We start from the raw sequence: 141,532 nt of genomic DNA, 5'->3' as shown, positions 1-141,532 counted from the left end.
TGATTTATCTTGGTGAATGTTCTATGTGAGTCTGAGAAGAGTTATTTGTTAGCTGTTCTTAGATGTATTTTGCTTAAATGTCGACTTGGCTAACTTGTGTCATTGATTGTGTGAATTAATTTTGTTCTAGTGGGCACGAAAATTACTGTCTGATCACTTTGGACTTATGTGGACTTGGTTTATGTTTTATTAAAATGAATTCATGGAAAGCCCACAACATTTCCCAAGACCCTCTAATTTGGCAATCACCAATCCACCGCTTCGTGGATTTTGTCAGGGTTTGGTTTTAGGCTTTACTAGGGTTGGTCTAGAACAGGCCTTACTGTAAAGTGTGACATTTATTCCTAAAGCACAGTCATTCTAGTGTCTCAGTTGGATACCCGGGTGCTAATGAGGTGTGCGCGAGTTCTTCCCACCCTGGATGGCAGAAACTCCATCATCCATTCCCCAACCCTCCTCCACCTCAAGTACCTCTGGTCCAAACTCAATTTGATAGCAGCCACCCCTCTGTTAAATCTGTTTGTCTTTTCCTTGTGCAGGTACAGTCCTGTCCTTGAAAAGTATGCACATGGAACCCCTCATGGACTTCGACACCTGCCCCTCTGAACAGCTGTCTCCTCATTGCTGCCCTGCCCCACAGACTGCAGTTGCTTCAGTGGACTTGAACTCTGATCTCTGCCTTCTCACCTCAGTGCGGCTGTCCTGCTCTGAGTGGACGCCAGCCCACGATGCAGCTGCTGAAAAATTCTCCCTAAAGAACTAGGAAATCATGGGGCTTCCCCCTTAAGTTTCCTATTGTACTGCCTGTTGTCCACTGTCTGAACACAATTTTATGGTTGTTTATGGAGGCAGGATTAGTCTGATATGATTTATTCTAACAGAAACAAGCAGAAATCTGTTATACTTTTTAATTATTTTGTCTTTATAATATTATGGTAGAATCCTAAGATGACCCCCAGTGATCTTTGTTCTCATATAATCACTTCTTCCTGAGTGTAGACAAAAGCCAGTGATGAGATATCACTCCTGTGATTGTGTTACAATTTATGGCAAAAACAAGTTAGCAGACTGTAATTGAGATCTCAGATCAGTCAAATTTAATATAGAGAGATGATCTTAAGAGATTGACCTAATGAAGGTGAGTTCCTTGTGGGGACTGAGGTCTTCCCGGAGAGATGTGAAGTGCAGGAGGGTTTCCATGCAGGGCGATTCTCCTCTTCTGGCTGGAGGAAGCATGTATTGGGAACATGGGAGGCCTCCAGGAGCAGTGAGAGGCCCCTGGCCGACAGTCAGCAAGAAAACAGAGATCTCAGTTCTACAGTCATAAGGAACTGAACAACTGACAATCTGAGGAAACTACAGAGCAAGTTCTTCTCCAGAAACTCCAGAAAGAAACTCAGCCTAATTTCAGCCTGTGAGGCCCTGAGAATAAGACCCAGCTAATCCAGGCCTCAACTTCTCATCTGTGGATACTGCAAGAAAATAAATCATTCTTATTTTAAGCCTCTAAAAGTTACCAGTAATTTAGCATGCAGCAATAGAAAATTAATACAAACAAAATGGAGAAGACGTTGGAGTGGAGACAAAAATGAAATGGTGGGAGAGGGATGCCTGTATGCTGATATGGTTGATGCCTATACGGTTGAATTGGGTCTACCATTCCTCATCTAATTAGCTTTGGTCTATTTTTTTTTTTTTTTTTTTTTTTTTTTTTTTTTGCTTTGGTCTATTAAGGTGCATAGCTACACACAAATATTGGTACTGGGTTGAATCCAGAGGAGTAAGATATTGCATTCTTCAGAGTAGACCAGAACACTCTGAATTTGGGGTCACTGGATCATAAGTCATATAGCAGGTCCCTCTGGGAAGGCCTAGAGGAAGATTTACAGGATACACTTGAAACAACATTGAAGGCTTCTTTGTTCCCCAGAGGGACCCGACCTCCTCTCAGTCAAGAAGATCCAAGTCTCTGAACTGGATGCCAACTTATAAATTCCCACTATACTGACTCCATCAAGCTTCTGTCCTCAGAACTAGAGTTTATCAATAAAAGATGGACTCATGGGAGTCTAGGCATTTATTCTATTTTATATAAATCAGTTAATGTGCATGAACAAAACAGACTTTGAAGAAAGAAAGTCACAGCTGCCACAGGAAAACAGCTTCAACATCCTCATCAGTCATCAGGGGTGTTCTGTTGGGAGGACTTGATATGAGGCTTTCCTCATCATGGGCTACTACAGACGCGGGGGAAATGTCACCAAGTCCTCAATTCGGAGTGCAGCAGCCGGGGCTGTTGATTCGTTAGGCCTCCTGCTGCTGGAGATGCAAGTAGTGCATTTTCATGGCCACCACAGGTGCCCTTAGGTCAGCATTCTTCAGAGCCAGAATCCAACAAGCCACTGAAGCTCTGAGTATTTCCCTTTCCTCAGTCACCCACATAAATGACTTCAGGTCCTTCAGGGGGAGGCTTGGAGGAAGATTGACAGCATACACTTGCAGCACCATTGAAGGCTTCACTCTTCCTCAAGGGATCCATCTCCCCTCAGTCAAGAAGCTCCAGGTATCTCAACTGGAGCTTCTCTACTTGTCACAAAATGAACACAATAGTCCACTATATAAAGTCCCAAACACATGAAAATGTAAATAGAATGAAGTCTGCTTTCCAAATATTCACTGTATTCAGACCAGTCATGGGGACCAGGGATTAGAAAATGACTACAAAGAGGTTCAAGGAAATTTGGGGAAGCGACAAAATGTGCTGAAGTAGAAACTCTGCTGATGGCTGCACAATTCCATAAATCAGCTGAAATCATTGAGTCGTATGTCGACAATGGGTGACTTTTTTAACAAGTAATTCTTTAAACGAACTTCTGGGTTTCTAGTCCAACATGGAAAGAGCTAGGCAGTCATCACTTGTCCTCACAGCTAGCAAAAGGCTGAAGGAACTGAAAGTCAACCCTTCTATGGTGGACCAGAGAATTGAAGTCACAGGGAAAACTGCCACCCTAAAAATGAGGAAGACAGGCGAACACACAAGGAGTCAGAGCTAACAGGAAGAGAAGCTACTGGGGACAGCAAGTGGGAGAAGAACTGAAATGGTATTGACAGATCACTAGAAGCTGAATGTGCCTGGTTAGTGCATTAAAAACTCCTTGAGAATCAGACTAAGGGGGAATCTCACATATTTCCAAGTTTTACTACAATGATCTCAACCAGGTTCTCAAGGTGAAGTTCTGAAAACCCCCCTGAGGTTTGGCACTACCAACTTCAGGACTTACATTAAGCTACAGTAACCCAAATAGTGTGAAGTTGGTGAAAAGAGAAAACACACACACAAACAGATCCATGGAAAAGAATACAGAGCCCAGAAACAGGCCTACCTACAGTCCATTGATCTTCCATGAAGGTTTAGAGACAACTTAAAGCAGGGAAGTTACCCTTTCCAACTAGTGGTGCTACAACAGCTGGATACCCACATGAAAAAATATATAAATAAATCTGGGTATGCATGTTATACCCTTTATAAAATAAATATTACATGTAAATGTAAGGTGCAAAACCATAAGAATCCTAGGAGATACTGCAAGTCAACCCTTCTAGGGTGGACCAGAGAATTGAGGTCACAGGGAAAACTGCCACCCTAAAAATGAGAATGACAGGTGAACACACAAGGAGTCAGAGCTCACAGGAAGAGAAGCTACTGGGGACAGCAAGTGGGAGAAGAACTTAAATGGTATTGACAGATCACTAGAAGCTGAGGGTGGCCTGGTTAGGGCATCAAAAACTCCTTGTGGCCGGGCGCGGTAGCTCACGCCTGTAATCACAGCACTTTGGGAGGCCGAGGTGGGCGGATCACGAGGTCAGGAGATCGAGACCATCCTGGCTAACACGGTGAAACCCCGTCTCTACTAAAAATACAAAAAAATTAGCCGGGTGCGGTGGCGAGCGCCTGTAGTCCCAGCTGCTCGGGAGGCTGAGGCAGGAGAAGTGGCGTGAGCCCGGGAGGCGGAGGTTGCAGTGAGCCGAGATTGCACCACCGCACTCAAGCCTGGGTGACAGAGCAAGACTCTGTCTCAAAAAAAACCTCCTTGAAAACCAGACTAATGGGGAATCTCACACATTTCCAAGTTTTACTACAATGATCTCAACCAGGTTCTCAAGATGAAGTTCCGAAAAACCCCCTGAGGTTTGGCACTACCAACTTCAGGATTTACATTAAGCTACAGTAACCCAAATAGTGTGAAGTTGGTGAAAAAAGAAAACACACACACAAATAGATCCATGGAAAAGAATACAGAACCCAGAAACAGGCCTACCTACAGTCTACTGATCTTCCATGAAGGTTTGGAGACAATTTAAAGCAGGGAAGGTACCCTTTCCAACTAGTGGTGCTACAACAGCTGGATAACCACAAACAAAAAGTATATAAATAAGTCCAGGTATGCATGTTATACACTTTATAAAACAAATCTTACATGTAAATGTAAGGTGCAAAACCATAAGAATCCTAGGAGATAACATTGGAGAAACTCTTGGGGATCTTGGGTTTGATGATGGCTTCTTAGATACAAAACCAAAAGCACAATCTACTAATGAAAAAAATTAAGTTGAGCATCGTTAAAATTAAAAACTTCTGCTCTGTGAAAGACACTGTTAAGAGAATGGAAAAAGCAAGATACAGACTGGCAGAAAATATTTACAAAATAATCTGATGGGAAAACTTCTCTCCAAAACATATGAAGAATTCTGAGAACTAAACAACACAAAGCCAAAAAAAAAAAAAAAAAAAAGGTGAAAGATCTGAACACCTCATTAATAAGATATACAGATGGCAAATAAGCATATGAAAAAGATGCTCAAAATCATTTGGCATTAGGGAATTGCACATTAAAACAACAATGAGATATCAGTGTAAACCTACTAGAATGGCTAAAATGCAAAAAGGTGAACACACCAATGCTGTCAAAGATGAGAAGCAACCAGAACTCGCCATAGGTAGTAGAAATCAAAAGGGTACAGTCACTCTGGAAAACTTAAGTTCACTCAAAATTCTGCACATAAGTAGTTAAAGCAATTTTATTCATAATTGCCAAAACTTGGAAGTACCCAAGATGTCTTTCACCAAGTGAAGGAATAAATAAACTGTGTTGTAGCCCCACAATGAAATCTGATTCAGTGATTTTAAAAAGCAAGCTATCAAGCCATGAAAAGACATGCAGGAACTTAAAAGTAGACAATACTAGAAAGAAGCCAGTCTGGAAACCTACATACTGTACGATTCCAACTCTAGGACATTCTTGGAAAGTCAAAAAGAGAGAAGTAGTAAAATGATGAGTGGTTGTCAGGAGTGGAGGAGAGGTGGACGCATGAAATGGTGAAGCACAGGGAATTTTCAGCAGTGAAATTATTTTGCATGATGCTGTATTGGGGATTTAGGACATTATGTAATTGCCAAAAAACTCAGATGAACTCTAATGTAAACCATGGACTTTAGTTGATGTATCATTATTTAATGATGTATCAATAATGGTTCATCAATTGTAACGAATGGACACACTAATACAACATACTAATAGGGGAAATTGTGTGCTGGAGGACAGGGGGGCCTAGGAGAACTCTCTGTACTATCCACTCAATTTTTCTGTAAACCTATAACTGTTCTTAAAAATAATGTCCATTGGCCGGGTGCGGTGGCTCAAGCCTGTAATCCCAGCACTTTGGGAGGCCGAGACGGGCGGACCACAAGGTCAGGAGATCGAGACCATCCTGGCTAATACGGTGAAACCCCGTCTCTACTAAAGAATACAAAAAAAAAAAACTAGCCGGGCGACGAGGCGGGCGCCTGTAGTCCCAGCTACTTGGGAGGCTGAGGCAGGAGAATGGTGTGAACCTGGGAGGCGGAGCTTGCAGTGAGCTGAGATCTGGCCACCGCACTCCAGCCTGGGTGACAGAGCCAGACTCCGTCTCACAAAAAAAAAAAAAAAAAAAAAAAAAAAATGTCCATTAATCTTTTTTTCTAAATAGGATGCAGCAGTCGCATATCAAGGTTTTGGTGGCATCCTGTTATTGTGTGGTTAGTACTTGGCACTGAAGTGCACCAACCTGGAGTCACAGCAGTTGGAGATTTCCAGGCCTGTGCCATTTACCTCGAATCCTGGGGTGCCCCGGAAAACAGCAGATCAGTTAGGGAGAAGCAGCCTCAGCAATCTAGATAGTACCGGTTTGCGGTAAGGACAGGTACAAACCATCTGGGTGGGCAGACCTTGCTGAAGACTAGAAACCACTGAGACTCAGCAGCTGCCCCAGTGGAACCCACAAATCAAAGGAGGGGCTGGGAGGAGCTAAGGGCTACTGGATGAGCTCCTCGCCTGCAAGACAGAAGCAGCTCCAGAGATTCTGGTAAATAATGCAGGTTTCGATACAGTGTGATCTACTCAAAAAAGCAGGGAGAACGAAAAGGAAAAAAAAAGAGCATGAGAGAGAAAGAAAAAGAAAAGAAAGGAAGAAAGGAAAGAAGGGAGGGAGGGAAGGAAGAAGGAAGGGACAGAGGGAGGGAGGGTGGGAGGGAAAGAATAAAGAGAGAGAAAGAGAGTTGGAGGGAAGCAGGGAAGGAAGGAAAGGAGGAAGGGAGAAAGGGAGGGAGGGAACAAATTTACATGAAGAAGAGAACATTGGGGAACTTACACCACCAATATTTTCCATTAACAGGAACATGCTAACTAGTAACTAGAGAAAGACACACTACTGTAAAACCATATACTGTCCATGGGGTACAACCCCTTCCTCCTCCTCTGAAACACATTCTCTCGCCCACTATTGCCAGAGGCACTGAGTCTTGTCTTTGGATAAGTTCTGCCAACAAGAATGAGAGGAGACAGTGGACCCCAGAACACCAGGCCACGACCTTCCCTGCTGCTCCTTGTCCACTCCAGAAGTTACGTGGCTGCAGTTGGGGGCCTCAGCCCCTGAGTCTGATGTCATCCAGACTCATCCTTCCTCACTGGACTTCTCTCCTTGCACTGGCTCCCACTCCCCCAGGACCTGGTGGGCGACCACGTGAGAAGGACACAAACAGGCCATGCCCCTTTCTTTCTCTCCCTCTCAATGCCTGCAGTGGTGGGTTCCATGGGGTAGTGACCAGAGATTTATTCATTATGGGGCCTCTAGCCCAGAGCAGGGCCTGGTACCTAATAGTCACCCCATGAAAGCTCAGGGAAAGAAGGCATCCACCACAAGGTCCTGGGGAGCCAAGAATTCCACTGTGGTCCATAAATTCTAAGTCCCACAGGATTCTGGAATGGGAGATGGGACAAGCCTTCAAAAGTGGCCACTCTTTTAACCCATTAGACTGTCAACTGAGCCATGTTTCCCCATCCTGGACACATCTAGAGGGCACTGCCTAAAACCAGACACATCTCCCCATCCAGGAGACAGTAGCGGCCTGAGCCTGGGGGATGCAGGGGGACAGACAGGGAGGGGATGAGCCACGAAAGCTGAAGAAGAGAAAGCAGGTGAAAGGGGACAAATGGTGGAAACAGACAGAAATGGGGGCAGAGAATGGGGGGTGAGAGGGGAAGAGTGAGGAAACGGATGCAGATCTCGCTACTCAGGAAAAGTCCTGGAGAGAACACTGTCCTCTCCTGAAGTAAAATCACTTCCACCTGACCACGGCACTGCAGGTCGTGGGCAGCACACGCTGTGAATATTTGTTCATTCATTTAACAAATACTTATCTCATATCTGTTTCATGCCAGGCAAGGCCCTGCGATGTTTAGGGACCTTGGCATCTTCCCTTCACATCTGAGTCATCATAGAAAGAGGACTCTCTGACCCCATCGAGCCGGCAATGCCTCGGGATTTTCACCTGTTGGATCTGGCAGCTCTTCATGTCGGCCCACACCCTGTGAGGCTGCTCTTGGTGCACCGAATGGGGAAGTTTCTGCATCACTGCCTCGGAGTCCACCGGAAGCGCTGGACAGTGGGAGTCGGTGGCACCTCAGCGTGGAGGCCAAGAGCACACAGCACTGAAGCTCCAGACACCGTCAGGAGGACAGGAAGGGACAATCGGCTGGTGGGAGCCTGGGTCACCAGGAACCTTCGCCTGGGTCTAAACAGGATTTGCCTTCAGATTGCCTGTGAGATAAAAGAGAGAAATCAAGGTTAACATTGAGATTTGGGGCTTCGGCGACTTGAAGGATGGAGCTGCCATTTACGGAGACTGGGAAGACCCAGGGAAGAGCAGCTTGAAAGGTGGTGGGGAACTAGAGTTGGCTGCGTTTCTGTCATATGTAATCAACAGTCCTGACCAGCCTGGGCAATATAGTAAGACCCCATCTCTGAAAAAAAAAAAACTGAAACGAGCATGGTGGTGCACACTTGTAGTCTCAGCTACTCGGGAGGCTGAGGCAGGAGGATTCCTTGAGCCTTCAGTTAGAGGTTAGTGAGCTATGACGGCACCACTGCACTCCAGCCTGGGGGGAAAAAAATAAAGAGTCCTGACTAAATACTTGAGTAGCCAGGGAAGTTTTCACAAAGTAAGTAATATTTGAGGCACATCTTAGTGAACGAGAATTCTATTATTTCTGTTGGGGAATTAAGAGAGTGTGGGTGTAGTTAGTTAATGCTTACTGAACTATCTTTGGAATCTCATCTACTGCTCTATCTGGTCTATCTGTACACATATATTCTATATGCTGTCTCGCTGAGCTTTCGTTAGGTTATGCTACAGTAACAAAAGCCCCAAAATCTTAGCAGCTACCCACACAAAGGTTTATTTTTTACTGACGTTTCCTTTTATGGCAGGTTGACTGTGACTCTGCTCTATACAAGCTATTTCATTTGTTAGATGGTGAAAACTGTGATACTTGGAGATTGCTGAATATGGTATTAGTATGTTCATTCATTCATTCATTTAACAAATATTGATTCAGTATCTCTTTCATGCCAGGCAAGGTCAAGTATTGAGAATACAGTGGTGAATAAAAGAGACAAAATCTCTAATTTCCAGGAGCTAATATTTAAAATAAGATTAAAGACAAAATAATCATAACAACAATGAATATTATATTCATAAATATAGCTGTAAGACTTTTTAGTAAATCTTTTAAATTAGAAAAATGTAAAAATCATTAAACTAAAATGGCCAGGTTTGATGGCTGATGCCTGTAATCCCAACACTTTGGGATGCCAAGGTGGGAGGATCATTTGAGCCCAGGAATCGGAAACCAGTCTGGGCGCTACAGGAAAACCATGTCTACAAAGAAGTAGAAAATTAGCCGGGCATAGTGGTGCATTCCTGTAGACCCAGCTACTAAGTAGGCTGAGGTAGGAGGACTGCTTGAGCCTGAGAGGTCAAGGCTGTAGACAGCCATAATCATACCACTGCACTCCAGCCCAGGTGACAGAGCGAGACACTGTTTCAAGAAAAAAAAAATTATTCGATGTAGTCCTCAAACCATTATGTAGAATACTATTGTTTACATCACATCACGTGAGTCCTTTCAATGGCTGAACACTTATTTCAGTGCGATCCAGAACGTTTTCCTGGGAACTAAGTACACCTAAGAACAATTCAGTATAAAAGAGTTACTGCCTTGACAAGAAGATTGTAAACATTTAAAAAGGCAAATAAATAAATAAAAGAGTGAAAACTGTAGCTCTGTGAGGCTCAAATAACATCTAATTCAAGTCACAATGAACATCTTGCAATCATTATGAACACCATATAATTCACTTAATACATTTTGCCTGAACGCCCAACACATCTGAATGACCGGCACCTGTATGTAGCCAAGAAATTGACAATCATTTATAAATTATCACTTATGACTCCCTCTGCTCTACGCACTTATTTTTTAAATTTTATTCATTTATTTATTATTTTTATTTTTTGTAGAGATGGGATCTCACTATGTTACCCTGGTTGGTCCAGAAACAGAAACAGACCCACACTGATTTCAGAAATCAGATGACCATACAGTCATTCAATTTATGAAAAAAAGTACCACACAGTGCAGAAGGAAAAGGATGGTCTTTTCAATAAATGGCGCTGGATCAAGCAGACACATCCACGTAGTAAATAGTGAATCATAGCCAAGTGGGGTGGCTCACACCTGTAATCCCAGCACTCTGGGAGGCTGAAGTGGGCAGATTACTTGAGCCCAAGAGTTCGAGACCAACCTGGGAAACATGTTGAATCCCCATCTCTACAAAAAATAGGAAAATTAGGCAGGCATGGTGGCGCACACCTACAGTCGCAGCTACTCAGGAGGCTGAGGTGGGAGGATCGCTTGAGCCAGGAGATGGAGGTTGCAGTGAGCTGAGATGCTGCCACCACACTCTAGCCTGAGCAATAGAGTGAGGCCCTGTCTGAAAAAAAAAATGCAAAAACTAAAATAAAATTGCTATAAGGTTAACACAGAAAAATGTGTTCATACTCTTAGGTTAGGCATTGATTTCTTAGACAGGACACTAAACCAGTAACCATAAAGGAAAAGACTGATAAAGTATAATTTCATTAAAATTAAGAATCTCAGGCCGGGTGCAGTGGCTCATGCCTATAATCCCAGCACTTTGGGAGGCTGAGGCAGGTGTATTATTTGAGCCTAGGAATTCCAGACCAGCCTATGCAACGTGGCAAAACCCCATCTCTACTAAAAACACAGAAAAGAGCTGAGTGTGGAGATGCTCCCCTGGAGGTCCCAGCTACTTGGGGGCTGAGGCAGGAGCATCACCTAAGCCTTAGGAGGTCAAGGTTGCAGTGAGCTGTGATTGTGCCACTGCACTCCAGCCTGGGCAACACAGTGAGAGCCTGTCTCAAAAACAAACAAAAAAAGAAATCTCCATTCATGAAAAAACACCACTAAAAGAGTAAAAAGGCAAGCTACAGATTGAAAAAAGGGAAACGCAATAAATACATATACATCCTAGAAAGGATGCATATCCAGAATAAAGTATTACAAATCAACAGAAAAACAAGCAAGTCAATGAAAACTGGATAAAAAGATTTAATAGGCACTTCACAAAAGAGGACATAAAAATGGCAATAAAAGATAATCTCAACGAAACCACACTGATACATTACTGCACCCCTCCTAGAATGGCAAAATAATTTTTAACTGACAGGCATCAGCAAGGACATGGGGTAACCAGAATATCTCTGCTAAATGGCACAACCACTTTGGGAAAATGTTCAACAATATGTAATACTGAAGTTTTATCATTCAAATACCTCTAAAACCAACAATGCCACTCCTACAAATATGCCCCAGTCGAGTACTGTTCTATTTCTTGAACTGTGGTGGTTCACTTGGTAAAAATTACTTTTTTTTTTTTTTTTTGAGACAGGATCTCTGCCATCCAGGTCGGAATGCAATGCCATGATCATGGCTCATTGCAATCTCAGCCTCCCGGGCTCTGGTGATCCTCCCACCTCAGCCTACCGGTAGCTGGGACTACAGGCACACACCACCACACACAGCTAACTTCTGTATTTTTAGTAGAGACAGGGTTTTGCCACATTGCCCAGGCTGGTCTGGAAATCCTGGGCTCAAGTGATCTACCCACCTTAGCGTCCCAAAGTGCTGGGATTACAGGTGTCTCTACTGCGCCCGGACCACCCGCACTTTTAAAATAGTCAACTTCTTCTATATACTTCAGGACCTTTTCAAAGACTTCTTTGACACAAAGTTCTCAGAAATCTTAAAGCTAGCATTTCACAATAGAAAAAAAATAGCTTCTGCTTCACTGGTGAATTTTTACTAATAAAATTTAAAAACAAAAAGAAAGCTACTAACGCACATCAGCTCCGAACAAAGATTAAACACTACCAGCAGATCTTTCTTTAACTTCGTGAAGCACTGGGATTCATTCTTTCGGCAAAGAAAGGATGAACACTGTAACCCAAAGAAAAGATACCACTTGAGAAAAGACTTCTTTTCGAAAGCAGCTCTAGCAGCAAAAGACAGGAGGAAAGCAAGGAAACCATGCCAAACGTCTGGGTTAACTCTTCAGTGAAAGGACGCCAAATGAGATGATCGAAGAAGCCAGAAAGACAGACAGACAGACAGACAGACACAGGGAAATCACAGCAACTCTTTGCAGTGCAAACACCAACCCCACAATCCATCCGACCGGAAATCCTGCGGTTAATTTGAGGCTTGCCCCGCTAGTCATGAGGTGATTCGGTGATGGCCACAAACGCTCCTCATGTGCATCCTGGACCTGGCACACCTGGCTTGCCCATCGCCAGCCTGGAGACACCGCCAGGAGCAGAATCCCCGAGGCCAATAAAGACTCCAACTTTGCAAGCAGAAGGAACTGATTTCTGGACTCGAAGGTGGGGTCCGCGGTCAGTGTCCTCTACGGGATACAGGAGGACGTGCCCCCGAAGCTGCTCCGTCCCTCCACCGCCTGCGATGCCACAGAACACCCGCCAGCGAGTTTCTTCCCCAGTGCGCACCAGAGGTGGGCTGCGGGCGGCAGCCGCAGGGGAAGAATGGAGCTCAGGGAACTCAGGCCCCGGCCGTGCACCCCCCACACCCACCACCCCTGGCCCAACAAAACTTGCGACAGCCGCGCCTCAACCCAGCTGTGCGCCCGCGGGTGGCGGATTCACGGCCCGCCAGCCAGGCGCGGCGCCCTCACCTCGGAAAGGCTGGGTGGACTTCGCCATAACTTCCCATCCAGAGGGCAGCGGGCAGCCGCGCCGCCGCGCCTCGGCTCAGCTCCTGGCACAGCAGGTCGCCCGTCCCGCGTTCAAAAAGCGCCATGCTCACTCAGAAGCTCAGGCAGCCTCGCGACCCTCACCTACCCCTCCCAGTACCGCCGCGGTCTCAACCGCCAGCCAGCCCCGCGCCCGCGCCGGCCCATGACTGGCTCCTCAGGATCAGGCTCGGCGGTGTCAGGAGAACCCAAGGCGCAGGCGCCGCGGGGTCTTAAAGGGACCGGGCCGCCTCTACTGAATAACGGTTCGAGCAGGTTAGGGGCCTCGCGGGCCGAGAAAAGGATTAACCAAGGGGATGGACCCAGTGCAGGGGGGATGGGGAAATCCCTCTCTCCCCTCCGCCTCTCTTTCAAAGCACCAGCCCTGGACTCTGCAAATCGCTGATTTTCCTGGCCACTTGAACCGCCCCTGCCAGGTTAAACAGACAGGAGACACACTTCCTCGGGCCCCAAGCAACCCCACGCTTAGGACTGCAGGCCTCGCGCTGCCGCACCGCCCCCGAGTCTGACTTCCAGGCCCGGGCAGACGCACAGGCTTCAGAAGGCAGCCCCCAGCTCCCCCGAGAGGTGGCCTTAGGTCACTCGCAAAAAAAAAAAAAAAATCCAATGTGTCAATGGCACTTGTTATTTTCTAATTTAAATTTATAACAGATTTTGCAGATGGGCTTCCACTGAAATAAACCTTTGAGAAAAAGAAAACCTTTTTTTTTTCAACAAGGTTAGGAAATACCAAGAAATAGGAAGTAAAGCCATGCCGTCCACCCAGCTAAAAACTTTGAAAACTTGATATTTTATCTAAGGAAAATATTTGCATAACTTTAGTTCATGCCATTATTTAAAATAAATTTCAATTAACAATTTCATTGCAACTGAATCTATCTTGTATAAGAAAACAAAGATACATCCCTGATAATCTACCTCTCCCCTCCTGTATATCATCCATCAGCAAATCCTACCGGTTTTTGCCTTCCAATTTTTCCTTGAATGTGTCCTCTTCTGTCTCTTCCACCAGCACCCTAGTCTAGGCTACCTTCACGTGGGGAGTGGGGGTGGAGGGACTACTGACCTAGTTTCTTGTGGTTTACACATATCCCCTTTATCGACTCTCTAATCTCAACACAACTGGCAGAGTGGCTTTTTCAGAATATAATGTGACCCTTCACTTCCCAGCCTAAACCACACCTTCCCATTCTCTTAGACGAAACCGCCTAACCAAGCCCTGAATGACCAGGAGCTTTGCCCACTTCTTCGTCTCTTCTTACTACTCAGACCAATTCCATTCTCCTCTCTCTGCTCCAGACAAACTGGCCTCTTTTATTCCCTGTTTACCAGCTTCCTGGCCTCCACAAAGCTTTTTCTCATGCTTTGCTCTGTGCCAGGAAGGTTCTTCTAACCCCTATCCTTCTGAGAACAGCTGTAGTCTCCACCTCTGAAAAGCACCTTCTGACCTCCCTATGGTGGTGCATTACTCCTCTCACATTGCATGAAACTGTAATCGGGTGGTTATTTTGGTGAATTTTTTACTATCAGCTACGTAAGTCCAGGGATTTGGTTTTGTTTGGCTCATGGGATTTGTATTTCCACATTTGTTAAATACATATTTGTTCATAAATGAGAATGATAGGCGCTAGAAGTTGAAGTAAATTTGGCATAAAGTCAGAGAAAGGTAAAATGTCACAGTCTGACATTTGGAGTCAGAATGTAGAAACTTCAGTTATATTAAAACTGATTTTATATCGTTTTAGGCTGAGTTGTCACAGGAAGCTTTGGGTAACCTTTAAAACTGAGTTCTCAAAGAGCCTTGTATAAACACCTGAATTAATAATGATAAGCCATGGGATGGCCCACATAAAACTAATAACATTGGTTGCTTCAAGAGAGGAAGACTGAGCCAGGCACAATGGCTCATGGCTGTAATCCAAGCGCTTTGGGAGGCCAAGGCCTGCAGATCATTTGAGCTCAGGAGTTTGAGACTAGCGTGGGCAGCTTGGTGAGACCCTGTCTCTACACAAGATACAAGCAAAATTAGCCGGGTATGGTGGCAGGCACCTGTAGTCCCAGCTATTTGGGAGGCTGAGGTGGGAGGATTGCTTGAGCCCAGAAGGGTGAGGCTGCAGTGAGCCATGATCAGGCCACTGCACTCCAGCCTGGACAACAGAGCAAGATCCTGTCTCAAAAAAAAACAAAACAAAACAAAAAAGAGAGAAATGAAGACTGGTGACTGGTGGCTACTGGTGGGAAGGAGATTCTTACTACATGCCCAAAAGGTTTAAAATTGTAACTTTTTTATTTTAAAGTCTGTGAAGATAAATGACAGAAAAGAGCACATACCTTCCCATTTATTTGAAATTCTAGAAAGGGGAAAATTAATCTGTGGTGAAAAAATTATAACAGTGGTTCCCTCTGGCAGGGGATTGACTGGGAAGGTACATGAGAGAAATTTCTGGGTGGTAAAAATGGTCTCTGTCTTGATAGGGATATGAATTATATAAGTGTATTCATTTGTCAAAAAACATACAGTTAACACTTCAATGAATGTAAATTTTTACCTTAAAAACTATAAGAATAAATACAAATTTAAAATCTACTGGCTAACCCCTAGTTGAGTACTCAATGTCTATGGGTATCGGCCAAGGCCATACATACTCGATTTTGTTTAGTCCTCACACCTTCCTCAAGGGGTAGGTATTATTACCATAATCCCCTTGCATATGAAGAAGCCAAAATGTAGTAAATACCACATAACTCGCCTCGATTTATACCCCTGGAAAATGGTGGAAGAGCTTTAAACACCATCAGTCAAATGCCAGAAGTTGTTAAACATTAGACCCTACAGCACTTCTCTGAAATTATAGTATTTTTGATATATATATACATATATACATGTGTATATATATATATATATATACACATCTCATCTACTAGATCAACAGCTTCACAATTATTGAAATAATAGTTTGTCTTTTTGTTTGTTTGATGTTTATGTTTTTATTTCATTACTTTAAAGACTGAGTCTCAGCCGGGCATGGTGGCTCACGCCTGTAATCCCAACACTTTGGGAGGCCAAGGTGGGTGTATCACTTGAGGTCAGGAGTTTGAGACCAGCCTGGCCAACACGGTGACACCCCATCTCTACTAAAAATACACAATTAGCCAGGTGTGGTGGCACGTGCCTGTAATCCCAGTTACTCGGGAGGCTAAGGCAGGAGAATCGCTCGAACCTGGGAGGTGGAGGTTGCAGGGAGCCAAAATTGTGCCATTGCACTCCAGCCTGGGCGACAGAGTGAGACTCCATCTCAGGAAAAAAAAAAAAAAAAAAAAAAAGACTGAGTCTCACTCTGTTGGCCAGACTGGACTTGGATTCCTTAATTCAAGCCATCCACCTGCCTAGGCTTCACCTGGGACTACAGGCTCAATATTTTTGTCTTAAGTTTCTAAGCAGTCCCAACACTTTGCACAGTAGCTGTTCAATGTATTTTGAGTAAATGATTAAAAACAAGCTTGATGTTGATTTTATTGGTACAATTTATATTTACATATGTAATATTTATATTATATGCTTTTATATATTTATATGTGTGTGTATGTGTATAATTGGTACTAACTTAGCACTGCTGTGCTTAACTGCCTGAGATGCATCTCAAATGAATAGGCCTGAGGAGAGAAGCTTGTGTTATTAGCTCTGACCCTGCAGCACTAATTCTGGTTTACCCCTTTCTTTCAGTCTTCCTGAGCACATCAATTTATTGGCTGAAAGAGCTTACACTTTAACATCTCACCGAAATAGCTCATTCTAACCAAAGAAAGAGCGAACTCTAACCTCTACCAAGTGCTTGATCATTTGCATAAGTGAAATTTCACTGTGTGAGTTTCACCCAACACCACCTCTGCTCCAGCTCCTGCTACTCTACTGCTCATACCCTGGAACTCCACACGTGGAGTAGAAGACGGAGGATGCAGGGTGCAGTGGGCAGCAGCATCCTCCTCAGAGGTTTTATTTGCAGTAAATTCAGTGTGCAGCAGGCAAAGCAATAAGGAGTCAAGGTGAGGCAGGAGAATAGCAGAGGGAACTGGGAATTGAATAAAGGTCAAAATGAGTAGGAGCAAAAGCAGGATAAAGAAGTGGGTGGGCGGACTGCTCCGGAGGTAGCGGCGGCGGTGAGGAGAGCCATGGCACAGGCAGCCAAGGTTTTGCAGCTCTTTAAAACACTGCACAGAACCAGACAACAAGTTTTTAAGAATGATGTCAGAGCATTAGAAGCAGCCAGAATAAAGATAAATGAAGAATTCAAAAATAATAAAAGTGAAACTTCTCCTAAGAAAATAGAAGAGCTAATGAAAATAGGTTCTGATGTTGAATTATTACTCAGAACATCTGTTATACAAGGTATTCACACAGACCACAATACACTGAAACTGGTCCCTAGGAAAGACCTTCTTGCAGAAAATGTGCCATACTGTGATGCACCAACTCAGAAGCAATGAGTTTTCTAGAATACAACAAGTCTTTGCACTTTTTCACTTTAAAATCTACAACTCTGGCAAAAGTCCTGGAAATGCAGACATTTTTCTCTGAACTGACATATTGAAAATGAATGAATTACAGAATAGCTTCATATTTAAATTTCATGTTAAAAGGTCATTACTGAGAACTAAAGAACATAATTAAGTATTTCTAAAGGAAATTAGATAAGAAAACATTTCATTCATTGAAAATCAAATTTCATAAAGGAAAATAAATGCTTAGGGACATATATTCACTCTTTGACCTTGATGAGTATTTGGTCTTACCATAGCTATTTGAGAATGTGGTGCTTTTACAAATTGGTGAGTTTTCCTGCCATGTGAAATGCAATTATTACATTTAAATTATTAGATTAAAATGATATTTAGTCCTAAAAAATATTAAATTAGTCAAAAAAAAAAAAAGAAGTGGGTGGGCATGAAGCAAAATAAGCAGAAGTTGAACAGCGAAAACAAAAGTGAGATAAGAGTAGTGACTAAAAAGCTTATGGCTGGCAAGATCCAGAGCAAACCAGTAAGAGGCAGCTCCTCAGAGATAGGCATGTGTATGAGAGAGAAAAATTAGCTTTAAAATGACCCCAGATGATAATCATCTCATTAATGCTAATGCATATACACTGCATATAATGGATGTACTTAAAACTATGGGATGGAGGTGATGTAGAAGCTCACAGGGGCCAAAGTAACTAAGCAACCCACCTATCAATCAGAGGGCACATGCTGGGTAGAGATTAGGTAGCCCCAGGAAAAGGAGAAAAAAAAAAGTGTAAAAAGACCCAAAGCCCAAAGTTCACCAAACTTACGCTGATCTCATTTTGCAGAGGTCAGCCCATCCTCCACTCTCTGAGAGTGTTACTGTGCTTAATGAGTTTTTTGCTGCTTTGCTGTGTGTGTCACGTCCAATTCTTTAAGATACCAAGAACCTGGGACTTCGCAACACCAGCCAGTAACAAAGGTATGTAAGCTTGGGAGGGAGGAAAGAAAGGGGAAGGGGGCTAGAGGAGATTCAGACATGAGATGCATTCACCCTGTAAGTTGAACCCTGGTCTCCAGCGTGGGTGTTGACAGTTCTAATACTGAACCATCAATGTTCCATGTGCTATAACCTCTCATGGGTATAAAAAAAAAAAAAAAAACAACTCTAGTGTGACGGGCAGGCATGAAGGGGCGGGGGGATGGAGGTGGGAATGTTCTATAATAGGCTTACACAGATGTCTTTGGAAAACAGAGCCAACAAAGCAACAGGCACTTAAAGCAAAGGCTTGTCCTAAACCTTCTGTTGTTTGCCAAGGGAAGAAATCTTGGCTTGGAGTGAAATTTTCACTTCCTCTCTTGTGTAGATCTCTGTAAGACCTAAAAGCTTGGAAGACAGTCATTTTGATCCCTGGACTTTCCTGGAGCCTCAAAAGATGCATCTGGCCATGACTCCTGGAGTGGCCAAAGAGAGTGTGGTTGTGGTTAAGAAGAGAAATATTGGAGTGAACTTTTCACTCACGCCCACTTTTGTAGGTTTCGTAAAAACATATGAGTTTAGAAGCAAGATACTTGGCTTTTTCACATGACTCAAAAGAGGTGTAAATGAAGAGAAGCTCGATCATCCCACAGATCTTCCAGAGTAACCTGGATGCGTCCCTAAATCTCCAGATCCTGGTCTTTGAAAGCCTGTTTAGGGAAAGAATTCATGATTGTCTCAAGGTTGAGAGGAAAGGGTTTGGGAGGCACCAAGGCATGGGTTGGCAAAAAGATTACATCATCATTGAGGAAATGAAATTGCCAGAGGTTTTTGCCGAATCTGGGACCACAGGCAAAGGCCTGGATGAATTTCCTGTGTATTTCTATAGAGGTCTGTTATCTAGTTGTATACAGCCTGTTTCACAATTAGGCTCTTTCAAATCTGGTATGTTTATTTAAATGCATTATAAATAACTTCATAATGTTGCCTGACACATGTCTCCTACGCAAGGCTTTGCTCTGGGTGTCCTGTTTGCTCGCTGTGTCTACTCAAGAGTCCTATACAAACCTATTTTAGAAACACCGCTTCAAAGTCCTTCCAGAGACTCTTCAAAATTAGATCTAGTGAACCCGCACCCTGTGGGGCATTGGTAGTTCAACCGTGGTGTTCTTGCCACCTACACGGGAGACCCGGGTTCGACTCCCAGCCAAAGCAGGCCTTCTTACCCTTCATGCTCCAACTTCATGCTCAAAGGGCTGTTACATTTCTATATTATACTACACAGGCTATACTGCATTTAGGGACCTTGGGTCATGGTGGCTGGAAGCTAACCCGAGTGGCGGGCCACCTCTGGAGTATTCTCTGTGCTGGATCTAATCTCAAACTTACAGTTCCTTTGCTCAAAGCCTGTCTTTGAAAGTGGGGGTGTTTCCGGTGGGTTGCTGCAGTCTGAAATACTGGCAACTAAATAAAGCCTTTGCTACTTTCATCTAGTCTCCGGGCAAACCCCTAAGGTAACCCAAAGGCCATCAGACGGATTCCCGTGATGGACTTTCCCCTCCATTAGGTGACATCTCACTATAGAGTGAGGATCAAGAAGTAAAGGTCCAAAGGAGAGAAGCTGCGGCCGGGGAGACCCTTTGTTGGTCAGAAAGGCATGGGCGGCCCAAGGAAAAGGGAGGATTGTGGGGAGGTATCTGCGTAGAGATGAGGGGAGCAGCAGAGACAGAGTCTCATGCAGAGATGTGCCCAGACACCCTGAACCAAGTTACTTAACCTCGTCAACCACCGTGGCATCCGTGGCGTCTGTGGGCCCGTCGGTCTTCCGGGAGGGATTCTGTGTCCCTGTTATTGTGTGTCAACAGGTGTTAGCCTGATATTTATATTTTTAAGGAGAGAAAACGAACTCCGGAATTTGGGAACTGTTTTTCTGGTTTTGCTTTATACCTCTTGGACACTCCTTCTGAAGGATTGGGTCTGAGGGCATTGAGGTGTGACTATGGTAGACAAGGGGTGATTAATTTTCATCCAAAAATCTTTGGTGGATTCCCCGCTCTCCAGCTCCCCAGTCTAGCAGTACTTTAAAACAGAACAGCAACATTTGGAGAGTTTTTTTCCTTTGCATTTTAATGATAAACTTGATTTATTCAATTCCAAAAGTTTTCTTATTCTGAGGTTGTCTTTCTATATTTTGAGTATAAAACGATGGCCATACTATGTTGGAACCACCAAGGTTCTTCTCTTCACTTGTTTATTCGTAATGTCTCTGTAATCTGAGAATTTCCTGAGTAAACCGGGTACTGTTACACAGAATTCCTTATTTTTGAACATTCGTTGTAAACAGGAATTAGGATTGGGGGTGGGGAGGGAGCAAGGAGTAGGAGTCCTGATTTGTGGAAGGGAAAATCATGGATTACTTATGTGATGGATCAAAGGGTTTAAAAACTCTCAGTGTCCCCAGATTTCCCCTGTTACCGTTTGCTGAAGAAAGTTCTGTCTTTGACTCCCTTCCTTACCCTCTCCTGGCCTGTGAGAAGCTTCCTCCCTATTCATTTTATTTCCTCCTCCCCTCCGCGCTCCCCCCCCCCCGCCCCCCCGCAGCCCCCTCCTCTTTTTCAGTGAAGCCTTTGGAGGAAAGTCCGGTTTGGGAGAAGACAACAGAGGAGAGCAGAGAATAATGTCTCTGCTTCAGCTATTCCAGGACGTTGTGCCAATTGTCCAGAGTCCTTGATCCCATGTAGTAAAGACTAGGGACATTTTCCCTGCAGGCTTTGATTGCTGGCAAAATCTCACTAAAGGTGTATACATTGATAGGTTGGCCACAGGATGGATAAAAGAAGAGCCCCTGGCCTACATCTGCCAAGATGTATGTGTAAGAATGCTCTCTGCAGCATTATTTTTTATTGTAAAATAGCAGAATGAATTTATTATTCAATAATTATAAAATGTTCAAATGTATGTGACTATATTCGGACAATGAAAAACGCAGCTGTAAAAGTAGACAACACTGATGATTCAGATGTTACTGATGAAAATAATCACAGATGACAATTATTGAGCATTTATGGCACTCTTACATGCATGACCTTATTTAAAGTTCAGAACAACCAAGGAAAAGAGTAACTTGTGGCGGGCGTGAGAGGTTCCGAGGCACAAAAGGAAAATAGGCATTCAAGGAACACCAGGATAGAAGACTCGCAGTAGAAGAGAGAGGAAGAGGAGTCCGCCAGGTGGGATGCTGGAAAGCGCGGGATAGCTCGGCGGAGAGAGGGCGCTCCTGCTCCGCAAGCCTCCCTGCGACCGCAGGCCTCCCGCTGCCGTCTTCCAGGAAGACGCGCCCTGCTTTCCTCTGGTCTCGGTTGAGACGCTGCAAAGCGCATCGTCCTCGAGCATTTCTCTTCTCCCCAAGACCCTCCGGAGGAAGGATGGGCAGACGGAAGCTTCACCCGTCAAACGCGCAGAGCTCTGCCTTCTTCAAGAGCATTTCCCAACTGTCTCTCACGGGTAAGAGGGGGCCCTGCAGGATGTTGCCTCCCGTTCCCTGAGGAGCAGTGCGGGAGATGCCCACGTGACCAGCTCCTGGGCCACGCGACCCACGCCCTCCAGGAGGAGCGAGGAGTCCTGGGCCCTGAGCCAGCCCCCTGGACCGGCTGTGCCAAGAGAAGCAGTAAGGGAAGCGGTCCCCTCCCGCCTCAGGGTCTCTGTCCTCCTGGAGTTAAGAGACGCGCATCCAACCCCCTCTGCAAGTGCTGGAGAGGAGGCTAGGTCTTTCCCACGGGCTGGGGGCCTTGCTGTCCCAAGGACCGCTGGGGAGGAAGAGGAGGCAGAGGCGGAAGAGGAAGCCAGCTGAGATGTGTGAAGCAGCTCTGGCTACAGCGGGTAGGGAGAGGGCCCGCGGGACCCAGGAGCCTCCGTGCGGAGCCAGGCCTCAGCAGCAGCCGCCTTGTTCCTGGAAGGGGTGCCTCCATCCATCTTGTCCTCAAAGACTGTAGGGAGACCTTCTTGCCCGTTGGGAAAGCGACGTCTCCCATGCTTTCCCACCACGCAGGCCTGGTGTCCTTTCTCCTGCTAGTGTCTGCCCGCCAGCCTGCGGGGGCTGCGGCGGCGGCTGTTCCACGCTCGCGGTGGACGCTGCCTGCCCGCCAGCCAAGAGCCGCGGTTGCCGGCGGGAGTTGGGGAGTCCCGAAGGAGACCCAAGGTCTTGGTCAGGGCTTTTTTGCTATAGGCAAATTCAGCGTGTCAGAGACAGAGAGCTCACATCTGTCAGACGTTCGTGAGCTTCGGTGAGAACACCAAGGAAGCACACTCAAGATGCCTAGGAGGGCGGGAAGAGTCTCTGGCGGAGATACCCACGTGAGCGGTGAGCCAAGGCAGGTCAGGAGAGTGCGCCAACCCAGCCGCCCCGTAGCGCGAAAGCCACCGCAGAGGAGGGCCCTGCCTGTGGGGAAACCGCAGGGGTCAGCGCAGCCGAAGTGCGGTGGACTAGCCTCGTCCAGGGAGAACCCCTTTCCTAACCACGGTCTGTACCCCGCCAGGTAAAGGGAAAGGAGGGACAGCACAGCCTCCTCTCCATTGGCCGGACGCTCAGGGTCACCACCTTCCCCTCTGCTCTCCCCTCGCCTTTCTTCCAAACCACTCTCCACCAAAGATTCCACCGACAGTCACCTTCCCAACAACCCAGGCCGCCTTTCAGCAGCGGCTCCCGCCCGGCAGCCACCGCGCCCTCTCATCCCCTCGGTTCTGCCTGCCGCCTCTGCCCAGTCTGTGCACTTCACCTCTCTGGCTCCCGCTCCCCTCTGAGCTTACAGTGAACGAGGGGCAGGACGGGGCGAAGGCCATTCGGCTGCCCCTCTAGCTTCGGAATCACCCAATGCACGGGTTTCAACCGTAGCCGGCAAGATGCGTCTCTCCTGTTTTCCGAGGCTTTGGAGCCTGCACAATTGTTGTACAAAAGGCGGTGGCCCTGCCTAGTGTTGGATGGGCGCTTGCTCTGCATGGTGATGTGGGAGCGAGGGTTGACTGTCCGTGTGTCTCAGTCGGGTGGTGTGCTTGCTTCCAAGTCTGGAGTTGGCTGGTTCGAGTCCGTTCTATGGTGTGTTTCTTGCGTTTTAAAAATTCTTAAACCGCTGGCAACTTTCTTCTATCCAGCACATGCTCTCATGGAAAGGAAGAGCGAGACCAACTTTACCCTCCTCTCCTCGGTGTCTCCCGTATCATATGAGGACATAAAATCAAGGTCCGCTAGGTTTCTGTTCTGGGATCTCTCCATCTCGCTCTCTCTGTGTCTCTCTTTCCTGATGGAGTCCCGCTCTGTCACCAGGCGGGAGTGCATTGGCACGATCTTGGCTCATTGCAACCTCCGACTCTCTGGTTCAAGCGATTCTCCTGCCTCAGCCTCCCGAGTAGCTGGGATTATAGGCACGCTCCACCACGCCCAGCTAATTTTTGTATTTTTAGTAGAGACAGGGTTTCACCATGTTGGCCAGGATGCGTCTTGATCTCCTGACCTCGTGATCCGCCCGCCTCGGCCTCCCAAAGTGCTAGGATTACAGGCGTGAGCCACTGCCCCTGGCCCTCTCTCTCTTTTTTTTTTTTTTGTTTTTTAACTGTCATTCATGTAGCCCTTTCCATACGCTTTTGAAGTTAAATTGGTTCTATGATATTACGATTACATATAATGCTCTAGTCATTCCTGTACGGGCATTTTCAGCCACTGTTGTAAGTATTTCTGTAGGATAGAGGTGAAATTACTATAGGAAGAGCAATTACTCTATCAGTGTTCACGTGGTTTTTATGTCATTTCATTCTTTCTCCTCTGTTGGCTTATTGGCTTTAACTCTTTCCTTTGTTATTTTAGTAATTGCCTTAGGGCTTATAACTACTTTTTTTTTTTTTTTTATTTGAGACGAAGTCTGGCTCTGTTGCCCAGGCCAGATCTCAGCTCACTGCAAGCTCCGCCTCCTGGGTTTACGCCATTCTCCTGCCTCAGCCTCCCGAGTAGCTGGGACTACAGGCGCCCGCCACCTCGCCTGGCTAGTTTTTTTGTATTTTTTAGTAGGGACGGGGTTTCACTGTGTTAGCCAGGATGGTCTCGATCTCCTGACCTCGTGATCCGCCCGTCTCGGCCTCCCAAAGTGCTGGGATTACAGGCTTGAGCCACGGCGCCCAGCCATAGCTACCTTTTTTTTTTTTTTTTTTTTGAGACAGAGTCTCCCTCTGTCACCAAGGCTGGAGAGCAGTGGCATGATCTTGGCTTACTACAAGCTCCACCTCCCGGGTTCATGCCATTCTCCTGCTTCAGCCTCCCGAGTAGCTGGGACTACAGGCCATAGCTACCTTTTTAACTGATCTCAGTCAACCTTTAAGTGATGTTAAACCTCGCCTTCTGGCCTTGATGCTATTGCTGACATGTACTTTGCTTTTACATAAACCCCACAACCCATTGTTAATTGCTTTTGTTTAAATGGTCAAATTTTTACAAAAGAAATTTACAAAATATGAAAATACCCATTTCTGGTGTTCTTCATTTCCTCGTGTAGATCTGGATTTTCATCTGGTATTGGATTCCTCCTGTTGTACACATTGATAGAACTGGGAAACAAATTGGAATATGATCTGTTACCGCTCCCATGGAAGATAAATTTGCAGAATGTACTCAAATTAGAAGCATTAAATAAATGCTGTAATTAAAAATGGTACAGGCCGGGCGCGGTGGCTCAAGCCTGTAATCCCAGCACTTTGGGAGGCCGAGACGGGCAGATCACGAGGTCAGGAGATCGAGTCCATCCTGGCTAACACGGTGAAACCCCGTCTCTACTGAAAAATACAAAAAAACTAGCCAGGCAAGGTGGCAGGCACCTGTAGTCCCAGCTACTCGGGAGGCTGAGGCAGGAGAATGGCGTAAACCCAGGAGGCGGAGCTTGCAGTGAGCTGAGATCGGGCCACTGCACTCCAGCCTGGGCAACAGAGCCAGACTCCGTCTCAAAAAAAAAAAAAATGGTACATCCTGTTCTCTACACTATAGAAATATCTGCAGGAGTGTCCAAAGATATGTGTACAAGTATGGTAGAGATTGCAGCATCATTTGTAATCCTAAAACCATGAAACCCACCTCATTTCAAAAACATCTTGGAAAGGGTTAAATAAACCATGCACAAACTGAGGAAGAAATGCTGATTTCACAAACAATGGCAAGGATCACCATGAGGCTGATTCTACTGTTCACATTTGATAGAGCAATCAGTTCTCCCCAGTTCAAGCGCTCCTCCTACCTCAGCCTTTCAAAGAGCTGGAACTACAGGCAAATGTCACCACGTTCGGATCACTTTTGCATTTTTCCGGTAGAGATGGGGTTTCACCATGTTGGCCAGGCTGGTCTTGAACCCCTGGGCTCAAGCAATCCACCCACCCCAGCCTCCCAAATGCTGGGATCACAGGTGTGAGCCACTATGCCCAGCAAGATTATATTTTTCTCTGAATAGATGGTACATTTACGTGGTTCAAAATTCAAATAGGGCCAGGCATGAGTCCTGGAGTTCGAGACCAGCCTGGGCAAAAAAGAGAGAGCCCCGTTTCTATTAAAAAAAAAAAAATTGAGGCCGGGCGCAGTGGCTCAAGCCTGTAATCCCAGCACTTTGGGAGGCCGAGACGGGCGGATCACGAGGTCAGGAGATCGAGACCATCCTGGCTAACACTGTGAAACCCCGTCTCTACTAAAAAAATACAAAAAACTAGCCGGGCGAGGTGGCGGGCGCCTGTAGTCCCAGCTACTCAGAGGCTGAGGCAGGAGAATGGTGGTAAACCCGGGAGGCGGAGCTTGCAGTGAGCTGAGATCCGGCCACTGCACTCCAGCCCGGGCGACAGAGCGAGACTCCGTCTCAAAAAAAAAAAAAAAAAAAAAAAAAAAAAAAAAAAAAAAAATTGAAATAGTACAGAAAGTTATAAAGTTAAAATAGGCATCTCTTCCATTCCTGTCTCCCAGTCTCACCCTCCAGGAAATCTGGGGGATGCTGTTGCCTCTGAATCCTTTCAGGGATATTTTAGAGTCTTGCTCTTGTCACCCAGGCTGGAGTGCAATGGCATGATCTTGGCTTACTGCAACCTCCACCTTCCAAGTTCAAGTGATTCTCCTGCCTCAGCCTCCCAAATAACTGGGATTACAGGTGCCTGCCATCATGCCTGGCTAATTTTTGTATTTTTAGTAGAGACAAGGTTTCACCATGTTGGCCAGGCTGGTCTAGAACTCCTGACCTCAGGTGATTGCCCGCCCAGCCTCCCAAAGTGCTGGGATTACAGGAATGACCTCCAATCCTGGCCTATTTATTTATTTATTTATTTATTTATTTATTTATTTATGAGATGGAATCTTGCTCTGTCATGATTGCGGGATCTGGCCAGCAGCCCACAATGCAATGGGGCTCTTTCCTTGTTCCCAGGTGGATGGGCAGGTCAAGAAATAATAGACATACACAAGATAGTGAAAGCTGGGAACAGGGAGGTTACCATCTTCTGGTCCCGTGATGCCGCCAATGTACTGGATATACCAGCATTTATTATTAAGTTTAGTGAGGGCAGGGGTAGGTTAGTGAGGGATTTAGGGTCATTTGATTATGAGGTGAGATGGTCACATGGGGATGAAGTAATTCTTTAACATAACATCTATATGCAGAAGTACAGTATACAGAGATAATAATTTACAGTATAGTGTGTGCATCAGTAATTCCTAAGAGAACCTTAAGACAGAAACAGTCTTTCCATAACCTATGATTAGCAAGATATCAATCAGCAATAACAGTTGCAGCAAAAGCTGGTTACAAACAATCCATAGAAACAGGACGTGAAGCTAGACAACCGGTTAGACCAGAAATTCTCAGAAGGGAGTATGCCTTAACCCTAAGAGGCCTAGAAGAAAAGTGGCAAGATGAGGGCATTTATAACCCTATCTTATCCATATGAACAGGTGCCCCTCATGCGTCCGTTTATAGGCTCTCCACAAGGATGGCATTCCATTCCCAGAGCTATTAACACCTGCTTTTCTGGGATAGGAATCTTGGTGATGTGAAACCTCCCTGACTACATCTCCATTCACAGGCTCTCTGCAGGGGGAAGCACATCATGTGCTGTTGTCTCATTCTGGCAGTCCAACCTGGCATTGTCTTTACACGAACTGCATGCAATGTTGTATTTACAATAATCAGAGCATTTCATCTTTTATTCCGTAGCAATTGTTTCAGGGGGTCTCACTACATGTCACCCTTGCCAGAGTGCAGTGGCACAATCTAAGCTCACTGCAACCTCCACCTCCCAGGTTCAAGCAATTCTCCTTCCTCAGCCTCCCTAGTAGCTAGGACTATAGGTGTGTGCCACCACACCTGGCCTCTCTTCCCTTTTTCTTAATGCAAAAGAGAACATATTATATACATACTTTGTTCTGCACCTTGCTACCTTTCCTTGAGTTTAGGGACCATCCCTTATTCCTTATCAATATATAAAGAGCTTCTTTTTATTGTTTCCCCCAGAGATCTAGTATTCCACCAGATGTGCCTAAATCTGTATAATCCATCCCTTACTGATGGGCCTTGTAGCAGGTAGACATAGTGGGTGAATTGTCTCCCAAAAAAGTATGTTCAAGTCTTAATCCCCAATACCTGTGAATGTGACCTTATTTGGAAATAGGACATTTGCAGAGAATATCGTCCTGGATTTAGGGTGGGGCCTAAATCCAATGATGGGCATCCTAATAAGGAAAGGAGAGGACACACATGGAAACATAGGGAGGAGGCAGAGATTGGAGTGACGCTGCCACACACCAAGTGCCGAGACCAGCTCGGTCAGGGAGACCCTAACCCAGCAGCGCTAGAGGAATTTAAAGACACACACACAGAAATATAGAGGTGTGAAGTGAGAAATCAGGGGTCTCAGCCTACAGAGCTGACAGCCCCAGAGATTTACCCACATATTTATTAACAGCAAGTCAGTCATTAGCATTGTTTCTACAGATATTAAATTAACTAAAAGTATCCCTTATGGAAAATGAAGGGATGGGCCGAATTAAAGGAATAGGTTGGGCTAGTTAACTGCAGCAGGAGCATGTCCTTAAGGCACAGATTGCTCATGCTATTGTTTGTGGCTTAAGAATGCCTTTGGCCGGGCGCGGTGGCTCAAGCCTGTAATCCCAGCACTTTGGGAGGCCGAGACGGGCGGATCACGAGGTCAGGAGATCGAGACCATCCTGGCTAATACGGTGAAACCCCGTCTCTACTAAAAAATACAAAAAAAAAAACTAGCCGGGCGACGAGGCGGGCGCCTGTAGTCCCAGCTACTCGGGAGGCTGAGACAGGAGAATGGCAGTGAACCGGGGAGGCGGAGCTTGCAGTGAGCTGAGATCCGGCCACTGCACTCCAGCCTGGGCGGCAGAGCAAGACTCCGTCTCAAAAAAAAAAAAAAAAAAAAAAAAAAAAAAGAATGCCTTTAAGCAGTTTTCTGCCCTAGGCAGGCCAGGTGTTCCTTGCCCTCATTCCTATAAACCTACAACCTTCCAGCGTGGGTGTTATGGCCATTATAAACATGTCACAGTGCTGCAGAGATTTTGTTTATGGCCAGTTTTGGGGCCAGTTTATGGCCAAATTTTGGGGGGCTTGTTCCCAACAACCAAGGAATGCTTGGGGCTACCAGAAGCTGAAAGTGGCAAGGATTCTGGCCTAGACCCTCTGGAAGGAGCAGCCCTACTGGCATCTTGATTTCAGACTTCCAGCCTCTAGAACTGGGAGAGAATACATTCAGGTGGTTTAAACCACCCATTGTGTGGTCACTTGTTACAGCAGCCCTAGCAAGCTAATACACAGGTAGACTTCTTTTGTTTTGAGATGGAGTCTTGCTTTGTTGCCAGGTTGGAGTGCAGTGGCATGATCTCGGCTCACTGCAACCTCTGCCTCCTGGGTTCAAGTGATTCTCCTGCTTCAGCCTCCCGAGTAGCTGGGACTACAGGCTGACGCCACCATGTCCCAGCTAATTTTCGTACTTTTAGTAGAGACGGGGTTTCACCCTGTTGGCCAAGCTGGTCTCCATCTGTTGACCCATGATCTGCCCACCTCAGCCTCCCAAAGTGCTGGAATTACAGGCATGAGCCACCGCACCCAGCCTTCTAAGATGGCCCTCAACGATCCTTGCCTCCTGCTATCCACACCCTCCACTTAGTGTGGACAGGACTTGTGACTTCTACTTAGAAGACCCAGCCAAGGGATGGGATCGTTTCTGGAATTAAAACTATGACTGTTGTCTTGCCGCAATCACGTTTGCTGGCTTCAAGGAAGCAACTGCAAAGATGTGAACTACGCAGAGGCCTATGTGGAAAGAAAATGAGAGTGACCTCTGTCCAACAGCCACGAGGAACAGAATCACACCTGCAACCACATGAGTGATCTTGGAAGCAAACCCTTTCCCTGCTGGGCCTTAAGATGACAGTGTGGCCTCGGCTGACACCTTGACTGCAGTCTGTGAGAGGGCTGTGACCCAGCTGAGCTGTACCAGATTCCTGACCACAGAAGCTGAGATGGCAAATGCATGTCATTTTGGTCGGGTGCGGTGGCTCATGCCTGTAATCCCAGCAATTTGGGAGGCTGAGGCAGGCGGATCACCTGAGGTCAGGTGTTTCAGACCAGCCTGGCCAACATGATGAAGCCCCATCTCTACTAAAATTAGCCAGGCATGGAGGCGGGAGCCTGTAATCCCAGCTACCTGGGAGGCTGAGGCAGGAGAATCGCTTGAACCTGGGAGGTGGAGGTTGCAGTGAGCTGAGACTGTGCCATTGCACTCTAGCCTGGGCAACAAGAGGGAAACTCTGTCTTAAAAAAAATAAATAGGCCGGGTGCGGTGGCTCACGCCTGTAATCCCAGCAATTTGGGAGGCCGAGGCAGGCAGATCACCTGAGGTCAGGAGTTCGAGACCTGCCATGGTCAACATGGTGAAACCCCATCTCTACTAAAAATACAAAAAATTAGCCAGACATGGTGGCAGGCAGCCTGTAATCCCAGCTACTCAGGAGGCTGAGGCAGGAGAATTGCTTGAGCTCAGGAAGCAGAGATTGCAGTGAGCCAAAATTGCACCATTGCACTCCAGCCTGGGCAACAAGAGCAAAGTTCTGTCTGTTAAAAAAATATATATATACAAATAAATAAATAAATAAAGTGTCTACCTACTTACAGGCTTTGTATGGTTGGCTAAAAAAAAAAAAAAAAAAAGTATCTGTCTACATTCAAGCTGCAGTGAGAAAAAAATTGGTCTTTTCCCTACTCCAGTCCACTCAGTCCAGAGCATGGTATCTTTCTCACTCCCAGCTCATAGAAATCAACAACTATTAAGCACCTACTGTGTGCCCATGATGCATTTCAGTAGCTTTCAATCACCAATGGAATAAAGCCCCACCCTTGGCCTGTCATTCCTACTTGCCACGGCTTTTGTAAGCCATGTGGAGGGAATGGGACTTTTCATATATTAAGTGGGTCTTATGTGCCAAGGCCTTGCAAGGAGTGCTGCTCCAAAGCAGCAGCCACCCTGACTAAAAGCATGGATGCTGGAGCCAGAATGCCTGGGTTCAAATCCCAGCTCTGCCACTTACCAACCATGTGACTTTGAACAAATTATATAATTTGTCTGCATTTCTCATTTTCAAAACAGGGATGAGTACTGCTATAAACATTTCTGTCAACCCCCCACCTCCAAATTCATATTGAAACCTAACCCCTAGTGTGATGGTATTTGGAGGTGAGGTCTTTGGAAGGTAATTATGTCATAAGCGTAGAGCCCTCACAAACAGTATTGCCCTTATAAGGAAGCCCCGGCTGGGCGTGGTGGCTCACGCCTGTAATCCCAGCACTTTGGGAGGCTGAGGCAGGCGGATCACGAGGTCAGGAGTTCGAGACCAGCCTGGCCAATACGGCGAAACACCATCTTCACTAAAAATACAAAAATTACCTGGGTGTGGTGGTATATGCCTATAGTCCCAGCTACTTAGGAAGCTAAGACAAAAGAAATGCTTGAACTCAACAGACACAGGTTGCAGTGAGCCAAGATCACGCCATTGCACTCCAGCCTGGGCAACAAGAGCAAAACTGTCTTAAAAAAAAGAGAAAAGGAAAAAAAAAGGCAGCACCATCCCCATGTGGTGGCTTATGCCTTTAATTCCAGCATTTGGGGCGGCCAAGGCAGGAGGATCCCTGGAGGCCAGGAGTTTGAGATCAGCCTGATCAATATAGCAAGACTCCATCTCTTAAAAAAAAAAAAAAAAAAAAAAGTCCCCAGAGTACTCTATTACCCCTTCTACCATATGAGGTTACAGCAAAAAGACAGCCTCACCAGATACCGAATCTGCTGGTGCCTCGGACTTCCCAGCCTCCAGAACTGTGAGCAAAAAATTTCTTCTGTGTATAAACTACCTAGGCTATGTTATTCTGTCACAGTCCCAAATAGACTAAAACAAGTACTTACTGGCCAGGTGTGGTGGCTCACACTTGTAATCCCAGTACTTCGGGAGGCCAAGGCAGGCAGATCACTTGAGGTCAGGAATTTGAGACCAGCCTGACCAACATGATGAAACTCCGTCTCTACTAAAAATCCAAAAAATTAGCTGGAAGTGCTGGCACACATCTGTAATCACAGCTATTCGGAGGCTGAGGCAGGAGAACTGCTTGAACGCACGAGGCAGAGGTTGCAGTGAGCCGAGATCATGCCACTGCACTCCAGCCTGGGCAACAGAGCAAGACTGTCTCAAAAAACAAAAAAACAAGTCCTTACCTTATAGGGTTGTTGAGATGATGCAATGAGTTTTATAAGTGCATAGAATAGTGCCTAGCAGAGTTAAGCGTCATTTTTAGCAATAAACAATAAGCATTACTTAAAGGCGACAGGAAGGCCCAAAGGAGCATCATAAGCGACCTCCCAAGGCCCTACAGCTATTAAGTCTATCCAGCTTTATTAAGTCTATGCAGCTCTATTGCTGCACAACCTTACCACAAACTTAGAGACTTAACACAATGCATTTACCATCTGTTCCTATGGGACGGGAGTCTGGGCACAGCTTAGCTGGTCCTCTGCAAGGCTGCAGTCAGTGTTGGTCAGGCCTGAGGTCTCATCTGAAGGCTTACCTGGGAGTGATCAGCCTCCAAGTTTGTGTGGTTGCTGGCAGCATTTGCTTTCTTGCAGACTGCTGGACTGAGCTTGTTTCTTGTTGGCTGTCAGCCAGAGGCTACCCTCAGTTCCTGGCCACCTAACCCTCTCCCAAGGGCAGCTCACACATGACAGCTTCCTTCTTCAAAGCCAGCAAGAGAATTTTTCAGTAAGGCACATGTTGCAGTCTCACATAAGGCAACCATGAAAATAACATCTTGTCACCTTTGTGGCACTCTACTGTGGTTAGCAGTCACAGGTCCAGGCCATCTCAAGGGGCAGGGAGTACACAAGGCTGTGAACAGCAGGTGGGGATCATGGTGACCACCTGAGAGTCTATCTGCCACACCTCCCAGTGCATCCAAATTCTCCCATTGTGCAGAGGGTAACTGAAGTCTAGCATACCCCACAAAAAAGCACCCATCTTCTACCATCCACCCACCAGTTTGTAAACTCCAGTCGGGGGTATAATTGAAGTGATGCCTGGTTTGGGATTGAGTTTTCCTGGAGGTTCTGGGTCCTGTAACGAGTTTTTTCCAGCTGGGATTCCAGTTGGTAGCTGTCCCTTGCTTCTGCCCCAGACCCCACAAGGTGCTTTTCAGGCTAGATTCCTGAGGGCTGTGTCATCAGCTGTGCCACTTCCTCCTCCTCCCTACCATGATGAACTGTTCTGGGTACTTACCTGACTCTAGAGAAAGGTAAGTAAGGTCAAACAATGCAATAAGCATCTGCTAGTGCCTCATCTGAATGATGCTCAGGTGAAGGAAGCCTGTGGTCGCACATCTAACCAGGGGATAGCCTAGATCCTGAGGCCAGGTCTGTCTCCACAATCTAAGTGCTGATCTTCAATGGTACATACTTTTTTTTTTTTTTTTTTTCGAGACAGTCTTGCTCTGTCGCCCAGGCTAGAGTGCAGTGGCACGATCTCAGCTCACTGCAACCGCTACTTCCTGGAGGCAATTCTCATGCCTCAGCTTCTCAAGTAACTAGGATTACAGGAATGCGCCACCACGCCTGGCTAATTTCTGTATTTTTAGTAGACGGGGTTTCACCATGTTCGCCAGGCTGGTCTTGAAATCCTGACCTCAAATGAGCCGCCCACTTCAGCCTCCCAAAGTGCTGGGATTGTGGGCAATCCCTGGGTACCATGCCCAGCCATGGTACATACTTCTAATGGAAGTTTCCTCTACATCTAAGCTTTGTGATTTCCACCCTCCAAGTACTTAAAAGTAACTCTAGATGGGAAGTAACAGTATGTGAAATCGACACAAAAAAGTTAACTACTCCTGCAGGGTATGGTGGCTCACGCCTGTAATCCCAGCACTTTGGGAGGCCAAGACGGGTGGATCACAAGGTGAGGAGATCGAGACCATCCTGGCTAACACGGTGAAACCCTGTCTCTACTAAAAATACAAAAAATTTATACCGGGCGTGGCAGCAGGTGCCTGTAATCCCAGCTACATGGCAGGCTGAGGAAGGAGAATGGCGTGAACCCGGGAGGCGGAGGTTGCAGTGAGCCGAGATGGCGCCACTGCACTCCAGCCTGGGGGACAGAGCAAGACTCCATCTCAAAAAAAAAAAGTTACTACTCCTGAGGTTCCTTTAATGCAATCTCCTTTACCCTTATTCAATGGGCAAGAGAATCTTCAATTTTCATTTTCTTTCTCCTCTCTACAGTTTCTTAATCAGAGTGGCTATTTCTGTAACAATAAAAACTGCTTCTTACAGAATCCTCAGGCAAAAGAAGTGTTGTGGCTTTTTTTCATTTGTAATTCTTTTAGAGAATTCTCTAGGGTCTCACTGTGCTGCCCAGACTAGAGTGCGACACCGTAATCATAGCTCACTGCAGCCTCAAACTCCTGGGCTCAAGCAATTCTCCCGCCTCAGCCTCCCAAGTAGTTAGGATTACAAGCATGCACAACCACCACATCCAGCTAATTTTTTTTTTTTTTTTTTTTTTAAGAAATGGGGTCTAACAGCTGGGTGCTATGGCTCACGCCTATAATCCCAGCACTTTGGGAGGCCAAGGTGGGCAGATAACTTGAGGTCATGAGTTTTTTTTTACCCTGGCCAGCATGGTAAAACCCCATCTCTACTGAAAAAATACAAAAATTAGCCAGGTATGGTAGCAGGTGCCTGTAATCCCAGATACTGGAAAGGCCAAGGCAGGAGAATCACTTGAACCTGAGAGGCAGTGGTTGCAGTGATCAAGATTGCTCCACTGCACTCCAGTCAGGGCAACAGAGTAAGACGGTGTCTCAAAAAAAAAAAGAAAGAAAAGAAAAGAAAGGAAAGAAATGGGTCTTACTATGTTGCCCAGGCTGGTCCCAAACTCCCAGCCTCAAATGATTCTCCCATCTTGGCCTCTCAAAGTGCTGGGATTACAGGCGTGAGCCAGTGCGCCCGGCCTCTTAATTTGACTTTTGACCTCTGGGTATCTGCACCCCCTTACTCCTTAGGGAGATGCTTTTGTGGGTAGGTTTGGTGGAAGACAGAAAGCAAGGAGCGAGGCTCTCTAGCACAGCCTGTATCATGAGACTGCACAGGAGAAATAAGCCCCACACAAAGTGATTCAAGCAAGTACTTTCACATCACCCAAAGGATGATGAAAAGACCGTACTATCCTAAAGAACACAGGAGAGAAGGTACCAATTGCCTTAGACAACAGGGTTGCATTTCCTCACTTGGGCCAGCCTCATACCCCAGCCCTGAACTTTCAATCTGGACACTTGGTCAGTGGTGAGAGAGTGGCCATGAGTCTAGCTGTGGCACCCTGAAGAGTATAGCAGCCACGCGTCCAGAAACACATTAATCTTTCACATACAATGACAGAAGTAAAAACATTTATTTTATCTTAAAAATCTGGTCCCGCAAAAAGGCCAACACTTTTTTCAGTTCATGGTCTTGACCCTTCAAAAAAGAAATCTTTCAACTGACAGGTGAGTTAATAAAAGGAATTTCAGAGGTGCTTTCAGATTTCTTATAAACCAGTAAACCAAGCAACCCTGGACTTCTAGTTTACTGAGCTCCTTCTGCTAGTCATTCACAGTTCCTGAAGGAGAAAAGAAATTGTTTGCAGATAAGGCACTTTATAAACCACCAAAGAGAAAACCCAAGTCTGCCAGGAGTGGCACTGTGAACCTGTGAGCCGAGAGCGCCACCAGCAGACAGAGTGCTGACTCCCACAGCTCCATGACAACAGCTTCCACCTTCCTGCCCCAATACTGTTCCGTCTGGCTTCCAGCACCCGCCCTGGCTCTGTGTTGCCTACCTGGCTGAGAATACATGGGAACCAGACAATTGGCCAGAGATGAACACTGCTACCTGAAGCTCAGGGCAGCTGCGCACAGTGAGGAATCCCTTCAGAGACCCCTGCTGCGGCACGCTGAAGGAGCAGTTCCTTTTGCAAAGATGAGTTAGTACAGATCAGCACATTAGCAAAGCAAAATATTTAAACATTTTCAAAAGCTGCTAATCCTTCCAGTTTCCCTTCTGATTGTGAGCTCAAGCTGCAGCCTCTAAACCTTTTGCTAAACATCAGGAAGAAACCCCTCCTCTGGAGGGCAGATGGACTGAAGTGGCTACAGCCAGTGTGGGTACAGAAAGCCCCCTGCTGAACAGTGATCACATGACACCTGTAGGCCCTGGGAAGGGCTGGTCTGAATCCAGGCAGCAAACTCAACCTATTCTTTTGTTTTGGGGGCTTGTGTTTAATAGGGGTCATTGCAATGGAAGAAGTCTCAGAGTCTCTCTCATGTCAAGAGGACAGATGGGGACAAGGATCCTGGAGCTTTTCTTCTCCTGTGTTCTGGTTGCATACTTGAATCCCAGGAAACAGTGTGACATGGTGCCAATTTACTGCCCAACATGCCCAGTTTGTCAACAGAGCCAGACAAGGAGAGGAGAGATTCATGCTCCAAACACAGGCCAGCTGAGGAGTGCTTCATCCTCCTTCCTTTGGCCCAGACGAGGGAGCTCCTTCCCAGAAGTCACATGAGGAAAAATTGTGCTCAGGTCAGAACTGGACCCAGCCCGTGCCGGGCTGGGTCTGGCTGGAAGTTGACCTGTAAAGAGAAGACAGGGAAGGGTGGGGGAGTTCAGATCTTTGAAAATCCAAAGCAGATAAAAGGTGGTTTCTCTCTGGACAGAAAAAGCTCTAAGAAGCCAGTTCCTAAATGTTCTAGAGCAGCAGTCAGCAAACTTCGGCACAGAGACCAAATCTGGCCCTCAATTTTTTTTTTAAATAGTTAATGTAACTGTATTTATCATTTTTGTGTGTGGTTTTGTTTTGGTTTGGTTTTTTTGAGACAGGGTCTCACTGTCACCCAGGCTGCAATGCAGTGGCACACTCAAGGCTAACTGCAGCCTCAACCTCTTGAGCTCAAGCGATCCTCCTACCTCAGCCTCCTTAGTAGCTGGAACTACATGACCGGTTAATTTTTGTATTTCTTTTAGTAGAGACAGGGTTTTGCCATGTTGCCCAGACTGGTCTCGAACTCCTGGCCTCAAGTGATCTGCCTACTTCAGCCTCCCAAAGTGCTGGGATTACAGGTGTGAGCCAACACGCCTGGCCGAAGAGGCTTAACCCCTTTCCCATCTAGAAAAAAAGAGCGCACCTCACTGCCAGCCCTCATTTAATTATACATAAACACGCTCTTTGAGGCTGAAGCAAATCTGACTGATTTTCAATGTGAAAATAAAATATAAAATACAAAAACTGTTCTTGGAGTTATTCCAGAATCATCTGAATCATCCCAGAACTGTCTATTGTGGGAAAAATCAGACTCCTCAAATGAATCTTAGGCTAAAAACTGTTTAAGAACGATGTTAACATTACGTGTAAGAATGCTGCGTTTTCTAGGATTTGACATTTTCAGCAATCAATAATTACTGTATTTTGGGCCGGGCATGGTAGTTCACGCCTGTAATCCCAGCACTCTGGGAGGCTGAAGTAGGCGGACTGCTTGAACCTGGGAGGCAGAGTTTGCAGTGAGTCAAGATCACGTCATTGCACTCCAGCCTGGGCAACAAGAGCGAAACTCCCTCCCCCGAAAAAAAAGGAAAAAAAAAAGAGAAGAAAACATCCAAATTAAAACTATTACTCCTAATCCTAACACCAGAAGGCAGGCATGTAGAACAATACAAGGTTTGTAGAGCAACAGCCCTGGCCCCAGTCCCCCACAGAACATGGCCCTCCTCACCCTGTAGATTTGGTAAAGTCTCCCCAGATGTCAGCGGTGGCAGGCTTGGGCTGTGGCCAGGGTACAGGAGCACCTCCTACTGATGTTCCCGAGTCCGACCCATAGGAAGAGAAGAGGGGACAGAGGAGTCAGAGACCTCTCCTTCTGGTTGTTTCCATGACCAAATCATAAGACTCAGTGAACAGTCTCATGACACCAGGTAGCTGGGAAAGCCACACCAAGACAAGTTTTTGGGCAACAAAACACCACTGGGTTGCCACACTTCCAGCATCTTCCCACCAGCCCTTGAGGGCTCTGGAGAAAAAGCAGAAAGTCACATACAAGGTGGAAGGAGGGGTGCCTGCGGAGTTGGGGTTAGTCTCACGTCATCTATTATGCATCCCTGAAGCCGACTTTGTTATCAACCGTTCATGTTGAAATCTATTTAAAATTTACTATAACCTATCTCAGCTTCTTCAACAGAGAATGTCCACCAAAACTGCAAGATCATCTTCATATCAAGCCTGCACTACCATGTCTGGATCAACTAGCTGAGAACACTATGTGCCAGCCACGTGCCAAGTCCCAGGCCCCAAACTGGTTAGGAGTCAGGAAGAGCGTTCCCAAGAGCTCACACAGAAGCTCATTCCTATCTCTCCACCAAGGTGGGTGACACCATGGGGCTACAATGCCTGCTTTTGTGCTTTTCTGGCACCTCCCCTAGTGCTGCCATCTGTCCCTTCTGAAGGGCCTGTGTTTGCCACACTCCGCCTTCACATTAATTTGCTATTTCTAATCTGCTCTGGGCCAGGAGAACAGATAAAACTAGGGCCCTCAATGGTTTAGAGTTTTACAGTTCACCAAGTGCTCAATGCACATTATCTTCTGTGAACCTCACCCCAGCCTCTAGGGAAAGAGATTGGGACGAGCCATGTGACTGTGCAGGTCATTTCAGCTTCCATTCTCCTACCTCTAAAATGGTGAAAATTACAGAACTACTCCATAGGACTGGTGTGAGGATTAAATACCCATGGAATGCTTAGAATAGGTCCAGCATAGTGGCAATAACGATATTAATAAAATGAGAGCTAACATTCAGTAAGCACTTAGAATGTTCCAAAAATTGTTCTGAGTGCTATACATAGATCAGTTTATTTGATCCTCACAAGAAACCTATATTTTAAGTATCATTACTCCCCCTATCCTACAGATGAGAAAAATGAGGCATGGAGAAGTGATTTTCTAAAGATCACAAAACTGGGCTGGGCACAGTGGCTCAGTCTGTAATCCCAGCATTTTGGGTGGCCAAAGCAGGTGGATCACCTGAGGTCAGGAGTTTGAGACCAGCCTGGCCAACATGGTGAAACCCCTGTCTCTACTAAAAATACAAAAATTAGCCAGGCATGGTGGTGCACAGCTGTAATGCCAGCTACTTGGGAGGCTGAGGCAGGAGAATTGCTTGAACCCAGGAGGCGGAGGTTGCCGTGAGCTGAGATCATGCCACTGCTCTCCAGACCGGGCAACAGAGTAAGACTCCATCTTAAAAATAAATAAGTAGGCCAGGCACGGTGGCTCATGCCTGTAATCGCAGCACTTTGGGAGGCCAAGGCGGGAGGATCACCTGAGGTCGGGAGTTCAAGACCAGCCTGACCAACATGGAGAAACCCTGTCTCTACTAAAAACACAAAATTAGCCAGCCGTGGTGGTACATGCCTGTAATCCCAGCTACTCAGGAGGCTGAAGCAGGAGAATCACTTGAACCTGGGAGGCAGAGGTTGCGGTGAGCTGAGATCATGCCGTCACACTCCAGCCTATGCAACAAGAGCAAAACTCCATCTCAAAAATAAAAAATAAAAATAAATTAATTAATAAAGATCACAAAGCTGGTAAGCTGAAATTTGAACCCAACCATATTGTTCATATAGTAAGTGCTTCATAAATGTTGCTATTTATGATTTATTATCTGACACCATTTTGTTTGTAGACATGCTAACTGCCTGTCTCAGACACCAGAACACAAGCCCTTGAGAACTAAAACTTGATGCTATGCCTGCCAGTGCCTAGAACTCTACCCAGCACACAGCAAGCACACCATATTAAAATTAAAATGCTGTTAAAAATGAATCAGCAAGGCCAGGTGTGGTGGCTCACGCCTGTAATCCCAGCACTTTGGGAGGCTGAGGCAGGCAGATCACGAGGTCAGGAGATCGAGACCATCCTGGCCAACATGGTGAAACCCTGCCTCTACTAAAAATACAAAACTTAGGTGGGCGTGGTGGTGCATGCCTGTAATCTCAGCTACTCGGGAGGCTGAAGCAGGAGAATCGCTTGACCCCAGGAGTCGGAGGTTGTGGTGAGCCGAGAATATGCCACTACTCTCCAGCCTGGGTGACAGAGCAAGACTCCATCTCAAATAAATAAATAAATAAATAAATAAATAAATAAATAAATAACCAGCAACCAAGGGAAGGCCTAAGGTAGTAGCTCTCAGACTTTAGTCAACACACAAACATGAATAGACATAAGGCCTAGACAAAGTGGCTCACGCCTGTAATCCTGGCACTTTGGGAGGCCAAGGCGGGCGGATCACCTGAGGTCGGCAGTTCAAGACCAGTCTGACCAACATGGAGAAACCCCGTCTCTACTAAAAATACAAAATTAGCTGGGTGTGGAGGGCACGCGCATGCCTGTAATCCCAACTACTCGAGAGGCTGAGGCAGGAGAATCACTTGAACCCAGGAGGCAGAGGTTGCGGTGAGCCGAGATCATGCCATTGCACTCCAGCCTAGGCAACAAGAGCAAAAAGACTCCGTCTCAAAAAAAAAAGAAAAAAGAAAAGAAAAATAGACATAAGAATGCAGATTCCTGCCTCTATCCCCCAGCGATGCCAAGGCAAGTGGTCCTATGACCCCACTCTGAGAAATAACGCTTAAAGAACAGTTCCCGGTACCAGGCAGGGGCTCTCTGACTGCCCCTTCTGCCACTCTCCAGGTTAGAGTATTCCCCACAGGGCTGAAGCCGGAAGCTTGACCTCCAGATAGGGCAGCTGATGTTGGGGACACTTAGGAAGGCTTCCTGCCTGCAAGCTGAGGAGAGCTGTGGGCAGAAGGCAGGCTGGTAACAATCGCCCAGGCCGGGGAAGGCCAGGAGCATCAAGCTGGGCTGGGCAGGGTGGGGAGGTAGAGGCAAAGGGCTGGCACCCCAGTGTGGTCAGAGGCTGACACTAGACACTCGCTTCCAGAATCCCAGCGTCTCCTAAGGGCTCCTCAGGACAAGCTGCTGGGGCAAATGCTCTCAGCTTCCCACCCCAAGGTGCTCACTCCAAACGAAATCTCATTTCCCACCACTCACCTTGGCACACCTTATGCTGTACCCATCTCCCTAAATACACCAGGTATCTAAAAGTCTGGGCCTCATTCATATTCTCTCTGCCTGGAATGCCAACCACTCCCACTCTAGACCTTCAAGGTCCAGATCAATGTCACCTCTTTCATGAAACCTCCCCAGATCACACCAGCTGATGGTGGGTCTAGGCCTACACATTTGGTCTCTGTGCTGTGACTCATCTCACACTACACATGAGCAGAGACGGTGTCTCCATTACCCACTCACTCAGTACCCACTGAGCACACACTGGGAACCAGGAACTGACATGTTGATGATTTCACAGTAACAAACAAATCCCAGTACCGGCCTCTCAGAAGGCAGACGCCCTAAAGGCCAACTAGAAGAAGCCCCTTACCCAGCGTGTGCAGAATCAGCTTTGGGTGCCCGCCTTTCTTCTTTGACACAGACAGGTACTACATTACCAATCCATGTGTGTGACGGGGGGAAAACCATGGGGCCCGGCTGCCAGTGAGAAGAGGAGCCCACAGGTACCGATCCAGCAGTTGCCCACTGAGCACTAACCTGAACTGGGAGCAACTGCTGGCTGGGCGAGGGATCCCCCCACAGCCAACTGCTCCCCAGGGGGAGGGATCAGGGTGGAGGTTTTGCCCCCTGGGGGAGGGGGAAGCAGGCTCAGCCCTCCTGTGCTGGCAGGCCGGGCTCGGGGATTCCCGGCTGCTCCTTCCTTCTTCTTCATGTTCTAAACAGGGAAGAGGAATGCAAATCAGCCAGTTCTGCTGGAGTCCCAGTGCTACCAGAAAACCCCACGAGGAGGGCCAAGGTGACCCCAGAGCCCTAACATCTGTGTAACCAAAAGATGGTCCTACCTAGCACCTCCATTGTTATGAGCTACACTTAGTGCATCATCATTCTGAATCTATCACAAATAAGGTCCATTTTAAAACCCAGCACCCCACTTCATTCATCAGGGAAATGCAGATCAAAGCTATAATGATAAACCATTACACACTCACCAGAATGGCTAAAATGTAAATTATCAAGTATTGACTATGACATGGAGTAACCATTCATGTGCTGCTGATCGAAGTATAAACTGGTAAAACTACTTTGAAAAATTACTTGAAAGGGTCTATAAAGCTCAACATAAGAACTTAAACTTAGGACTCCGCAATTCCACTCCTAGATATAAACCAACAGAAATCATACACATATGCACCGAAAGACATGAACTCAAACATCTACAGCAGCGCTATTTGTAATCGCCCCAAACTGGAAACTACCCAAATGTCCATCATCAGTAAAACATAAATAAATTGGGTGAATTCTCACAATGGTACATGCCACAACAGTGAGAATGAACAAACTACACACAACACCATGGATGACTCTCACAAAAACTACATTGAGTAAAAGAAATAAATCATCCTAAAACAGGATTAGGTGTATGATTCAACTTAGGAAAGTTAAGAACAAACAAAACCTACGGTATGTGAAGTCAGTAGAGGGTTACTCAGGGTAGTTACTGGGAGGGGCCAGGAGAGGTGTTTCCAGAGTGCTGACTATCTTTTGCATCTTGAGCGAGGTGCAAGTTTATAAATTGGGTTGTTTTGTTTTGTTTTTTTGATCCAGAGTTTTGCTTTTGTTGCCCAGGCTGGAGTACAATGGCTTGATCTCGGCTCACCACAACCTCCGCCTCCCGGGTTCAAGCAATTCTCCTGCCTCAGCCTCCCGAGTAGCTGGGGTTACAGGCATGCACCACCATGCCCGGCTAATTTTGTATTTTTAGTAGAGACGGGGTTTCTCCATGTTGGTAAGGGTTGTCTTGAACTCCCGACCTCAGGTGATCCGCATGCCTCGGCCTCCCAAAGTGCTGGGATTACAGGCAGGAGCCACCACTCCTGGCCTATAAATTAGGTTTTTAAACTTTCACTAAGTTCTGCACTTATGATTTGTACACTTTTTTACATGCATATTATACTTCAAGAAAATACTTTAAAAAAAAAAAAAAACAAAACTGAGCACCAAGCATGAGCCAGAAACCAGCACAAATCACACAGATGAAGATAATGTGTTCCCTACTTGTAAGGAAAGCAGCAGCTTAATAAAATAGTAAGTCCAGCCCTGAAGTCAAAAGACCTCAAAGACCTCAGTGTGAGTACAGCTATGCCAGTTATTTCTAGCTCTGTGACCCTGGGCAAGTCCCCAACCCTCCCTAAGCCTCCTCATCTCATGGAGGAAAGGGAGATGTTTAATTCACATGAGAAACGCCTAAAAAAAAAAAAAAAAAAAAAAAAAAAAAAAAAAACACTACCTGGCCCACAGCTGGTGCTCATTAAATGTTAGTTTCCTCCAAGCGAGAGAAAGAATCACATCCCAACCAGTCCACTGGATTGGACTTGCATTTCTCTCTTAAGGGCCAGCTAGCCAACTTCAAGGATCCCAAATAATCACCAGCACGAAGCAGAAAAGAGGAGAAAGAGACGGTAAGTAAAGAGGAAAAGCATTATTTTAGCGTTACAAAGCTTCTTCAAAAAACAAATCCATCTCAACACAGTACTCCTGGCAAAAACAAAAACCAATCCACTTGGTCCTTGGGTGCCCCTAATCATGAGTCTGACCTCATCTCCCCTCTCCACCCTTGCAGCCAGGTAAAGGTCAACTTTAGGCAACCCAACCCAGCCCAGCCCAGCCCAGCCCAGCCCAGCCCAACCTGTTCCTATGAACAGGAACTGACCAGGGGAAGCCAGAGGTAGAGCAGCTCAGAACAAAGACACAGGAGCCAGGACAACACCATCAGCAGAAACTGCCCAGGACTCCCAGTGTCCACCTCAACGCCTTCCTGCCAGAACTCTCCCAAATCTTCCTCATTCAAGACACAGCCTGGGATGAGCACATGGGTCCCTCCTGACGCACTCTAATAGCTAGGACAGAAACACCACTTCTGGCAGCAAATGACTGATGCTCCTTCTCAGCTCAGAGGCTTTGCACCTGCTGGTCCTCTTTGATCACTCTTCCCTTGCCTACAGGTCCCTTCTTCCAGTAAGCCTTACTTGGTTCCCAAAACTATGGGCTGCATAGTTTCCTCTAGGGGACCACGGCACCCAGGGCATCCCTTAGTTATGGAACCTTTGCTGCCATGTTGTAATTACATTTTTACCTGCCTGTCTCAGTTCAACTCTGAGTTCCACAAGAATAGAGGTCTCTCGTTCACCCCTGGTGCAGGACCTGGCGCAAGACAAATGCTCACTAAACATCTACTGAACTGAAGGAGCTGAACCGTAAGAAGAGCAATGGGCTCTGGGTGGCCACAAGTATCACATGACCATGGCCACCATAGTCAAGCAAGGGTGGAACTCACTGCGATGTTAAGCTTGATGGTCTGGCCCTCCTTGAAGCCCAGGTCCAATTTAGGGCCTTGGTCTGGGTTCTGGGCTTGTTTTGCAAATTCACACTGCTGTTTCACCCACCTGGGGAGAGAACATGACGAAAAAGGTGAGGAAGGAAGAGACCAGCTGCCCTGCCATCAGTCCAGGCTGAGCCTCGCAGTGAGACGGGGTGGTAGAAAGAGTACAGGCTTGGGAGTGAGGCCTGAATTCAAATCCTGCTCTGACACTTAAGTAGCTGCATGTACACTGGTTTCCTCGTCAGCAAAATATGCCCACAATTCTATAGGTCTTCAAGATGGCTACGACTTCAGTGAGATCACTTACGTAGAGGGTCCTAACACTGTCTCTAGGACACGTGTGAGAGCCTACCCTTCCCTCTACAGCATGTGGCACGAGAACTAAGATGCAGTCTCTACACACCCTCAAACACTCAGAAGGTAGACAGGGAGACAAGACAGATACCGAGAAGCAGAGGGCAACACAAAGCTCCCCCGCCCTCCATACCACACCACGCAGCAGCACCAGGTCAGGGAAGAGCCAGAGGCGCCCACATGAGTGGCCGGGCACAGCCCACTCACTGGCAGCCTGAGTTCAAGCCCTGCAGATGGTGGAGGAGGACTTCCTGCCCTGTCTCTTAGCTTCAGAAAAGGACATCAGAGCATCTGCTGGGTGCCCTGGGAATCCAAGCGCCACTGATGACATGGAGGAGCAGGCCCAGAAAGGCCACAGGAGGCTGATGAGGACTCTGACTGCTCAGGAGCCTGGTAAGGGAAGACAGGTGACAGGCCCAAAGACTGGGATGGTAGAGATGAGCCTCAGGTAAAGGGCAAGGCTTTACAGCAGAGATGAGCACTGGCAGACAGAGAGGTGGCTTGCCTGGGTTCTCCTGAGTCTCTGTTGCCAGACAAATCACACACAATCACTTGGGTATCCTAACCTGGGAGATCCTTCTGTCCAGGGAAAGAAGGGAGGGGCAAGAGCATGTGTCTCCCAGAACCACTCACTTGAAATGGTCCTGCAATGCAACATTGAAGTCAAAGGCATCACCTCGGTCCCCGAAGCCAATTCCAATAAACGCCCGTCGCCCTGGGGGACAACACGTGATCAGTCCCACCTTCCACAGGCTGAGGAAACCTTTCCCAAGACGAGGAAGCACCGGGACCCATGCCTACCATTTCCATCTTCGATGCGGATCACGAAGTACCTGCTGGAGTCCGTCACACTCTCCACAGCTGTGCCAGGAAACTGATCCACCGGGGCCTGAGCAAACAGCTCCCCTGAAAGCACAGGTTAGGTTGAGCACTGAGCCCTGAGCCCCCTTCCAGCCAGGTGTTTCTACCAGACTACCGGGCCTTTTTCCTGTAAGGTATCTCTAGCCAGCTGAGACACATCGGCAAATCTTACTCTGGAATTCAAATCCATTCTTGCTAAAGGGAAGACACAGAAAATATAACCAAGGAAAGGCTTAAGTCAGAGATAGCTTACAGGTCAAATCTAGCCAAGTTTAGTATTCTGCCTGGCCTCTCTTAAACTTAAGCTCTATTAATGCTGAGCCTCCAAGCCAACCTGAGCAGCTGGAGCTGCTAGCCCATCCATTCCATCTGCTTTACCCACTTATGTTACCTGAACACTGAGTGTCCTAGAACAGGTGAGCCCTGACCTAGGTAATCACACCTGCTGAAGAGGCCTAGTACCTGAGGCAGGACTGTAAGAGGGGCCAATGAGCCCCAAGGAAATAAGGGAGGAAGTTTTCACACCCATAGGGAATCTGAAGCAGGCTGATTTAATTCAATCTGAGACAGGACAAGCATGACTAGCTTTAAAAGGAGCCCCTGTGAAACACATCACCTTGTCAACTACAGCACTCGACAGGTGCAGCGCAACATAAAATTTCCACGAGCATTTATGACTGGCATCAGTTTTTCGTATGTGCTGATGTCTGTTGTTGCTTTTAGTATTTTTTGTTTTGTTTTTTAGAAACAGGGTCATGGACTGGGTGTGGTTCCAGCACTTTTTTTTTTTTTTTTTTTTTCAGGCGGAGTCTCGCTCTGTCGCCGGGACTGGAGTGCAGTGGCCAGATCTCAGCTCACTGCAAGCTCCGCCTCCCGGGTTTACGCCATTCTCCTGCCTCAGCCTCCTGAGTAGCTGGGACTACAGGCGCCCACCACCTCGCCCGGCTAGTTTTTGTATTTTTAGTAGAGACGGGGTTTCACCATGTTAGCCAGGATGGTCTCGATCTCCTGACCTCGTGATCCGCCCGTCTCGGCCTCCCAAAGTGCTGGGATTACAGGTTTGAGCCACCGCGCCCGGCCGGTTCCAGCACTTTGGGAGGCTGAGGTGGGGCGCATTACTTGAGCCCAGGAATTTGATTTATACCTTTTTTTTTTTTTTTTTTTTTTTTTGCCTGAGATGGAGTCTCCCTCTGTCTCCCAGGCTGGAGTGCAGTGGCGCGATCTCGGCTCACTGCAACCTCCACCTCCCTGGTTCAAGTGATTCTCCTGCCTCAGCCTCCCAAGCAGCTGGAATTACAGGCATGCACCTCCACACCCAGCTAATTTTTGTATTTTTAGTAGAGACAGTGTTTCATCATGTTGGCCAGGCTGGTCTTGAACTCCTGACCTCAGGTGATCCACCCACCTCGGCCTCCCAAAGTGCTGGGATTATAGGCGTGAGCCACTGTGCCCGGCCGAGTCCAGGAATTTGAGACTAGCATGAGCAAGATGGTGAAACCTGGTCTCTAGAAAAAATATAAAAATAAGCCAGGCATAATGGCACACACATTTAGTTCCAACTCCCTGGAAGGCTGAGGCAGGAGGATCCCTGACCCCAGGAGTTGGAGGCTGCAGTGAGCTGAGATTGTGCCACTGCACTCCAGCCAAGGTGACAAAAAAAAAAAAAGAAACAGGGTCTGGGCTCTGTTGCCCAGATTGAAGTGCAGTGTGCAGTGCATCATAGCTCACCGCAGCCTCAAACTCCTGGGCTCAAGTAATCTTCCTGCTTCAGCCTCTCACGTAGCTGGGAATAAAGGCACATGCCACCATGCCCACTCCATTTCTTTTGTTAGAGATAGGGTCTTCATATGTTGCCCAGGCTGGTCTCTAACTCCTGGTCTCAAGCCATCCTCCCACCTTGGCCTCCAAAAGCCATGGGATTAGAAGCATGAGTCACCACACCTGGCTGGTGCTTTAAGTATTTAATCAAATATCTTCTATTGAATCCCGTGGTTTAGAGATAACTTTGTTTTTTGGGTTGGTTGTTTTTTGTTTTTTTTTCCAAGGCGGAGTTTCACTCTTATTGCCCAGGATGGAGTGCAATGGCACAATCTCGCCTCACTGCAACCTCTGCCTCCCAGGTTCAAGCAATTCTCCTGCCTCAACCTCCCAAGTAGCTGTGTTTACAACCATGTGCCACCATGCCCGGCTAATTTTGTATTTTTAGTACAGACGAGGTTCCTCCGTGTTGGTCAGGCTGGTCTCGAACCCCCGACCTCAAGTGATCTGCCCGCATTGGCCTCCCAAAGTGCTGGGATTACAGGCGGATGAGTCACCGTGCCTGGCCTGTTTTATTTTCTTTCTGTTTTCTTCTTGAGACAGTCTTGCTCTGTCACCCATGCTAGAGTACAATGGTGCAATCTCAGCTCACTGCAACCTCTACCTCCTTGGTTCAAGTGATTCTTGTGCCTTAGCCTCCCAAGTAGTTGGGATTACAGGTGGACACTACCACACCTGGCTAATTTTTGCATTTTTATTAGAGACAGGGTTTTGTCATATTGCCCAGGCTGCTCTGGAATTCCTGGACTCAAGCGATCCACCTGTCTTGGCCTCCTAAAGTGATGGGATTACAGGCATGAGCTACCGCGCCGGGGCTAGAGGTAATTTTGTAATCAAGGCTGAACTGATTCAAAACCAACAGCCCTAGAGTCTGCAGCTTCTTGTCAATTTATCTGCCTTCTGTTCCAACCTCACCAAGATGCCTTCAGCCTACAGCAGTAATTCTCAATCAGTGTGATTTTGCTCCCCTGTCCCCAAGAGACATCTGGCAATGTCTAGAAATAATTTTGATCGTCACAACTTGGGGGGTGCTACTGACATCTGCTAGACAGAGGCCAAGAATGCTGTAAAATATCCTCATTGGGCTCCACAGCTCCCCAAAACAAAGACTCATCTGGCCCCAAGTGTCAACAGTGCTGAAGCTGAGAAAGCCTGGCCTAGAGTGATATGCTCACTACCTCATGGGAAAGTTAGAGACTAACATGACCCAGCCATGACTTTGAGCTAAGAACACCTTGGGGTGGGTCCCACAGGGGAGGCTCAGCCCTAGGCAGTGGCTGTTACATTAGGGAGTCATGTTAAAGTCACAGCTGGCCGGGGCACAGTGGCTCACACCTGTAATCCCAACACTTTGGGAGGCCAAGGCGGGCGCATCACGAGGTCAGGAGTTCAAGAACAGCCTGGCCAATATGGTGAAACTCCGTCTCTACTAAAAATACAAAAAAAAAATTAGCTGGGCGTGGTGGTGGGCGCCTGTAATCCCAGCTACTCGGGAGGCTGAGGCAGAGAATTGCTTGAACCCGTGAGGTGGAGGTTGCAGTGAGCCGAGATCGTGCCACTGCACTCCTGCCTGGGTTACCAAGCAAGACTCCATCTAAAAAAAAAATTTTTTTTTAAATAAATAGTCACAGTTACCAAATTCCCCAGAGAACAAGAGGTGGTACCATTCTCTTACGACACTACCTAGGGTGTCCCAGCAATTCTCCAGCTAAAATTCTCTGGTCTGGCCATGGCAGCTGCCTCTTCAAACTCCTCTGCCGCCAATACCCAAGTTCCCGAAGAACAAATCAACGCTATTGGTTGCCTCGCAGTCCATAAAGCAATTAGAGAAATATCCGCTCACTTCCTATTCTCCAACAGTCTTATGAAGGAGGAACTAATATCCCCATTTCAACACGGAGGAGGCCAAGGCTCCAGAGTTCATGTCGCTCACCCCACGTCCAGCAGCTCAGGCAGAACATAGTTCTGAGAAGAGGCAGCCAGTTCTGTCACTAAACTTTTGCACTTTCTTCTGCTCTACAAAGGAAAATCTCTACACATTACAAAAAATAAATGACCGAATGTTGTGGACCTGACTGAGCAGGCACTGTGTCCCACCCCACTCGGGGTCTCAGCGGGGGATTTCAGGCACACTGCCCTCCACAGCTCACCCAGATGCACTGGTGGCCCAGCACTTCTGAAGTTTCCCCCAAGACGATCTCTGCCACCTGACCCCAACACAACCCAGCTCGGCTTGTCCTCTCACTACAGAAAGAGCTGAGTAGGACAGTTTCCAGCTTCTTCAGTTAATGGGTGTGGTCAGCTGAGGGAGTTACCGCTGCGTTGATAAACAATTCCTCAGTAGGAAGCAGAGCCCAGCAGCAGAGGGCTGTGCATCCTCACCCGCCTGTCTTCAAGGCCACTTCCAGGGCTTCCTACTTCCTACCAGGACCAAGCTGTGGTCTCCTCTTCTTGGCCTCCACATTTTCCTGAGGACTCCTAAAAGGAACTGGTGTCTGACATGAAATACTTGTTTTTACACCTGGAGACAGTACTTTCTACAACTAAGGTGGGGGAAACGTACAGCTTAAAGGTACACACACGTCTCTGATTTTCAGGACAGGTTCCCATGATCCCTGAGCAGCCTGGCCAGACCAGGCCACCTCTGCCTTCATAAAGTGGGAGTGCAGCCCCTCAGTTAGGTGCGGCCTCCCTTGCGGTTACCTGAGGTCCTGTCCTCCAGCTTGATGTAGGCCATCTGCCCCTTTGCAGTGATCCTCAGCCGGCCACTCCATGATGGCTGGTCCAGCTGCCACTCCGCGGCCCTAAGGGGACAAACACCACTGAACCTCTGCCAGAAGCTCCTGCTGCATGACCCCAATGCTGGGGATGGAAAGGGCTGCTTATTCTAGCCCAAGAGTTGGCAAACATTTTCTGTGAAGAGTCAGACAGTAAATATCTTTGGCTTTGCAGGGTACACAGCCTGTCACAACAAGGCAGCTCTGCTGCTGTAGAGTAAAAGCAGTACAGAGGCCGGGCGCGGTGGCTCAAGCCTGTAACCCCAGCACTTTGGGAGGCCGAGACAGGCGGATCACGAGGTCAGGAGATCGAGACCATCCTGGCTAACACGGTGAAACCCCATCTCTACTAAAAATACAAAAAACTAGCCGGGCGAGGTGGCGGGCGCCTGTAGTCCCAGCTACTCGGGAGGCTGAGGCAGAGCTTGCAGCGAGCTGACATCCGGCCACTGCACTCCAGCCCGGGCGACAGAGCAAGACTCCGTCTCAAAAAAAAAAAAAAAAAAAAAAGCAGTACAGAACATGCATGTGGTGATGCTTTAGGTATCTTAACTATTTTCTACTGAGCACAGCTGTATTTCAATCAAAGTGTAGACACTGAAATCTGAAATTCATATAATGTTCCCAGTATGAAATACTCTCCTTTAAAAATTGTCCCAACTATTTAAAAAATGTAAAAAGCATTCTTAGGTGTGAACCATACAAAAATACAGTGGGTTGTCACTTGGTGACGCCCTCTCTAGACCACAGTGTCCTCCTCCGAGTAGGACTTCCTTCCAGTTTCCTTTCTATAGAAGCAGCAGCTGCAGGGGCCTGATTCTGTTTCTGACATTGCCTGACTGCAGTGATCAAAGTGACCATTTGAGAACAGTGAGACAATCTCGAAAGAAAAAGTCAGCATGGAGCAACCACCAGAAGAGAAAAGGAGAACAGAAAAGTGAATGGGAGCTTAGGAAGAAACCCAGGAAACCATGAACTTACAGCAATGCCTCTTTCGGCTCTGGTTTGTTTGAGATGGGGTCTCACTCTGTCACCCAGGCTGAAGTGCAGTGGTGCAACCACAGCTCACTGAGGCCTCAATCTCCCGAGCCCAAGAGATCCTTCCACCTCAGCCTCCTGAGGAGCTGGGACTACAGGTGTGTACCAACACACCAGGCTAATTAAAAAAAAAAAAAAAATTATAGAGATAGGCTCTCACTATGTTGCCCAGGCTGGTCCTGAGGTCTTAGGCTGAAGGGATCCTTCCACTTAGGCATCCCAAAGTGTTGGGATTACAGGCGTGAGCCACCACAGCCAGCTGTTTTGACTCTTTTAAAGCATTAACTTCACATTTTAGTTCTAAGAAAAGGTCAGTAAAATCCCCAAATACCAAGAACCGCAGGTGTTTCCAGGAGGCTTTTCTTGGAAGTCCCTGTGCCAGTTCTCAAGAACCCTGGACGCGGCTATCTTGAGGGCTGCACAAATGCAGATTCTCAATTCACAAATCAGCAGACTCAGTTCCAGTTCCTCTTACTAGGCCTGAGATTCAGGCTAAGGAGAGCTCCAAGACTTAATTGCAGGCACTGGTAGTTTCCTCTAAGCTAAACCAGCCAGCCCTGACAATTCGTAACCTCACTCTCTGGGGCACCAAGAGGAACCAAACCCATTCTACTAAAGACCCAATAGGGGGCCGGGCGTGGTGGCTCATGCCTGTAATCCTAGCACTTTGGGAGGCCCGAGGCGAGTGGATCAGGATCACCTGATGTTGGGAGTTCGAGACCAGCCTGACTAACATGGAGAAACCTCGTCTCTACTAAAAACACAAAATTAGTCGATTGTGGTGGTGTATGGCTGTAATCCCAGCTACTCTGGAGGCTGAGGCAGGAGAATCGCTTGAATTCGGGAGGCGGAGGTTGCAGTGAGCCGAGATCGCGCGCCATTGCACTCTTAGCCTGGACAAGAGGTAAACTCTGTCTCAAAAAAAAAAAAAAAAAAAAGAGACCCAACAGAGGATAGGGCTAGACGACCATCAATGGTCTGATGGTCCAACTACAGTTTGATGACAGAAAACAAATGTATTTTGGTTACTGTTGTTTTTAATACTATTTTAAAATATGTCATGAATGTAATGTTCACTAACACATCTTTCCACCATAAAATCAGCTATGAGCCCACGGTAACACAACTGGAAAGTAACAAGAGGATATGTGGACGCTCCATCATTCTTGGGGTGCAGGCCAATCCCCTATTTCCGAAAAACTTGGACAACCATCGCCTTCAATAGCCACCCGGGCCCCCGCAAATATAAACACTCCCCACCACCACTCAGTGGCACAAAATAGCCATAGGCCAGGGTGTCTGTATGAAGTGTATCGTTGCTTCGTTTAATATTTTTCGTCTTGTTTTGATAGATAACACATACAAAGGGTAGTAAAATGCAAACAGTACAAAAGGGAAAGGAAGTCTCCTTCCAAGGGCGGTTCCCCTCCCCTAGGGCAGTTTCCTGTGTTCCCTTGCAGAGATATTCTGTATGTTTACAAGCGTGCGTGCTTATTCGTCTCAGGTAGAGATCAGAGAAATGTAGATGGAGTCCTCCCACCTGCTCCAGGCTGTGATCAAGGGTGAAATTCGTGCGAAGGGATCTGGGTAGGAAGGGGTCCCTGGGCTTCCACCGTCAGCTTTAAGCTCCCCGGGACCGGTCCTTTCAGCCGGCTCTGGGCTCCCTCCCCTCCTCTCGGGGATTTCCGTCTGTGATAGGGTACCTCTCCGCTTAAGGCTTTTCGAGGATCCCTTCAAGGCCACCGGTTAGCCCTGAAAGAGAAGCGTCTGTGACATCACCACCCCCGACCAAGTTTAGGGTATCCGGCAGCCCACCGGGGTCCCTAAGCGCTAGATACGGCTTTAACGCCCTCCCTAGCGTTGATGCCGCCAGGAGTTCCGTGCATCGTACTGAGACGGGCGAAACTCTGGGTCCGCCTCCCTGCTCGGGCCTGGAACTGGAAGCAGCAGCAGCATTAGCTCCCCCTCGCCCCAAAACTGGCCAGGGCTGTCCTCGGTTCCCGCAGTGGGTGTGTCCGGGTGGCGGAAAAAGGGTTAAATCGGAGCTAGCCTGGTCTGGCGGCGGGGAATCACCTGTAGCCACGGTTGGTAGCCCGCGGAGGGATGCGGTAGACGTGGACGTCAGGCTTGACACAGAGCACCGACTCGTACACACTCTCCTCCATCGCGACGACTGGAGCCCACCGGACTTCCGGCTCCTTCCACCGTTCCTCTGTCCGACGGACGGAAGCGGTGCGACTCTGTGACCAGGTTTCAGCTAGAGCGGCAGCTCGCGGGCCTCAGCACGGCCTCGTTTGTGCGCCCTCTGCTGGAAACCCGCTCAAGACATGCGGCGCGCGACCTTCGGAGGCTTCTCTCTCCCTCCAGACGCTTCTCTCTCCCTCCAGACACCCTCGGACGCAGAGAAAGAGACCGGCGCCCGCCATAGACGGACACCTCCATAACCCATGGTCTGGGTGTGGATCATCCCCATCGCTTCAGTTCTTAGGCCTGGGGCCCAGTTGGCCGAGAGGCAAAGCCGTAGCCCACCCTGCAGCATCTCTGTCCTCCAGCCTCTGCTGCAGCGCCTCCTCTGCCTGAATATCCTTCCCTCTCCTGACTGTAAGGCTCAGCTGGCCACCCGACCCACCAGACTAAGTGGATGCCCTTACCCTACCACCCTCCATGCTTCCCCTATGGGAACCCACTTATGTGCTCAGGGCCCCCTGTGGCCAAACCTCAACAACGAGTTGTATTCAAAGAAGTAAAGTTTGGTAACACAAGTAATTTACGAAGAATTCCAGGCCGGGCGCAGTGGCTCACGCCTGTAATCCCAGCAGTTTGGGAGGCTGAGACGGGCGGATCACCTGAGGTCAGGAGTTCGAGACCAGCGTGGCCAACATGGTGAAACTCCGTATCTACTAAAAATACAAAAATTAGCCGGGCTTGGTGGCGTATGTCTGTAGTCCTAGCTACTTGGGAGGCTGAGGCACTAGAACAGCATGAACCGGGATGCGGAAGTTGTGGTGAGCTGAAACTGTGCCACTGCACCTCAGCCTGAGCGACAGAGCGGGACTCTGTCTCAAAAAAAAAAGAAGAAGAAGAAGGAGAAGGAGAAGGAGAAGGAGAAGGAGAAGGAGAAGGAGAAGGAGAAGGAGAAGGAGAAGGAGAAGGAGAAGGAGAAGGAGAAGGAGAAGGAGAAGGAGAAGGAGAAGGAGAAGGAGAAGGAGAAGGAGAAGGAAGAAGGAAGAAGGAAGAAGGAAGGAAGAAAGAAGGAAGAAGGAAGAAGGAAGGAAGAAGGAAGAAGGAAGAAGAATTCTAGTCTTAGATTTCTCCCAGAATATTCTAGGAGATACAATGTCTACCATAGCCAAATTCTCAAAATCCCTCCTTTCCCACTATTCTGTCATTCATTCCTCCAGTTGAGGGCCTACAATGTGCCAGCCCCTATGTAGGGTGCAGCTGATCCCAAATCTCTGACTCACTGAATACCCCAAACTTTCTCCACCCCTTCTTTCCTTTTCTCTCTCACTCTCTCTCCTTCTTTTTACTCTTTTTTTTTTTTTTTTTTCTCCAGACGAAGTCTCACTCTATCGCCCAGGCTGGAGTGTAGTGGTGGAATCTCGACTCACTGCAACATCCACCTCCCGGGTTCAAGCGATTCTCCTGCTTCAGTCTCCCGAGTAGCTGGGATTACAGGCGCCCGCCACCACGCCTGGCTAGTTTTTGTATTTTTTTGTTGTTGTTGTTAGAGATGGGGGTTTCACCAGGTTGGCCAGGCTGGTCTTGAACTCCTGACCTCAAGTGATCCGCCCAGTTTGGCCTCCCTAGTGCTGGGATTACAGGCGTGAGCCAGGGCACCTGGCCATTTCTACTCATTTTTTATAAGCTCTTTATTATAGGATTGATCTAATCACTTACATCTTTATTGTAAAATATGCATAACATAAAATTTACCATTTTAAGTGTGTAGCGCTGTGAAATTAAGTACATTCACAATAGTGTGCAACTATACCATGCTTTCCAGAACTTTTCGTCATCCCAAACAGAAACTCCATACCCATTAGCAATAACTTCCCATTTCCTCCTGCTCCATCCCTTAGTAACCTCTGTTCTACTTTCTGTCTCTATGAATTTGCCTTTTCTAGATACCTCTTATAAGTGGAATCATACAATATTGGACTTTCGTGTCTCGTTTCACTTAGCATCAAGTTTTCAAGGTTCATTCATGTAGCATGGATCAGAATTTCATTCCTTTTAATAATATTCCATTGCATGTATATGCCATATTTTGTTTATCCATTCATCTGTCAACAATTGGGATGTTATCACCTTTTGGCGTTGGGAATCAGGCTTCTATGCGCATTGGTGTTGGAACACTTGTTCAAGTCCTGTTTTCCATTTTCTTGAGTGTATACGTAGGAGTGAAACTGCTGAGTTATAGGATAATGCTATGTTTAGTGCTTTTGTTTTGTTTTGTTTGAAGCAGCATCTCACTCTGTTGCCCAGGCTGGAATGCATTGGCATGATCACAGCTCACTGCAGCCTCAACCTCCCAGGCTCAAGTGATCCTCCCAACTTAGCCTCCCAAGTAGCTGGAACTACAGGTGTGAACCACCATTTCTGGCCTTGTTCAGCTTTTTGAGGAGCCTCCAAACTGTCTTCCACAGCAGCAGCACCATTTACATTCACAAGGGTTTCAATTTCTTCATGTTTTTGCAAATATTGGTTATTTTCTTTTTTTTTTTCTTTTTTGAGACAGAGTCTCTCTCTCTCTCTCTCTCTCTCTCACCCCACACTGGAATGCAACAGTGCAATCATCGTTCATTGCAGCCTCAAACTCCCAGGCTCAAGGGATCCTCCTGCCTCAGCCTTTTGAGTAGCTGGGCCTACAGGCGCACACCACCCTACCCTGCTAATTTTCTTACTTTTTGTAGAGACAGGGGTCTTGCTATGTTGCCCAGGCTGGTCTTGAATTCCTGTCTTCAAGAGATCCTCGGGCCGGGCGCGGTGGCTCAAACCTGTAATCCCAGCACTTTGGGAGGCCGAGACGGGCGGATCACAAGGTCAGGAGATCGAGACCATCCTGGCTAACACGGTGAAACCCCGTCTCTACTAAAAATACAAAAAACTAGCCGGGCGAGGTGGCGGTCGCCTGTAGTCCCAGCTACTCGGTAGGCTGAGGCAGGAGAATGGCGGGAACCCGGGAGGCGGAGCTTGCAGTGAGCTGAGATCCGGCCACTGCACTCCAGCCCGGGTGACAGAGCGAGACTCCGTCTCAAAAAAAAAAAAAAAAAAGAGATCCTCCTGCCTCAGCCTTCCAAAGTGCTAGGATTACAGGCATGAGCCACCATACCTGGCCTTATTTTCCTTTTTTTTTTTTTGAGACTAAGTCTCATTCTATCACCCAGGCTGGAGTGCAATGGCACGATCTCAGCTCACTGCAACCTCTGCCTCCCACGTTCAAGCGATTCTCATGCCTCAGCCTCCCAAGTAGCTGAGACTACACGCATGCGCCACCATGCCTGGCTAATTTTTGTATTTTTAGTAGAGACGGGGTTTCACCATGTTAGCCAGGCTGGTCTAAAACTCCTGACCTCAAGTGATCCACCCACCTTGGCCTCCCAAAGTGCCGGGATTACAGGTATGAGCCACCGCACCCAGCCATTCAGAGCACTGTCAGTTCTGTTCAGTCTAACAAAAACAGGCATCAAGCCCATACTCTATGCCAGATGCTGAGTACTGGGGTCACTGAGATGCAGCCAATCCAGCTCCTACCACCCTGGAGCTCACAGACTGGAGGAGACAGAGAGAAAAGCAGTCTTTGGCAACGCAGAATGAAAGATACTATAATGAAGCAAATTCACAGGGGCTGTGGGAGCAAAGAGAAGAAACCCCACACAGTCTGGGGACAGTCAGGGAAGGCTTTCTGGGAGAGAGTACCCTGGCACAATAATCGCTGTGAGGTTGGCAAGGCAACGATTGTTATCCTCACTGTGTAATGGGGGCCACTGAACCAGTGACAAGCTGGGGGAAATGACACTGTCTAGTAGTTGGAGGTCAGCCAGCCCCTTGCGTTATTCTCAAACCCTAACCACATGGCTGGACATTCCTGACATGCATTCCTAAACCTCTGCTGCTGAGAATAATTGGACCTGCCATCTATTCCCAGTTTAACTACCCTGTATACCAAACAAATCCAATTCGAGCCAACAGGCAAAGTATAGGCTCAGACAGAGTCCATCCTGTGTACGAGGTGGTGAGCAGGGGTGGAAAATCTCACTGTGACTCATCTGATTTCTGGTAGGTGCAGGGCCAAGGTGGGGTGTGATGTGAACAAGCTTTCCCTGACAGCCTCCAGACGTATAGATGATACGTCGCTTACCTTTCTCTGCTGTATTTTCCTGCCATCATAGATATTTCCAAGAGAAATTCTCCCATTTTTCAGATGAGGAAACCACTTATAAAAGGGGCACTCAATACCCAAAGAATTTTGAAAAAGAACGAAGTTGGAGGACTCACATTTCCTGATTTCAAACCTTTTTATTTATTTACTTTTCCATAGGTTATTGCTGGGGTACGGGTGGTATTTGGCTACATGACTAAGGTTGTTTTGTTTTTTGTTTTTTGGTTTTATTTTTTGGTTTTTGGTTTTTATTTTTTATTTTTTATTTTTTGGTTACATTAGTAAATTTTTTTTTGAGACGGAGTCTTGCTCTGTTGCCCAGGCTGGCGTGTAGTGGTGCAATCTCTGCTCACTGCAACCTCCATCTCCCAGGTTCAAGCAATTCTCCTGCCTCAGCCTCCCGAGTACCTGGGATTACAGGCACGCACCACCATGCCCAGATAATTTTTGTATTTTTAGTGGAAACAGGGTTTCACCATGTTAGCCAAGGTGATCTCAAACTCCTGACCTCAAGTGATCCACCCCCCTTGACATCCCAAAGAGCTGGGATTACAGGCGTGAGCCACCTTGCCCTGCATGAGTAGTTTCTTTAGTGGTGATTTGTAAGATTTTGGTCCACCCATCCCCTGAGCAGTATACACTGCACCCTATCTGTAGTCTTTATTTTTATTTATTTATTTATTTATTTTTTGAGACAGAGCCTCATCCTGTCGACTAGGCTGGAGTGGAATGGTGCGATCTCGGCTCACTGCAACCCTCCACCTCTCGGGTTCAAGCAATTCTCCTTCCTCAGCCTCCCGAGTAGCTGGGAGGTGTGCCACCATGGTGTGCCACCATGCCCAGCTAATTTTTTTTTTTAGTAGAGACAGGGTTTTTCCATGTTGGTCAGGCTGGCCTCGAACTCCCGACCTCAGGTGATCTGCCCACCTCGGCCTCCCAAAGTGCTGGGATTACAGGCATGCGCCACCACGCCCAGCTAATTTTTTGTATCTTTAGTAGAGATGGGGTTTCACCTTGTTGGCCAGGCTGGTCTCAAGCCCCTGATCTCGTGATCCGCCCACCTCGGCCTCCCAAAGTGCTAGGATTACAGGTGTGAGCCACCGCACCCGGCCAATAAATGGAACTTTTACAAAAATTTAAAACTTTTGTGCTTCAAAAGACAAAAAGGTGAAAATGCAATCCACATAATGGGAGAAAAACTTTGCAAATCATATATATGATTTGGAACATGTATCTAGAATGTATAAAGAACATTTACCATGCAACAATAAAAAGACAACCCAATATAAATGGACAAAAGGAGGCTGGGTGTTGTGACTCATGCCTGTAATCCCAGCACTTTGGGAGGCTGAAGTGGGAGGATTACCTGAGCCCAGGAGGTCAAGGCTATAGTGAGCCACGTTCATGCCACTGCAGTCCAGCCTATGGACAGAGTAAAGACCCTGTCTGAAAAAAAAAAAAAAAAAAAAAAAACAGGGCCAGGTGTGGTGACTTACACCTGTAATCCCAGCACTTTGGGAGGCTGAGGTGGGCAGATCACCTGAGGTCAGGAGTTTGAGACCAGCCTGGTCCACATGGTAAAACCACATCTCTACTAAAAATACAAAAATTAGACAGGCATGGTGGTGCGCACCTGTATGTAAACCCAGCTACTAGGGAGGCTGAGGCAGGAGAATTGTTTGGACATGGGAGGCGGAGGTTGCAGTAAGCTGGAACTAGGCTGCTGCACTCCAGCCTGGGCAACACAGCAAGACTCCGTCTCAAAAAAAAAAAAAAAAAAAAGGATGAAGGCTAAGGCTCTGAATACACATTTTTTCAAAGAAGATAGACAAATGGCCAATAAGCACGTGAAGATGTTCAACATTATCGGCCATTAGGGAAATGCAAACCAAAATCAGAATGAGATAACACTTTACACTCACACCCACTAGGACAGCTATGATAAAAAAGACAAGTAAGGCCAGGTACAGTGGCTGACACCTGTAATCCCAACACATTGGGAGGCTAAGGCAGGAGAATCCCTTGAGCCCAGGAGTTCAAGACCAGCCTGGACAGCATAGTGAGATTCCCATCTACAAAATATTTAAAAATTAGCCAGGTGTGGTGGTGTGCACCTGTACTCTCAGCTACTCAAGAGGCTAAGCTAAGGTGGGAGGATCCCTTGAACCCCACAGTCGGATTTGCAGTGAGCTATGATCATACCACTGCACTCCATCCTCTGTGATAGAGCAAGACCCTGTCTCAAAAACAAAAAATAAAAAGATAATAACAAGTGTTGGAGAGGATGCAGAAAAATTGGAACACTCATATGCTGCTGGTAAGAAGGTAAAATGATACAGCCACTTTGAGAAAGCCTGACAATTACTAAAAAGCTAAACATAGAGTTGACATATGACTCAGCAATTCCACTCCTAGATACATACCCAAGAGAAATGCAAATGTATGTTCATATAAAAACTTGTACATGAATGTTCATAGCAGCATTATTCATAATAGCTAAAATGTGGAAACAGTGCGGGCATGGTGGCTCACACCTGTAATCCCAGCACTTTGGGAGGCCAAGGCGGGAGGATCACTTAAGCTCAGGACCTTGAGCAGCCTGGGCAACCTAATGAGACCTCACCTCTACTTAAAATTTAAAAATTTTAAGACGAGCCAGGCATGGTGGCGTGCATCTCTAGTCCCAGCCAGCCACTCAGAGGCTGAGGTGGGAGGATCACTTGAGCCGGGGAGTTTGAGGCTATAGTAAGCTATGATTGCACTGCTGCACTCCAACCTAAGTGACAGAGCAAAACCCTGTCTCAAAAAAAAAAAAAAAAAAAAAGGAAAAAAAAGAAACAACACAAATTTCTATCTACTGATGAATGGATAAACAAAATGGGGTATAACCATACAGTGAAATATTAACCATAAAAAGGAGTGAAATTCTGATATGTGCTACAACATGGATGAACCTTGAAAACATGATGTTAAGTGAAAGAAGCTAGTCACCAAGGACCACATATTGTATGATTCCATTTATACAGAATGTCCAGAATAGACAAATCCACTAAGACAGAAAGTAGATCAGTGGTTACCTAGGGCTGGGTTGGGGGTGGGAAGATTAGGGATGATGGCCAAGGGGTGTGGGGTTTCTTTTTGGGGTGATAAAAACGTTCTAGAATTAGGGCAAGGGTTGCACAACTCTGTGAATATCCTAAAAGCCATTGAATTGTAACACTTTAAATGGGTGAACTGTATGATATGTGAGTTAAATTTCAATACAGCTGTGAACAAAAAAGGGTCCCAAATGATCTGAAAGGGAGACATGGTCGATATTTGTCGACTTCTCTCCCTGTTCTGCCCTTGGATTCCAAGCCCCTCTAACTAGCGTTGGGGCGTCCCCTCGTTGTCTAGCTTCTCACAGTTAGCAAGCTCCAGATGTGGACAGATGGGGGCTGGAACCCCTCTGGGCTCCAGTAAAACTTCAGTAAAACTTCAGTTTGTAGAATACTGAGGCCTGAGAAGTCCAAGTCTGAGCCTGCACATTCTCAGGCAGAGACAGTGGACAATGGGGGGGGGGGGTGTTTGAGGGGCGTGGGGGGAGATTTTTCCCTAGGTGGTTCATCCACCCCTGAGACAGGAAGACTCAGAGGAAGCGGGAATGGTTAGGGGAACCCTAATGGGAAAGAGGCTGGGGAGGGGCAAGGAACTCCAAGGGAAGAGAGAAGGACTTGGCCACAGCCCTGACTTTCCTGCTCCAGGTGAGAGCCTGGTCCTTTGTGAGGCCAGAGCTGCACTGGGGGTGGGAGGTCACCCCACCAAACCAGCTGAGGTCTGGTTTGCATGGTAGGGGTGCAGCTCTAACTGAAGGAAGGACCTGGAGGACAGGAAGAGGAAGTGGGGACTTGGGTCAGCAGCTATTAAGTGCACCTCCTCTGTGTCCCTGGTAAACTGTGGGAACCGTCAGGACACCCAGTGTATCCCCCAAGGCCTGACGTCCCTAGCACAGGCACATGTCATTAAATGGTTATTGATTGCACGAGGAAATGAATGAATGACTTAAGCTTCTTTGTAGACAAAATGATATGGTGAGATGGGCGGCCGTGGGAGTCAGACAGGCCTGGGTTTGAATCCAGTTCCTCTGCAGACTGGCCATGTGGTATTGGACAAGACATTGCTCAGAGCCTTAATTTCCCTATCTTTAAAACAGGGCTGAACCCACTGACCTCACAGGGGCTGTTAGAATACTGTTTACAAAGATTTCCAGCACATAGAAGATTCCTCCATGGATGCTGGCGGGCCTGCCATGATATAAAGTGGAAGAAGCACCATCAAGATCTTCAAGGTCATACGGTCTCACTATGGGAAGAAGGGGTGTGGGGTTAGGATTTACTCCTGGAAACTAGTTAACAATGAAAGGGGATCCATGTACCCGTAGAAATGGCGCTGATGTTGCCTCAAAGGAATTCAGTGGCTGGAGAGAGAGCTGAGATGGTTGGAAACTTGGAGAAGAGGGAGGAGCTTAAAGACTGGGTTGGGGGCTATTAGAAAGATAGAAAAAATGGGAGGTGGGCACAGAGGCTGGGATCTGTGGGACTAGGATTGTAGGAGCCTGCCTGGATTAAAACAGAAAATTTGTGTAGGGAGTGGTGGCACAGCTGAATATGAGGTTGGATGAAAGAGGTGGAGGAGAGACAGTAAGAAAGCCTTTAGAAATGGCCAGGTGCGGTGGCTCACCCCTGTAATCCCAACACTTTGAGAGGCTGAGGCGGGTGGATCACTTGAGGTCAGGAGTTCAAGACCAGTCTGGCCAATCTGGTGAAACCCCATCTCTACTAAAAATACAAAAATTAGCCGGGTGTGGTGGCGGCCGCCTATCATCCCAGCTACTAGGGAGGCTGAGGCAGGAGAATTGCTTGAACCCGGTAGGCAGAGGTTGCAGTGAGCCAAGATCACACCACTGCACTCCAGCCTGGGCAACAGAGCAAGACTCTGTCTCAAAACAAACAAACAAAAACAAAAAGAAGAAGAAGGCCAGGCGCGGTGGCTCACGCCTGTAATCCCAGCACTTTGGGAGGCCGAGGCGGGCGGATCATGAGGTCAGGACATCGAGACCATCCTGGCTAACGCGGTGAAACCCCATCTCTACTAAAAATACAAAAAATTAGCCGGGTGTCACGGTGGGCGCCTGTAGTCCCAGCTACTCTGGAGGCTAAGGCAGGAGAATGGCATGAACCCGGGAGGCGGAGGTTGCAGTGAGCCGAGATCGCGCCATTGCACTCTAGCCTGGGCGACTGAGCGAGACTCCGTCTCAAAAAAAAAAAAAAAAAAAAAAACAAGAAGAAGAAGAAAAGAAAAAGAAAAAAAAAAAAGAAAGGGTGTGTCCAGGGCAGGGTGTGGGTGCTTTGGTGAACTGCAGATTGCCACTGGAGACCTTGGGGCCCTGAGACAGATGGACAGATGTCCCCAGTTCCTGTTCCTTAGCTCCATTGAAGAACATGGAGTTTTCTTCTATAGCAGGAGCAGCTGTGACATTCTTGGACTCTCTTTAAAAGGCACATTAGTATTTTAAAGGCTCTGAGAAGTTGTACAGGAAAGAGCCTGTATCATTTTGCTTATCACAGCACTTTCCAAGGGCATTTAGCCTTGGAACCCCATGGAGCATCTCAAGGGACCAGTATGCCAAAGAATACCCTTTAGGAAATGTCGCAGACAGGGAAAGTGCCTGGGTTTTGGGATTCAACAGGCCATAGTTCAAATCCTCGTCTGCGACCTAGCAGGTGTTGGATCTTGGGCAAGTCTTGTGCCTTCCAGAGCCCCTTTTCCTCAGGGTCATTGTGAGAACTAGGAAAAGCATGTGGGTAAATGGCACGTGGCTAGCTCTCTGGTTTTGAGGCATGCCTCTCCTTGTGAGGCCTGGCCCCGCCTCTTCCCTCCAGCCACGCTGTCTACATTACAGGCTCCACATGGGCTCCTGAAGCAGCAGTTAGGTGATGGGCTTGGTGGGAAGCTTGATTGGATTTCTCCTGTAGGAGCACAGTAGCTGATGCCCCTCACTTGGCACCTGTGTTGGCCCTGGCATCATGGACAACAGAAACACCCAGATGTACACAGAGGGTAGAATCAAGGTTCCAGGGACCCAGCCAAGCCCTGGCCTGAGGATCACCATAAAGCGGGCTGGTGTTGAGCCCACCATACCAGGAGTCAGCCAGGTAGGGACCTGCACCCAATGTTCTGATCCATTCACTCCTAGCTGGCACCTTTCCCTTCCCCTGCCCAGGCTTCTTCCCCAGCTGCTTTAATTAAGACTCTGTTAAAAATGGACATAAAACCCAATTCAAACTGGATTAAGCAGAAAAGAGAATACATCAGTTTGGGTAACTGACAAATGCATTCATAGACTTCAGGTATGGCTAGATCAAGGTGCTAAATGAGTATCTCTTGGCTCTATGCTGCTCTGTGTTGGATTCATTCTCAGGCAAGCTCTCCCTGCAAGATGGCAGGGATTACCCTGGCCACTCGAAGATTACATCTTCCCATCTTACATACTCTGGTTTAGCATTCCAACAGGAAGTGAGCCTCTTTGCAATAGTTGAAGCAAGCCTCTAGCATCACTGTCATTGGCCCAGATTGTGGTTAGATGCTCATCCTTGAACCAGTCACCATGGCAGTGAGGAGTGGTCTAGATCTCTTGATACAATGGAGACGAGACAGAGGTGACAGGTGGCTCCACTGAGCCCCATGGGCTGAATGGAGAAGAGAAGCTTCCCAAAAACAATGCTGGCTTCTGTAACGGAAAGAGCTACAGGGTGAGCAAACTCAGAATTGCCTGCTTGCTCTTCTAGGTGCCTTCCATGGCCTCCAAACTCCCATTGCAGCCTCCAGCCCAGCTTTATTCTCCTGACAGCTACTCAGGGCTTCCCTCCATGCCCCTCCACAGCGCCCGGCCTGCATCCTAAGCTTCCATCACACCTCTCAGCCTCTTTCCATCAAATATGTTTCTTTTTTTTTTTTTTTTTTTTGAGATGGAGTCTCGCTCTGTCACCCAGGCTGGAGTGTAGTGGCCGGATCCTGGCTCACTGCAAGCTCCGCCTCCCAGGTTCACGCCATTCTCCTGCCTCAGCCTCCCCGAGTAGCTGGGACTACAGGCGCCCACCACCTCGCCTGGCTAGCTTTTTGTATTTTTTTTAGTAGAGACAGGGTTTCACCATGTTAGCCAGGATGGTCTCGATCTCCTGACCTTGTGATCTGCCCATCTCGGCCTCCCAAAGTGCTGGGATTACAGGCTTGAGCCACCGCGCCCGGCCAAATATGTTTGTTTGTTTGTTTGTTTGTTTGTTTGTTTTTGAGATGGAGTCTCGCTCTGTCGCCCAGGCTGGAGTGCAGTGGCCGGATCTCAGCTCACTGCAAGCTCCGCCTCCCGGGTTTACGCCATTCTCCTGCCTCAGCCTCCCAAGTAGCTGGGACTACAGGCGCCCGCCACCACGCCCGGCTATTTTTTTTTTTTTTTTGTATTTTTTTTAGTAGAGACGGGGTTTCACTGTGTTAGCCAGGATGGTCTCGATCTCCTGACCTCATGATCCGCCCGTCTCGGCCTCCCAAAGTGCTGGGATTACAGGCTTGAGCCACCGTGCCTGGCCTGTTTGTTTTTGAGACAGGCTCTCACTCTCTCACCCAGGCTGGAGTGCAGTGGCATGATCATGGCTCACTGCAGCTTTGAACTCCCAGGCTCAAGCAATCCTCCTGCCTCAGCCTCCTGAGTAGCTGGAACTATAGGTGTGGCATGTGCCATCACACCGAGCTAATTTTTTATTTTTTTGTAGAGACAAGGCTTTATCATGTTGCCCAGGCCGGTCTTGAACTCATGGGCTCAAGTGATCTGCCTGCCTCAGCCTCCCAAAGTGTTGGGATTATAAGGTGTAAGCCTCCGTGCCCGGCGTCTTTTTTTTTTTTTTAAGACAAGAGTCTTGTTCTGTCACCCAGGCTGGAGTGCAATGGTGTGATCTTGGCTCACTACAACCTCTGCCTCCTGGGTTCAAGCGATTTTCATCTAATTTTTTTGTATTTTTAGAAGAGATGGGATTTCACCATGTTGGACAGGCTGGTCTTAAACTCCTGACCCCAAGTGATCCACCCACCTCGGCCTCCCAAAGTGCTAAGATTACAGGTATGAGCCACCGCGCCCTGCCAGCCTCTTTTTGAATGTGCCAAGTAGCATGAACTGAAGAGCATAAAGAAGACCCCTCCTCCCCATCCAGTTTCCTCAGGGCCAAAGATATCACCATTTAAAAAGTCAGCCAGTCGGGCGCGGTGGCTCATGCCTATAATCCCAGCACTTTGGGAGGCTGAGGTGGATGGATCACCTGAGGTTAGGAATTCAAGACCACCCTGACCAACATGGAGAAACTCGGTCTCTAGTAAAAATACAAAATTAGCCTGGCATGGTGGCGCATGCCTGTAATCCCAGCAACTCGGGAGACTGAGGCAGGAGAATCACTTGAACCTGGGAGGTGGAGGTTGCGGTGAGCAGAGATTGCACCATTGCACTCCAGCCTGGGCAACAAGAGTGAAACTGTCTCAAAAATAAATAAAACAAACAAACAAATAAAATAAAATAAAAAGTCAGTCAGGTGCCATCATTCATGCCTGCAATCCCAACACTTTGGGAGACAGAGGTGGGTGGATTGCTTGAGCCCAGGAGTTACAGTCCAGCCTGGGCAACATAGTGAGACCCCCTCTCAAAAAAAAAAAAAAAAAAAAAAAGCCAGGTTCAGTGGCTCACGCTTGTGATCCCAGCATTTAGGGAGGCAGAGGTGGGAGGACAGCTTGAGTCTGGGAGTCCGAGACCTGCCTGGGCAATATAGCGAGACCCCATTCTCCACAAAAAGGAAAAGAAAAAAACGACCAAAAAAAAAGTCAACATGCCTTTAGGTATGTTCCCTGTAGCCTCTGTTATAAATCCTCGCTTTCCCTGGGGCAGGGAGAAGGCCTGGAGGGAGGAGGTTAGGACAGGAAGCTAGGAAGAGGAGGCTAGGAGAGAGGCTAGAGGTGAACATTCAGGGCTTCCTTCACCCACCCATTTATTTTTCCAACAAGCATCGTCATGGGGTCCCAGTCCCACCACTTACCCAGCTGTGTGACATTGGGCCCCTTGTCACTTCACCTCTTTGAGCCTCATTTGTTTTACGGTGAGGACTAACTGGTTAAATCCCTAGAAGGCACCTAGCACAGGCCCTGCCTCATAGTAGGTGCCTGTTAGTATTAGCTCACATCAGAATCTTGTATTATATCAAGGGCAATTAGTCAAGGCCATTTGTTTGGAGTTTGCTGACTCTGGTGATGCTTGGAGCTGGGTCTCAATCACTGGCTCCAGGTCACCCAGTAGGAGAGTGACAGACCATGATAGTGATCAAAACCCAGTTCAGGCCAGGCACAGTGGCTCATGCCTGTAAGCCCAGCACTTTGGGAGACTGAGACGGGTGGATCGCTTGAGGTCAGAAGTTCGAGACCGGCCTGGCCTACAAAAAATAAAATACAAAAATTAGTTGGGCATAGTGGCACACACCTCTAATCCCACCTACTCGGGAAGCTGAGGCACGAGAATTGCTTGAACCCAGCAGGTGAAGGTTGCAGTGAGCTAAGATCTCGCCACTGCACTCCGGCCTGGGCAACAGAGTGAAACTCTCTCTCAAAAAATGAAATAGAAACTCAGTTCAAACTACAGCCTGCGTTTTGAAGGCATGCGAATTGTCAAAGGCCTCTCTTGGACTTTGTGAGAGTCTTGAGGTCCCCCAGGGTGCTCTTTCAAGCTGTCGTTAGGGCAATCCCCTTGTCTCGGGTACTAATCTGGACTCCAGTTTGTACCAGAGCCTTAAGTGCTGAGCAACAGCAACAGCAGGGCCAGCCCCCATCTCTGCCTCTTGGTTCGTGCTCACCCCTCTCCAACAGCTTCCCCAGTCAGGCACGGGATCTCCCTATCCTTGAGGCCAGGAGAGTGCCCAGGGAGGAGTGGGAGGGATCGCTCCAGAATGGATACTCAATGCCAGCCCTCAAGCCAGTGCCATGGATATCTCTGTCCAGGTCATGTTTCCAGATGCTTCGGAAGTGGGCAGCAGGAAGCAGCTCTCATCAGCTGCAGGAGGGCCAGAGAAGGGGCCCAGACACAGAGACACATTCAAGGAGGGGCCTTCAGAGCTCAGGACACAGGAGCAGAGACCTCCAGCAAGACCAGGGTGAGCTGAGGGGCTTTCCAGAGAACAGGTCCAGGAGACAACGCCCTGTAGCCCACTTGCGAGGGAGAGAGAATGGAGAACTCCCAGGCCAAGGCAGCTCTACCTGCCACAGCACCTTGTCCTTCTCTTTCACTGCACCGGTTGCACTAAGGAGTTCGTGTTCACCTTTTGTCTGAACTCCCCCAACGAGACCACAAACATCTTTTATGTGTCTTGTTTGAGGAGCATCATGTACCTGGTTCAGCCTCAAAGCCCTCGTGCCTAGTACTATGCCTGACACATAGTAAATGTTCTATAAATATTGATTCACTAAGGCCGGGCGCAGTGGCTCACGCCTATAATCCCAGCAGTTTGGGAGGCCGAGGTGGGTGGATCACGAGGTCGGGAGATCGAGACCATCCTGGCGAACACAGTGACACTCCATCTCTACTGAAAATACAAAAAATTAGCCAGGCGTGGTGGTGGGCGCCTGTAGTCCCAGCTACTCTACTCAGGAGACTGAGGCAGGAGAATGGAGTGAACCCAGGAGGCGGAGCTTGCAGCGGGCCGAGATTGCACCACTATACTCCAGCCTGGGTGACAGAGTGAGACTGTCTTATAAAAAAAAAAAAAAATATATATATATATATATATATATATATATATATATAGATAGATAGATACACTGAATTAATAGAATAATGAACAAAAAAAGGTTGGGAGGCACAGGAACACATAAAAATATACATGTAATTGTTTTCTAAATTTTGTATATATTTTTAAATTTTTCTACAACAAGAATATATTCAAAAAGAGAAAATCAAGAGCGAGCCAAAGAAGGCAACGTGAAAGGTTTGGGTAACAGAAATAATAAAGACTAGCTGGCTTAGTTGGATTTGACTATAACCAGAAACTCCTAAATAGCCTCCTCCACAAGAAAAGTTAGGAAAGACAACTCAAGCCAGGTCTGAGACCCACTGAGACAACTACTGCATACCGTGCTGGTGGAAACAGAAACCATTTAGGCATACCTGTTTCATCAACGCGGCAATTTGTTTAAACTGCCTTGAAACTACCTTTATCCTCACCCATTTCTGGAAATAGACCATGAGGAAATAGTTGGTGATTCAGGCAGTTTTATGCACAAAGATTTTCACTGTCACATTATCTTAAATACTAATAAATTGGGCCGGGTGCAGTGGCTCACGCCTGTAATCCCAGCACTTTGGGAGGCCGAAGTGAGTGGATCACCTGAGGTCAGGAGTTCAAGAGAAGCCTGGCCAACATGGTGAAACCCCGCCTCTACTAAAACTACAAAAAAATAAATAAATACTAAAAAATTGGAAACCCCTGAAGCGCCCACACAATAGGGAAATGGTTAATGATGGTTATCTATAAAATATGGAATTTTATACATTTAATAAACGTAAAAAACATTATGAAGCATGTTTCTGAAGGATTTTTAGCATGGGAAAAATGTAGGCTATGATGTTAATTGAAGAAAGTAGACTAGGCCAGCCACAGTGGCTTACACCTGCAATGCCAGAACTTTGGGAGGTCAAGGTGGGAAGATCACCTGAGGTCAGGGATTTTAAACCAGCCTGGCCAACATGGCAAAACCCCATCTCTACTAAAAATATAAAATTAGCTGGGCTTGGTGGCACATGCCTGTAATCCCAGCTACTCGGGAGGCTAAGGCAGAAGAATCACTTGAACCCAGAAGGCGGAGGTTGCAGTGAGCCGAGATCACACCACTGCACTCCAGCCTGGGCAACAAGAGCGAAATTCCGTCTCAAAGAAAAAACAAAATATATATATATGTGTGTGTGTATGTGTGTGTGTGTGTGTGTGTGTGTGTATGTATGCAATGGCCAGGCACCATAGTTCACGCCTGTAATCTCAACACTTTGGGAGGTTGAAGTGGGAGGATTACTTAAGCCCAGGAGTTCAAGACCAGCCTGGACAACATTGTGAAACCCCATCTCTACAAAAAATATGATAAGATTAGCCAGGCATGGTGGCATATGCCTGTAGTCTCAGCTACTTGGGAGGCTAAGGCAGGAGGATTGCTTGAGCCCAGGAGGTGGAGGTTGCAGTGAGCCTGAGATCATGCCACTGCATTCCAACCTGGGTGACACAGCAAGACTCTGTCTCAAAAAATGTAAGTATACATATGCATAGGAAGAAGCTTGGAGGAAATACTCCAGAATACTAAAGTGAGATCAGATAGACACAGCTTCAAATTTTGAAGTTATCTTTAGCTTTATGACCTTAGGCTCAAATCTCTCGTCTTCAATGCATCCCAGTTCTGATTTTTGTTTCATTTTTTTTCCTGAAAAATAGTTTTAAAAAATACTATAAACCTTAAATTCTAGGCTGGACGCAATGGTGCACACCTCTAATCCCAGCACTTCGGGAGGCCGAAGTGGGAAGATTGCTTGAGCCCAGGAGTTCAAGACCAGCCTGGGCAACACAGTGAGACCTTGTCTCTACAAATAGTTTTGAAAGTTTAAATTTTAACTCCCCCAAACATTGACATCAAAGTATCTATGATTTGGGGAATTCCTGTGAGTCCTCCATTTGTCCTTCCAGGCATTAGGTATGCACCTATGGTATGCCTAACCCTATAGGAACATAGAACAGTGCCCCAGTCTGGGAGCTGAAGTGTCACTTTGTCTATTTGCTCCAGGAAGAAGCAGTCCTCTTGGGTCCCCCAGGAAGGGTCCCAGGAGCTGACAGCAGGCCAGGATCAGAGTGAGCTGGGGTTGCTGCCTTCCTGGGTTCCTGAAGGACCTGAAGGGCTGGGCTCCAGAAAGGAGATCGAGGGCCAGCAGAGGAGGCAACGGAACCAGGGAACCGGGGAGGATGAGCCTCCTGAGAGCTGCCAGGTACCCTCCTAGGAGATCTGGGAAGAAGGGTATGGAATGACCTACCACAGAGGAGGTGAAAGAGCCCCTCCCACCATGCCCTCCATTCTGGTGCATGTACCTGTAGTCCCAGCTACTTGGCAGGCTGAGGCAGGGGGATCCCTTGAGCCCAGAAGGTCAAGGCTGCAGTGAGCTGTGTTCAGGCCACTGCACTCCAGCCTGGGTTACAGAGTGTTTGCTCCCCTCTGTGCCCTGAAGATGTCAAGCACTCAGTCTGTGGGTCACTGGACTATTCCCCCAGCCTACATCACAAGCATTTAAGTCTTGTTTCCAGGCCGGGCGTGGTGGCTCACGCCCGTTAATCCCAGCACTTTTGGAGGCCAAAGCAGGCGGATCACCTGAGGTAGAGACCAGCCTGGCCAACATGGTGAAACCTCGTCTCTACTAAAAATATAAAATTAGCCAGGTGTGGTGGCGCATGCCTGTAATCCCAGCTACTCAGGAGGCCAAGGCAGGAGAATCACTTGAACGGGGGACGTGGAAGTTGCAGTGAGCTGAGATCGCGCCATTGCACTCCAACCTGGGTGATGAGAGCAAAACTCCGTCTCAAAAAAATAAATAAATAAAATAAAAATAAGTCTTGTTTCCAGAGTGGCCCCACGGTATGTCAGTGGGTGCAGCGGGGAGGGAGGAGGTGCCAGGTTCTGTATACAGATAATATTGGGACATGCTGAGTTTAACAAAGCCGAAACAGGTTTCTGTATGCTAGGATATCCTGGAAGCAGTTTACTAGCTGCTGAGCCTTTGTAAGATTTTGCAAGATACGATTAGAGGCCAGGCGCCGTGGCTTGTGCCTGTAATCCGAGCACTTTGGGAGGCTGAGGCGGGAGGATTGCTTGAGCCCAGGAGTTTGAGATCAGGGCAACACGGTGAAACCCCGTCCCTACAAAAAATACAAAAGTTAGCTGGATGTGGTGGCACATGTCTGTGGCCCCAGCTACCCCAGATACTGAGATGGGAGGATCCCCTGAGCCTGGGGTCAAGGTAGCAGTGAGCCAAGATCATACCACTGTGCTCCAGCCTGGGTGACAGAGTGAGACCTTGTCTCAAAAAAAAAAAAGATATGGTTAGAGTATATTGCTTTTCCCAAACTTATTTGACCACAAAATCTTTTTTTATTTTAAGTTTTTTTTTTTTTGAGACGGAGTCTCACTCTGTCACCCAGGTTGGAGTGCAGTGGCACGATCTCGGCTCACTGCAAGTTCTGCCTTCCAGGTTCACGCCATTCTCCTACCTCAGCCCCCAAGTAGCTGGGACTACAGGCACCCGCCACCATGCCTGGCTAATTTTTTTGTATTTTTAGTAGAGACAGGGTTTCACCATGTTAGCCAGGATGGTCTCAGTCTCCTGACTTTGTGATCCGCCTGCCTCAGCCTCCCAAAGTGCTGGGATTACAGGTGTGAGCCACCGCACCTGGCCTTGTAAGATTTATTTTTAACAGCTTCAGTGAGGTATAATTGGCATACACTTGCATATACTTCAAGTGTACAATTTAATGTTTTGACATATGTACACACCCACAAAACCATCCCCACAATCAAGAAAGCAAACATAGCCATCACTCCAACCATTTCCTCGTGCCCTTTCTCTTTTTTTTTTTTTTTTTTTTTGAGACGGAGTCTCGCTCTGTCGCCCAGGCTGGAGTGCAGTGGCACGATCTCGGCTCACTGCAAGCTCCGCCTCCCGGGTTCACGCCATTCTCCTGCCTCAGCCTCCTGAGTAGCTGGGACTACAGGCGCCCGCCACCGCGCCCGGCTAATTTTTTGTGTTTTTAGTAGAGACGGGGTTTCACCATGGTCTCAATCTCCTGACCTCGTGATCCGCCCGTCTCGGCCTCCCAAAGTGCTGGGATTACAGGCGTGAGCCACCGCGCCCGGCCTCCTCGTGCCCTTTCTCATCCCCCCTCCCACTAGTCTTCTATCCCCAGGCAACCACCAACTGTCACTATAGATTTGTTTGTATTTCATGGAATTTTACACAAATGGAATTGTACAGTGTACATTCTTTCTGTCTGGTTTCGTTCACTTCACATGACTATTTGAGATTTCATCTAGGCCGAGTGCAGTGGCTCAGCCTGTAATCCCAGCACTTTGGGAGGCTGAGGCGGGTAAATCACCTGAGGTCAGGAGTTCAGGACCAGCTTGGCCAACCTGGTGAAACCCCATCTCTACTAAAAATATAAAAACTAGCCAGGCGAGGCCGGGTGCGGTGGCTCACGCCTGTAATCCCAGCACTTTGGGAGGCCAAGGTGGGTGGATCACCAGGTCAGGAGATCAAGACCATCTTGGCTAACATGGTGAAACCCCATCTTTACCAAAAATATTTAAAAAAAGACCGGGCGCGGTAGCTCACACCTGTAATCCCAGCACTTTGGGAGGCCGAGGCGGGCAGATCACGAGGTCAGGAGATCGAGATCATCTTGGCTAACACAGTGAAACCCCGTCTCCTACTAAAAATACAAAGAAAATTAGCCAGGCGTGGCGGAGGGCGCCTGTAGTCCCAGCTACTCGGGAGGCTGAGGCAGGAGAATGGCGTGAACCCAGGAGGAGGAGCTTGCAGTGAGCCGAGATCGCGCCACTGCACTCCAGCCTGGGCAACTCAGCGAGACTCCATCTCAAAAAAATAAATAAATAAAAATAAAAATTAGCTGGGCATGGTGGCAGGCGCATGTAATCCCAGCTACTCAGGAGGCTGAGGCAGGAGCATCACTTGAACCCGGGAGGCAGAGGTTGCAGTGAGCCAAGATTGCGCCATTGCACTCCAGCCTGAAGGACAGAGCGAGACTCTGTCTCAAAAAAAAAAAAAAAGAGAGAGAAAAAGAAAGAGATTCATGTATTGTGTGTATCAACATGTTGTTCTTTTTGTTGCTCAGTAATATTTCCATTCTATGGATATACCACAATATACCACATTTCTTTTCTTTGTTTTCTTTTCTTTTCTTTCTTTTTTTTTTTTTTGACATGGAGTCTTGCCCTATTGCCCAGGCTGGAATGCAGTGGTGTGATCTTGGCTCACTGCAACCTCTGCCTCCCGGGTTCAAGTGATCCTCCCACCTCAGTCTCCTGAGTGGCTGGGATTACAGGCACACACCACCACGCCCAGCTAATTTTTGTATTTTTAGTAGAGACAGGGTTTCACCATGTTGGCCAGGCTGGTCCCGAACTCCTAACCTCATGTGATCCACCCACTTAGGCCTTTATTTATTTATTTATTTATTTATTTATTTATTTATTTAAGAGACAGAGTCTCACTCTGTCTCCCAGGCTAGAGTGCAGTGGTGTGATCATGGCTTATTGCAACCTCCACCTCCTGGGTTCAAGTGATTCTCATGCCTCAGCCTCCCAAATAGCTGAGATTACAGGCATGAGCCACCATGCCTAGCTAATTTTATATTTTTAGTAGAGATGGAATTTCGCCATATTGGCCAGGCTGGTCATGAATTCCTGACTTCAAGTGATCCACCTGCCCCTCGGCCTCCCAAAATTCTGAGATTGCAGGTGTGTGCCACCACGCCTGGCCAAAACCCCTCTTTTTAAGGAGCCTTGTGAAGGATTCTTATTCTTTGAAACATCCCTTGGAAAATCCCATTTAAGGCTGGGCGTGGTGGCTCATGCCTGTAAATCCCAGCACTTCGGGAGGCTGAGGCAGGAGGAATACTTGAGCCCAGGAGTTCAAGACCAGCCTGAGCAACATAGTGAGACCTCATCTCTACCAAAAATTTAAAAATATCAGCCAGGCGTGGTGATAGATATCTGTAGTCCCAGCCACTTGGGAGGCTGAAGCAGGGGGATCCCTTGAGCCTAGGAGGTTAAGGCTGCAATGAGCTGTGTTCGTGCCACTGTACTCTAGCCTGGGTGACAGAGTGAGACTTGTCTCAAAAAAGAGAAAAAAATAACACACACACACACACACACACACACACACACACACACACACACAAGAAAATCCTATTTAAAGGGGATCTTCTCAATTTTCCATGCTCTCATTCCACTCCCGCAGGGAAGTGTGGTTCTTTGGGTAGGCCACGCCTTCTCTGGGCTTCGATTTCTTCACCCCTCAAAATGTAGGAGTACCTGTGCTGCCTTCTAGGGGCACTGGGAGAATTAAGTAAGATGACGCCTGAAGTGCTGGGATCCTAGTAAGCGTGTCGTAACTGGTGTCCAGTTCACCTGGAGCTTTGAGGTTCACCTGGGAACCAGGATGGAGCTCCCCAGCCTTAGTGTCCTTGTCCTCGGCAGGGCCCCGGATATCAATCCACCCTCGGTCACCAGGCAGACATGGTGCAGCCAGCAGAGCCTTGCTGCCCCTTGGCCGGCCGTGGCCAGCCTCTGGGAGACAAGCGCCCCAAGGAGGCAGATGTGCCACACATCAGGCCACAGGAGGCTCCGCCAGAGCCCAGCCCAGGGGTACATGGGGACAGCTCTCAGGAAGCAATGCCCCCAATGTCCATGGTGGCTCCAGAGGAAAAGATAGCCAGCTCCTTCCTGCCATCCACGCCTGGACCTACAAAAACAAAAGGAAGGTAAGTCACCCTCCAGTGCCATCCCCTGCCCCCAACAAGGATGCCCTTCTGCTGAGTTTCAGGTGAGGTGAATTCTAGTCCAGACTGCTCCTGACCCGGTAGAGGACCTTGGGCAAGTCATGCTCCCCTGGGTCTCAATTTCCCCATCTGTGTAACGGCTGGAATACCAGAATTCTTGGTTCCGTGAGCCTGTATACATGAGGATGTGGGGAAATAAGGAGCCCCCTGAAATGAGAAGGCCAAGGGGATGAGGCTGGGGTGGAACTGAGTGTCCTCGGGGCTGAGAGGGGAGGGTAGCGGGGCAAACCTTCAGCTGAGCCCTTCTCCCACCTGCGGGTTTCTCCTCTATTCAGGGGTGAGGCTGTGGAGACCCAGCCAGCACCGGGGCCTCTTCCTCCACCAGTAAGTAGGGCCATAATGGGAATGGGGACAGGCTGTGTAGGGGAAGGGCAGGGGGGATCAGGAGGAGGAAAAGGGCAGAGGCAGATATGGCATGTCAAAACCCTATTTGGAGTCAAACTGAAGAAGGTGTGTGTGGCTGTGTGTGAAAGTGCACATGGATGTGCACACGTGTGTGTGTGTGCCTGTGTGTGTATTCTGAGTGGGCGTCAAGAATGCTCCTATGCTCTGGAGCCCTTGGGTCCATCCCAGGTGGTGGCTTCTTCCACATCAGCATGGATTTCTTCCACCCATTTGCCCTCGGCCACAGCCACACAATCCAAAGTGTCCCTGAACACCTGGGAGGCTTCCCCAACCTCTCCCAGACACCCTCCCCACCCCCGGCTCTGCCACTTCCTAGTTCTTTGACCTGACCCGGCAACCTGCAAATACACAGTCACTAGCATGCCCTGCCAGCACCTGCCCTGTCTCATCCTGCTGTGTTCATTGGCAAAACCCCACCCTGGCTAAACCCACCCAGCCTTGTACCCATGTTGAGCAGCTCAACGCGGCTGGAGAACATCCTGTCTTGTTGATGAGTTTCACTTTCAAGCAGTAACCACTCATGCCAGGTGCTGCTGGCAAGTCTCACTTTTCCATGGCCACACCGCCCTCCCCTCTGCTCCAGGTTATCATTTCACAACAGCATCCTCCGTGCCCCTCATCTCACCTGTGTGTCACTGACAAACAGAAGCATCAGATGAGAAGCATTCCCAAACCCACCACACTCCCTGCCTTGATTTGGCTGCAATGGGAGCTGTGAAGATGGGCCCCAGGTCCCATGGCTGTCTCCCCACTTATTCATTAGCTCTCGTCCCCTCCCCCACCACATGATCCCTCTCTGCATTACTACGGGATGAGTCCATCAGCATACAAACATGGCTTAGCCTCCACAATATCAAAAGCTGCCTTTCTTTATTTTTTTTCCTTTTTTTTTTCTTTTTTTTTTTTTTTTTTTTTTGAGACAGAACCTCTGTTGCCCAGGCTGGAGTGCAGTGGTGTGATCATGGCTCACTGCAACCTCCACCTCCCGGGTTCAAGCTAGTCTCAGCCTCCTGAGTAGCTGGGACTACAGGCGTGCACCAGCATGCCCCACATCAAAAGCCATCTTTCTTTGCTCCCCTTTGCAGCATCATCCCTCAATAATTGTCCCCCTCACCTCCTCTGCTTGTCTTTTCTCAACACCTCCCCATATGAGAGCTTTTATCGGGGTCTCCATAATCTCCATCTGGCTTATCAAATGGAAAAGCTCTGTCCTTACAGAGCCCACCTCAAAACAGCAGAAGACACAGCGGCTCCCTCTCTTCTTCTCAATGCTGCCTTCTGCAGGCTCTGTGACAGCCCCACTTTGATTCTCCTCCCATGTCACTAGCGACTCCTTCTCAGTCTCCCTCCCTAGTTCCTCCTCATCTTCTCCACCCTCAGGGCTCCGCGCTCTGGTCTCCCATCTCCATTCTCTGCCTGGATGATCTCATTCGGTCCCTCTGATGATTCCCAAATCCACATCTTCAGGCGAGACTTTGCCTTTTTTTTTTTTAATTGACACAGGCTAGAGTGTCAATGTCGCCCAGGCTGGAGTGCAGTGGTACAGTCTCAGCTCACTGCAACCTCTGTCTCTGAGATTCAAGCGATTCTCTTGCCTCAGCCTCCCGAGTAGGTGGGATTACAGGCACGCACCACCTCACCTGGCTAATTTTTGTATTTTTAGTAGAGACGGGGTTTCACCATATTGGCCAGGCTGCTCTCGAACTCCTTACCTCAGGTGATCCGCCCACCATGGCCTCCCAAAGTGCTCAGATTACAGGCATGAGCCACCGCACCCAGTCATAGACCTTGCTTTTAAATTCCATGTTCACATATACAATGGTCTACTTGAATTCCCTCTGGCTGGCTAATTCACTTCTCAAACATGACCACAGCAGTCTTCTTCAGTCCAGCAAATGACACTGCCTTTCTCACCCAAGGGGCTCAGGCAACCCAGCTCAAAATCACCTGATTCCTCCTTTTCTCTCGATAATCCTTTCACGTGTGTCAACAAGCCCTGTTTAGTGCTACCTACAAAATAAATCCTGAATCCGTCCCTTCTTTCCACCCCCTCTTTCATTACCCTAGTCCAAGCCTCATCTTCTTAGAATAAGATCCAAAATCTTCACCAAGATCCATAAAGCCCTATGTCTAGCCACTCTGGTCTGACCTCCAGCCTTTGAATATGCTAAGCCTAGTCTCACCTCAGGGCCTTTGAGTGTGCCTGTGCCTGAACTCCTCCCCATAGACAGTCTAATGGCTAACTCTTTTGAGTCATTCACTTTTCAGTTTCGACATCAGTTTTTCCACAAGGCCTTCCCTGGCCAGCCGATCTCAAGGAACCTGTCAGCCACACTCTGCTTATCACATTGCCCTGTTTTATTGTCTTTGTAGTACTTTCTCCCTCTGACATGATCTTTAAGTTGTCAACCTATTCATCATCTAGAACACAAGCTCCCTGAGGGCAGCCTCGCTAATTGACTTACCCTCTGTGTTTTGTCCCTCAAACAATGCCCAGCACATGGTAGGTACTCAACAGGAATGTGGTGAATAAATGAATGGATGGGAATAAGACAAGGTACCTCTCTGAACTGGTGAGAAGTCAGGTGAGAAATAGGAACTAGGCTGGATGCGGTGGCTTATGCCTATAATCCCAGCACTTTGGGAGGCCGAGGTGGGTGGGTCACCTGAGGTCAGGGGTTCGGGACCTGCCTGGCCAAAATACAAAAATTAGTCAGGCATGGTGGCGTGCACCTGTAGTCCCAGCTACTCAGGAGGCTGAGGCAGGAGAATCGCTTGAACCTGTGAGGCAGAGGATGCAGTGAGCCAAGATCGCACCACTGCACTCCATCCCGAGCAACAGAGCATGACTCTGTCTTGGAAAAAAAAAAGAGAGAGAGAGAAATAAGAACTATTCCTTGCCTGTGCGTTTCCACCTTTTCCCCATCCCTACCCCATGCACAGAGTGGGCTGGATACTGTGGGGGAGAAGAGGAGAGGGCACAATTTGGCTCCGCAAGTACATACTGAGTCTCTGTGGCATACCAGGCCCAGTGCTTGGAGGGAAAGGACAAGGAAAGCCGAGGAGGGTCCCTGCTCCCTGCTCCGGAGGATGCAGCTGAGCTGGTGGCACCACAAGAGATGAGAGTCCTGGACAGGAGGTCCTGCAGGCACTCAGAGGAGCCCTGGGACCATTGGGTAGCTTTCTGGAGAGGGGGGACTGATATTAGACTATACAGAGGGAATGGAATACGGACAGAGCCAGGGAGTAGAAAGGGGAGTAGCCAGGGATGGGTGCAGTGGCTCACGCCTGTAATCCGAGCACTTTGGGAGGCCGAGGCAGGTGGATCACTTGAGGTTAGAGTTCGAGACCAGCTTGGCCAACACGGGGAAATCCCGTCTCTACTAAAAATACAAAAAAATTAGCCAGGCATGGTGGCAGGCACCTATAATCCCAGCTACTCAGGGGGCCGAGGCAGGAGAATCACTTGAACCCGGGAGGCAGAGGCTGCAGTGAGCTGAGATGGCGCCATCGCACCCTAGCCTGGGGGACAAGAGCGAGACTTTGTCTCAAAAAAAAAAAAAACCCACAAAAAATTAGCTGGGCATGGTGGCAGGTGCCTGTAGTCCCGGCTACTCGGGAGGCTGAGGCAGGAGAATCACTTGAACCCAGGAGGCAGAGACTGCAGTGAGCTGAGATCGTGCCATTGCACTCCAGCCTAGGCAGCGAATGAAACTCCATCTCAAAAAAAAAAAAAAGCAAAGAAAAGAAAGGGCAGCCAGGCAGCAGCAGACCCATCACAAGGAAAGTTACAGAGATAGGAAAGAAGGTGAATGAAGATTGACAATGGAGGGCCATCATCTGGGCCTCATGGGACAAGCATATTGGATACGATGGTCAGAGCGGCTGAAAAGCTAGGCTGGCTGTGATACGAAGCATCCAGTATGTGAGGCAGGCTCACCATGTACTGGTTACCAACTTGTCTGAGTCCAGTGAGGCAGAATATCCATACATACATGTTATATAAAACGGGTTTATTACTAAAGATGGGCAGCAAAGGACAACAGAAGCATGGGATCCACTGTGAGCCTGGCCCCCAAGGCTCAGGAAAGCTGTCTGGGGCAGAGGGAGTCTTGTCTACATGTGCCCCACTTGCTGAGGGACCCCAGAAAGCAGCTCACCCTGGGTTTTATACTTCAAGGTGACATGCTTTGCTGGGCTAAAGCCTTGAAGGCTGTCCTACTTCTGGGGCTCAGGGGAGTGGAACAGATAGATCCTGGGGGTGTTGCGGCCAGTCCCTCTCTATCTTAGGATATTGCATTCCCAGCATATTCTTTAACTATATAATCTTCAGAACTATATAATTCTTTAACTACATAATCGTTTTTAACAAGTGAAAAATGAGAGAGAACTAGGTGGGTCTAAGGCCCACCTGCACCCGGAGACCCATCCTGCACAGTCCTAGAGTGGAGCATTTGGCCTTAGCACTCTAATGTCCCTCTTAACACCTTGCACAAAGCTAGAAGAATAAATACTAGATTAGAGCATCCCGAGGCTGGGGACTAGGCACCCCTGTATCCACGTGACTGCACATGTGGCACAGGTGGATGAAGGGATGGGCGTGACGGTCACAGGGAGCCCCCGCAGGCTCAGGGGTAGCAGGGCAGTGACACAAGAGCTGCACAGAGGTCAACCCAGTAGTCTGTGCAGGACACGTGGTGCCAGGTCGAAGGGGCTCAGAGAAGGCAGGAGGAGGAATCCAGGTGTGTAAGGGCTAGAGAAGCTGGAAGGAAAGATGTCAGGGGCTTGGCACCATTATTCACCCATAGGCTGAGTGCCTGCTGGGAGCAGAGCTTGGTGCGGGGTCCTGAAATAATAGGACATATTCTGAGACAGACCCCTACCCACCTTGGGGCTCAGAGTCTGTGTCTGCGACAGGGGCAGAGGCCTCGGACTTCGGAAGCCCTGTAGTCGCCAGAGGGCCAACATGACAGTGAGGCTGGATTCATGGCCACCATCTTGGGCCCCCAATATCACAATGGAGTGGGAGCCCCAGAACTGCCTTTTTTTTTTTTTCTTTTTTGAGACAGGGTCACATTCTGTCGCCCATGCTAGAGTGCAATGGCACAATCTTGGCTCACTGCAGCCTCCGCCTCCTGGGCTCAAGTAATCCTCCCACCTCAGCCCCTTCAAGTAGCTGGTAGTACAGGCGTGAGCCACCATGCCTGGCTAATTTTTGTGTTTTCTGTAGAGACAGGGTTCCACCATGTTGCCCAGGCTGTTCTCAAACTCCTGAGCTCAAGCGATCCACCTGCCTCAGCATCCCGAAGTGTTAGGATTACAGGCATGAGCCACCGCGCCCAGCCCAGAACTGCTTTTGATTGCTAGTTTGTTTTAGGCTTCACAGAAATTGAGCATTTGCCTTTAATTCAGGAAAACAATTAAAGGAGTTCTTGGCATGGGAAAATCGGGTCTCCTTTCTAGGCTTCAGAATACTCAACTAGAATTTTTTTTTTTTTTTTTTTTTTTTTTTTGAGATGGAATTTTGCTCTTGTTGCCCAGGCTGAAGTTGCAATGGTGTGATCTCAGCTCACCTCAACCTCCGCCTCCCAGGTTTAAACAATTCTCCTGCCTCAGCCCTCCCCAGTAGCTGGAATTACAGGCATGTGAAAAACACCCAGCTAATTTTGCATTTTTAGCAGAGACGGGGTTTCTCCATGTTGGTCAGGCTGGTCTCAAACTCCCTACCTCAGGTGATCTCAAACTCCCTACCTCAGGTGATCCACCCGCCTCAGCTTCCCAAAGTGCTGGGATTACAGGTTGAATTATTTTCAACCCTACTGCTTGCTAAGCGTCTACTCTGTCCAAGTGCTTTATTTACATTATCTTGCTTCTCAGACGTCACTGAGAAAAGTGAAATAATCAGTGTTTAGTTAACATACATATTGAGGACGACATACCAAACACAGTTGTGAAACTGGTGACTTCATAGTGAATGGAGCTCGTGACCTAGTTGGCGGAAAGTCTAGACCATTACATGTCAACAAATAAATACAGTTTAGGCCGGGTGCAGTGGCTTACGCCTGTAATCCCAACACTTTGAGTGGCTGAGGTGGGCAGATCACTTGAGGCCAGGAGTTTGAGACCAGCCTAGGCAACATGGCAAAACCCCGTCTCCACTAAAAATACAAAAAAATTAGCCGGGCTGTGGTGGCGCACACCTGTGATCCCACCTACTTGGGAGGCTGAGGCATGAGAATCACTTGAACCCGGGAGGCAGAAGTTACAGTGAGCCAAGATCATGCCACTGCACTCCAGCCTGGGAGACAGAACAAGACTCTGTCTCAAAAAAAAAAAAAAAAAAAAAAAAAAAAAAAAAGACTCTAGGCTCACACTCATCAGGACGACTGCTATAACAAGAAAAAAAAAAAAACAGAAAATAACAAATGTTGACAAGGAAACTGGAACACCTATGTACTGCTGGTGGAAATGGAAAATGGTACAGCTACTGTGGTAAACATGTGGTAAACATGATGGTAAACATGTGGTAAACATGATAGGCCTGCATGGTGGCTCACACCTGTAATCCCAGCACTTTGGGAAGTCGAGGCGGGCAGATCGCTTGCGGTCAGGAGTTCAAGACCAGCCTGGCCAATATGGCAAAACCCTGTCTCTACTAAAAATACAAAAATTAGCCAGGCGTGGTGGCACGCACCTGTAGTTCCAGCTACTCCAGGGGCTGAACCATGAGAATCGCTTGAACCTGGCAGGCAGAGGTTGCAGTGAGCCAAGACCATGCCATTGCACTCCCGCCTGGGCAACAAGAGCAAAACTCTGTCTCAAAAAAAAAAAGGAAAGAGAAGAGAAGAGAAGAGAAGAGAAAAAAGAAAAGAGTATGATAGCAGTTCCTCAGAAAATTAAAGATACAATTACTACCATATGATGCTGAAACTCCATTTCTGGGTATATACCCCAGAGAATTGAAAGCAGGGTCTCAAGGAGATCTTTGTACACTTATGTTCATGGCAGTATTATTCACAGTGGATAACAGATGAAAGCAACCCAAGTGTCCATTGACAGATGAATGGATATGCCAGATGTGGTCTGTACATACAATAGATTATTCAGCCTTATAAAGGGAGGAAATTCTGCCACATGCTGCCACATGGATGAGCTTTGAGGATGTTATGCTAAGTGAAATAAGCCAGTCACAAAAAGACAAAGCAATTCCACTTATATGAGATTCTTTTTTTGAGACGGAGTCTTGCTCTGTCACCCAGGCTGGAGTGCAGTGGCATGATCTTGGCTCACTGGAAGCTCTGCCTCAGGTTCACTCCATTCTCCTGCCTCAGCCTCTCGAGCAGCTGGGACTACAGGCACCCACCACCACTCCTGGCTTTTTTTTTTTTTTTTTGTATTTTTAGTAGAGACAGGGTTTCACCATGTAGCCAGGATGGTCTCGATCTCTTGACCTCATGATGCCACCCGCCTCGGCCTCCCAAATTGCTGGGATTACAGGCGTGAGCCACCGTGCCTGGCCTTATATGAGATTCTTAGTCAAATCCGTAGAGACAGGAAGTGGAAATGGTAGTTGCCAGGGCTCGGGGGAGTGGTGATAGGAGGTTATTATTTAATGGATATGGAGTTTCTGTTCTACAAGATGAAAAGACCAGCCCGGGCAACATAGCAGGACTCTGTCTCTAAAAAAAAGAAAATCGTTGGCTGGACGCAGTGGCTCATTCCTATAATCCCAGCACTTTGAGAGGCCGAGGCGGGTGGATCACAAGGTCAGGAGATCAAGGCCATGCTGACCAACATGATGAAACCCTGTCTCTACTAAAATACAAAAAATTAGCCAGGCTTGGTAGCGTGCACCTGTAGTCCCAGCTACTCGGGAGGGTGAGGCAGGGGAATTGCTTGAACCTGGGAGGCAGAGGTTGTAATGAGCTGAGATCATGCCACCACACTCCAGCGTGGCAACAGAGCAAGAATTCATCTCAAAAAGAAAGAAAGAAAGAAAATCATTAAGATGGTAAATGTGGCCGGGTATGGTGGCTCATGCCTGTAATCCCAGCACTTTGGGAGGCCGAGGCAGGCATATCACCTGAGGTCAGGAGTTTGAGACCAGTTTCGCCAACATGGTGAAACCCTGTCCCTACTAAAAATACAAAAATTAGCCAGGTGTGGTGGTGCACACCTGTGATCCTAGCTACTTGGGAGGCTGAGGCATGAGAATTGCTTGAACACAGGAGGCAGAGGTTGCAGTGAGCCAAGATCTCCAGCCACTTCTCTCCAGCCTGGGCAACAGAGTGAGACTCTGTCTCAAAACAAACAAACAAACAAAGATGGTAAATGTATGTGTATGTTGTCATACGAAAAAAAAAAAAGTTGGAAAATAAAAAAAAGGACTCTAGGTCTGGGGCATGAGCCACGGGTGATGTCATTAAGTGAGACACAAGCCTGGGTAGCAGCAGATGAGAGGAACCTGAGGTCTCTGCTTTGGTCCTGTTCTAGACACCCAAGAAGAGATGTCAAGGAGGATGTCTGGTATTAGGAAGGACAAAGAAACGTGAGGAAAATGGAGTCATGGGCAGGAAGACGACTTCTAGGGAGGGAGGGAGCCCAGAGCAGGGGGAGGACTGAGGACAAATCCCTGGGTCTCCACAACACTGAGAAATGGAGCACGAGTGAGGAGGAGCCAGCACCAGAGGTAGGGGCAGAGCAACCAGTGAGGGGCGGGAGTCTAGAGCAGGGGGCATTTCCAGAAGGACAGAGTGAATGGGCATCTGTGTCTAATGCTGCCAAGGGGTCAACTCAGATGAGGGCAGAGATCTGACCGTGGCATGACAAGAGCAGCTTTAGGGAGTGCTAGGCAGAGCCTGATTGGAGATGGAAGTGTGGAGTCAGGACAGCCAATGCTTTCAAGGAATTTTGCAATAGAAGGGGAGCAGAGAACTGGGATGATGGAGGTGAGGTGGTATCAGGAGACTTTGTTTTTTTCTTAAAGAAGGAAGATTAGCCGGCTTTGGTGGCACACATCTGTAATCCCAGCACTTTGGGAGGCTGAGATAGGAGGATCATTTAAGCCCAGGGGTTTGAGACCAGCCTGGGCAAGACGAGACCCTGTCTCTACAAAAAATTAAAATATTAGCCGGGCCTGGTGGTGAGCACCTGTAGTCTTAGCCACTTGGGAGGCTGAGGTGGGATTATCCCTTGAGCCCAGGAATTCAAGGTGGCAGTGAGCTGAGATCGTGTCACTGCATTCCAGCCTGGGCAACAAAATGAGACCTTATTTCTTTCAAAATAAAAGAGAGAAGATGATAATATATTTACATGCTGATAGAAGTAATCTGGTGGGGAAAGCAAAGTTGGTAACTTAGGAAGAGAGAGTGTGTAGTAAGCACAGCACCTTTCACTGGGAGAAAAGCCTGGCCTGGCAGGAGCCAGAATGGGAACAGGCAGTCCCTCTGAGGAGAGGGAACAGGTGCAAGAGAGCCTGGGGTTGCTGAGTGAATGAGAAGCGGGTGTACAGGAATAAAAGAGGCAGCCAAGGTCCTGCCCTCAATAATGCTTACCTTCTGGTCAGGAGGGCAGACAACAGGCATGAACAAGGCCAAGTGGTGGGACCGGGAGTAACTCACTCAAGACCATGGCTCAGCCAGGTGTGGTGGCTCACACTTGTCATCCCAGCACTTTGGGAGGCCAAGGCAGAGGATCACTTGAGGTCAGGAGTTCCAGACCAGCCTGGGCAACATGGTGAAACCCTGTCTCTACAAAAAACACAAAGATTAGGCCGGGTGCAGTGGCTCATGCCTGTAATCCCAGCACTTTGGGAAGCCAAGGCAGACAGACAGATCACCTGAGGTCAGGAGTTCGAGAGCAGCCTGGTCAATGTGGCAAAACCCCGTCTCTGCTAAAAATATAAAAATTAGCTGGGCATGGTGGTGCATGCCTGTAGTCCCAGCCACTCAGGAGGCTGAGGCAGGAGAATCGCTTGAACCTGGGAGGTGGAGGTTGCAGTGAGCCAAGATCACACCACTGCACTCCAGCCTGGGAAACACAGCAAGACATCATCTCAAAAAAAAAAAAAAAAAAAAAAAAAAAAAGATTAGCTGGGCGTGGCAGTGCACAGCTGTAGTCCCAGCTACTCTGGAGGCTGAGGTGGGAGGATCATTCAAGCCTGGAAGGTCAAGGCTACAATGAGCTGAGATCACGCCACCGTACTCCAGCCTGAGTGACAGAGCAAAACCCTGTCTCAAAAAACGAAGAAGAAGAAGAAAAGAAGAAGAAGAAGAAGAAGAAGAAGAAGAAGAAGAAGAAGAAGAAGAAGAAGAAGAAGAAGAAGAAGAAGAAGAAGAAGAAAGAAGAAGAAGAAGAAGAAGAAGAAGAAGAGAAGAAAGAAGAAAAAAAAATAAGACAAAGAAGAAGAAACGAAAAAAGAAAGAAAGAAAGAAAGAAAGAAAAAGAAAAAAAGAACGAAAGAAAGAGAAAGAAAACAGAAAGAAAGAAAAAAAACCCTCCCCCGCAAGAAAAAACTCCCCCCCAAAAGAAGAAAGAAAGAAAGACTCCAGACAAAAAATAAGAACCCCACAGAAAAGAACTAAAGAAGAAGAAAGAAGAAAGAAGAAAAAAAACCCAGCTCACTGGGAGGTAGCAAGTCAAGCGTTGGGGAGGATGTGGGGCAGGAGCACAGTGGGGTGCATGTGAGATTTGGGGTACATCCTCCAAAGGCTCAGAGAGTAAGGGGGCAGTCTGAGGATCTCTGGAGAGGGGATGGCAGGGAGATTTGTGGGACACTCTGGCCTGCTAGAGGCCTCCTGGATCCCCTCCCCTATCCCCAGGAGGTGAGGGACATTGGAGAGAGGCGGGAGCCGGACTGTGTGCAGCAGCAGCCTCAGAAGCCCGTGGTGGCTGCAGGGACACAGAACCTCGGGAAATTCCAGCAGGGCTTCATTAAGTGCTTGCTGGAGGTGGAGAAAGTGGAAGCCTCCCATCGGAGAGCCTTGAAGGCCCGGTCCCTGACAGCCCAGAAGTCCCCCAGGACCCTGACCCCAGGGCCCACCTCATCCCCAAGCCTGCCTCAGACCCCTGCCTCAGCCCCTGCCAGTGGCCCATTGTGGGCCAGGCTGTCAGCTCCTGGGCCAGACCCTGCCCCCGTGGGAGCCCCGGTCCCCACCTCCATGCCTTGCCCTGTCCTGCTGTGCCCTGCCCTGGACCTGGGCTGGAGAAGGATGGAGCTCTTGCACCACAGCAGCGAGAGAACCCTGAGCTACGCCAAGGCACGGTAGGAGCCCCCACTGCCCACCTGCCTGCTCCTGAAAGGCCCCAAGATCAGAGGCTTGTCCCGGATGCAGGTCCCTGTCCCTGCCTGTTCCCTCGTGTGTCCCCCACTCTCCATTTCTCCTCCTGTGTCTCCTCTCCGCATCTCCCATGTCTCTGCCTCCTCTCCCATTTCTGCCCCCTTTCTAACTCCCCCGAAGGGGTCTCCCTCTACTCCCCCTCTCCTCTATCCCACTCCTCCTCTGGGTCTCCTTTTTCCTGCCATTCTTGATCCCTCCTGGCTCCCCAAAGCCTCCCCAACGACCTCCTCCTGCAGGCTTCCCCAACCCCTCCCCTAGCTATCAGCAGGGTGGGCGGCCGGAAATTGCCCTGGGCTGGGGTTCTGTCCTCTGCAGGCAGGAGCCGGAAGAGCAGAGCCTCCAAAAGCTGCATCAAAACCGGGAAAAGTCCGAGGAGCAACTGACCCTGAAGCAAGAGGAAGGTGACAGCAGGGAGGCCAGGGAGGTCCCAGCACAGGCAGGACCCTTGGTCCTTGGGGGTTTATAGGTGCAGGGCAGACTGGGGTGTTTTCCAGATCACACAGCTGCCACCATGCCCACCATAGCCCCATGTAGCAGATCCAGCAGGGGTTTTCTGCACTTGGCCTATGGGGCAGGGCAGGGTAAGGGGTTGGCACCAGCTCACAAAGCTGCCGGGTTGGCGAAGCCAGAACTCATGCTGGGTCAATTTTTTTCTTTTTTCTTTTCTTTTTTTTTTTTTTTTGAGACGGAATCTCTGTCACTCAGGCTGGAGTGCAGTGGCACGATCTCAGCTCACTGCAACATCTGCCTCCAAGGTTCAAACGATTCTCCTACCTCAGCCTCCTGAATAGCTGGGATTACAGGTGTGTGACACCACGCCTGGTTAATTTTTGTATTTTTAGTAGAGACGAAGTTTCACCATATTGGCCAGTCTGGTCTTGAACTCCTGAACTCAACTGATCTACCCACCTCAGCCTCCCAAAATCTGGAATTACAGGCGTGAGCTACCGCGCCCAGCATTGTGCTAGGTCTTCTGACTCGAAGTCCAGCGCTCTCCCTGTGCCAGAGCTGCCTCTCTGAGAGAATGACAGAAGCCCTGCAGAGTGCTTTAGGTTTTGGAATAGTTTCTGCTTCCCTTAACCCAAGCCTGCTCCATGGTCCTCTTCAGAGCACCCTGGATGGGAGACAGGGCTCCAGGAACCCTGCCCATCCTAGACAGTCCCTCATCATTAAACAAGGCCACCAGCCTAAGCATGTCCCCCATTCCCACCACATCTCATCTTCACCAAAAAGTTAAAAAGTTCTGAACGCCTACCCTGCTCTCTATTGTCCTCAGGACGGGGTCCTGTGACCCCACTCCCCCATCACCCTGGCCCTAGAAGAATGGATGTACATCCTCCTTCCATCCCCCACCCCTCCCCAAAGCCCGCAACCCTCTTGGCCAAAGTGGTCCCTTCCTCTGTCTTCCCTGGATACTCTCACTGGCTCCCTGTGACCCCATCCTTTAAGTCCACCCCTTTTAGTATTAAAACCCTCTACCATGGCTGGGCACAGTGGCTCATGCCTATAATCCCAGCACTTTGGGAGCCTGAGGCAGGAGGATCGCTTGAGGCCAGGAGTTCAAGACTAGCCTAAGCAACATAGTAAGACCCCCACATCTACAAAAAATTTAAAAATTAGCCATACATGGTAGCATGAGCCTGTAGTCCCAGCTACCCAGGAGGCTGAGGTGGGAGGATCACTTGAGCTCAGGAGTTTGAGGTTTTGGTGGGCTATGATTATGCTACTACACTCCAGCCTGGGCGACAGAACAAGACCCTCTCTTAAAAATAAAATAATATACAACTCCAGCCGGGCGCGGTGGCTCATATCTGTAATCCCCACACTTTGGGAGGCTTAGGCGGGTGGATCACGAGGTCAAGAGTTCGAGACCAGCCTGACCAACATGATGAAACCCCGTCTCTACTAAAAATACAAAAATTAGCCGGGTGTGGTGGTGCATGCCTGTAATCCCAGCTACTCAGGAGGCTGAGGCATGAGAATCGCTTGAACCCGGGAAGCGGAGGTTGTAGTGAGCCGAGATCACACCACTGCACTCCAACCTGGGTGACAGAGCGAGACTCTGTCTCAAAAATAGTAATAATAATAATAATAATATACAACTCCCTAGCCACCTTCCTAAGTGCAGCTCTCCCTGCCCCACCTCCTTGAGCAGTTCATGAACAATGTGCCACTTTGACTCAGAGACTCAGGGTCCCACAACTCCCAATCCCTGTCTACTAATAAAGGGCCGACTGCCCTGCCCCAATGGCTCAAACCACGAGGCATTCTGAGTGATCACACTTGCTTCTGAGAGTTGCTCTGGTTTTTCCTTCTGTGATGTGCCTGCCCACGACAGGTCACCACATGCCCCAACACCAGTCCTAGCCCCACCTCTTCCCCACCATTCAGCGCTGTTTGTCAGAGACTTCCAGGCTAACAGAGGCTATTGTGTGCCAGGCACTGAGTTCATACAATACCTCCAAGAGGGTGCGCTGTTGTTACGGCCATCGTACAGATATGGAAATAGAGGCTGACAGAAGTGCAGCAACTTGCCCATGCCCAGCGTCCTAGTCAGAGTGGGCTGCCATAACAGAGGACCACAGACTGGATGGCTGAAACAGCAGATATTTCTTTTGTCACGGTTCTGGAGGCTGGAAGTCCAAGATCAGGGTGTCGGCAGGTTGCTTTCTTCTGTGGCCTCCCTGCTTGGCTTGCAGACAGCTGTCTTCTCATTGTCCTCACATGGTCTTTCCTCTGTGAATGGGCAATCCTGGTATCTCTGTGTGTGTCCAAATTTGTGTTATTTATTTATTTATTTATTTATTTATTTAAGACAGGGCCTTGCTCTGTCACCCAGGCTGGAGTGCAGTGGTGTGATCCTACCTCACTGCAGCCTCCACCTCTGGGGCTCAAGTAATCCTTCCACCTCAGCCTCCTGAGTAGCTGGGACTACAAGCATGTGCCACTGTGCCTGGCTAATTTCTAAAATTTTCTATAGAGACGGGGTCTCTTATGTTGCTCAGGCTGGTCTCAGACTCCTGGGCTCAAGTGATTCTACTGCCTCAGCTTCCCGAAGTGCTGGGTGGATGGTGTTTGCCATCGCACCTAGCTCAAATTTCCTTTTTGCATGGGGACTCCAGTTGGATTGGATTAGGGCACACACTAAAGTAAAGGCCTCTTTTTAACTTAATCACCTCTTTGAAGGCCCTATCTTCAAACACAGGCACGTTCAGAAGTACTGGGGGTTAGGGCTTCAACATAAGAGCAATCCAGCTTATTAAATGGCAGAGCCAGGCCGGGCACAGTGGCTCATGCGTGTAACTCCAGCACTTTGGGGGACTGAGGCAGGAGGATTGCTTGAGCCTAGGATTTCAAGACCAGCCTGGGCAACATAGGGAGACCCCATCTCTACTAAAAATAAAAATAAAAATAAAAGCTGGGCATGGTGGTGTGCACCTGTCATCCGAGCTACTGGGGAGGCGCACATAGTAGGATCCCTCGAGCCCAGGAGATCCAGGAAGCAGTGAGCCATGATCACACCCCTACACTCCAGCTGGATCAACAGAGTAAGACCCTCTATTGACTCCAACCCAGATTTTGCCATGGGGCTGAGAAACCTGACACCACACAATCTGACTAGTACACGGCCTTTGTATCAGTTGGTGCTGCTCTGGGGTGTTCTCAGACCCTTCCCATCCTCTGCTCTGGTCCACACAATGCAGCAATCCTTTCGACCGCGTTCATCCAGATCGACCAAGGACCAGGGCACAGACTTAGTCAGAAAAACTGTCCAGTCATCTAACCTCTAAGCCTCAGTTACATCGTTTTGAGGCTCCTCATCGTTACAACGGGAATAAGCACTCTACTCTTTTGAGAACATGGCTATAAAGAGTCTAGTCCAGTGTCTGGCACACAGTAGGGTGGCCTAAAGTGGGGGGGGGGGGGCACTGGCGCTGAGTAAAGGCCACTAATTAGCTGAGCTGTTGGCACCCAAACCAAACCCTTGGCCTGGATTTGGAATAGACAGCAGAGTGAGTCAACGGGATCACAGCCCTTTTCTTTTCTTTTTCTCTTTCCTCCCTCTCTCCTTCCCTCCCTCTCTCTTTCTTTCTCTTTTTTTTTTTTTTTTTTTTGGAGTCTCGCTCTGTCACCCAGGCTGGAGTACAGTGGCGCAATCTCAGCACACTGCAACCTCTGCCTCCCGGGTTCATGCGATTCTCCTGCCTCTGCCTCCCAAGTAGCTGGGACAACAGGCATGCACCACCATGCCCAGCTAAGTTTTGTATTTTCAGTAGAGACAGGGTTTCACCATGTTGGCCAGGCTGGTGATCTGCCTGCCTTGGCCTCCCAAAATGTTGGGATTACAGGCGTGAGCCAACGCATCTGGCTCTTTTATTTTCACTTTTGATGGTTGGGGTGATAGGATGAACGAGAGAAACAAGAAACGCCCCCACCCCACATAACCCTGCCCTCCCCACAGCCTTTCGCAGCTACTTTGAGATCTTCAATGGCCCTGGTGAGGTGGATGCACAGAGCCTGAAGAACATCCTGCTCCTAATGGGCTTCTCTGTGACGCCGGCCCAGGTGGAGGACGCCCTGATGAGTGCTGATGTGAATGGTGAGTGGCAGAGGGCTCCACTCTGTGTCCCAAGCAGGGCCTGCTTCACTGGCTTGAAGCCTGTGCAGTTGCATGAGGCTCTGTACCTAAAGGATCCCGTGCTTGGTTTAATGCTCTGCTGTCACAGTCTAGAAATGCCTTTGTTGTTCTTGTTTGAGACGAGGTCTGGCTCTGTTGCTCAGGCTAAGTGTAATGCTGTGATCCTTGCTCACCACAGCCTCAACCTCCTAGGCTCAAGCAATCCTGCCACCTCAGACTCCTGAGTAACTGGGACTACAGGCACACTACCACGCCTGGCTAATTTTTTATTTTTTGTAGAGATAGGGTCTTTGTTGGCCAGGCTGGTCTCAAACTGCTGGACTCCAGGAATCTGCCTGCCTCAGCCTCTCAAAGTGCTGAGATTACAGGTGTGAACCACTGCGCCCAACATCATATAAATTCTTAACAATTTTTTTTTTTTTTTTTTTGCTTTTTTTGTTTGTTTGTTTGTTTTTGCGACAGAGCCTTGCTTTGTCGCCCAGGCTGGAGTGCAGTGGCACCATCTTGGCTCACTGCAACCTCTGCCTCCCAGGTTCAAGCGATTCTCCTGCCTCAGCCTCCCGAGTATCTGGGATTACAGGTGTGTGCCAACACTCCTGGCTAATTTTTGTATTTTTAGTACAGATGGGGTTTCACCATGTTGGCCAGGTAGGTCTCGAACTCCTGACCTCAGGTGATCCACATACCTCGCCTCCCAAAGTGCTAGGGTTACAGGTGTGAGCACTTTCAGCTTCTACTTTCCTGTGTGCCCCATGTTGTCTGCATTGAGTATGTACTGCTTGATAATCAGACCCAGAGAGTAACTTCTAATAACCACGCCTGGGCTGCAAGGCATGGACCTGTTCCGAAGGTCCCTGCCCACCCAGTTACTCCTCTGGCCTCCACAGGAGATGGTCATGTGGATTTCAAAGACTTCTTGGCTGTGATGACAGACACCAGGCGCTTCTTCTGCTCTGTGGGTGAGCAGGGATGAGCCCAGGGTAGTCAGAACTGGAGGAGGAGCTGGGAGGTTGCTTGCGAGGAAAGGAGAGGGCATTCAGGACTGCCCTGTGGTAATGGCAGCCACTATCCCTTGTCTCCAGAACAGAACGCCCTGACGGACATGGCTCCCCACAACCCCCACACTCTACTCTTTGAGATCCTGTCCCTGCTGGTAGAGATGCTGGCCTTACCAGAGGCAGTCTTAGAGGAAATCACAAAGTGAGTGGGGCTGGTTGTTGGGGGTGAAGGGTTGTGGACACAGAGATGGCATCTAGCATTTTGGCACTGAGAACTTTTGGTAGTTACGACTTTTACTCACAAGTGAAAGAAACTGGAGGCTGAAGCACGAGAATCGCTTGAACCCAGGAGGTGGAGGTTGCAGTGAGCTGAGATTGCACCACTGCACTTCAGCATGGGCAACAGAATGAGACTCTGTCTCAAAAAAAAAAAAAAAAAAAGTGAAAGAAACTAGAATAAAACTGGCTTAAGCAAAAGGGGAACGTATGGCTCAAATCACTGGTTGGGGCCTCAGGACTAGCAGGATCCCAGAGACCAAATGATACCAGTAAGGCTTTCTCTCTCCGCCTATCCATGTCTATGCATTGGCTTTGAGCTCAGCTAGGCTCTCCCTACAGAGGGAGGGATTACCATGGAGCTGGCGGCCCCATGCTCACACCCTCCTAGTGCAGCAAGAGGAATTCTTTCCTGCAGCACCCATCAAGCAGTCCCAGGAAAAGAATTTGATGGACCCTACCTGGGCCAGAAGACACAAAAGCCTCCACGTGCTCCAGGGCAGGTGGGTGGGTAGGTAGTGGTTCATCTAAGAAAGAGATAGCCATAGGGGAAACAACATGAACATTCCAGGGTTAGAAGCAAAGGCTGAAGGCAGAACAGTCCAGTTGATCTTCAAATAGCAGTTTCAGGCCCTCACGCCTCAGAGGAGCCTGAGCCTTCATCTCCTGTCTTTGAAATGAACATATTTTAATGCTTGTTGCTCAATAAATGCTAGCTTTCAACAGAGGTGGCTGGGTCTCGCTCTGTCACCCAGGCTGGAGTGTTAGTGATACAATCACGACTCACTACAGCCTCGATCCCCTGGGCTCAATCGATCCTCCCACCTCGGTTTCCCTAGTAGCTGGGACTACAGGCTCATGCCACCATGCGCGGCTTCCCAAAGTGCTGGGATTACAGGCATGAGCCACCATGTCCAGCCAAAAGGCACTTTGTTGCTGGGCAAGGTGGTGTGTGCCTGTAGTCTAGCTACTCAGGAGGCGAAAGGGGAAGGACTGCTTGAGCCCAGGAGTTCGAGGCTACAGTGAGTTATGATGGCACCACTGCACTCCAGCCTCGGTGACAGAGCAAAAGTCCATCTCTTAAAAAAAAGAAAGGCAAAGCCAGGTGTAGTAGCTTACACCTGTAATCCCAGCACTTTGGGAGGCTGCAGCGGGTGGATCACAAGGTCAGGAGACCAAGACTATCCTGGCTAACACAGTGAAACCTCATTTCTACTCAAAATACAAAAAGTTAGCTGGGCGTGGTAGTGGGCGCTTGTAATCCCAGCTACTCAGGAGGCTGAGGCAGAAGAATCACTTGAACCCGGGAGGCAGAGGTTGCAGTGAGCCGAGATGCCACCACTGCACTCCAGCCTGGGTGACACAGTGAGATTCCATCTCAAAAAAAAATTTTAAAAAAAGGAAGGAAGGAAGGAGGGAGGGAAGGAAGGAAGGGAGGGAGGGAGGGAGGGAGGGAGGGGGAATTTGGAGTTCTGTCTGTACCTCTTACTAGTTCAGTGGCCTTGGGCAAATTGCTTTCTCTCAAGATTCAGTTTCTTCATCTGTAAAATAAGGGCATATTTCCTCAACTCTTCAATGTAAGTGATGGAAGGATATGAGGACAGTAGCATATCTCACAGAATTGAGCCTGTAGGAACCAGGCTTTCAGCCTGTTGGGGTCTCCTCTCAGTGAATCACACGAAACCTTGTCCTTGCCAATCAGTAAGTTGGACTAATTTTTTTCCTACCAAAGACTAGGCCTTTTTAACATGGGCCAGGGAAAGGGGAATGAGTGCAGCCTGTTCCAGCAAGATCAATTTAGCAACTCCAAAGACAAGAGATCTTTTTTTCTGGCCTAGGGCAGTGGCTCATGCCTGTAATTCCAGCACTCTGGGAGGCTGAGGAGGGTGGATCACCTGAGGTCAGGAGTTCGAAACCAGCCTAGCCAACACGGTGATACCCCGTCTCTAATACCATTACAAAAATTAGCCGGGCATGGCAGTGGGCGCCTGTAATCCCAGCTACTCAGGAGGCTAAGGCAGGAGAGAATCGCTTGAACCCAGGAGGCAGAGGTTACAGTCAGCTGAGATCGCGCCAGTGTACTCCAGCCTGGGCAACAAGAGCGAAACTCTGCCTCAAAATAAATAAAATAAAATAAAATAACTAAAACAGTATAATTGGATTGTTTGTAACATAAAGGATAAATGCTTCAGGGGATGGTTACCCTTGAAGTCTCGCTTGTTCTATTGCCTAAGCTGGAGTATCCATTGTGAATATATATATATAAATTTATTTTTTGAGAGAGTCTCACTCTGTCGCCCAGGCTGGAGTGTAATGACGCGATCTCAGCTCACTGCAAGCTCTGCCTCCCAGGTTCAAGCAATTCTCCTGCTTCAGCCTCCCAAGTAGCTGGGATTACAGGCAACCGCCACCATGCCTGGCTAATTTTTGTATTTTTAATAGAGACAGTGTTTCTCCATGTTGACCAGGCTGGTCTTGAACTCCTGATCTCAGGTGATCCACCTGCCTCGGCCTCCCATAGTGCTGGGATTATAGGTGTGAGCCACCATGCTCGGCCTCTTTTACTTTCAGATATACAATTAAATTATTATTGACTACAGTCACCCTGTTGTGCTAATCGTTGATCTTATTCATTCTTACTTATTTATTTTTGAGACGGAGTCTCTCTCTGTCGCCCATGCTGGAGTGCAGTGGCCGGATCTCAGCTCACTGCAAGCTCCGCCTCCCGGGTGTACGCCATTCTCCTGCCTCAGCCTCCCGAGTAGCTGGGACTACAGGCGCCCGCCACCTCACCCGGCTAGTTTTTTGTATTTTTTAGTAGAGACGGGGTTTCACCGTGTTAGCCAGGATGGTCTCTATCTCCTGACCTCATGATCCGCCCGTCTCGTCCTCCAAAAGTGCTGGAATTACAGGCGTGAGCCACCGCGCCCAGCCTCTTACTCATTCTTTCTGTTTCTTTGGTACCCACTCAGCATATTTTTATTTTATTTTATTTTATTTTTTGAGACGGAGTTTTGCTCTTGTTGCCCAGGCTGGAGCGCAATGCCGCAATCTGGGCTCACTGCAACCTCCGCCTCCCGGGTTCGAGCAATTCTCCTGGATTATAGGCATGTGCCACCATGCCTGGCTAATTTTGTATTTTTAGTAGAAATGGGGTTTCACCATGTTGGTCAGGCTGGTCTCAAACTCCTGACCTCAGGTGATCCGCCCACCTTGGCCTCCCAAAGTGCTGGGATTACAGGTATGAGCCAATGTGCCCAGCTTTTTTTCTTTCTTTCTTTCTTTCTCTTTCTTTCTTTCTCTTTCTTTCTCTTTCTTTCTCTTTCTTTCTCTTTCTTTTTCTTTCTTTCTTTCTTTCTTTCTTTCTTTCTTTCTTTCTTTCTTTCTTTCTTTCTTTCTTTCTTTCTTTCTTTCTCTTTCTTTCTTTCTTTCTTTCTTTCTTTCTTTCTTTCTTTCTTTCTTTCTTTCTTTCTTCTCTCTCTCTCTCTCTCTCTCTCTCTCTCTCTCTCTCTCTCTCTCTCTCTTTCTTTCTTTTTTTTTTTTTGAGACAGAGTCTTGCTCCATTGCCCAGACTGGAATGCAGTGGCACAATCTTGACTCACTGCAACCTCTGCCTCCCGGGTTCAGGCAATTCTTCTGCCTCAGCCTCTGGAGTAGCTGGGACTACGAGGGTACACCACCATGACAGGCTAATTTTTGTATTTTTAGTAGAGACGGGGTTTTACAGGCTGGTCTCAAATTCCTGACGTCAACCTATCTGCCCACCTCAGCCTCCCAAAGTTCTGGGGTTCACTTTTCTTCAATTATTTATTATTTTTTCAGACGGAGTCTCGCTGTGTCACTCAGGTTGGAGTGCAATGGCGCGATCTCGGCACACTGCAACCTCCGCCTCTGGGTTCAAGAGATTCTCCTGCCTCAGTCTCCCGAGTAGCTGGAATTACAGGCACCCACCACCATGCCCGGCTAATTTTTCTATTTTTAGTAGAGACAGGGTTTCACCATGTTGGCCAGGTTGGTCTTGATTTCCTGTCCTCAGGTGATCCACCCACCTCAACTTCCCAAAGTGCTGGAATTACAGGCATGAGCCACTGCGCCTGGCCTCTTCAATTATTTTTTCATTCTGTTCCCAGACTCGATTATTCCATTGTCCTATATTCAAGTTCACAGTTTCTTCTGCCTGCTCAAATCTACCTTGAATTCCTCTAGTAAAATTTTCATTTCAATTATTGTACTTTCCAACTCCACAATCTTTTTGGTTTCTTGTTTGGATTTTTTTTTTTATCTCTTTTGTACTTCCATCTTGATCATGTATTGTTTTTTTTTTTTTTTTTGAGACGGAGTCTCGCTCTGTCACCCGGGCTGGAGTGCAGTGGCCGGATCTCAGCTCACTGCAAGCTCCGCCTCCCGGGTTCACGCCATTCTCCTGCCTCAGCCTCCCGAGCAGCTGGGACTACAGGCGCCCGCCACCTCGCCCGGCTAGTTTTTGTATTTTTTAGTAGAGACGGGGTTTCACCGTGTTAGCCAGGATGGTCTCGAACTCCTGACCTCGTGATCCGCCCGCCTCGGCCTCCCAAAGTGCTGGGATTACAGGCTTGAGCCACCGCGCCCGGCCTATTGTTTTCTTGACTTTCTCCAAGTCTTCCTTTAGTTCTCTGAGCATCTTTTAAGAGAGTTGTTTTATAAAGATTTTGTCTAGAAGATCTGCTGTCAGGTACTTTTCAGGGACTGTTTGTTTTTTTCCTTTAAATGGCCATGCTTTCCTGTTTCTTTGAATGACTATGATTTTTTGCTGAAAACGGGACATTTGAATCTAATAATGTGGTAAGTATGAAAATAAGATTCTCCCCCTTCCTCAGAGTTTGCTGGGTTTTGTTATTGTTGTTGTAGGCTGTCTCTGTGCCAAAGAGCAGTCTAAGGCATACACTTAAGGTCTTCTCAGGTTTTTCTGAGCCTGTGCCTTTCCCTAGAAACTGGGGTTACTTTCTAACTTTCCCCCATATATGCGGTTGCTTTTGAATGTCTTAATCTTTAATGTCTGCCTCCGAAAAGGGTGAAAAGAGAAAAATGAAGTGGGGAAAAGGGCACCAGCCCTTTACATTTCCTGGAAGTCACTTCAGCTGGAAGGGGCCATGGCTCACCAAAACATACAAACAAACAAACAAAAAAAAACCAGGGCAAGCTTGCAACAATGTGGGGAGGTGCAACAGCCCCTCCTTGCACTTTTGCAAAACCCATCGCTTTGCACCTTTGTTTTCAGAAGCAGCCATTAGTGATCAGAGCACAGTCCCCAGTATTTTGGAGGACAGGGTCCTTTTTGCCTACCCTGGCTCCAGCAAGCCAAGCTGCTCCTGGAATCCATGCACATCTGCCTCCCAGGGGCTGGAAATGGAAGATAAATAGCTGATATTGTGCTAAAAGCCTAACTTGACCAAAATTAAGTGCAATTTGCAATACAAACCTTCCCCTGGATGGTGCAAGACTCCAGAGTTCCAAAATAGTATAACAGATTCTGCCAGCACAATTGTTGCGTAGGTTTGAAGACAGATTCCTGGTGCTTCCCACTCCACCATCTTCCCCTAATCTGATCTTAAGTCCATCCAGTGAATTTTTCACTTTCGGTATTGCTGTTATTGTATTTTTTGTAGATACAGGGTTTTGCCATGTTGCCCAGGCTGGTCTTGAACTGGGCTCAAGCAATCCTCCTGCCTCAGCCTCCCAAAGTGCTGGGCTCAGAAAAGACCTGAGAAGACCTTAAGTTTATACGTTAGGCTGATCTTTGGCACAGAGACAGCTTACAACAACAACAAAAATCAATACATAAATAAACAATAACAAAAAACAGCAAACTCTGAGGAAGGGGGAGAATCTTATATTCATAGTTACCACGTTATTAGATTCAAATGTCCAGTTTTCAGGGAAAAAATCACAGTCATTTAAAGAAACAGTGAGCCACTGCACCTGGCCAGGTATTGCATTTTTCATGTTTAGAAATTTTATTTGACCGGGTGTGATTTATGCATTTGCACTGCAATCATAGGATCTCTTTTCATCATCTTCCTTTTCCTTCGCCTCTCTCCTGCATTGTATCTCCTGCTTTCTTTTTCTTTTGAGGCCGAGTTTCACTCTTGTTGCCTAGGCTGGAGTACAGTGGCACCATGTCGGCTCCCTGCAACCTCTGCCTCCCGGGTTCAAGCGATTCTCCTGCCTCAGTCTCCCCAGTAGCTAGGATTACAGGCATGCACCACACCACGCCCAGCTAATTTTTGTGTTTTCAGTAAGGATGGGTTTCACCATGTTTGCCAGCCTGGTCTTGAACTCCTGACCTCAGGTGATCCTCCTGCCTCAGCCTCCCAAAGTGCTGGGATTATAGGTGTGAGCCACTGCACCTGGCCAGGATCTCCTGCTTTCTGAAATCACATCTTTCTCTTTTTTGGTTTATCTTCTCACTTTAGAAGAACATGTCCTCCAGTAGCTTCATGGGAAAGGATGCATGGGAGGTAATATTATCTATGATGACAAATGTGTTTATTCTATCCTCATACTTACTGGACAGTTTAGCTGGGTATAGAATTTTAGGCTGGTGTCTTAGTTACGAAATAGACCCCAATACGCTGTAGTTCAAAAAGATAGGAGTTTACTCTCTTATACTGACAGTTTGGAGGAAGCAGGCAGGAAGACAGTTACCGAGGCACCGAGTTTGTTTCCAATTCATTGTTCCACTATTCCCTAGTCAATGCCAAACCAACTTATCACCAACACACCTGAATTCAAGCCCTCAAGAAGGGGAAAAGAGGAAGCAGAGAGCAAGGGATTTCCTCTGAAATTGTGACTGAGAAAGCTGCACACACACTGCTGTGTCCTGTTGGCTCCTGAGGGGTGAAGTTATTTTCTAGTCCATCTGTTTCACTCAGAATGTTGCCTTTTGGGAGTTTCAGTTTTATACAAGTGATCTAGATCCAACCTTGCACCACGTGAGGGCCCTGGAATTAGTTTTCTATCTTCTATGTATGAGGCCCATTAAAACCGCAAACCCTAGGCCCCAAAGACAGGCAGAGGCCCTAGCAGAGCCATCAGTTTAAGCCCTAAGGCTTCCCAAACTCTGAGTAGCATGCCCACCCCTCATCACTGCCTACAAAGCTCAAAGCCCCAGATGCTGTGGCCCTGCCATCTCACTGCCGGTATGTCTTCCTCTCCACCACTCACACATCAGGCCCCAGCCTCTCCAGTTTCCTTGCTGTCCCGAGCTCTTTCCCACACCGCCCAGCCTTTTCAGAGGCCACTCCTCTGCCTGAAGACTCTTCCTCCTGATACCCATTCAGTTTGTTTCCTCCGCCATCCTGTTCAAATGTCACCTCTGAGACCTTTGCTTACCACTTTGAGCAAAATGGTCCCTTATCGCTACCTCCTACCCTTCTACTTTTCCTCAGGGCACCCAGCACTCCTAAAATGGCATTTTTCTTGAGACAGGGTCTTGCTCTGTTGTTGCCCAGGCCACAGTGCAGTGGCATGATGACGGCTTGCTGCAGCCTTGACCTCCCAGCTCAAGCAATCCTCTCGTATCAGCCTCTTGAGTAGCTGGGACTACAGGCACATGTCACCATGCCTGGCTAGTTTTAAAATTTCTTGTAGGGTGTCTCACTGTGTTGCCCAGGCTGGTCTCAAACTCCTGGGCTTAAGTGATCCTCCCACCTTGGTCTCCCAAAGTGCTGGGATTACAAGCATGAACCCCACCATGCCGAGCCTGTATTTTTATTTGTTTATGGTCTGATTGTGGGGAAAAGAAAGAGAGATCAGATTGCTACTATGTCTATGTAGAAAGAAGTAGATATAAGAGACTCCATTTTGTTCTGTACTAAGAGAAATTCTTCTGCCTTGAGATGCTGTTCATCTGCAACCCTAGCCCCAACCCTGTGCTTGCAGAGACATGTACTGTGTTGACTCAAGGTTTAATGGATTTAGGGCTGTGCAGGATGTGCTTTGTTTAAAAAAGTGCTTGAAGGCAGTATGCTTGTTAAAAGCCATCACCATTCTCTAATCTCAAGTACCCAGGGACACAATACACTGTGGAAGGTCACAAGGACCTCTGCCTAGGAAAGCCAGGTATTGTTCAAGGTTTCTCCCCACGTCATAGCCTGAGACATGGCCTCGTGGGAAGGGAAAGACCTGACTGGTCTGTGCTGAGGAGGATTAGTGAAAGAGAAAGGCCTCTTTGCAGTTGAGATAAGATGAAGTTATCTGTCTCCTGCTTGTCCCTGGGAATGGAATGTCTTGGTGTAAAACCGATTGTATGTTCTATTTACTGAGATAGGAGAAAACCGCCTTAGGGCTGGAGGTGAGATGTGCTAGTGGCAATACTGCTCTTTAACCCACCACTGCTGTGTTTGTGTACCTGCACATCAAAGCACAGCACCTTTTCTTAAACTTATTTATGACACAGACCTTTGTTCACGTTTTCCTGCTGACTCTCTCCCCACTATTACCCTATTGTCCTGCCACATCCTCCTCTCCCGGATGGTAGAGATAATGATCAACAAATACTGAGGGAACTCAGAGAATAGCGCAGGCATGGGTCTCTGTATGAGCACTGGTCCCCTGGGCCCACTTTTCTTTCTCTATACTTTGTCTCTGTGTCTCTTTCTTTTCTCAAGTCGTTCCACCAGACGAGAAACACCCACAGGTGTGGAGGGGCTGGCCACCCCTTCACTGACTCTGATGTGGGAAACGATCCCAGGAGGCAGGAATAAGGGAAGGGGTGCCGCAAAGGAGGAGAAGCCAATTCAAGGATGTGTTACTGAGTCAAGCACCTCCTAGAATCTTCTGAGGAGACTAAGAATGGCAGCTCAGGGCTGGGTGTGGTGACTCACGTCTGTAATCCCAGCACTTTGGGAGGCCAAGGAGGGTGGATCACAAGGTCAGGAGTTTGAGATCAGCCTGGCCAACATGATGAAACCCTGTCTAAACTAAAGATACAAAAAATTAGCTGGGCATGTAATCCCAGCTACTTGGGAGGCTGGGGCAGGAGAATCGCTTGACCCAGGAGGCGGAGGTTGCAGTGAGCTGAGATTGCGCCATTGCACTCCAGCCTGGATGACAGGGCAAGACTCCATCTCAAAAGAAAAGACCAGCCTGGTCAACCTGATGAAACCCCGGTCTCTACTAAAAATACAAAAAATTAGCTGGGTGTAGTGGCGGATGCCTGTAATTCCAGCTACTTGGGAGGTTGAGGCAGGAGAATCACTTGAACCCAGGAGGCGGAGGTTGCTGTGAGCCGAGATTGCACCACTGCACTCCAGCCTGGGCAACAAAAGCGAAACTCCATCTCAAAAAAAAAAAAAAAAAAGGCAGCTCAGAACTGCCAGAAGAAAGGGAAAAGCCTGTACAGCTCATCTACTAACACCTTTAGTAAGGGTGCTCCACAGGTGCTTAACTCCCCTGCACTTCTGAGAATCCCGTGTCATAGAATCCCTGGGGCAGGAAGCAAGAGGCTCAGGTCTGAGGTGGGACCCATAGGGTCGTCCCTGTGCAGTTAGTTGAAGCCTGTGTGAAAGGGGCCACTGCAGCACCCTTGGCCCAAGGTGTTAGTAGATGGCTGGGGTAAGAGGTGGGGCTGAGGCTATGATACAGGGACACTGTGTGGATGTCTCCTTCACTCTTTTCCAATCACTTAGAAGAGTGGCCAGAACAGTGAACACTCAATGAATACTTACTAAATGAATGATGTCGCAGTCTAGTGGGGGAAAAGGCAAGCAGTGAGTAAAGAAAATCAAGCAGGTTGCAGGCTATAATTGGGTAACTACAGGTTGCAGGGGGCCTCCAGCAGGAGCCTAGTTACTCTGTAGGGTAGGGGTGGGGATAGGACAGAGAAGACTTTCTGGAGCAGAGTCCCTAACCTGAAATATGGAAGATGAGCAGGAGTTAATTGCACAGAGAAGTACTTGCACATCTAAGTAAATGTATCAGTGATAAAATCATAGGTAATCATAGGTAATGCAGTGGCTCATGCCTGTAATCCCAACACTTTGGGAGGCCAAGGTGGAATGATAGTTTGAGGCAAGGAGTCTGTGACCAGCCTGGGCAACACAGCGAGACCACGTCTCTACACAAAATAAAAAAATTAGCTGGGCGTGGTGGTTGGTGCCTATGGTCCCAACTACTCAAGAGGCTAGGGCAGGAGGGTTAGTTGAGCCCAGGAGTTCAAGGCTGTAGTGAGGCCATGTTCACGCCACTGCACCCCTGCCTGGGCAACAGAGTGAGACTCTTGTCTCCCCGCCACACCCCTCCCCAAAATAATAGGTAACATGTACAAAGCATTTTCCGTGAGCCAGACACCATGCTGCGTGCTTGATGGGCCATGTTAACTCATCCTTGTTATTTAATCCTAAGGCATGTGAACTGTTTTATCTGTTTTACCCAATGGAAACTTGAAGCTCAGAGAAGTCAAGTCACTTGCATTGACAGGGTAGAGAGAACCTCTTTCCTCCATTTTACACAGGGCAACTAAGGCCCAGAGCAGGGCAGTGACTTACTCATGGTCACAGAAAGGTAAGGGCTGAGCTGGGACTAGAATCCAGGTTTCCTGACTCTTGGGCTTGTGTTCCTGCTCCAGAGCAGGCCAGAGAGATAGGGGCTGAGGAGAAGAAGGGTGAATTAAACACACCCAGGCTGAGATGGGTGGGTACTGCCTCCCCAGCTACTATCAGAAAAAGCTGAAGGCAGGCACCTGCAAGGCCCAGGAGATGGAAGCGGCCATAGGCCGGCTGCGGTTGCAGAAGAAGCTTCCCTATAACCCCCAGCAAGAAGAGAGCTCAGAAGTCTCAGAACGAAAGGTCCTCAGTATCCTCAGCCGGCTGAAGCAGCAGAACTATGGTGAGGCCCCTGGGCAGGGTGGGATGGGCTAGGGTTGGGGCTCTGCTCTCTTGCCCATCTGGCTTCCTCTACTTGGGCCCTCAGGCAGCCAGGCCCAGGGAGCTGAGAGGCCAGTTTCCCACTTTGGGCTTAACTGTGTACATCAGAAAACAGGCTGATAATCACTATTTTCCATCCAGGCCTATGACAATGGCCTCCTGCATTGGACTCCTCCCCTCCTGCCTTAGCCTGAGCACAGGTTAGTCCCATGAGCCAGGACCGAGAAAGAACAGCTGTAGAGACTGGCAATCCCAGTTCACTGTTTATTGAGTGCCCACTGTGCTAGGCCCTTTGCAGATGCTCTGGAATTTAATACTCATAATCATGTATTCACCCCATTTTACAGATTAGAAAAACGAAACTGACCCGGGCATGGTGGTTCACACCTGTAATCCCAGCACTCTGGGAGGCCGAGGTGGGCACCTGAGGTCAGAAGTTCGAGACCAGCCTAGTTAACATGGTGAAACCCCATCTCTAAAAACCTAGCCGGGCGTGGTGGCGAGCGCCTGTAATCCCAGCTGCTCTGGAGGCTGAGGCTGGAGAATTGCTTGAACCCAGGAGACGGAGGTTGCAGTGAGCTGGGATCATGCCATTGTACTCCAGCCTGGGCAACAAGAGCAAAACTCCATCTCAAAAAAAAAAAAAAAGAAAAATGAAACTGATGAAGTTAAGCAACTTGCCCAATGCCCCTAGCTAGTGTGTTTTGGAAAGGGGTGTTTATATCCAGGTGTGACCCCAAAACCTATGCTCTTTCCACTGGGCAAGCCTGCCTCCCTTCCCCAGGTACCATTTATTAGACTCCTACTGTGTGCCAAGTAACAGGATAGGAGCTTTGCAGTCTTTCTAGAGTATACCTACTAGACTTTGCCAGCACCCATCACAAAGACCTCTGCTCCTTGTTAGGCTGTTACCAGCTCTTATTCTGTGTGCAGCACAGAGCTGAGTGCTTTGCAGATACTTCTCCTTTAATCCTCATCATCAACTCTTGTGAGGTGTGTATCACTATCACCTCCAGCTCAGAAGCTCAGAGAGGTTAAGTAACTTGCCCCCAAAGCGCCCAGCCCATTATGTAGCAAAGCCAGGATTTCACCTGAATCTGCCTGCTTCCCGAGGCTGGGCGTGCTCTGAAGCATTCCCCCTTCTGCCTCCTTCTTCACCAGCTCCCAACCTGCAGAGCCCCTATGCCCAGGTGCCCTGCATCCCGCTCTGCCCGCGGATGGACAAGATGGTCCGCAGGAAGCCGACCAACCACTATCTTCAAGACCAGTGCACACCCCCTGGCCTGGATCCTGACATCCGTAGCCCCTTCTTCCAGTCACGAGCTCGAGGAAACAGGTGGGTGCCCAGAGAAAGGGCCCCAGCCTAGGCCCTTCCAGATCCTTCCTTAAGAGGCCCCTGGCCTAATGCCTGGGAATCTATCTTTCTAAGAGACCATACCTGAGAGGCTGCTTATTCCAGGGAGGAGAAAGGGTGAAAGGCAAAGAAAAAAAACCTTTGTTGAGGGCCTGTGTACCCGGTAGATTGTTCCACTGAAGCCAGAGTGCTTCTGCTTTCCCCATGTCCGAGACTCAGTGGCACCTAACTGAGGGCTACGAGTTCCCTATGGTTCAACATTAGGACTAGCAGAGTGTGCACCTGGGCAGAGGGGAGCGTCTCCTGCAGCAGTCCCCCTCCAGGCTGCTGGGGAAGGGTGCCCTGGACTTGGAATCAGGCCCCTAAGCCCGACTGCTGGCTCCACCATTTCTGAGGGGAGGCCTCCTCTCTCTCCTCACTTGGGCATGCACGGATGGTTCATGTACTGGCAGATAGGGAAAGGGCCAAATGTTTCCCACCCTTCTGCCCCATTCCTCTCCCCAGGGAACACAACTCTGACAGCAGAAAGTGGCCCAGCTCTGTGCCTTCTCAAACCCACTGACCCTCTGGAGGCCTGACTCTGGAGAGTTGCTCAAGGCCTGCAGACAGATGGGCCACCAGACAGGAGCTGCTGCTGGAATTTGCTTTTGTGGCCCGGTAAGCTAATAAACACCAATAACTTCAGCCTCTGTGCCTCTTGCTAAGGAAGGCCCTCAAGCTGTCACCCCAGCCACCCCTGGGCTCTCAGAGTGTAGGGTTCCACCTCAAAGCCCTGCCCAGGGTTGGGGTTTCTGCTATAGGTGCCCTGCATGCAAAGTCTTGACCTTCTGTGCCTTTTCAAAGCACAGGGCTAGGCCTCTCCTCAGAAGACTGCTTCCCCCTCTGGACTGGGAGCCCCACAAAAGCAGTCGTTTTCTCTCTCTACTGGCTCTAAGACAGGCCCTGTGTAAGAGCAGGAGGTAGCCTCTGCCATGCTCCCCTGACAGAGCCCCAGGACCCAGAGCTCTCCTTCTCTGGGAGCCCTAAGGGGTGGCTCCTTTCCCCTCAACCCACATACCACCCAGCCTAGTATTTTACCAAAGACAGTCTTTCCCTGGGACTGGGCAGAGGGAAACCCCCCAGGGTTAAATAAGCGGCCACAGCAAGAGGTAGAGGGCGGGGACTGAAATGAGGACAAAGATCTGACAAGTTTAAAACATGTATTTAAAATACAATTTATAAAATGCTTAATCTGCCAACGGGGTGGGAGTGGGCAGCTGCCCGCTACACCAGCAGAGTAAGACTGCAGGGGAGCGGCCCTCCCTCCCATGCCCTTCTGTTCAGACACCCAAGGGGCCCATGTGCACCCCTGGGATCACACAACCAGAAAACAGGACCCCAGAGGTTTCTTGAGTCTCTGCTTACCAGGGAGGCTGGGTGCAGCCCTGCCAGCCCATCCCTGAGCAGGGCACCCCCAGATGGGGCAGAGCAGGGTATGGCTGGGCTGGGCAGGGCAGGGCAGGGCTGGGCGGGGCAGATGGGCTCTGGAAGGGGCTGATGGTAGCAGATAGGGTGTTGCCTCCTGCCTGCAGGTGGGGAGCACCCTGATTGAGTGGGCTGAGAAAGGCTGGTCACCAGGCCTGGACCCCCCAGCTCCTTTGGTTATAGGCTGACATCAGAGTAGTGGCTCACGGGAAGCGGTTAGCTGGAAGGTCTGAGGCCTGGCCCATGGGGTCAGGGAGGAGCTGGGGGAAGGGGACAGTACTGTGAAGGCAGATAAAGGGGCAGCAGCCTCAGGTTTCTGCCCCCCATCCCCCTGGGGTTTTCCAAGCCAAAGCCTGCAACTTACTTTAAAAAAGAAAAGGAAAAAAAGCACTTAGGAAAGTTACAGACAACTACCCCCAAAAAATACCCTCCCACACACAAAATCCAAACCGTTTCCTCATCTCCCCTCCCGCCTCCCCCCAACACAATACAGTTTCCTGTTTTCTTTCTTTTTAAAAACATTGCCTGCTACCTCTCCATTTGGGAAGCCCAGGGCATGACTGCTGGTGGGTGGTGACAGGCACACAGCGGGCAAAGCCCATCTTTGGCCAGAGGGAGGTGGGAGGACCAGTCCCTGCCACATCCTTAATCCACAGACACCCACCAACCAGCCTTTACTTTGGCCCCTACTAGAGGGTAGTGGGGCAAGACAGGTGGTCCCAATGGCTGGGCAACTAGCACTTCTGGCTTTCCCACCTGGACCACCTCTATACCCTTCTCCAATTAGAAGGAAAGTCTCACTTTGGGTGGGAAACTACTATTACATGAGGGTTGGACACTATACATTTAGAATGTGGACACTTGGTTACGGCAGTGGAACTATAAAGATAGCAGCCAATTTTCCTCCTTGCCTTCTCCTGAAGGTAATCCTCCCTCTCACTGACTGAAGCTCTGCTTCCAGCTCTGCTCGTGAGCAACGCCCGGCTTTACAGTTACAAGGCTGTGCTATGGACTAGCTGCTGACTTGGCTGGCAGCTGGCACTTCCTCCAGAGGGGAGGACGTGGTGGGGCATGGCTTGCTGGGCCTGGCCCACCATTCCCACAGGGAACCAACGGTGGAGTGAGCCTGTGAGACTCAGCTTGCCACCTTGGCCACCACGTGCTGCCCTCATCGCAAAACCACACCAACCACTCCAAAACGTATCTGCTGGTCAGGAGCAAGGAGGCCGTCTGGCTGGCTGAGGGATAAGGCGCAGTGCAATGGAAGGGATCAGGAAGCCTGAGAGGAACCAGGTACACACAGAGCCGCTCTGGGCAGCTGCCCTCTTAGTCTCTTCCACCTCAAGGAGGCAAAGCAAACCCCAGGCTCCAGGGACAGAGGATAAACTGCCTTCATTCCAGGCCCTCGCTCTGGAAAAAGGGGTGATGGGAGCCTAGGCCTCTGAGGAACCAGTCTGTCATCAATCTTTGCAAAGCAAAGCTGTTCTTTTTCCAACTTTATTCAGAATGTTCTGCCTTCAAGGTACTGATTGCACAAAGGAAATGTACCAGGTATAGTTACTGAGCTGGGGCCATCAATGGAGATGGAGCACTGCAGACCCCTAAGAGTTCAAGCCATGCTGGAGTGGGAAGACCTATCCACCTTCTGAACATACAAAGCAGAAGGCTCAGAGTCCTGGAGGCAGACTCTCTCCTGGTTTTCCTTGTGCCGATGGCAAAATACTAAACAAGTCTCCTCTCCTTCACTTCTAAGCCCAGGGATGCAGTCTCACTCCCTGGCACTCTGCTCTCTTCTAGTAGTAAGCCTGGCTGGTAGGGAACCACCCTGAGGGGTATGGGAAGGGGAAGTCTGTTCACTTTCCCTATCTCCCAAAATACTAGAGGTGGGGTTGGCACCCTCCCCAGGCTCTCCGAGCCTACAGAGCTACTAGCCCAGTCTCCAGGCAAGGCCCAGATGCCCTGGGACTCAGCTCGGGGAGGGAGGTATAGGCATGGGGTGCTCATCTGTCCTGGCGGCTGCAGAGCCCTGCCCCTTTTCCGGGCGGCAGTAGGAATACAGAAGCTAAGCTCACCAAAATCCTATTGGTTAATGTTTCTAGTGAATTTCCCAGAAACATTTTTAAGTAGACTACCAAACTACCCTTTCTTAATTAAAAATTCGTTAAACCACTAAAACCCCTCCCATGCACTTTTTCTTGCAAATCAGGTATTTGTATAAACAAACAAAAATAGGAAGAAAAAAAAAAAGAAAGGATATTTTCAAATGGAACTTACTTTTTAAGTGATGGAGACATGCACTTGGGGGTGGGTGGGTGGGAGTTTTCATTTGTGTTTTGAAATCCCAAATTAATGAGCATGATAAACTGTTATTGCTGGCACTGGCTTTACCCCAAGTGGCCAAGTGGCACTGTCTGACTCTCTGAGTCCTTGGTGGGTCCTCCCAACCTTCCCCTAACCCCCACCCTTTCCCTTTCCATTGACTTGGGACAGCCCTTGTCGATGAGCCAATCACAGTGGGAAGGAGGAGAAGGGGGGAGGTCACAGTGCATGGGGTTCAAGGTCACAGTGGGCGGAGCAAGGGGGATCACAGTGCAAGTAAGTCAGGTCGTTCCCTCTGCTCAAGTCCAGCTGTCTGCCACGGCAGTGCAACCCGTGGCGGACGACCCAGGAGGCGGTGACGGCAGCAACGGCGGCATCTTTTCTTGCCTGCATTTATCTGCGCTGTTTGAAGCCTTGTGACCCATCAGGACCCAAAGGCTGTCTGATCACATTATTGGGCTGCCTGCTGTCTTCAGGTTGGGAGATCCTGGTTGGCCTGAAAGGAAGAAGAGCAGAGGAAGGCCTAAAGAAGAATATAATAGATGTCCCCCATCATTTCTTTATTTTTTATTTATTTTTGAGATGGAGTCGCATTCTGTCGCCTAGGTTGGAGTGTAATGGCGCTATCTCCACTCACTGCAACCTCCACCTCCCGAGTTCAAGTGATCCTTCCTACCTCAGCCTACCGAGTAGCTGGGACTACAGGCGTACACCACCACACCCAGCTAATTTTTGTAATTTTAGTAGAGATGAGGTTTCACCACATTGGCCAGCCTGGTCTTGAACTCCTGACCTCAAGTGATCCTCCAGCCTTGGCCTCCTAAAGTGCTGGGATTACTGCACCTGGCCTAGATGTCACTCATCTTAAAATCAACTGTCCTTGTAGCTGGGGCCCAAGTCACTCTGGCTCCACAAGTCTGCTTCTTTGGGAAGCTGACTCAGGACACCTCCAAGTTGAGAGGCCCCTGTGAGCTGGTAGGGTCGGTGGTGCATGTTCACCTCCAGCAGCTACGGCATTCTTTCCTCGTGCTCAGCTGCCAGCATTCACTTGTAGGCAGGGGGAGTGCTCGAGGGACCACTCTGCCCAGAGGCAGTGACCACGGACAGTACGTGCCCTGCAGAACCATTTGGAATCTCCAGATGTTAGGCCAAGGTAAAGAGCTGGAATCAAGAGCTCAGCAGAGGGACACATCCCCCGCCCCCCAATTCTTCCCTCCCACTCCTCTCCAAACTCTGCAGTTAATGGTTGACTCGTATTAGTCTAGGAAACTAAAGGAAGCACGCATTTTCCACACTGGAAAGGTGAAGACTTGGAGGAGAAGCAACAAAGAGAACAGGTATCTCTTCAAAATTATGAAGAGCTAGAAAGAAGGTACGCAGATTAGTTCTTTAAGTCCCAGGATGCCAAGCCATAGTGGCCCTTCAAAGTCAGAAGGAGGCCGTCTTAATGCATACTGCTTGATTAGGAAGTGACAAACCTATATAATGCAACCTCTAATACTGCAGAGAAAAAAATGCCAAGAGTAAAAAGGAATTTAGAAAATTCACAAAAACATCAGAGCAGGCATACTGGAGACCCAGAAAATATAACCAACGCGCTTATCTGGGCACTTTCCACTCTGCCAGCCCAGGTTCTCGACATCCTATGCTCATTTACTCAATGAACTGCACAACACCTGATTATCCCATTTTTTCAGATGAGAAAACTAAGGCCCAGAGAGGTCAAGTCGTTCTAAATTAAGAAGAGGTAAGAGGCAGATTTTGACACAAGCTCATCCATGCCTTTACTCTAAACACAACACTGCCCCCTGGTGACTACCAACCGCAGAGGCAGCATGCCAGCAAACTGCCACCTCCTGATAGGCTTTTAGAGTCGTCCCCAGCCAATGCAGCACAGTGAACTGGCCCCAACAGGCTGGGGTCGGCGGCTGGAGCTGCATGGCTCCTACCCTGACTCTGCTTGCTTCTCACTACTCTACACGCAGCCAGGATGCTCTCCTCCTCCTGGGTGGACTGGGAGAGCCATCATTGGCCAGTCCTGCCAGCCACACTCACCTGTCGAGGATGGGTTTCTCCTGCTCCTCCTCGGGGCTGGCACTGCCCAGGATCCGCTTCCGGGCCTCGGCGTACTCGGCCTCTCGCTGTGCTAGGGACTTGACCGGAAGGGTGGGCCTGCTGGTGGAGTTGGGGCTGCTGACCACACCGTTGCTGGTGGGCCTCTTGAGGATGCGGATCTGTGGAGGGGGCCCCGCGGGTAGGCTATCGTCCTGAATCACAATGGGCACTTTGGGAGGAGATTTGGATTTCCTGCTGACAAAGAGCAAACACAGCTTCACAAATCATGCTCCTAAGGAGGCCCTGTCCATGTCCCACACCCACCTCTCATCACTTTCCTCTCCCTCCTTACTAATTCTACCCATGATTCTCTGGCCTCTGACCAGATAGCAAAATTTCCACTCCTCAAGAAGCATGTCCCAAAAAAGCAAGCCTGTGACCAGCTCTGGCAGGCCACAGGAACTGCTCCTCAGCCCTAACCCTTGGCCACGGGGGCTGGAACGCCACCTCCTTCTATCCCCGTGTTCACCACAGCCACATCAACCACCATTTGGCCCTGCAGCAAAACAGTTTATGTCCAGAATGAAATGACGTCAGTTAAGATCCCAGCTTCCCTACACAGATCAGAGTAGGACTGACTGGTGGGGTGGGAGCCTTTGAACTTGGGGGTCAGCAGTGTTCACTCTCAGCCAAATCTTCCATCACATGCTCAAACCAGACAAACACTACAAAGGAGCCCACCGTGCCATCCCTGCTTGGCATCAAGATTTACCAAGCCACCTTCTAGTGAAAGTGGCCTGTGCCTCCCAGAGACAAGCTACACCAGACAACTGAATCCTCTTCAAAAGAGCTTCTGAACAGAGAAACCTCCCTTGCCAGGGCTTTCTGGTCTTTTGGGCAGCGGCGGGGCTGGAGTGAAGGATGCTCCTAGAAACAGTGCTTGGCAATGCTCAAAAGAAAAGCATTGTCCAAGGCTGGTGGACACATACATCAAGGCGATGTGTCCACAAGGAGAGGTGGAATGACAAAAAACAAAGAGGGACAACAACACAGGAAGGGAAAGAAACAAAAGCCACAGGAGGAGACAGGAACCCAGGCAGGAATGACCACCCAACAACAGCCACCAGGATCCTCCCCAGAGCAGTCAACCAGCTTCTCTTCAGAACCAAACAGGCCTGCTTTCAGAGCCTTCACTGTCAGGAGTCGGGATTGGAGGAATTGAGTCAGGGTGAATGGAAACAAGTCCCAGGTAGGACACAAATGGTATGGAACGGGGACTGTAACCCAGGGTTAGTGTGGTTGCTGAGATAAGCAGACAGACAAGGAGCCAGCAATCTGATCAAAGAGGCAGGGAGCCAGGAAAACTGGCAAGCAAGCAGAGCACCCCAGAGTTTCCTGGGGAATGACTGTGCTGGCCAGTAAGCAAATCCAGAGAGGTCCTATCCTCCCTCCTGTCCCTTGTACTTATGGAAAACCAACAGGTTCCCTAAGCCCAAAACAGAAAGCCAAAGTCAACTTTCACCTACTCTGGAAACACCCTCCTCTGTCGTCTAGGTGGAGAACAAAGCTATTTTTAAAGGGTTTTTCAATAATTTCCTAGAATGTTTTCTTCCAGGATACCCTCATAATACCCTAAACCACCAAGTCACTGGGGACCCAGAGAAATCATCTGCGCCCACACTACTCATGCCACAGAGAGAGAAACTGATGTCCAGAGCAGGGAAATGACTTGCCCCAGACCTCAGAGCAACTGGGGCACAGCCAGGCCTAAAACTCAAGTCTTCCAACTTGTCACTTCCTCACATCCCATCAGATGACCTCAAATAGGGAGCCCACAAAGGTCGGAGGCAGGTGCAACACCCCAACCTCACCCCTAAAGCCTCAAGCCACCACATCCTGGTCTCCAACTTGGAGGGAAGGGTTTGCTGCCCCAGAGCCTGACCTGCTAGGACCTGCTAAACCTAATGGCCAGTTGGAGAACACCACTGACTGCCCAGCTCTCAAACCACAGAGAGCTCGAGCCCTCAGACCAGACAGCAGCCTTACCTCTCTTTCTGTGTGATCTTCAGTTTTTTTTCCAACCGTCTGTCTATTTCCTAGAGGAAAAAAATGTATATAAAAAGAGGAAAAAAATCTCTCTCAAATAAAAACTTAGTCTTTATTTTTGGAGCTAAGGGCAGTGTCCTTTCTTTAGGCAGGGACATGACTGTGTCCTTCAACATAATAAATGTGCACTAGATTCTGGGGTTTGGGGACCTGATACCCTCTGCAGGTCCATCTCCCTTCTAGCCCCATGGCCGCATGATAGTTCTAAACCTCATTGTTCAGCTGGGTTCTTTGCATAGCCTCCAACTAGTTTTCTGACCTGTAATCTGTCTTTCACAGAGCCATTCAAATCACCTTCTGAAACTAAATTTAGGAACACTTACTCTATTTTATGAAATAAAGAGTTGGCCAAAAACAAAAACAAACAAACAAAAAACCATAAATCTGATCATGTCACTTCAACTGCTTGCAGACCTAGTCAAAGCTTCTGAGCAAGCCTCACCCATACCTTCTTTTACCTTCTGTCTCTGTTTTTGCTATCACTAGCCCCCAGAACCCAGCATGCTGTTCCACCTGCCGGCCATGCCCTCTCCCCTTGCAAACTGCCACTGATCCTGCACAACCCAGCCTGGATGTCTACCTCTCCTTTGTAAAGTCTCCTCTGATCCCACCAGCATGGTGCATCACCTGGTCCTCAGAATAAACTCTCCCTTTTACATTCCTTTATGGTCACATCTATCTACTATTTTAATAATCTATTTTTTACTGTTATGGACTTGAACTCTCTGTGACTGACACCTACCGAAAGGCTTAGAGTAAAACCTATGCCTTGTTTGTGGCCCTGGAGGTCCCTGGTCTACAAGTGAACATGGGAAACCTGAGGAAGAGACAGGACACCTGAGAGTGCAGCAAGGATTTCTCTCAGAACCAGAGTCTGACAGGTCTTGATTAAAACAACGCCACCATTTTAGAGAAAAGCGGAAAGAAGAAAGAGGCTGAGAAGGAGGAGCAGGCAGGACTGCCTTCCAACACGCCCTGGCCTCGTCTCTTCAAGCCCTGAGCGGGACGTCAGGCTTATGGCAGTCTGAGCCCTCAGCCCATCAGCACCAGCATGCCTATGGCACCTCCACACATGCGCGTGAACATCTATCTCCTGGACAGGGGTGTGGGGAGAGGCCTTGCACAGAACAAAGACCAAACCCCCAGGCTGCTTGGCTGCCCTACGGCCTTTCTTAGAAAAAGTCCCACTCCCTCAGCCATCCTCAGTGAGGACAAGATCAACTAGCTCTAATGGAGATGGAAGAAATTGTATGCAAAATTCTGTGTTTTTCTGGAGAGAAGATCTCTAAAGGTGGTTCTCAACCAGATAAGATTCTGTCCCTCAGGGGACACTGGACAGTATCAAGCCATTTTTGGTTGTCACTATCAGGGGAGATGCTAAATGTCCTACAGTATACAGGACAGCCCCACACAAAGAACTATTTAACCCCAAAAGTCAACAGCTGAGTTTGGGCAACCTTAATTTATTAGAACGGGGTTTTCAAAGGAGTCCATCACTTGTAAAATGTGAAGAACCATAGCCGTAGTGAGGAGCCTTTAAAATTTGGTGAGATCCGGCCAGGCGCGGTGGCTCATGCCTGTAATCCCAGCACTTTGGGAGGCCGAGGTAGGCAGATCACGAGGTCAGGAGATCGAGACCATCCTGGCTAACATGGTGAAACCTCTTCTCTACCAAAAAATAGAAAAAATTAGCCAGGCGTGGTGGTGGACGCCTGTAGTCCCAGCTACTCAGAAGGCTGAGGCAGGAGAATGGGGTGAACCCGGGAGGCAGAGCTTGCAGTGAGCCAAGTTTGTGCCACTGCACTCCAGCCTGGGCAACAGAGAGAGACTCCATCTCAAAAAAAAAAAAAAAAAGAAAAAGAAAAGAAAAGAAATGTGGTGAGATCTGCTCCATGGCTCAGGGTGTAGGCCATTTTCATGAGTGCTCTGTATGTCCTGAAAATAACTATCCTCCAGTTGATGGGTACACTTCAAGCTGGTTAGCTATATTGTTCTAATCTTGTAAATTCTTACTGATTCATTTGATCTACTGACCAGTTAAAGAATTAAGAATTATTGGCCAGGCACAGTGACAGTGGCTTATGCCTGTAATCCCAACACTTTGTGAGGCTGAGGCAGGCGGATCACTTGGGGTCAGGAGTTTGAGACCAGTTTGGCCAACAGGATGAAAACCTGTTTATATTAAAAAATTCAACAATTGGCCAGGTGCGGTGCTCATGCCTGTAATCCCAGCTCTTTGGGAGGCCGAGGCGGGCGGATCACGAGGTCAGGAGATCGAGACCATCCTGGCAAACACAGTGAAACCCCGTCTCTACTAAAAATACAAAAAAAAATTAGCCTGGCGTGGTGGTGGGCACCTGTAGTCCCAGCTTCTCGTGAGGCTAAGGCAGGAGAATGGCGTGAACCTGGGAGGCGGCGGAGTTTGCAGTGAGCGGAGATCGTGCCACTGCACTCCAGCCTGGGTGACAGAGCGAGACTCCGTCTCAAAAAAAAAAAAAAAAAAAAATTTCAACAATTATCCAGGCATGGTGGCACGCACATGTAATCCCAGCTACTAGGGAGGCTGCAGTGAGTTGAGATCATGCCACTGCACTCCGGCCTGGGCGACCGGGCAAGAGTCCATCTCAAAAAAAAAAAAAAAAAGACTTACTCTTTCCAGTAAGTTAAACAGTTTATCATTATGATGTGATCTTTTTTGCCTTATAATGTATTGTTTAATACTAATAAAGTCGACCAGCTTTCTTTTGGTCCGTATTTCCTAGAACGTATTTCTTCTCACCTTATTTGTATCTCTTGTAAATATGAACTAGATCAACCATAAGCTAGATTTAAATCCAGTCTAATACTGGCACCTATTCTGATTGGTACTAACTTGTGTTTAAAACATATTTGGCTGGGCATGGTAGCTCACACCTATAATCCTAGTACTTTGACTTTGGGAGGCCGAGGTAGGTGAATCACTTGAGGTCAGGAGTTCGAGACCAGCGTGGTCAACAAGGTAAAACCCCATCTCTACTAAAAGTACAAAAATTAGCCGGGTGTGGTATCCCAGCTACTCAGGAGGTTGAGGCAGGGCAATCTCTTGAACCTGGGAGATGGAGGCTGCAGTGAGCCGAGATTATGCCACTGCACTCCTGCCTGGGCAACAGAGCAAGACTCTGTCTGAAAAAATAATATATATATATATTTATAACTTATTGTATTCTGAGGCACCATCAAGTCTCTGGAGGGGCCAGAAAGGCACTAAAATGGAAACCTCTCACTCCAGCTTGGAACACAGTTGGTGCCAAAGAATGCGGAATGACTGAATGGAAAAGGTACACCAATAATAAGAGAATAACCTGGATGTTTTCTGTGAACTGACAAACACAGACACTCATATGGAATCTATGTTCACTATGTACTCTGTCCTGAAAGTGACTGTATTGATGGGATTATATTAATTTTATTAATACCAGTGTTATTACCTGAGTAAGTACTACATCTCATATTAGTCTATTGCCTATTACCTTTTAAGGGCTTCTCACAAATAACTTCTTGCTTTAAAGTTTCATACTGTATCATTTTGCTCCACTGTAAATACAAAACTGCCTATTCGAGTTTCTCCAACATAAACAGAGCCTTGACAGCTGCAGAATTTAGATGCCTTTGAGGGTTGAGAGCAAATGCCTTCATAGACCAGGCAAGCAGCCAAACTCCACTCGCAGGGAGCCTACGTGGGGAAGTGAACGGGCTGCAGGGCACCAAAGAGCATTTGCCCTGCCTAATGACGGCCAACAAGCCTTGGCAGACAGGGCCAGACCTAGCTCAGAAGAAACCAAATCAATATTTTTATGGCAATGCACTGAATTTTCCAACTTCACTATGTGAACTTTCACTTTCATATCGGTGCGAGAGCCAAATAAGGCAGAGAAATGGGCCTCATACATTAGAGCTGAATTTGAGAAGTCCCATGCAGGTTTCCTCTGAGGAGAGCAAACTGCTTCCTTCTTCCTCTAGGGTTTAAGGAAGATGGACCATCTGCCCAGTTCCAGCACAAGGAGCCTGGGTGGAAAAAAAGCCCTTCAAGAGGACATCGTAGGCCATGTCTGAGTAAATGTGCCTCTGTCCCGAAACTAGAACACGACTAACATACTTGGCATGTAATATAATACTAACGGCTTTTAAAATGATGTCTTATATCAATATAATGTATTATAGCTGTCAACATTCTTCCCCAGACATTCACTTTCTGCTCACACCAGCCCTGTTTGGTAGACAAAATAGCTTTTTTCCTTCTGTCAGATGAGGGTTCGGGAACTTACCCAACGTAACAAGGTAGTAAACCACAGATACAGCCCTAGATTTCACCTTTTGAGGCCCCCATGCTGACATACCACCCTCCCCCGACAATTGCTCAAATCCACTGGAAATGCCGGTATAAACCGTTAGATATTGATCATCTCCCCCAATTCCACACTGCTCCCTGGCATGCCAAGAACTACAACTCGCATCCAGCTCCACTGTGAAAGGTAGAAGGGCTTTATCAGAGCTGGAGAGGGATTCTTCCATAAGATTACAGAATGGGATGGAAACCCAAGCAGCTTTGGTGGAAAGTGGATCCTGGTCACCTTTAGATAACCAGCTGGACGCCAGCATGCTCAGAGCCGCCCAAGCGGGAAAAGGAGTGCTCTGCCAGTCGCTGGAGAGGGCATCACATCTCCCTCTGGAGTCTGTCCAGGTATCATGAGTCAGTCCATTCTCTTCTCAGACAAGGCCTTGCAATCAATCTGCTCTCAGACTCATGCTTTGAAAAGCTGGACCAAGTCAAAACTTTCCTACAGGGTGCATTACAAGGAAAATGCGCATCTCCCCCAGAGATGCAATAGCCCAACTGAATTAAACAGGCCTCAGAACTTGTTTGGGGAAGCATCTAGATGCAGGCCTGAAATAAGGAATCGTATTACCTAAGGGAACCCTCTCTGTTGACAAGGATGCAGAGTCCTGCCCAAGATCTAGGCTCCTGTGTTAGAGGCCTGACCTCCATCGCTAGTGAAAGAAAACCATAAGCTCTGTGACCGCTGTGAGTGAGCACAAGGCAAGTGCTAGGGCACAAGCATACCACAGGGCGGTGGCCAGGAAAGTCTGATCTCCTATGACTCCTCCTCCTGGAAAGGCTCTTCAGCCAAGTAGCACCAAGCAGCCCACAGAAGGTTTCTGTGTTCTGGGTCCAAATCCTAAGCAAAAGATCTACTGTTGCCAAACCTTGGTATCACTTGTCCTATGGGGCTACACATCTACGGAAATGAGACACAGGCTTCTCGGTCTCAGAGAAAGCAAAGCCAGAAGGAAAGAGTGGAGGCAGGAAATCAGGAAGAAGCACAGTGGGGAGGAAGGTGGTTCTTGACAGGGCTGGTCCTTTATGGGAGGTAAAGGAGAAGCCACAACCACAAGGTGAATGGGATCAGATGTCAACATTTGCAGATTTAACTCACCAGAGGAGGAAGCTCAGCTTCTCTGGCTACTGATGCCCTTAACCTTGCTATGAATGTGCTTGTGTGAGCCTCTGGCTGAAAAGTTGGGGTATGGGACCTAGGAGTACAATGGGGATGAGATCATTCCCCAGGAGGAGAGCAGGGAAGGGGTCACCTCAAACAACCCAATTTGTTTCTGTCACAACCTACAAAAGGAACAAAGGAGACAAAAGATAGAGATGTGTCTGCAAAGTGAGGCAGATTACAATGGCAGGTTTACTCCTGTAGTTAAGAGGTCAATGACAAAGGAAAAAAGAAAGGTGAGAAGGGGAGAGGAGAGGAGGAAAGGCAGAGGAGAAAAACAAATAGGCTATTCTGGGTTTTAGTGTAAAGCAAAGCAAGTATAAGCACCATTACAGTTGTACTTTCTCAGAAATGAATGCTTACAAAAAAGCCCGGGGTGGGCCGGGCGCGGTGGCTCAAGCCTGTAATCCCAGCACTTTGGGAGGCCGAGACGGGCGGATCATGAGGTCAGGAGATCGAGACCATCCTGGCTAATACGGTGAAACCCCGTCTCTACTAAAAAAAATACAAAAAAAAACTAGCCGGGCGACGAGGCGGGCGCCTGTAGTCCCAGCTACTCGGGAGGCTGAGACAGGAGAATGGCGTGAACCCGGGAGGCGGAGCTTGCAGTGAGCTGAGAGCCGGCCACTACACTCCAGCCTGGGCTGCAGAGCAAGACTCCGTCTCAAAAAAAAAAAAAAAAAAGAAAAAAAAAAAAAAAGCCCGGGGTGATGACGCTCTGGGGGACTGATTCAAACTAACCAAGCTCATAGGCGACAAAGTGAACAAACCCACACCTGTTACACTGCAAGGGTCAGAGGGGGTGTCTCACCCTGTCTGATCTGCTGCTACCCACTCCCCAAGGCCAGCAGGCCTCCCCACTCTGTGCCTCAGTATTCAAGCCAAGAGTGTAGTGTCCTGCTCCATCACAGCACCCCTCTCTCTGAGAAGTGGAATCCTCTGGTCTCCAGTGTCACCAACACGACTCCCTAGAAATAAACCCGAAATCCTGACCTCAGGTGATCCACCCACCTCGACCTGCCCAAGTGGCGTGTGCCACAGCGCCTGGCCAACATTCTCTACTTAAGTCCATAGAGCAACCTTGTAATTGAACAGGAATCTAAGAGGGACCTTTGCTTTGGACTTTGAATTAGAAAATACTATTTTATTGGCAACAAGGTTACCATTTAAGTAACTTTTTCCAAATGATTTGCCTTTCTCTGTTAGTTTCCATTTCAGAAGATGACATTTCCAACCTTCCTCTTAAATTCAAGGAATAACAACTGGCCTTGAGCTCCCTATGAATCGCTGCCCCACAGGGTCCTCTGATCTCATCCTGAATCGGGGTGCACAAGTCTACAAATGGACCCAGGGAGATCTGAAGAAGAGACGGGAACCTGGAGAGCACAACAGGATTTCTCCCAGAATCACGGCCCCACAGACCCTGAGTAACACAAAGCCACCATTTTAGAAAAAGCAAAGAGAAGAAAGAAGGGATAGCAGGTGGGACTGGTCCTGAACTCCCATGCAGCAGGCCAGGGCCCATGCTGGCCCCATGTCTTCAGGCCTTGGGAGGGACACTGGTGCCCAGGTCCCCTGGCTACCGGGTCTCCTGGCAGGCCAGTCTCCCCAGCAAGGGGTCTTGTTTCCCATACCACAAATATGGATGGGATTCTGACTCCTTGGGTGTAGGCCCCAATTTCACGTGGGAATACAGCCCAAGAATTCACAGGTAGAAACAATCTACAACAGCAAAATCTGATCTAAAACTATCAGATAAAAATGTCTCCCGCATCACTAGTCATTTTTTTCCTTTTTTTTTTTTTTTGAGACCAGGCCTTATCTGTCACGCAGACTGGAGTGCAGTGGTGTGATCATGGCTCACTGCGCCTCAACCTCCTGGGCTCAAGCAATCCTCCTGCATCAGCCTCCAGAGCAGCTAGGACTATAGGTGCACACCACCATGTGGGCCTTTTTTTTTCCTTTTTTTGGTGGAGACAGGGTCTTGCTATGTTCTCCAGGCTCGTCTTAAACTCTGGACTCAAGTGATCCTCCCACCTCACTCTCCCAAAGTACTGGGATTATGTGTGAGCCACTGTGCCCAGCCACTAGTCATTTCAAGTTCAAATGTACAAACCATGGACTTCAAACAACATCCATGTTCATTTGTTTAATTATGTTTCATCTCTGCCTTGTTTCCCTGTCAGTAGCATAGCAATGACAGTATCCTGGCCTGGTAGGACTAGGACTGGCCACCTCCAATGCTCCTGTAATTATTCCACTTTCCCTGGCTAACCCCAGAGAGGTACACACCCCAAGTCCTATCACCCCAGGTTTGACTCCACAGGAATGTTTCCCATATTTTTAAACAATTCACATATTTTAAAATAATAATGTTACAATGATACTACTTTGGATATACTGAGTTATATTAAAAATGACTGACTCCTTGGGTGTAGGCCCCAATTTCACTTAGGAATACAGCCAAAGAATTCACAGGTAGAAACAATCTACAACAGCAAAATCTGATCTAAAACTATCAGATAAAAATGTCTCCCGCATCACTAGTCATTTTTTTCCTTTTTTTTTGAGACTAGGCCTTATCTGTCACGCAGACTGGAGTGCAGTGGTGTGATCGGCCCAGTGGTTAATTAGCCAGTCTGTAATCCCAGCACTTTGGGAAGCCCAAGCAGGTGGATCACAAGGTCAGGAGTTCCAGACCAGCCTGGCCAACATGGCGAAACCCCGTCTCTACTAAAAATACAAAAAAAAAAATTTTTTTTTTGAGACAGTCTCACTCTGTCACCCAGGCTAGATTGCACTGACACAGTATTGGCTCACTGCAACGTCTGCCTCCCAGGTTTAAGCGATTCTCCTGCCTCAGCCTCCCAAGTAGCTGGGATTACAGGTGCCCACCACCACGCCTGGCTAATTTTTGTATATTTAGTAGAGATGGGGTTTCATCATTTTGGCCAGACTGGTCTTGAACACCTGACCTCATGATCCTCCCGCCTCGGCCTCCCAAAGTGCTGGGATTACAGGCGTGAGACACCACGCCCAGCTAAAAATACAAAAATTAGCTGGGCGTGGTGGCGGGTACCTGTAATCCCAGCTACTTGGGAGACTGAGGCAGGAGAATCGCTTGAACCCAGGAGGTGGAGGTCACAGTGAGCCGAAATCGTGCCACTGCACTCCAGCCTGGATGACAGAGCAAGACTCTGTCTCAAAAAAAAAAAAAAAAAGGAAAAAAAATTTTTTTAAAAAGTTATTTTCATCTGTTTCTTTGTACTTTAAAAATGTTGCTTCTGGAAAATATAAAATTAAGGCTGGGGCGGTGGCTCACGCCTATAATCCCAACACTTTGGGAGGCTGAAAGAGGACAACTGCTTGAAACCAGGAGTTCAAGACCAGCCTAGACAGGAAAGTAAGACCTTAGCTCCACAAAAAATAAAAAATTAGCTGAGCACGGTGGCACATACCTGTAGTCCCAGCTACTTGGGAGGCTGCTAAAGTGGGAGGACTGCTTAAGCCCAAGAGTTTGAGGCAGCAGTGGGCTATGACTGTGCCACTGCACTCCAGGTACCTGACAGAGAGGAACCCTTTCTTGAAAGAAAAAAGAAAAGAAAAGAGAAGAGAAGAGAAGAGGAGCAAAGAAGGAAGGAAGGAAGGAGAGGAAAAAAAGAAAATATAAAATTACCTATGTGTCTTTGGGAGGCTGAGGTGGGTGAATCACCTGAGGTTAGGAGTTCGAGACCAACCTGAGAAAAGTGGTGAAACCTCGTCTCTACTAAAAATACAAAAATTAGCCAGACATGTTGGCGGGCGCCTGTAATTCCAGCTACTCAGGAGGCTGAGGCAGGAGAATCACTAGAACCCAGGAGGCAGAGGTTGCAGTGAGCCAAGATTGCACCATTGTACTCGAGCATGGGGGATAGAGAAAGACTGTCTCAAAAAAAAAAAAAAAAAAAAAAAAAAAATGACTCATGTGGCTCACCTCGTACCTTCTGTTAGACAACACTGCTTTAGAGTCTAACCTTAGAAGAAGATGTGTTCCGGCTGGGCACAGAGGCCAGCACTCTGGGAATGCCAAGACTGGGAGACCACCTGAGGTCAGGAGTTCAAGATCAGCCTGGCCAACACGGTGAAACCGTGTTTCTACTAAAAGTGCAAAAATTAGCCGGGCGTGGTGGCGCGTGCCTGTAATCCCAGCTACTCAGGAGGCTGAGGCAGGAGGATCGCTTGAACCCAGGAGGCGGAGGCTGCAGTGAGCTGAGATCAGGCCACTGCACTCCAGCCTGGGTGACAGACAAGACCCTGTCTCAAAAAAGAAAAAAAAAAAAATCCACCCATGCTAGCCCCTGCTCAGCACCCTCTCCTGGTGCTACTTCAAGGTGATATCCATCTTGGTCTACTAGTCTCCACTAAGTCTGGCTATCCACTACCTCTGACCTCATCTCCTACCTCTCTCCCCCATCAAGCACGGCCACCACGTTGGTCCCATTGTTCCTCAAACAAAACAATCATGCTGCGGCCGCTGGGCCTTAGCATTTGCTGTTCCATCTGCCTAGAATGCACTTCAACCAGCTTCTTTTTTGTTGTTGTTGTTTTGAGATGGAGTCTTGCTCTGTCGCCCAAACTGGAGTTCAGTGGCACGACCTCAGCTCACCGCAACCTCCGCCTCCTGGGTTCAAGCGATTCTCCTGTCTCAGCCTCTCAAGTAGCTGGGATTACAGGCACCTGCCACCAAGCCTGGCTAATTTTTTTGTATTTTTGTAGAAATGGGTTTTCACCATGTTGGCCAGACTGTCGAACTCCTGACCTCAAGTAATCCACCCGCCTCAGCCTGCCAAAGTGCTGGGATTACAGGTGTGAGCCACCACGCCCAACATTATTTTTTACTTTTATTATTTTTAAGAAACAAGTTCTTGCTCTGTTGCTCAAACTACAGTGCAATGGTGTAATCACAGCTCACTGCAGCCTCACACTCCTGGACTCAAGAGATCCTTCAAGTGATCCTTCCGTGTCGGTCTCCTGAGCAGCTGGAATTATAGACATGTGCTACCACACCTGGCCAGTTTTTTCTTTTTCTTCTTCTTCTTTTTTTTTTTTAATGAGACGGGGTCTGGCTCTGCTGCCCAGGCTGGAGTGCAGTGATGCAATCATAGCTCACTGTAGCCTTGATTTCCTGGACTCAAGCCATCTGCCTCAGCCTCCCGAGCAGCTGGGATTACAGGCACGTGACACCATGCCCAGCTATTTCTTCAAAAGAAAAAAAAAAAAAAAGATGAGGTGCTGGGTGCCGTGGCTCACATCTGTAATCCCAGCACTTTGGAAGGCCAAGGCAGGCGGATTGCTTGAGCTCAGGAGTTTGAGACCAGCCTGGTCAATATGGTAAAACCCCGTGTCTACAAATACAAAAATTAGCCAGGTGGCCAAGCGCGGTGGCTCACATCTGTAATTCCAGCACTTTGGGAGCCCGAGGCGGGCAGATCACCTGAGTTTGGGAGTTCGAGACCAGACTGACCAACATGGAGAAACCCCCTCTCTACTGAAAATACAAAATTAGCCAGGCGTGGTGGCATGTGCCTGTAATTCCAGCTACTTGGGAAGCTGAGGCAGGAGAATCACTTGAACCTGGGAGGCGGAGGTTACGGTAAGCCACGATTATGCCACTGCACTCCAGCAGCCTGGACAGCAAGAGCGAAACTCCATCTCAAAAAAAAAAAAGCCAGGTGGCACATGCTTGTAATCCCAGCTGCTTGGGACGTCGAGGCAGGAGGATCACTTGAAACTGGGAGGAGGTTGCAGTGAGCTGAGATCATGCCACTGCACTCCAGCCTGGGTGACAGAGTGAGATTCCATCTCAAAAATAAATGAACAAAAGAGATGAGCATCTCTCTATGTTGCTCAGGCTGGTCTCAAACTCCTGTCCTCAAGCGATCCTCCTGCCTCAGTCTCCCCAGTAGATGGGAATACAGCCACGCACCACCTTGCCTGCCTCTGACCATTTTTTGTAAGATGGCAATTCCACCACAGTCACTTTCTAAGACCCTTAATCTGTTTTACTTTTCTTTATTGAGTGGTACATAAAACACATTGTTTATTGTCCATCTTTCCCCAGTAGAAAGTCAGCCTTATGAGAGCAGAAACTTCATTCACTGCATTTGTCCAGTGTCTAAAATAGTACCCAACACACAGATTAAAGAACAATCACCAGCCTGGCCAACAGAGTGAAACCCGGTCTCTACTAAAAATACAAAAAATTAGCGGGGTGTGGTGACTGGTGCCGGGAGGCTAAGGCAGGAGAACTGCTTGAACCCGAGAGGCAGAGGTTGCAGTGAGCCAAGACTGCGCCACTGCACTCCAGCCTGGGCAACAGAGCGAGACTCCGTCTCAAAAAAAAAAAAAAAAAAAAAACTTAAAGAAACAGGATTTTATAGATATATCTCGATTTTACAAAGAGGAATCAATTCAGACAGGTTATATAATTTGACCATGGTTCCACAGCTAGTATGAAGTGGAGCCAGAATTTGAACTGGATATATCTGGATCCAGTTGACACTATCCATATTCAAAATCAGAGCTAAGGCTGCCTTAGGCATTTCTTGGCCAAAAAACAGGCATTATGTCCTCCCTTTACCACCTCTAATCTTCGCTACAACCCGTGGGTGGTCCACCAGCCTTGCTGCATACCCAGAAATTAAGTGATTTGCCTATGACTGCACAACTATGCACAACTAGTAAGTGATAGAACTGAACCCTAAATCTCAAGAAAGGGAAGCGAAAAAGTTCAGGAGAGTGGCAGACAGGTGGTATCAGGAACTAAGAAAGCAGTCCAGTGGCTCACGTCTGCAATCCCAACACTTTGGGAGGCCGAGGCAGGTGGATCCCCTGAGGTCAGGAGTTCGAGACCAGCCTGGTCAAAATGGCAAAACCTCCTCTCTACCAAAAATACAAAAATTAGCTGGGCGTAGTAGCACGTGCCTGTAATCCCAGCTACTCGGGAAGCTGAGGCAGGAGAATTGCTTGAACCCGGAGGGTGGCGGTTGTTATGAGCCGAGATTGCGCCACTGCACTCCAGCCGGCAAGACTCTGTCTCAAAAAATAAAAAAGGATAAGGGCTGACCATTCCGCCTGCTGCTACACCTCAGGCCAGGTCAGCGCAAGCCCAGGTTTCCTAAGGCCTATAGCAGTAACAGACAAAAACAAGGCTCCGAGCTTAAAGCTATAAAGAAGTTGCCAAAAGCACGGTGGCTCATACCTGTAATCCCAACACTTTGGGAGGCTGATGTGGGTGGATCACCTGAGGTCAAGAGTTTAACACCAGACTGGCCAACATGGTGAAACTCCGTCTCTTATAAAAATACAAAAATTAGCCAAGTGTCACAGTGGCTGGAGCCTGTAATTCCAGCTACTCGGAACGCTGAGGCAGGAGAATTAGCTCAAACCTGGCAGGTGGAGGTTGCAGTGAGCTGATCACACCACTGCACTCCAGCCTGGGCGACAGAGCAAGACTCAAGACTCCATCTCAAAAAAAAAAAAAAGGAGTTGCCAAAGGGAAATAATTCTTCAGCAGCAACCAGGCCTAGCAGTTTAGATGTATCCCAGGCTAGAAAGCCTCAAAAACTTTGCAGATGCTATCTTGAGACAATGTATTGTTTTGAGTGCCTCTTCAAACTGTCTCCATGCTGGGGGGATACATTCAGCCCATACCTGAAAGTAACAGGATAGGCAGATGTAATGGTGAAGAGTCTTGCCCTGGAAATAAAATGGGGTCCAATCTAATGGGGCTCCTGCTTTCTCTGTGTTTCTGTAAATGCTTCTCCCTGTTGGTTTTCGTACAACACTAAGCAATACAACTCTCAGAAGAAAGAGTATGTTAGTCCTCAGGAGCAGCAAGAAAGTAACCCTTCAGCCAATCTTAGGAACCCTGAACCCAAACCAGACAGAGGCTACACTGTGAGTGGCTGGAGAGCTGGGAACAATGCCTTCACACTCAGAGCAATGGCATTCTCGGCTCCAACATCCACCTGTGAATGACGCTTTACTAAGTGTTTTAACTCTCACTACCAGGCAAGGCAAATTCTATTCAGTTTCAGGAGAATGATGTGGACAGAAGGGTAGGTAGTGATTTGCCCAAAAATCAGAGCAGGCATTTAAATCCCAATTTTCTCACCTATTGCCATTGAGGGAGAAAAGTAGGCCATTAACTGGCAGAGGGACCTAACCTTTCTTACTTTTTTTTTTTTTTTTTTTTGAAACAGAGTATCACTCTGTGGTGATCTTGGCTAACTGCAACCTCTGCCTCCCCAGTTCAAGCAATTCCCCTGCCTCAGCCTCCTGAGCAGCTGAGATTACAGGCGCAGACCACCACGTCCAGCTAATTTCTTTGTATTTTTAGTAGTGACAGGGTTTCACCATGTTGGCCAGACTGGTCTCGAACTCCTGACCTCAGGCAATCCACCTGCCTCGGCTTCCCAAAGTGCTGGGATTACAGGTATGAGCCACTCTTGCTACCTTTTATCATGACCGCAAGACTCCTCTCCCAAAGGAAATATCAGGCATTACTGACTTTGGAGGATGAAACAAAGACACTATTACCCTAATCCACCAGATTTCACTTTAACACCCAAGGGTGCCCTCCTCAAATCCCAGTTAGAATCGCCAGCACTCAGCAGGGGCAGCAAACACAATGCCTCCAAGCCCAAATGGCTAAAGCAGGCAGGATGGAACACAAGAGGTAACAATAGGTAAATGAGGATTGCAGGAGAGAGCAGAGAACAGGACAGCAGAGTGCAATCAACACCCAGTAAAGGCATTCAAGTTCAATATTTTAAAATCCTGCCGGCTGGGTGCAGTGGTTCATGCATCTGTACTTCCAGCTACTCAGGAGTAGGCTGAGGTGGGAGGATCGCTTGAAGCCATGAGTTCCAGATCAGTCTGGGTAACAAGGAAAGACCACCGACCCCTCCATCTAAAAATCCTCAGCAACTTTTTTTTGTTTGTTTGTTTAGAGACAGAGTCTTGCTTGAGGTCAGGAGTTTCAGACCAGCCTGGCCAACATGGTGAAACCCTGTCTCTACTGAAAATACAAAAAGTAGCCAGGCATGATGGCAGATGCCTGTAACCCCAGCTACTTGGGAGGCTGAGGCAGGAGAATCGTTTGAACCTGGGAGGCGGAGGTTGCAGTGAGCCAAGACTGTGCCACTGCACTCCAGCCTTCGGCCTCCCAAAGTGCTGGGATTACAGGCGTGACCCAATGGACCCAGCCCAAAATTATTTATATTATCTTTTTCTACTTGGCCAATGTTAAAAAGTTATTTCTCATTTATGATCAAGATTTCGACCAGCATCTCACTTGTAGTCACCGTTCTTAGTATCATGACTGTCAGCAGGATTATCACTTGGCTCTTGAGGACTGAGTTCAAACTTCTCAGAGATGCACAGTTTATGAGCTCATCCAGGCTACGGAGGCAGGAGGTCAATCCCAGGTGAAAACAAACGAAATGCTTCAAAGGAACTAGCAACTAAGCATCCTAAAGCACTTAACTAGTTAATTATCTGGTGAGAAGCAAATGTAAACAAACTGCTCCAAAAAAGGTCCCTGGAGAGTGTGGGCTCAGCCCAGCAAGGCCTAACAGCGGGGGCTGGACCGACCCACATTTCCTCCCCAGGACCAGGAATAATAGCGCCTACACTTCACAAGGTCACTGATAATGACTGTAAAAATGCACTCCCCCTGGGCTGTACGCAGCCATACAACCTATATCTTAGAAGCTCTTTCAAAAAGGGCCTGAGGGACTTGGGAGCTTCCCACAGGCTCAGCTCTTGCTTGCCAGTGAGATGAACAACTAGATAGCAGAAACACTACTGACATATGGAAGGTCACAAATGTTTTTATAAGCTGGGAAGGGCTGGGCTGGGAATTGTTCTCAAGGTCAATGAAGAGTGGTGACAGTCCTGACCTTTCCAGACCCAAGTCATACTTTCCTTCTATACAATCTCATCTAATCACCATGGCCCCTGAAGAATGCAATTTTAGCTGTACATATTTATTATTTCTTTTAGAAAGATATGACTGTTATTTCCTGTGTTCCTTTTACAAGGGAACGAGTTTGTTGGGGGAGGGGCTGGCTTACTACTGTGAGGGGTATTTTGAAGTATCTCACCGTCAGGGACAAGATTCTCTGTCTCGGAATGGGCGCGATGGCTCATGCCTGTAATCCTAACAGTTTGGGAAGCTGATGTGGGCAGATTGCCTGAGCTCAGGAGTTCCGGACCAGCCTGGGCAACATGGTGAAACCCATCTCTACTGAAATACAAAACATTAGTCGGGCATGGTGACACGCGCCTGCAGTCCCAACTACTTGGGAGGGTGAGGCATGAGAATTGCTTGAACCCGTAAGGCAGAGGTTCAGTGAGCAGAAATTGCGCCACTGCACTCTAGCCTGGGCAACAGAGAAACTCCTTCCCCAAATAAAGAAAAAAAAATTATCTATCTCCATACAAACTATTGGGGTTTGTTGCTAATTTCTGTGGGGCATGGTTTTAACCTTAATATCCTGCACAGAGCTAGATGTTAAAAAGAGAAGGATGCTTGGTAGGAGCAAAGTTTTAAGAAAAACACTCAAAGGCCGGGCACGGTGGCTCACGCCTGTAATGCCAGCATTTTGGGAGGCCGAGGCGGGAGGATCACAAGGTCACAAATTTGAGACCGGCCTGGCCAACACAGTGAAACCCCATCTCTACTAAAAGTGGCGGACACCTGTAATCCCAGCTACTTGGGAGGCTGAGGCAGGAGAATCGTTTGAACCTGGAGGCAGAGGTCGCAGCGAGCCGAGATCGTGCCACTGCACTCCAGCCTCAGCGACAGAGCTAGACTCCGTCTCAAAACAAAACAAAACAAAAACACTCAAGAAGAGAAATCTCTATGGTTACCACATTAATTTTTTTTTTTTTTAATACTTTGGCCACAGATTTAAGTAGCTAAACTCAACCTTCTCCTAGGAAACCAACAGGTCAGTAGTCTTCCTGACAGAACACACCTTGTAGAGGCTAGCTACCTGATACAGCCAGAAACTGATGCTAGCGGTTGGGGGCCCACAGCAGTGGAGAGGTGGAAACTGCAAAGGGCTGGCCCCTGGAATGTTTTAAGTCATCAGACCTAGACAACCATGACTTTTCTCTGCAGGACTGTACCAACAGTTTTAGAAAGATGCGCTAAATCCTCTCCTGTCACAGAAGGAAAAACAAGAAGGCCTGTGATTGCTGGAATTTGTAGCCCACAGCAACCATAGCAGCTCTCTTGATACCCAGAACATGCTGGGAACAGGACCTCCCATGCAGACAATGAAAAAAGGGCTGAGAATTTACTAGTGAAAAGCTCATTATCCTCCTTTCTTTGAAGCCACAGTGAAACCAACCTTTTTCCAGAGTTCCAGGGACAGACTGCTCAGCAGAATCATGCCTAAATTGCCCAACTGCTTCACAGAAAGCCCCTTCTGAGGACATCACAGTCCGTAAGGCTCAACCTTTCCAAAAAGACTAGCACCAGCTGAGAGGTGGCCCCTTTAGGCATGGTATATCTGGAACTGTGCTTTCTGTGATACCACAAATCTTAAATGCCTTCTTTTCACTAAAGGGACAGACATAAAGAAATCAGCACAGATAGTCTCAAACAAACTGATCTGTTTTTTCCCACTACCCATGGCCTTTTTTGTTGTTTTGTTGTACATGTTCCAAAACAGCAGCAGCTACAGGAAGCACTGGGGACCCCAGAGTGAAGTGGCAGTCACATTTTGGGGAGAATGGCCTCTTCTCCAAAGAAAGAGAAGAAAATCAAAGTTCTGATCTCCTGAATTTAATCTAACTACGGGCCGGGTGTGGTGGCTCACACCTGCAATCCCAGCACTCTGGGAGGCTGAAACAGGAGGATCGCGTATGTCCAGACATTCGAGACCAACACGGGCAACACGGTGAGACCCTGTCTCTACAAAAAATCAAAAATAATCAGGTGTAGTGGCGCACACCTGTAGTCCCAGCTACTCAGGAGGTTGAGGTTGAAGTGGGAGGATCACTTGAGCCTGGGAGGTCGAGACTGCAGTGAGCCATCATCACACCACTGCGCTCAGCCTGGGTGACAGAGTGAGACCCTGTCTCAAAAAAAAAAAAAATTTTTTTTTTTTTTTTTTTTTTTTTTTTTTTTTTTTTTTTTTTTTTTGAGACGGAGTCTCGCTCTGTAGCCCAGGCTGGAGTGCAGTGGCCGGACCTCAGCTCACTGCAAGCTCCGCCTCCCGGGTTCACGCCATTCTCCTGCCTCAGCCTCCCGAGTAGCTGGGACTACAGGCGCCCGCCAGGTCGCCCGGCTAGTTGTTTGTATTTTTAGTAGAGACGGGGTTTCACCATGTTAGCCAGGATGGTCTTGATCTCCTGACCTCGTGATCCGCCCGTCTCGGCCTCCCAAAGTGCTGGGATTACAGGCTTGAGCCACCGCGCCCGGCCAAAATTTTTTTTTTTGAGACGGAGTTTCGCTCTTGTTGCCCCGGCTGGAGTGCAATGGCTCGATCTTGGCTCACCGCAACCTGCACCTCCCAGGTTCAAGCGATTCTCCTGCCTTGACCTCCCAAGTAGCTGGGATTACAGGCATGCACCACCACACCTGGCTAATTTTGTATTTTTAGTAGAGACAGGGTTTCTCCATGTTGGTCAAGCTGGTCTCAAACTCCCGACCTCAGGTGATCCACCCGCCTCAGCCTCCCAAAGTGCTGGGATTACAGGCGTGAGCCACTGTGCCCAACAAAAAATTTTAAAAATAAATAAATAACTCTAGCTATATCACGCTTCTGCTAAAAAAAAAAAAAAGTTCAAAGCTCCTTGCACTTTCAGGACAAAGTTCAAGCTTCCAGAACCAAGTACCAAGAAGCCTTTCCCAATCTGGCCCCTACATACCTCTGTGGTCTCATCTCTTTCCACTCAACCCTGCCAACCCTCTCCCCTTCAGCCAGAAGGAAATACTTGTAGCCCTCCCAATGCTGCATATTTGTCTCTCTCGGCCTCCTCATCCATGCCTGCTTTGGCCCTACACTCTACCTGCCACTCCCAGACTTACCACTGCTTAATTCAACTGATCTTTCAACTCTTAACTTAGGCATCCTCTTCTCTACAAGACCTTCTCTGATCCAGCCATGGTACCCCACTTATGCCTCTCCCTGAAGGTGTTGCCGGACCTGACTCCCCCACTAAACTGGGTCTCCATGCCTGGTATGCAATAGTTATTTAATGTTTAATGACACCTTCCTATGGACTCATACACCATCCAGCATCACTGATGGGGCAGTGTTTGGATAACTAGCTCATGGGGGTAGAAAGTAAACATACATTTCAATTCTTTGTCCAGAAAACCAGTCATCCTTTAACTTACTCAAGATGCAGTTTCAAGCTGCATGCCTTGACCTTGAGAAAAAGAATAAAAGGAAACTTGCAAGATATAGGGAAATCAGAGAGGCTGTCAATGCTTTATAATAACCACTGGTCCAATTACATGTATGTATCATCTGCTGCCTTCCCCTAGCTGGGTTAGCTCATTAGCAACACTATGAACTAGGCCTCTTGTTGTGTGTGTGTGCGTGTGTGTGTGTTTTTTTAAAGACAGAGTCTCACTCTGTCACCCAGGCTTGATGATCTCTGCTCACTGCAACCTCCACCTCCCAGGTTCAAGAGATTCTGCTGCCTCAGCCTCCGGAGTAGCTGGAATTACAGGTACCCACCACCATGCCCAGCTAATTTTTGTATTTTTAGTAGAGACGGCGTTTCGCCATGTTGGCCAGGCTGGTCTTGAACTCCTGACCTCAGGTGATCTGTCCACCTCGGCCTCCCAAAGTGCTGGGATTACAGGCGTGATCCACCACGCCTAGCATATTTTATTGATTGTCTTAAACAATGGGGGATGTAGGACGAAACCCTGTCTCAAAAAAAAAAAAAAGAAAAAGAAAAAGAAAAAAGTGTTTGCCATACTAACTAAAAGCAAAAAGCCTATTTACAGAATATGTGAGGGACTTCTCAGTCAATCTTTCTCTAAATGGCACAATAGGATTTGATACTAAGAATTCGGAAGTTATACAGGAAACAATGACCTCAGATGACTCACATACAAAAAAATTCTTCCAGGCTGGGCAGCATGGCAAGACCCTGTGTCTACAAAAAAAATTGTTTTAAATTAGCCAGGCACATAGTGGTACACGCCTGTGGACCCAGCTACTCAGGAGGCTGAAGCTGCAGTGTCCTGAGTAGCTGGGTCCACAGGCGTGTGCTGTATTTCCACCACCGTGCTCCAGCCTTGGCAACAGAGCAAGACCCTCCTCTGTATTAAGAAAAGGGCTGGGCGCAATGGCTCACGCCTGTAATCCCAGCACTTTGGGAGGCCGAGGCGCGCAGATCACGAGGTCAGGAGATCGAGACCATCCTGGCTAACACGGTGAAACCCCGTCTCTACTAAAAATACAAAAAATTAGCTGGGCCTAGTGGCGGGCGCCTGCAGTACCAGCTACTCCGGAGGCTGAGCCAGGAGAACGGTATGAACCCGGGAGGCAGAGCTTGCAGTGAGCTGAGATCGCGCCACTGCACTCCAACCTGGGCGACAGAGGAAGACTCTGTCTCAAAAAAAAAAAAAAGAAAAGAAAGGAAGGGAGGGAGGGGAGCAGAGAGAGGGCAGTGGAGGGGAGGGGAAGAGGGAGGGGAGGGGAGAAATTCTACATGTCAAAAAATTTTTGGCTGGGCATGGTGGCTCACACCTGTAATCCCAGCACCTTGGGAGGCTGAGGCAGGCGGAGATTGCTTGAGGAGGAAATTGCCTGAGACTGCAGTGAGTGTTCTCCACTGCACCCTAGCCTGGGCAACAGAGCAAGACCCCGTCTCAAAAAAAAAGAAAAAAGAAAAAAATTTTCTTGTGGTGTTGGACGGCAGGTATCTCCAAAATCCTTTATTTTCAAGGATTAGAACTGCCTCTGGATTTTTGTGGAGTTTCAATATTCACATTTAGGTTACTAGTCTTCACCCAGCTTTTGTTGTTTTGGAATAGGGTATTCAAAGCTCATTATCAGTAGGAAGAGGGGATCACCTAAAGCCAAGCCTCTTACATATACAATTGCCTATGTACGAAAGACATGTATAGCCTGCAGTCAGTTGGTTTCCCAACGATGTGGACATATCATCTCCCTGGCTCCCCTCTTTCAAAAGTGCATATTTACAACAACCTTTGTGAAATTTGAAAAGGGAATCAAATTCAAGACAGTGTTCAAATATAAGCCCAGACAAACTATTAAAAATGAAAGGTGGCTGAGGATGGTGGCTCATGCCTGTAATCCTAGAACTCTGGGAGGCTGAGGCGGGAGGACTGCTAGAGCCCAAGAATTCAAGGTTGCAGTAAGCTATGATTATGCCACTGCACTTCAGCCTGGGTAACTAAATGAGACCCTGTATCTAAAGTAAATAAAAAAAATATATATATATATTAAATGAAAGCTGCCAGGCCCAGTGGCACATGCCTGTGATCTACTGGGAGGCCCAGGAGTTCCAGCCCAGCCTGGGCAACCCCATCTCAAAAAACAAACAAACAAACAAACAACAACAACAACAACAAAAGGCCAGGCGCAGTGGCTCATGCCTGTAATCCCAGCACTTTGGGAGCCCAAGGCAGGAGGATCACTTGAGGCCAGGAGTTCGAGGCCAGCCTGGCCAACATGGTGAAACCCCGTCTCTACTAAAAATAAAAAAATTAGCTGGGCGTGGTGGCGGGCGCCTTGTGATCCCAGCTACTCGGGAGGCTGAAGCAGGAGAACTGCTTGAACCTGGGAAGTGGAGGTTGCAGTGAGATGAGATTGAGCCACTGTACTCCAGCCTGGGCAATGGTGTAAGACCTTGTCTCAGGCCGGGCGCGGTGGCTCAAGCCTGTAATCCCAGCACTTTGGGAGGCCAAGACGGGCGGATCACGAGGTCAGGAGATCGAGACCATCCTGGCTAACACGGTGAAACCCCGTCTCTACTAAAAATACAAAAAACTAGCCGGGCGAGGTGGCGGCGCCTGTAGTCCCAGCTACCCAGGAGGCTGAGGCAGGAGAATGGCGTGAACCCGGGAGGCGGAGCTTGCAGTGAGCTGAGATCCGGCCACTGCACTCCAGCCTGGGTGACAGAGCCAGACTCCGTCTAAAAAAAAAAAAAAAAGACCTTGTCTCAAAAAAAAAAAAAAAAAAAAGGAAAGGAAAAGAAAGAACACCCAATTTCCAAATTTCCACATGTGCCCAGGTAGAGAGGGAGCAGCAAAATGCTAGAGAAAAAAAATCCCAGCCTTGAAATAAGATAGGCTTGGGATCAAATCCCAGCTTCCCCCACTTACTATCTGTGTGATCTTGTGCGAAACTTCCATTTCCTTGTCTATAAAAGGAGGACAATGCCTCAACAGGTTGTTTCAAGGATTCAATTAAATAAGATATATTAGAGAACCTGCATTTTGGCACAGGTGTTCATGATGCCAATAAAGCAAAGTTTGTGTTCCACCTCTGTACTTTCTTTTTTTTTTGAGACGGAGTTTCACTCTTGTTGCCTAGGCTGGAGTGCAATGGCATGATCTTAGCTCACTAGAACCTCCGCCTCCCAGGTTCAAGCAATTCTCCTGCCTCAGCCTCCCAAGTAGCTGGGATTACAGGTATGTGCCATCACATCCGGTTAATTTTTGTATTTTCAGTAGAGACAGGGTTTCACCATGTTGGCCAGGCTGGTCTCGAACTCCTGACCTCGGGTGATCTACCCACCTCAGCCTCCCACGGTGCTGGGATTACAGGTGTGAGCCACAGCACCTGGCCGTGGTACATTTTTAAAGGATATTACTAAAGCAAGGGATAGGAGAAAGAACACTGGCTTTCTGCCTCCGCTGCTGCCATGGTTCCTGTGAAAAAGCCTCTGGTGAAGGGGGGCAAAAAAAAGAAGCAAGTTCTCAATCTCAAGTTCACTCTTGATCGCACTCACCCTATAGAAGATGGAATCATGGATGCTACCAATTTTGAGCAGTTTTTGCAAGAAAAGATCAAAGTGAACAGAAAAGCTGAGAACCTTGGTGGAGGGGTGGTGACCATTGAAAGGAGTAAGCAGCAAGATCAACGTGACATCCGAGGTGCCTTTCTCCAAAAGGTATTTCAAATATCTCACTAAAAAATATTTGAAGGGGGCCGGGCGCAGTGGCTCAAGCCTGTAATCCCAGCACTTTGGGAGGCCGAGACGGGCGGATCACGAGGTCAGGAGATCGAGACCATCCTGGCTAACACGGTGAAACCCCGTCTCTACTAAAAAATACAAAAAAAAAACTAGCCGGGCGAGGTGGTGGGCGCCTGTAGTCCCAGCTACTCCGGAGGCTGAGGCAGGAGAATAGCGTGAACCCGGGAGGCGGAGCTTGCAGTGAGCTGAGATCCGGCCACTGCACTCCAGCCTGGGCGACAGAGCGAGACTCCGTCTCAAAAAAAAAAAAAAAAAAAAAAAAATTGAAGAAGAATAATCTACGTGATTGGTTGCTCCTAGTTGCTAACAGCAAAGATAGTTACAAATTACGTTACTTCCAGATCAACCAGGACTAAGAGGAGGAAGACGAGGATTAAATTTCATTTATCTGGAATATTTCGTATAAGTTATTAAATAAAACTTGGGAACCAAAAGAAAAAAGAAAGAACACGGGACAAGCATCAGAAAGACCTAAGTCTCTAAATCTCACATTTCTAGGCTTATTCAGCTATTAAATGGGGGACTGCACTAGCTAATTTCTAATTGACTTAACCATTCTGAAAAAGAAAAGTAAGCCCCAATTTCTGCTGAATCCTATTCATTTTTGTTCATTTGCCTCCAACTTCTCTAACATGAGGAACTTATGACCCTTTGAAACAGGTGGGGAAAACCAAAGAAAGGCCAAGATGCCCAAGAAACGTATCATTTGCAGGACATTAAAATTGTAAGCCAAGCTTTTTTATAGGGGATGACATGAGGGGTGTCTGGATGATTCACTCAGATTAGAGGTAGGCAATAAAGGCCTGTACCGAAAATGTTGCATTTTCTGGCACAAAGTTACTGGTAAGAACACTGTCTAGCATATAGCAGACACTCAAAAATGCTGTTGAACGAACAAGGAGCCAACTGACACCTGTTACTCCCTATAAAATCTTTAACTTTCTTTACTTAAGCCAAAACTCAAGAAAGATGGTTGTCACATTAAGAACGCTACTAAATATCCTCTGAACGAGCTAACCCTTCAAATTCTCAATTATGCTAAATGGAAAAACATAAACAACCGTGAAAGAAATGCTGAACCAGCGGAAAAACTTCAAAGCCAAGTTTCAACATTCCCGTAGAGCTAGATACACCCACTGACTGCTGCCAGGGTCAATTTCCCGGCCTCTTCCAGGGCTCACAAGCACCCTCAAAAAGCGCTTAGGAAAAAAAAAACCCAGCGCCTACTCTACCCTGGTACACTCGACTCCTCACACACGTAAACCTTTAAGGTGGATGTCAGTGGAGCCAGCATTAAACAGACACGAACATGAGGAGACGAAAAAGGCATCTCCCCATCTTCACCATAGATAAACTTTGAAAAGACCAAATTATTCACGAATCTAAGAGAATTCACAGATCCTGTTTGAGACAAACTATCTTCCTACAGTTTCAGGAGGCAAACTAAAACTCCCAAAACGGTCCATCTCCCCACTCCTCTCCCAGGAATGCGCCTGTTTTACATATCACACCCCTCCCCCTGGACTCCCACAAGCGCACTCCTAGACCCTCCCGGGGCCTCGGATCGCTGAGTGGCAGAGGGGGCTGCCCGCAGAGCTTTCGGTTGCTTTGGCAGTGTCCCCGTGAGACCTGCCTGCCTGCCCACAAACTCTTCTTGAAGTAAAAGGGAAAGACAAAAAAACCCAGACTCGCCACCGTGACGGATGGTGGGGGATTTTAGCAGAGTTGAGCAGCCCAAAGAGGACTCAATTTCCCCCCCCGCCCTCGGCAGCCTCCTCCCGCTTTCCTGCGAAGCCGGACGTGCGTCCCGGGTCCGCGCAAGCCCCCCCACCCACCCACATGGTGTGTCCCTCCCCGTCAGACCACATGAACTTTAAAATGGTGCCTCGGGCCACAGGGCCCGTCGGAAAGAGTCACAGAGGCCCGGGGCCAGCGAGCGGGCGCGGGGGGTCAGGAAAGGAGGCCCCAGGTGGCGGGTGGGGCGCCCCGGGTGACGCGCGCGTTAGTGGGCGGAGGAAGGCGCACCAGGCAAAGGAAAGGAGGGAAATGGATCGCGGCCCCTTTAAGAGGCCTTCACGGCGCTCAGGAACTGGGGGCCTCTCCTCCACCCTCAGCCCGGCGTGTGGGGTCCTTCCTTGGAGAGAACTATATCCAGACCCGCTCCCCGGAGGCTCCCCTCACGCCAGGTCTCGCCCGGCCCTGCCCTGGGGCGGCGGCCCCTCCTTACCCCGCTGTCTGCCGCCTCTTCCCAGCTCTCAGCGACCTCCTCATCTTCCATCTTACTCGCCGCTTTCCCTCCTCCCCAACCCCCTCCCCGCGCCTGCGCTTTGAAGCGCGCCTCCGTCGCGGGCGCAGGCACGCAAGGCTTTACTCAATGGACCCCGCCCGCTGCCTAGCCCGGAAGAGGCGCCAGGCAAGCTCCCAGGAGTACATTGGGTCAGCCATATTGGAAGGGGGCAGAGAAGGCGGAAAGATGCCATCTTTCTTAAGGGCCAACGCGTTATCCGTCTTACAGAATGGGAGTTCAAGGGAAGTCATCATCTCGAGTACCGGAAGTGTGTTCTTTGGAACCATCTTTTCTAAGGGCAGGCACTTAAAACTTTTTTTTTCTTTTAAAGTGAGTCGTAGTTTTCCTAAACTACAGATAATGGTATCTTCATAATTCTGAAAACATTTTTAAACACCAACAAATCATACAAAAATCTGCTGATGCAGAAACCATTTTATTATTTCTGATAGGGTGAAAATGATTACATTATTTCCTGCTCATAAAGCAGTATTCTAATCATTTATTACCACCATATCCGCTATCGTAAGGTAAAGACGGTAAAAGATAATATTGCACCTCAGCTGAGACAACCAGTGGGATTCCCAGCTACTAAAGTTCTCCTGGGTCTTTAATGGTAGATAAATACGTTAGTTTTACCTGTAAAAATTATTGGCCAGGCACGGTGGCTCACGCCTGTAATACCAGCACTTTGGGAGGCCGAAGCAGGCAGATTACCTGAGGTCAGGAGTTCAAGACCAGCCTGGCCAACATGATGAAACCCGTCTCTACTAAAAACACGGAGTGGTGGCACACGCCTGTTATCCCAGCTACTCGGGAGGCTGAGGCAGGAGAATCGCTTGAGCCAGGGAGGCGGAGGTTGCAGTGAGCCGAGATTATGCCACTGCACTCCAGCCTGGCCAACAGAGTGAGGCTCTGTCTCAAAAAAAAAAAAAAAAAAAAAAAAGTCCGGGCGCGGTGGCTCACGCCTGTAATCCCAGCACTTTGGGAGGCCCAGGCGGGCGGATCACAAGGTCAGGAGATCGAGACCACGGTGAAACCCCGTCTCTACTAAACATACAAAAAATTAGCCGGGTGCAGTGGCGGGGGCCTGTAGTCCCAGCTACTCAGGAGGCTGAGTCAGGAGAACGCCATGAACCCGGGAGGCAGAGCTTGCAGTGAGCTGAGATCGGCCACTGCACTCCAGCCTGGGGGACAGAGCAAGATTATGTCTCAAAAAAAAAAAAAAAAATTATTTATGTGAGGCCGGGCGTAGTGGCTCACGCCTATAATCCCACTTTGGGAGGCAGAGGCGGGTAGATCACCTGAGGTCAGGGGTTCGAGACCAGCCTGACCAACATGGAGAAACCCCTGTCTCTACTTAAAATACAAAATTAGTCACGAGGTCGGGAGATCGAGACCATCCTGGCTAACACGGCGAAACCCTATCTCTACTAAAAAATACAAAAAACTAGCTGGGCAAGGTGGCGGGCGCCTGTAGTCCCAGCTACTCGGGAGGCTGAGGCAGGAGAATGGCGTAAACCCGGGAGGCGGAGCTGAGATTGGGCCACTGCACTCCAGCCTGGGCGACAGAGCGAGACTCCATCTCAAAAAAGAAAAAAAAAAAAAAAAAATTAGCCAGGCATGGTGGCACAGGCCTGTAATCCCAGCTACTCGGGAGGCTGAGGCAGGAAAATCGCTTGAACCTGGGAGGCGAAGGTTGCGGTGAGCCGACAGCACGCCATTGCACTCCAGCCTGGATAACAAGAGCGAAACTCCATCTCAAAAAAAAGTTATTCGTGTGACCGGGTGCAGTGGCTCACGCCTATAATCCTAGCACTTTGGAAGGGTGAGGCGGGTGGATCACTTGAGCCCTGCAGTTTGAGACCAGCCTGGGCAACAAGGCAAAAGCCCATCTCTACTGTGTGATCTCACGCAAGTTACATAAGGATTCTATGTCTCAGTTTCCCCAAGTGTATGCATTAGAGATAGCTACTTCGAAAGTAGATTGTAAGAATTTAACCAGTTACTATGCTGAAATGCCTAGAACAAGAGTCCTAAGGGTTAGCTATTATCATTATGGGAGTGTCTTGTCTGCCCGAGGAAGATTTGTAATTGTAACTTCTGTAATCATCCTTTCTTTCTTAAAATATAAGGGCAAGGAGATGCCAGGCGCCGTGGCTCACACCTATAATCCCAACACTTTGGGAGGCCGAGGTGGGCGAGTCACTTGAGGTCAGGAGTTCAAGACCAGCCTGGTCAACATGGTGAAACCCCATCTCTACCAAAGATACAAAAATTATGGGCCGGGCGCGGTGGCTCAAGCCTGTAATCCCAGCACTTTGGGAGGCCGAGACGGGCGGATCACGAGGTCAGGAGATCGAGACCATCCTGGCTAACATGGTGAAACCCCGTCTCTACTAAAAAAATACAAAAAACTAGCCGGGCGAGGTGGTGGGCGCCTGTAGTCCCAGCTACTCGGGAGGCTGAGGCAGGAGAATGGCGTAAACCCGGGAGGCGGAGCTTGCAGTGAGCTGAGATCCGGCCACTGCACTCCAACCTGGGTGACAGAGCAAGACTCCGTCTCAAAAAAAAAAAAAAAAAAAAAAAAAAAAAAAGATACAAAAATTAGCTGGAGGCTGGGCGCGGTGGCTCAAGCCTGTAATCCCAGCACTTTGGGAGGCCGAGACGGGCGGATCATGAGGTCAGGAGATCGAGACCATCCTGGCTAATACGGTGAAACCCCGTCTCTACTAAAAAATACAAAAAACTAGCCGGGCGACGAGGCGGGCGCCTGTAGTCCCAGCTACTCGGGAGGCTGAGACAGGAGAATGGCGTGAACCCGGGAGGCGGAGCTTGCAGTGAGCTGAGAGCCGGCCACTGCACTCCAGCCTGGGCAGCAGAGCAAGACTCCGTCTCAAAAAAAAAAAAAAAAAAAAAAAAAAAAAAAAAAAATTAGCTGGATGTGGTGGCGGGCACCTGTAATCCCAGCTACTTGGGAAGCTGAGGCAGGAGAGTTGCTTGAACCCAGGAGGTGGCGATTGCAGTGAGCCAAGATTGTGCCATTGCACTCCAGCCTGGGCAACAGAGTGAGACTCCGTCTCAAAAAATAAAAAAATAAAAAGGCGGGGAGATAAGCAAACACCATGTGTTTATATTCTTACTGACATGTTCCTGTTTTTCTCTCAGTTTTAAACACATGTCATTCAGTAGTGTTGCATTTGGCTGCTATGACCAAGTTATCTGACTTGGAATGTGTTTTTTCTTATATTTTTAGTATGCCATTAATCTTTATGAAGTAAAATCTTCCTGTTGTGAAATTTTGCAATTTGTATTCTTTTTTTTCAGAGTCTCACTGTCGCCCAGGCTGGAGTGCA

General features: G+C 48.3%; 3 protein-coding genes and 2 pseudogenes across 16 annotated transcripts; 3 read left to right on the top strand and 2 right to left on the bottom strand.

Moving 5' to 3' along the window:
- Window positions 1-16,864: 16,864 nt before the first annotated feature.
- LOC104674255 lies at window positions 16,865-17,643 on the top strand (annotated as a pseudogene). Its single transcript, XR_749621.2, has one exon. The product of XR_749621.2 is annotated as a complex III assembly factor LYRM7 pseudogene (transcript).
- A 17,548-nt stretch (window positions 17,644-35,191) lies between these two features.
- NECAP2 (NECAP endocytosis associated 2) lies at window positions 35,192-53,393 on the bottom strand. 6 transcript variants are annotated; one of them, XR_004060445.1, is made up of 8 exons: window positions 53,218-53,393; window positions 50,033-50,133; window positions 45,452-45,556; window positions 45,284-45,365; window positions 44,252-44,360; window positions 41,455-41,632; window positions 37,567-37,665; window positions 35,192-36,429 (listed from the first exon to the last, which is right to left on the bottom strand). XR_004060445.1 is itself a non-coding variant. In XM_030942674.1 (8 exons), the coding sequence occupies exons 1-8, from the start codon at window positions 53,307-53,309 to the stop codon at window positions 36,381-36,383; spliced, it is 795 nt and encodes a 264-aa protein (XP_030798534.1). In that variant the 5' UTR covers window positions 53,310-53,393; the 3' UTR covers window positions 35,192-36,380. The 6 variants fall into 6 exon arrangements, 5 of the variants coding, with proteins under 5 accessions (XP_030798534.1, XP_010376822.1, XP_010376823.1 ...); XM_030942674.1 differs by having other exon boundaries at window positions 37,567-37,645; XM_010378520.2 differs by having other exon boundaries at window positions 37,567-37,642.
- Window positions 53,394-57,133: 3,740 nt separating this feature from the next.
- Window positions 57,134-105,848, top strand: SPATA21 (spermatogenesis associated 21). Of its 3 annotated transcripts, none has more exons than XM_030942628.1 (13): window positions 57,134-57,426; window positions 61,722-61,856; window positions 63,544-63,628; window positions 75,111-75,171; window positions 75,525-75,573; window positions 86,475-86,917; window positions 87,309-87,394; window positions 91,456-91,593; window positions 92,520-92,591; window positions 92,715-92,832; window positions 103,597-103,772; window positions 104,972-105,146; window positions 105,669-105,848. In XM_030942628.1, the coding sequence occupies exons 3-13, from the start codon at window positions 63,595-63,597 to the stop codon at window positions 105,724-105,726; spliced, it is 1,410 nt and encodes a 469-aa protein (XP_030798488.1). In that variant the 5' UTR covers window positions 57,134-57,426; window positions 61,722-61,856; window positions 63,544-63,594; the 3' UTR covers window positions 105,727-105,848. The 3 variants fall into 3 exon arrangements, with proteins under 3 accessions (XP_030798488.1, XP_030798489.1, XP_030798487.1); XM_030942627.1 differs by lacking the exons at window positions 57,134-57,426; window positions 61,722-61,856 and adding exons at window positions 67,592-67,743; window positions 70,412-70,610 and having other exon boundaries at window positions 63,595-63,723; window positions 74,888-75,171; window positions 105,669-105,726; XM_030942629.1 differs by lacking the exons at window positions 61,722-61,856; window positions 63,544-63,628; window positions 75,111-75,171; window positions 75,525-75,573 and adding exons at window positions 70,412-70,610; window positions 85,220-85,357.
- A 498-nt stretch (window positions 105,849-106,346) lies between these two features.
- SZRD1 (SUZ RNA binding domain containing 1) lies at window positions 106,347-138,342 on the bottom strand. 6 transcript variants are annotated; one of them, XM_030942624.1, is made up of 4 exons: window positions 138,117-138,342; window positions 113,049-113,098; window positions 111,003-111,257; window positions 106,347-109,470 (listed from the first exon to the last, which is right to left on the bottom strand). In XM_030942624.1, exons 1-4 carry the CDS (start codon window positions 138,165-138,167, stop codon window positions 109,341-109,343), a joined length of 486 nt encoding a protein of 161 aa, XP_030798484.1. In that variant the 5' UTR covers window positions 138,168-138,342; the 3' UTR covers window positions 106,347-109,340. The 6 variants fall into 6 exon arrangements, with proteins under 6 accessions (XP_030798484.1, XP_010376824.1, XP_030798485.1 ...); XM_010378522.2 differs by having other exon boundaries at window positions 106,347-109,443; XM_030942625.1 differs by having other exon boundaries at window positions 111,003-111,254; window positions 138,117-138,341.
- Window positions 135,557-136,266, top strand: LOC104674258 (annotated as a pseudogene).
- Window positions 138,343-141,532: the final 3,190 nt, after the last annotated feature.

This window comes from Rhinopithecus roxellana, chromosome 12 (genome assembly GCF_007565055.1).
Source record: "Rhinopithecus roxellana isolate Shanxi Qingling chromosome 12, ASM756505v1, whole genome shotgun sequence".
In the NCBI taxonomy this organism is placed as follows: Eukaryota; Metazoa; Chordata; class Mammalia; order Primates; family Cercopithecidae; genus Rhinopithecus; species Rhinopithecus roxellana.
The sequence above is the reverse complement of the archived record's forward strand: the minus strand, read 5'-3'. Positions and strand labels throughout refer to the sequence as shown.

Bases quoted from the DNA above. Each gene is read 5' to 3' on its own strand.
- NECAP2 (XM_010378521.2), bottom strand. From the start codon at position 53,309: ATGGAGGAGAGTGTGTACGAGTCGGTGCTCTGTGTCAAGCCTGACGTC. The intron at 41,633-44,251 runs GTGAGTTCCACC...TTCCCTGTTTAG, and splicing joins CCATCAAGCTTAACATCGCA to AACATGAAGAAGAAGGAAGG. The intron at 36,430-41,454 runs GTTAGTGCTCAG...TTCTCTTTACAG, and splicing joins AGCAGTTGCTCCCAGTTCAG to GTCAACTTCCAGCCAGACCC.
- SZRD1 (XM_030942624.1), bottom strand. From the start codon at position 138,167: ATGGAAGATGAGGAGGTCGCTGAGAGCTGGGAAGAGGCGGCAGACAGC. The intron at 111,258-113,048 runs GTAAGGCTGCTG...GCTCTTTGTCAG, and splicing joins AAGATCACACAGAAAGAGAG to CAGGAAATCCAAATCTCCTC. The intron at 109,471-111,002 runs GTGAGTGTGGCT...ATTCTTCTTTAG, and splicing joins GAGAAACCCATCCTCGACAG to GCCTTCCTCTGCTCTTCTTC.
- SPATA21 (XM_030942627.1), top strand. From the start codon at position 63,595: ATGGACAACAGAAACACCCAGATGTACACAGAGGGTAGAATCAAGGTT. The intron at 75,574-86,474 runs GTAAGTAGGGCC...CCCTATCCCCAG, and splicing joins CGGGGCCTCTTCCTCCACCA to GAGGTGAGGGACATTGGAGA. The intron at 105,147-105,668 runs GTGGGTGCCCAG...TCCTCTCCCCAG, and splicing joins TCACGAGCTCGAGGAAACAG to GGAACACAACTCTGACAGCA.